Below are 144,179 nucleotides of genomic sequence, written 5' to 3' on the forward strand. Positions count from 1 at the left end.
ACACACAGAGATGTCACAGTACAGGGATAATTCACACAGTGATGTCACAGTACAGGGATAATACACACAGTGATGTCACAGTACAGGGATAATGCACACAGTGATATCCCAGTACATGGATGGATAATACACACAGTGATGTCAAAGTACAGGGATAATGCACACAGTGATGTCAAAGTACAGAGATAATAAACACAGTGATGTCACAGCACAGGGATAATACACACAGTGATGTCTCAGTACAGAGATAGTACACAGTGATGTCACAGTACAGAGATAATAAACACAGTGATGTCACAGTACAGGGATAATACACAGTGATGTCACAGTATAGGGATAATACACACAGTGATGTCACAGTACAGGGATTATACACACAGTGATGTCACACTACAGGGATAATACACACAGTGATGTCACACTACAGGGAAAATGCACACTGTGATGTCACAGTACAGGGATAATACACACAGTGATGTCACAGTACAGGGATAATACACACAGTGATGTCACAGTACAGGGACAATGCACACTGTGATGTCACAGTACAGGGATAATACACACAGTGATGTCACAGTACAGGGATAATACACACAGTCATGTCACAGTAAAGGGACAATACACACAGTGATGTCACAGTAAAGGGATAATACACACAGTGATGTCACAGTACAGGGATAATGCACACAGTGATGTCACAGTACAGGGATGAATAATTCACACAGCGATGTCACAGTACAGGGATAATGCGCACAGTGATGTCAAAGTACAGAGATAATAAACACAGTAATGTCACAGTACAGAGATAATACTTACAGTGATGTCACAGTACAGGGATAATACACAGTGATGTCTCAGTACAGGGATAATACACACAGTGATGTCACAGGACAGAGATAATACACAGTGGTGTCACAGTAAAGGGATAATACACACAGTGATGTCACAGTACAGGGATAATACACACAGTGATGTCACAGTATAGGGATAATGCACACAGTGATCTCACAGTACAGAAATAATACACACAGTGATGTCACAGTACAGGTATAATACACAGTGATGTCACAATAAAGGAATATACACACAGTGATGTCACAGTACAGGGATAATACACTCAGTGGTGTCACAGTACAGGGATATTGCACACAGTGATGTCACAGTACAGGGATGGATAATACACACAATGATGTCACAGTACAGGGATAATACACACAGTGATGTCACAGTGCAGGGATAATGCACACAGTAATGTCACAGTACAGGGATAATAAACACAGTGATGTCACAGTACAGGGATAAAACACAGTGATGTCACAGTACAGGGATAATACACACAGTGATGTCACAGTACAGAGATAATACACAGTGATGTCACAGTACAGGGTTAATACACAAAGTGATGTCACAGTACAGGGATAATACACACAGTGATGTCACAGTACAGGGATAACACACACACAGATGTCACAGTACAGGGATAATGCACACAGTGATGTCACAGTACAGGGATAATACACACAATGATGTCACAGTACAGGAAAAATACCCACAGTGATGTCACAGTACAGGGATAATACATACAGTGATGTCACAGTACAGGGATAATGCACACAGTGATGTAACAGAACAAGGATGGATAATACACACAGTGATGCCACAGTACAAGGATAATGCACACAGTGATGTTAAAGTACACAGATAATAAACACAGTGATGTCACAGTACAGGGATAATACACAAAGTGATGTCACAGTACAGGGATAATAAACACAGTGATGTCACAGTACAGGGAAAATGCACACTGTGATGTCACAGTACAGGGATAATACACACAGTGATGTCACAGTACAGGGATAATACACACAGTGATGTCACAGTACAATGACAATGCACACATTGATGTCACAGTACAGGGATAATACACACAGTCATGTCACAGTAAAGGGACAATACACACAGTGATGTCACAGTAAAGGGATAATACACACAGTGATGTCACAGTACAGAGATAATACACACAGTGATGTCACAGTACAGGGATAATGCACAGAGTGATGTCACAGTACAGGGATGAATAATTCACACAGCGATGTCACAGTACAGGGATAATGCGCACAGTGATGTCAAAGTACAGAGATAATAAACACAGTCATGTCACAGTACAGGGATAATACTTACAGTGATGTCACAGTACAGGGATAATACACAAAGTGATGTCACAGTACAGGGATAATACACACAGTGATATCACAGTACACGGATAATAAACACAGTGATGTCACCTTACAGGGATAAAACACACAGTGATGTCACAGTACAGTGAAAATGAACACAGTGAGGTCACAGTACAGGGATAATACACACAGTGATGTCACAGTACAGGGATAATACACACAGTGATGTCACAGCACAGGGATAATGCACACAGTGATGTTATAGTACAGGGATAATACACACAGAGATGTCACAGTACAGGGATAATACACACAGTGATGTCACAGTAAAGGGATAATACACACAGTGATGTCACAGTACAGGGATATTACACACAGTGATGTCACAGTACAGGAATAATGCACACAATGATGTCACAGTACAGGGATGAATAATTCACACAGTGATGTCACAGTACAGGGATAATGCGCACAGTGATGTCAAAGTACAGAGATAATAAACACAGTGATGTCACAGTACAGGGATAATACACACAGTGATGTCTCAGTACAGGGATAATACACACAGTGATGTCACAGCACAGAGATAATACACAGTGGTGTCACAGTACAGGGATAATACACGCAGTGATGTCACAGTACAGGGATAATGCACACAGAGAAGTCACAGTACAGGGATAATACAAACAGTGATGTCACAGTTCAGGGATAATGCACACAGTGATGTCACAGTTCAGAGATAATAAACACAGTGATGTCACAGTACAGGGATAATACATAGTGATGTCACAGTACAGGGATAATACACACAGTGGTGTCACAGTACAGGGATATTGCACACAGTGATGTCACAGTACAGGGATGGATAATACACACAATGATGTCACAGTACAGGGATAATACACACAGTGATATCACAGTACAGGGATAATACATACAGTGATGTCACATTACAGAGATAATACACATTGATGTCACAGTACAGGTATAATGCACAAAGTGATGTCTCAGTACAGGGATAATACACACAGTGATGTCACAGTACAGGGAAAATGCACACTGTGATGTCACAGTACAGGGATAATACACACAGTGATGTCACAGTACAGAGATAATACATACACAATGATGTCACAGTACAGCAATAATACACACAGTGATGTCACAGTACAGGGATAATGCACACAGTGATGTCACGGTACAGGGATAATACACACAGTGATGTCACAGTACAGGAATAATACACACAGTGATGTCACAGTACAGGGATAATACACACAGTGATGTCACAGTACAGGGATAATGAACACAGTGATATCACATAACAAGGATGGATAATACACACAGTGATGCCACAGTACAGGGATAATGCACACAGTGATGTCAAAGTACAGAGATAATAAACACAGTGATGCCACAGTACAGGGATAATACACACAGTGATGTCACAGTACAGGGATAATACACACAGTGATGTCACAGTACAGGGATTATACACAGAGTGATGTCACAGTACAGGGATAATACAAACTGTGATGTCACAGTACAGGGATAATAAACACAGTGATGTCACACTACAGGGAAAATGCACACAGTGAGGTCACAGTACACGGATAATACACACAGTGATGTCACAGTACAGGGATAATACACACAGTGATGTCACAGTACAGGGATAATGCACACAGTGATGTCACAGTACAGGGATAATACACACAGTGATGTCACAGTACAGGAATAATACACACAGTGATGTCACAGTACAGGGATAATACATACAGTGATGTCACAGTACAGGGATAATGCACACAGTGATGTCACAGAACAAGGATGCATAATACACACAGTTATGCCACAGTACAGGGATAATGCACACAGTGATGTCAAAGTACAGAGATAATAAACACAGTGATGTCACAGTACAGGGATAATACACAAAGTGATGTCACAGTACAGGGATAATACACACAGTGATGTCACAGTACAGGGATTATTCACAGAGTGATGTCACAGTACAGGGATAATACAAACAGTGATGTCACAGTACACGGAAAATACACAAAGTGATGTCACACTACAGGGATAAAACACACAGTGATGAAACAGTACAGGGAAAATGCACACAGTGAGTTCACAGTACAGGGATAATACACACAGTGATGTCACAGTACAGGGATAATACACACAGTGATGTCACAGTACAGGGATAATGCACACAGTGATGTTATAGTACAGGGATAATACACACAGAGATGTCACAGTACACGGATAATACACACAGTGATGTCACAGTAAAGAGATAATACACACAGTGATGTCACAGTACAGGGATATTACACACAGTGATGTCACAGTACAGGAATAATGCACACAGTGATGTCAGAGTACAGCGATGAATAATACACACAGTGATGTCACAGTTCAGGGATAATGCACACAGTGATGTCAAGGTACAGAGATTATAAACACAGTGATGTCACAGTACAGCGATAATACACAAAGTGATGTCACAGTACAGGGATAATGCACAGTGATGTCACAGTACAGGGATAATACACACAGTGATGTCACAGTACAGAGATAATACACAGTGATGTCACAGTACAGGGATAATACACACAGTGATGTCACAGTACAGAGATAATACACACAGTGATGTCACAGTACAGGAATAATACACACAGTGATGTCACAGTACAGGGATACTGAACACAGTGATGTCACAGTACAGGGATAATACACACAGTGATGTCACAGTACAGGGATAATACACACAGTGATGTCACACTACGGGGATAATACACACAGTGATGTCACAGCACATGGAAAATGCACACTGTGATGTCACAGTACAGGGATAATACACACAGTGATGTCACAGTACAGGGATAATACACACAGTGATGTCACAGTACAGAGATAATACACACAGTGATGTCACAGTACAGGGATAATGCACACAGTGATGTCACAGTACAGGGATGAATAATTCACACAGTGATGTCACAGTACAGGGATAATGCGCACAGTGATGTCAAAGTACAGAGATAATAAACACAGTGATGTCACAGTACAGGGATAATACACACAGTGATGTCACAGTACAGGGATAATACACACAGTGATGTCACAGTACAGGGATAATGCACACAGTGATGTCACAGTACAGAGATAATACACACAGTGATGTCACAGTACAGGAATAATACACACAGTGATGTCACAGTACAGGGATAATACATACAGTGATGTCACAGTACAGGGATAATGCACACAGTGATGTCACAGAACAAGGATGCATAATACACACAGTGATGCCACAGTACAGGGATAATGCACACAGTGATGTCAAAGTACAGAGATAATAAACACAGTGATGTCACAGTACAGGGATAATACACAAAGTGATGTCACAGTACAGGGATAATACACACAGTGATGTCACAGTACAGGGATTATACACAGAGTGATGTCACAGTACAGGGATAATACAAACAGTGATGTCACAGTACATGGATAATACACAAAGTGATGTCACTCTACAGGGATAAAACACACAGTGATGAAACAGTACAGGGAAAATGCACACAGTGAGTTCACAGTACAGGGATAATACACACAGTGATGTCACAGTACAGGGATAATACACACAGTGATGTCACAGTACAGGGATAATGCACACAGTGATGTTATAGTACAGGGATAATACACACAGAGATGTCACAGTACAGGGATATTACACACAGTGATGTCACAGTACAGGAATAATGCACACAGTGATGTCAGAGTACAGCGATGAATAATACACACAGTGATGTCACAGTTCAGGGATAATGCGCACAGTGATGTCAAGGTACAGAGATTATAAACACAGTGATGTCACAGTACAGCGATAATACACACAGTGATGTCACAGTACAGGGATAATGCACAGTGATGTCACAGTACAGGGATAATACACACAGTGATGTCACAGTACAGAGATAATACACAGTGATGTCACAGTACAGGGATAATACACACAGTGATGTCACAGTACAGAGATAATACACACAGTGATGTCACAGTACAGGAATAATACACACAGTGATGTCACAGTACAGGGATACTGCACACAGTGATGTCACAGTACAGGGATAATACACACAGTGATGTCACAGTACAGGGATAATACACACAGTGATGTCACACTACGGGGATAATACACACAGTGATGTCACAGCACATGGAAAATGCACACTGTGATGTCACAGTGCAGGGATAATACACACAGTGATGTCACAGTACAGAGATGATACACACAGTGATGTCACAGTACAGGGATAATGCACACAGTGATGTCACAGTACAGGGATAATGCGCACAGTGATGTCACAGTACAGGGATAATGCCCACAGTGATGCCAAAGTACAGAGATAATAAACACAGTGATGTCACAGTACAGGGATAATACACACAGTGATGTCACAGTACAGGGATAATACACACAGTGATGTCACAGTACAGTGATAATGCACACAGTGATGTCACAGTACAGAGATAATACACACAGTGATGTCACAAAACAGGAATAATACACACAGTGATGTCACAGTACAGGGATAATACATACAGTGATGTCACAGTACAGGGATAATGCACACAGTGATGTCACAGAACAAGGATGCATAATACACACAGTGATGCCACAGTACAGGGATAATGCACACAGTGATGTCAAAGTACAGAGATAATAAACACAGTGATGTCACAGTACAGGGATAATACACAAAGTGATGTCACAGTACAGGGATAATACACACAGTGATGTCACAGTACAGGGATTATACACAGAGTGATGTCACAGTACAGGGATAATACAAACAGTGATGTCACAGTACATGGATAATACACAAAGTGATGTCACACTACAGGGATAAAACACACAGTGATGAAACAGTACAGGGAAAATGCACACAGTGAGTTCACAGTACAGGGATAATACACACAGTGATGTCACAGTACAGGGATAATACACACAGTGATGTCACAGTACAGGGATAATGCACGCAGTGATGTTATAGTACAGGGATAATACACACAGAGATGTCACAGTACAGGGATAATACACACAGTGATGTCACAGTAAAGAGGTAATACACACAGTGATGTCACAGTACAGGGATATTACACACAGTGATGTCACAGTACAGGAATAATGCACACAGTGATGTCAGAGTACAGCGATGAATAATACACACAGTGATGTCACAGTTCAGGGATAATGCGCACAGTGATGTCAAGGTACAGAGATTATAAACACAGTGATGTCACAGTACAGCGATAATACACACAGTGATGTCACAGTACAGGGATAATGCACAGTGATGTCACAGTACAGGGATAATACACACAGTGATGTCACAGTACAGAGATAATACACAGTGATGTCACAGTACAGGGATAATACACACAGTGATGTCACAGTACAGAGATAATACACACAGTGATGTCACAGTACAGGAATAATACACACAGTGATGTCACAGTACAGGGATACTGCACACAGTGATGTCACAGTACAGGGATAATACACACAGTGATGTCACAGTACAGGGATAATACACAGTGATGTCACACTACGGGGATAATACACACAGTGATGTCACAGCACATGGAAAATGCACACTGTGATGTCACAGTACAGGGATAATACACACAGTGATGTCACAGTACAGGGATAATACACACAGTGATGTCACAGTACAGAGATAATACACACAGTGATGTCACAGTACAGGGATAATGCACACAGTGATGTCACAGTACAGGGATGAATAATTCACACAGTGATGTCACAGTACAGGGATAATGCGCACAGTGATGTCAAAGTACAGAGATAATAAACACAGTGATGTCACAGTAAAGGGATAATACACACAGTGATTTCACAGTACAGGGATAATACACAGTGATGTCTCAGTACAGGGATAATACACACAGTGATGTCACAGCACAGAGATAATACACAGTGGTGTCACAGTACAGGGATAGTACACGCAGTGATGTCACTGTACAGGGATAATGCACACAGTGAAGTCACAGTACAGCGACAATACACACAGTGATGTCACAGTACAGGGATAATGCACACAGTGATGTCACAGTACAGAGATAATAAGCACAGTGATGTCACAGTACAGTGATAATACACAGTGATGTCACAGTACAGGGATAATACACACAGTGGTGTCACAGTACAGGGATATTGCACACAGTGATGTCACAGTACAGGGATGGATAATGCACACAATCATGTCACAGTACACGGATAATACACACAGTGATGTCACAGTACAGGGATAATACACACAGTGATGTCACAGTACAGGGAAAATGCACACTGTGATATCACAGTACAGGGATAATACACACAGTGATGTCACAGTACAGGGATAATACACACAGTGATGTCACATTACAGAGATAATACACATTGATGTCACAGTACAGGGATAATGCACAAAGTGATGTCACAGTACAGGGATATTACACACAGTGATGTCACAGTGCATGAACAATGCACACAGTGATGTCACAGTACAGGGATGAATAATACACACAGTGATGTCACAGTTCAGGGATAGTGCATACAGTGATGTCAAAGTACAGAGATAATAAACACAGTGATGTCACAGTACAGCGATAATACACACAGTGATGTCACAGTACAGGGATAATGCACAGTGATGTCACAGTGCAGGGATAATACACACAGTGATGTCACAGTACAGAGATAATACACAGTGATGTCACAGTACAGGGATAATACACACAGTGATGTCACAGTACAGAGATAATACACACAGTGATGTCACAGTACAGGAATAATAAACACAGTGATGTCACAGTACAGGGATAATGCACACAGTGATGTCACAGTACAGGGATAATATACACAGTGATGTCACAGTACAGGGATAATACACAGTGATGTCACAGTACAGGAATAATTCACACAGTGATGTCACAGTACAGGGATAATACACACAGTGATGTCACAGGACAGGGATAATGCACACAGTGTTATCACAGTTCAGGGATGGATAATACACACAGTGATGTTAAAGTACAGGGATAATGCACACAGTGATGTCAAAGTACAGAGATCATAAACACAGTGATGTCACAGCAAAGGGATAATATACACAGTGATGTCACCGTACCGAGATAGTACACAGTGATGTCATAGTACAGGGATAATACAGACAGTGATGTCACAGTACAGGGAAAATGTCACAGTACAGGGAAAATGAACACAGTGATGTCACAGTACAGGGATAATAAACACAGTGATGTCACAGTACAGGGATAATGCACACAGTGATGTCACAATACAGAGATAATATACACAGTGATGTCACAGTACAGGGATAGTACACACAGTGATGTCACAGTACACGGATAATACACACACTGATGTCACAGTACAGGGATAATACACACAGTGATGTCACAGTAGAGGGATAATACACACACTGATGTCACAGTACAAGGATAATACACACAGTGATGTCACAGTACAGAGATAATACACAAAGTGATGTCACAGTACAGGGATAATACACGCAGTGATGTCACAGTGCAGGGATAATGCACACAGTGAAGTCACAGTACAGGGATAATACACACAGTGATGTCACAGTACAGGGATAATGCACACAGTGATGTCACAGTACAGAGATAATAAACACAGTGATGTCACAGTACAGGGATAATACACAGTGATGTCACAGTACAGGGATAATACACTGTGATGTCACAGTACAGGGATAATGCACAAAGTGATGTCACAGTACAGAGATAATACACACTGTGATGTCACAGTACAGGGATAATACACACAGTGATGTCACAGTACAGGGATAATACACACAGTGATGTCACAGTACAGGGAAAATGCACACTGTGATATCACAGTACAGGGATAATACACACAGTGATGTCACAGTACAGGGATAATACACACAGTGATGTCACATTACAGAGATAATACACATTGATTTCACAGTACAGGGATAATGCACAAAGTGATGTCACAGTACAGGGATAATACACACAGTGATGTCACAGTACAGAGATAATACACACAGTGATGTCACAGTACAGGGATAATACACACAGTGATGTCACAGTAAAGGGATAATGCACACAGTGATGTCACGGTACAGGGATAATACACACAGTGATGTCACAGTACAGGAATAATACACACAGTGAAGTCACAGTACAGGAATAATACACACAGTGATGTCACAGTACAGGGATAATGGACACAGTGATGTCACAGAACAAGGATGGATAATACACACAGTGATGCCACAGTACAGGGATAATGCAAACCGTCTTGGCACAGTACAGGGATTATACACAGAGTGATGTCACAGTACAGGGATAATACAAACAGTGATGTCACAGTACAGGGATAATACACACAGTGATTTCACACTACAGGGATAATACACACAGTGATGTCACACTACAGGGAAAATGCACACAGTGAGTTCACAGTACAGGGATAATACACACAGTGATGTCACAGTACAGGGATAATACACAGAGTGATGTCACAGTACAGGGATAATGCACACAGTGATGTTATAGTACAGGGATAATACACACAGAGATGTCACTGTACAGGGATAATACACACAGTGATGTCACAGTACAGGGATATTACACACAGTGATGTCACAGTACAGGGATAATGCACACAGTGATGTCACAGTACAGGGATAATACACACAATGATGTCACAGTACAGGAAAAATACCCACAGTGATGTCACAGTACAGGGATAATACATACAGTGATGTCACAGTACAGGGATAATGCACACAGTGATGTCACAGAACAAGGATGGATAATACACACAGTGATGCCACAGTACAAGGATAATGCACACAGTGATGTTAAAGTACACAGATAATAAACACAGTGATGTCACAGTACAGGGATAATACACAAAGTGATGTCACAGTACAGGGATAATAAACACAGTGATGTCACAGTACAGGGAAAATGCACACTGTGATGTCACAGTACAGGGATAATACACACAGTGATGTCACAGTACAGGGATAATACACACAGTGATGTCACAGTACAGGGACAATGCACACATTGATGTCACAGTACAGGGATAATACACACAGTCATGTCACAGTAAAGGGACAATACACACAGTGATGTCACAGTAAAGGGATAATACACACAGTGATGTCACAGTACAGAGATAATACACACAGTGATGTCACAGTACAGGGATAATGCACAGAGTGATGTCACAGTACAGGGATGAATAATTCACACAGCGATGTCACAGTACAGGGATAATGCGCACAGTGATGTCAAAGTACAGAGATAATAAACACAGTCATGTCACAGTACAGGGATAATACTTACAGTGATGTCACAGTACAGGGATAATACACAAAGTGATGTCACAGTACAGGGATAATACACACAGTGATATCACAGTACAGGGATTATACACAGAGTGATGTCACAGTACAGGGATAATACAAACAGTGATGTCACAGTACACGGATAATAAACACAGTGATGTCACCTTACAGGGATAAAACACACAGTGATGTCACAGTACAGTGAAAATGAACACAGTGATGTCACAGTACAGGGATAATACACACAGTGATGTCACAGCACAGGGATAATGCACACAGTGATGTTATAGTACAGGGATAATACACACAGAGATGTCACAGTACAGGGATAATACACACAGTGATGTCACAGTAAAGGGATAATACACACAGTGATGTCACAGTACAGGGATATTACACACAGTGATGTCACAGTACAGGAATAATGCACACAATGATGTCACAGTACAGGGATGAATAATTCACACAGTGATGTCACAGTACAGGGATAATGCGCACAGTGATGTCAAAGTACAGAGATAATAAACACAGTGATGTCACAGTACAGGGATAATGCACACAGTGATGTCTCAGTACAGGGATAATACACACAGTGATGTCACAGCACAGAGATAATACACAGTGGTGTCACAGTACAGGGATAATACACGCAGTGATGTCACAGTACAGGGATAATGCACACAGTGATGTCACAGTTCAGGGATAATAAACACAGTGATGTCACAGTACAGGGATAATACATAGTGATGTCACAGTACAGGGATAATACACACAGTGGTGTCACAGTACAGGGATATTGCACACAGTGATGTCACAGTACAGGGATGGATAATACACACAATGATGTCACAGTACAGGGATAATACACACAGTGATGTCACAGTACAGGGATAATACATACAGTGATGTCACATTACAGAGATAATACACATTGATGTCACAGTACAGGTATAATGCACAAAGTGATGTCTCAGTACAGGGATAATACACACAGTGATGTCACAGTACAGGGAAAATGCACACTGTGATGTCACAGTACAGGGATAATACACACAGTGATGTCACAGTACAGAGATAATACATACACAATGATGTCACAGTACAGCAATAATACACACAGTGATGTCACAGTACAGGGATAATGCACACAGTGATGTCACGGTACAGGGATAATACACACAGTGATGTCACAGTACAGGAATAATACACACAGTGATGTCACAGTACAGGGATAATACACACAGTGATGTCACAGTACAGGGATAATGGACACAGTGATGTCACATAACAAGGTTGGATAATACACACAGTGATGCCACAGTACAGGGATAATGCACACAGTGATGTCAAAGTACAGAGATAATAAACACAGTGATGCCACAGTACAGGGATAATACACACAGTGATGTCACAGTACAGGGATAATACACACAGTGATGTCACAGTACAGGGATTATACACAGAGTGATGTCACAGTACAGGGATAATACAAACAGTGATGTCACAGTACAGGGATAATAAACACAGTGATGTCACACTACAGGGAAAATGCACACAGTGAGGTCACAGTACAGGGATAATACACACAGTGATGTCACAGTACAGGGATAATACACACAGTGATGTCACAGTACAGGGATAATGCACACAGTGATGTCACAGTACAGGGATAATACACACAGTGATGTCACAGTACAGGAATAATACACACAGTGATGTCACAGTACAGGGATAATACATACAGTGATGTCACAGTACAGGGATAATGCACACAGTGATGTCACAGAACAAGGATGCATAATACACACAGTTATGCCACAGTACAGGGATAATGCACACAGGGATGTCAAAGTACAGAGATAATAAACACAGTGATGTCACAGTACAGGGATAATACACAAAGTGATGTCACAGTACAGGGATAATACACACAGTGATGTCACAGTACAGGGATTATTCACAGAGTGATGTCACAGTACAGGGATAATACAAACAGTGATGTCACAGTACACGGAAAATACACAAAGTGATGTCACACTACAGGGATAAAACACACAGTGATGAAACAGTACAGGGAAAATGCACACAGTGAGTTCACAGTACAGGGATAATACACACAGTGATATCACAGTACAGGGATAATACACACAGTGATGTCACAGTACAGGGATAATGCACACAGTGATGTTATAGTACAGGGATAATACACACAGAGATGTCACAGTACAGGGATAATACACACAGTGATGTCACAGTAAAGAGATAATACACACAGTGATGTCACAGTACAGGGATATTACACACAGTGATGTCACAGTACAGGAATAATGCACACAGTGATGTCAGAGTACAGCGATGAATAATACACACAGTGATGTCACAGTTCAGGGATAATGCACACAGTGATGTCAAGGTACAGAGATTATAAACACAGTGATGTCACAGTACAGCGATAATACACAAAGTGATGTCACAGTACAGGGATAATGCACAGTGATGTCACAGTACAGGGATAATACACACAGTGATGTCACAGTACAGAGATAATACACAGTGATGTCACAGTACAGGGATAATACACACAGTGATGTCACAGTACAGAGATAATACACACAGTGATGTCACAGTAAAGGAATAATACACACAGTGATGTCACAGTACAGGGATACTGAACACAGTGATGTCACAGTACAGGGATAATACACACAGTGATGTCACAGTACAGGGATAATACACACAGTGATGTCACACTACGGGGATAATACACACAGTGATGTCACAGCACATGGAAAATGCACACTGTGATGTCACAGTACAGGGATAATACACACAGTGATGTCACAGTACAGGGATAATACACACAGTGATGTCACAGTACACAGATAATACACACAGTGATGTCACAGTACAGGGATAATGCACACAGTGATGTCACAGTACAGGGATGAATAATTCACACAGTGATGTCACAGTACAGGGATAATGCGCACAGTGATGTCAAAGTACAGAGATAATAAACACAGTGATGTCACAGTACAGGGATAATACACACAGTGATGTCACAGTACAGGGATAATACACACAGTGATGTCACAGTACAGGGATAATGCACACAGTGATGTCACAGTACAGAGATAATACACACAGTGATGTCACAGTACAGGAATAATACACACAGTGATGTCACAGTACAGGGATAATACATACAGTGATGTCACAGTACAGGGATAATGCACACAGTGATGTCACAGAACAAGGATGCATAATACACACAGTGATGCCACAGTACAGGGATAATGCACACAGTGATGTCAAAGTACAGAGATAATAAACACAGTGATGTCACAGTACAGGGATAATACACAAAGTGATGTCACAGTACAGGGATAATACACACAGTGATGTCACAGTACAGGGATTATACACAGAGTGATGTCACAGTACAGGGATAATACAAACAGTGATGTCACAGTACATGGATAATACACAAAGTGATGTCACTCTACAGGGATAAAACACACAGTGATGAAACAGTACAGGGAAAATGCACACAGTGAGTTCACAGTACAGGGATAATACACACAGTGATGTCACAGTACAGGGATAATACACACAGTGATGTCACAGTACAGGGATAATGCACACAGTGATGTTATAGTACAGGGATAATACACACAGAGATGTCACAGTACAGGGATATTACACAAAGTGATGTCACAGTACAGGAATAATGCACACAGTGATGTCAGAGTACAGCGATGAATAATACACACAGTGATGTCACAGTTCAGGGATAATGCGCACAGTGATGTCAAGGTACAGAGATTATAAACACAGTGATGTCACAGTACAGCGATAATACACACAGTGATGTCACAGTACAGGGATAATGCACAGTGATGTCACAGTACAGGGATAATACACACAGTGATGTCACAGTACAGAGATAATACACAGTGATGTCACAGTACAGGGATAATACACACAGTGATGTCACAGTACAGAGATAATACACACAGTGATGTCACAGTACAGGAATAATACACACAGTGATGTCACAGTACAGGGATACTGCACACAGTGATGTCACAGTACAGGGATAATACACACAGTGATGTCACAGTACAGGGATAATACACACAGTGATGTCACACTACGGGGATAATACACACAGTGATGTCACAGCACATGGAAAATGCACACTGTGATGTCACAGTACAGGGATAATACACACAGTGATGTCACAGTACAGAGATGATACACACAGTGATGTCACAGTACAGGGATAATGCACACAGTGATGTCACAGTACAGGGATAATGCGCACAGTGATGTCACAGTACAGGGATAATGCGCACAGTGATGCCAAAGTACAGAGATAATAAACACAGTGATGTCACAGTACAGGGATAATACACACAGTGATGTCACAGTACAGGGATAATACACACAGTGATGTCACAGTACAGGGATAATGCACACAGTGATGTCACAGTACAGAGATAATACACACAGTGATGTCACAAAACAGGAATAATACACACAGTGATGTCACAGTACAGGGATAATACATACAGTGATGTCACAGTACAGGGATAATGCACACAGTGATGTCACAGAACAAGGATGCATAATACACACAGTGATGCCACAGTACAGGGATAATGCACACAGTGATGTCAAAGTACAGAGATAATAAACACAGTGATGTCACAGTACAGGGATAATACACAAAGTGATGTCACAGTACAGGGATAATACACACAGTGATGTCACAGTACAGGGATTATACACAGAGTGATGTCACAGTACAGGGATAATACAAACAGTGATGTCACAGTACATGGATAATACACAAAGTGATGTCACACTACAGGGATAAAACACACAGTGATGAAACAGTACAGGGAAAATGCACACAGTGAGTTCACAGTACAGGGATAATACACACAGTGATGTCACAGTACAGGGATAATACACACAGTGATGTCACAGTACAGGGATAATGCACACAGTGATGTTATAGTACAGGGATAATACACACAGAGATGTCACAGTACAGGGATAATACACACAGTGATGTCACAGTAAAGAGGTAATACACACAGTGATGTCACAGTACAGGGATATTACACACAGTGATGTCACAGTACAGGAATAATGCACACAGTGATGTCAGAGTACAGCGATGAATAATACACACAGTGATGTCACAGTTCAGGGATAATGCGCACAGTGATGTCAAGGTACAGAGATTATAAACACAGTGATGTCACAGTACAGCGATAATACACACAGTGATGTCACAGTACAGGGATAATGCACAGTGATGTCACAGTACAGGGATAATACACACAGTGATGTCACAGTACAGAGATAATACACAGTGATGTCACAGTACAGGGATAATACACACAGTGATGTCACAGTACAGAGATAATACACACAGTGATGTCACAGTACAGGAATAATACACACAGTGATGTCACAGTACAGGGATACTGCACACAGTGATGTCACAGTACAGGGATAATAAACACAGTGATGTCACAGTACAGGGATAATACACAGTGATGTCACACTACGGGGATAATACACACAGTGATGTCACAGCACATGGAAAATGCACACTGTGATGTCACAGTACAGGGATAATACACACAGTGATGTCACAGTACAGGGATAATACACACAGTGATGTCACAGTACAGAGATAATACACACAGTGATGTCACAGTACAGGGATAATGCACACAGTGATGTCACAGTACAGGGATGAATAATTCACACAGTGATGTCACAGTACAGGGATAATGCGCACAGTGATGTCAAAGTACAGAGATAATAAACACAGTGATGTCACAGTAAAGGGATAATACACACAGTGATTTCACAGTACAGGGATAATACACAGTGATGTCTCAGTACAGGGATAATACACACAGTGATGTCACAGCACAGAGATAATACACAGTGGTGTCACAGTACAGGGATAGTACACGCAGTGATGTCACTGTACAGGGATAATGCACACAGTGAAGTCACAGTACAGCGACAATACACACAGTGATGTCACAGTACAGGGATAATGCACACAGTGATGTCACAGTACAGAGATAATAAGCACAGTGATGTCACAGTACAGTGATAATACACAGTGATGTCACAGTACAGGGATAATACACACAGTGGTGTCACAGTACAGGGATATTGCACACAGTGATGTCACAGTACAGGGATGGATAATGCACACAATCATGTCACAGTACACGGATAATACACACAGTGATGTCACAGTACAGGGATAATACACACAGTGATGTCACAGTACAGGGAAAATGCACACTGTGATATCACAGTACAGGGATAATACACACAGTGATGTCACAGTACAGGGATAATACACACAGTGATGTCACATTACAGAGATAATACACATTGATGTCACAGTACAGGGATAATGCACAAAGTGATGTCACAGTACAGGGATATTACACACAGTGATGTCACAGTGCATGAACAATGCACACAGTGATGTCACAGTACAGGGATGAATAATACACACAGTGATGTCACAGTTCAGGGATAGTGCATACAGTGATGTCAAAGTACAGAGATAATAAACACAGTGATGTCACAGTACAGCGATAATACACACAGTGATGTCACAGTACAGGGATAATGCACAGTGATGTCACAGTGCAGGGATAATACACACAGTGATGTCACAGTACAGAGATAATACACAGTGATGTCACAGTACAGGGATAATACACACAGTGATGTCACAGTACAGAGATAATACACACAGTGATGTCACAGTACAGGAATAATAAACACAGTGATGTCACAGTACAGGGATAATGCACACAGTGATGTCACAGTACAGGGATAATATACACAGTGATGTCACAGTACAGGGATAATACACAGTGATGTCACAGTACAGGAATAATTCACACAGTGATGTCACAGTACAGGGATAATACACACAGTGATGTCACAGGACAGGGATAATGCACACAGTGTTATCACAGTTCAGGGATGGATAATACACACAGTGATGTTAAAGTACAGGGATAATGCACACAGTGATGTCAAAGTACAGAGATCATAAACACAGTGATGTCACAGCAAAGGGATAATATACACAGTGATGTCACAGTACAGGGATAATACACGCAGTGATGTCACAGTACAGGGATAATGCACACAGTGATGTCACAGTTCAGGGATAATAAACACAGTGATGTCACAGTACAGGGATAATACATAGTGATGTCACAGTACAGGGATAATAAACACAGTGGTGTCACAGTACAGGGATATTGCACACAGTGATGTCACAGTACAGGGATGGATAATACACACAATGATGTCACAGTACAGGGATAATACACACAGTGATGTCACAGTACAGGGATAATACATACAGTGATGTCACATTACAGAGATAATACACATTGATGTCACAGTACAGGTATAATGCACAAAGTGATGTCTCAGTACAGGGATAACACACACAGTGATGTCACAGTACAGGGAAAATGCACACTGTGATGTCACAGTACAGGGATAATACACACAGTGATGTCACAGTACAGAGATAATACATACACAATGATGTCACAGTACAGCAATAATACACACAGTGATGTCACAGTACAGGGATAATGCACACAGTGATGTCACGGTACAGGGATAATACACACAGTGATGTCACAGTACAGGAATAATACACACAGTGATGTCACAGTACAGGGATAATACACACAGTGATGTCACAGTACAGGGATAATGGACACAGTGATGTCACATAACAAGGTTGGATAATACACACAGTGATGCCACAGTACAGGGATAATGCACACAGTGATGTCAAAGTACAGAGATAATAAACACAGTGATGCCACAGTACAGGGATAATACACACAGTGATGTCACAGTACAGGGATAATACACACAGTGATGTCACAGTACAGGGATTATACACAGAGTGATGTCACAGTACAGGGATAATACAAACAGTGATGTCACAGTACAGGGATAATAAACACAGTGATGTCACACTACAGGGAAAATGCACACAGTGAGGTCACAGTACAGGGATAATACACACAGTGATGTCACAGTACAGGGATAATACACACAGTGATGTCACAGTACAGGGATAATGCACACAGTGATGTCACAGTACAGGGATAATACACACAGTGATGTCACAGTACAGGAATAATACACACAGTGATGTCACAGTACAGGGATAATACATACAGTGATGTCACAGTACAGGGATAATGCACACAGTGATGTCACAGAACAAGGATGCATAATACACACAGTTATGCCACAGTACAGGGATAATGCACACAGGGATGTCAAAGTACAGAGATAATAAACACAGTGATGTCACAGTACAGGGATAATACACAAAGTGATGTCACAGTACAGGGATAATACACACAGTGATGTCACAGTACAGGGATTATTCACAGAGTGATGTCACAGTACAGGGATAATACAAACAGTGATGTCACAGTACACGGAAAATACACAAAGTGATGTCACACTACAGGGATAAAACACACAGTGATGAAACAGTACAGGGAAAATGCACACAGTGAGTTCACAGTACAGGGATAATACACACAGTGATATCACAGTACAGGGATAATACACACAGTGATGTCACAGTACAGGGATAATGCACACAGTGATGTTATAGTACAGGGATAATACACACAGAGATGTCACAGTACAGGGATAATACACACAGTGATGTCACAGTAAAGAGATAATACACACAGTGATGTCACAGTACAGGGATATTACACACAGTGATGTCACAGTACAGGAATAATGCACACAGTGATGTCAGAGTACAGCGATGAATAATAGACACAGTGATGTCACAGTTCAGGGATAATGCACACAGTGATGTCAAGGTACAGAGATTATAAACACAGTGATGTCACAGTACAGCGATAATACACAAAGTGATGTCACAGTACAGGGATAATGCACAGTGATGTCACAGTACAGGGATAATACACACAGTGATGTCACAGTACAGAGATAATACACAGTGATGTCACAGTACAGGGATAATACACACAGTGATGTCACAGTACAGAGATAATACACACAGTGATGTCACAGTACAGGAATAATACACACAGTGATGTCACAGTACAGGGATACTGAACACAGTGATGTCACAGTACAGGGATAATACACACAGTGATGTCACAGTACAGGGATAATACACACAGTGATGTCACACTACGGGGATAATACACACAGTGATGTCACAGCACATGGAAAATGCACACTGTGATGTCACAGTACAGGGATAATACACACAGTGATGTCACAGTACAGGGATAATACACACAGTGATGTCACAGTACACAGATAATACACACAGTGATGTCACAGTACAGGGATAATGCACACAGTGATGTCACAGTACAGGGATGAATAATTCACACAGTGATGTCACAGTACAGGGATAATGCGCACAGTGATGTCAAAGTACAGAGATAATAAACACAGTGATGTCACAGTACAGGGATAATACACACAGTGATGTCACAGTACAGGGATAATACACACAGTGATGTCACAGTACAGGGATAATGCACACAGTGATGTCACAGTACAGAGATAATACACACAGTGATGTCACAGTACAGGAATAATACACACAGTGATGTCACAGTACAGGGATAATACATACAGTGATGTCACAGTACAGGGATAATGCACACAGTGATGTCACAGAACAAGGATGCATAATACACACAGTGATGCCACAGTACAGGGATAATGCACACAGTGATGTCAAAGTACAGAGATAATAAACACAGTGATGTCACAGTACAGGGATAATACACAAAGTGATGTCACAGTACAGGGATAATACACACAGTGATGTCACAGTACAGGGATTATACACAGAGTGATGTCACAGTACAGGGATAATACAAACAGTGATGTCACAGTACATGGATAATACACAAAGTGATGTCACTCTACAGGGATAAAACACACAGTGATGAAACAGTACAGGGAAAATGCACACAGTGAGTTCACAGTACAGGGATAATACACACAGTGATGTCACAGTACAGGGATAATACACACAGTGATGTCACAGTACAGGGATAATGCACACAGTGATGTTATAGTACAGGGATAATACACACAGAGATGTCACAGTACAGGGATATTACACAAAGTGATGTCACAGTACAGGAATAATGCACACAGTGATGTCAGAGTACAGCGATGAATAATACACACAGTGATGTCACAGTTCAGGGATAATGCGCACAGTGATGTCAAGGTACAGAGATTATAAACACAGTGATGTCACAGTACAGCGATAATACACACAGTGATGTCACAGTACAGGGATAATGCACAGTGATGTCACAGTACAGGGATAATACACACAGTGATGTCACAGTACAGAGATAATACACAGTGATGTCACAGTACAGGGATAATACACACAGTGATGTCACAGTACAGAGATAATACACACAGTGATGTCACAGTACAGGAATAATACACACAGTGATGTCACAGTACAGGGATACTGCACACAGTGATGTCACAGTACAGGGATAATACACACAGTGATGTCACAGTACAGGGATAATACACACAGTGATGTCACACTACGGGGATAATACACACAGTGATGTCACAGCACATGGAAAATGCACACTGTGATGTCACAGTACAGGGATAATACACACAGTGATGTCACAGTACAGAGATGATACACACAGTGATGTCACAGTACAGGGATAATGCACACAGTGATGTCACAGTACAGGGATAATGCGCACAGTGATGTCACAGTACAGGGATAATGCGCACAGTGATGCCAAAGTACAGAGATAATAAACACAGTGATGTCACAGTACAGGGATAATACACACAGTGATGTCACAGTACAGGGATAATACACACAGTGATGTCACAGTACAGGGATAATGCACACAGTGATGTCACAGTACAGAGATAATACACACAGTGATGTCACAAAACAGGAATAATACACACAGTGATGTCACAGTACAGGGATAATACATACAGTGATGTCACAGTACAGGGATAATGCACACAGTGATGTCACAGAACAAGGATGCATAATACACACAGTGATGCCACAGTACAGGGATAATGCACACAGTGATGTCAAAGTACAGAGATAATAAACACAGTGATGTCACAGTACAGGGATAATACACAAAGTGATGTCACAGTACAGGGATAATACACACAGTGATGTCACAGTACAGGGATTATACACAGAGTGATGTCACAGTACAGGGATAATACAAACAGTGATGTCACAGTACATGGATAATACACAAAGTGATGTCACACTACAGGGATAAAACACACAGTGATGAAACAGTACAGGGAAAATGCACACAGTGAGTTCACAGTACAGGGATAATACACACAGTGATGTCACAGTACAGGGATAATACACACAGTGATGTCACAGTACAGGGATAATGCACACAGTGATGTTATAGTACAGGGATAATACACACAGAGATGTCATAGTACAGGGATAATACACACAGTGATGTCACAGTAAAGAGGTAATACACACAGTGATGTCACAGTACAGGGATATTACACACAGTGATGTCACAGTACAGGAATAATGCACACAGTGATGTCAGAGTACAGCGATGAATAATACACACAGTGATGTCACAGTTCAGGGATAATGCGCACAGTGATGTCAAGGTACAGAGATTATAAACACAGTGATGTCACAGTACAGCGATAATACACACAGTGATGTCACAGTACAGGGATAATGCACAGTGATGTCACAGTACAGGGATAATACACACAGTGATGTCACAGTACAGAGATAATACACAGTGATGTCACAGTACAGGGATAATACACACAGTGATGTCACAGTACAGAGATAATACACACAGTGATGTCACAGTACAGGAATAATACACACAGTGATGTCACAGTACAGGGATACTGCACACAGTGATGTCACAGTACAGGGATAATACACACAGTGATGTCACAGTACAGGGATAATACACAGTGATGTCACACTACGGGGATAATACACACAGTGATGTCACAGCACATGGAAAATGCACACTGTGATGTCACAGTACAGGGATAATACACACAGTGATGTCACAGTACAGGGATAATACCCACAGTGATGTCACAGTACAGAGATAATACACACAGTGATGTCACAGTACAGGGATAATGCACACAGTGATGTCACAGTACAGGGATGAATAATTCACACAGTGATGTCACAGTAAAGGGATAATACACACAGTGATTTCACAGTACAGGGATAATACACAGTGATGTCTCAGTACAGGGATAATACACACAGTGATGTCACAGCACAGAGATAATACACAGTGGTGTCACAGTACAGGGATAGTACACGCAGTGATGTCACTGTACAGGGATAATGCACACAGTGAAGTCACAGTACAGCGACAATACACACAGTGATGTCACAGTACAGGGATAATGCATACAGTGATGTCACAGTACAGAGATAATAAGCACAGTGATGTCACAGTACAGTGATAATACACAGTGATGTCACAGTACAGGGATAATACACACAGTGGTGTCACAGTACAGGGATATTGCACACAGTGATGTCACAGTACAGGGATGGATAATGCACACAATCATGTCACAGTACACGGATAATACACACAGTGATGTCACAGTACAGGGATAATACACACAGTGATGTCACAGTACAGGGAAAATGCACACTGTGATATCACAGTACAGGGATAATACACACAGTGATGTCACAGTACAGGGATAATACACACAGTGATGTCACATTACAGAGATAATACACATTGATGTCACAGTACAGGGATAATGCACAAAGTGATGTCACAGTACAGGGATATTACACACAGTGATGTCACAGTGCATGAACAATGCACACAGTGATGTCACAGTACAGGGATGAATAATACACACAGTGATGTCACAGTTCAGGGATAGTGCATACAGTGATGTCAAAGTACAGAGATAATAAACACAGTGATGTCACAGTACAGCGATAATACACACAGTGATGTCACAGTACAGGGATAATGCACAGTGATGTCACAGTGCAGGGATAATACACACAGTGATGTCACAGTACAGAGATAATACACAGTGATGTCACAGTACAGGGATAATACACACAGTGATGTCACAGTACAGAGATAATACACACAGTGATGTCACAGTACAGGAATAATAAACACAGTGATGTCACAGTACAGGGATAATGCACACAGTGATGTCACAGTACAGGGATAATATACACAGTGATGTCACAGTACAGGGATAATACACAGTGATGTCACAGTACAGGAATAATTCACACAGTGATGTCACAGTACAGGGATAATACACACAGTGATGTCACAGGACAGGGATAATGCACACAGTGTTATCACAGTTCAGGGATGGATAATACACACAGTGATGTTAAAGTACAGGGATAATGCACACAGTGATGTCAAAGTACAGAGATCATAAACACAGTGATGTCACAGCAAAGGGATAATATACACAGTGATGTCACCGTACCGAGATAGTACACAGTGATGTCATAGTACAGGGATAATACAGACAGTGATGTCACAGTACAGGGAAAATGTCACAGTACAGGGAAAATGAACACAGTGATGTCACAGTACAGGGATAATAAACACAGTGATGTCACAGTACAGGGATAATGCACACAGTGATGTCACAATACAGAGATAATATACACAGTGATGTCACAGTACAGGGATAGTACACACAGTGATGTCACAGTACACGGATAATACACACACTGATGTCACAGTACAGGGATAATACACACAGTGATGTCACAGTAGAGGGATAATACACACACTGATGTCACAGTACAAGGATAATACACACAGTGATGTCACAGTACAGAGATAATACACAAAGTGATGTCACAGTACAGGGATAATACACGCAGTGATGTCACGGTGCAGGGATAATGCACACAGTGAAGTCACAGTACAGGGATAATACACACAGTGATGTCACAGTACAGGGATAATGCACACAGTGATGTCACAGTACAGAGATAATAAACACAGTGATGTCACAGTACAGGGATAATACACAGTGATGTCACAGTACAGGGATAATACACTGTGATGTCACAGTACAGGGATAATGCACAAAGTGATGTCACAGTACAGAGATAATACACACAGTGATGTCACAGTACAGGGATAATACACACAGTGATGTCACAGTACAGGGATAATACACACAGTGATGTCACAGTACAGGGAAAATGCACACTGTGATATCACAGTACAGGGATAATACACACAGTGATGTCACAGTACAGGGATAATACACACAGTGATGTCACATTACAGAGATAATACACATTGATGTCACAGTACAGGGATAGTGCACAAAGTGATGTCACAGTACAGGGATAATACACACAGTGATGTCACAGTACAGAGATAATACACACAGTGATGTCACAGTACAGGGATAATACACACAGTGATGTCACAGTAAAGGGATAATGCACACAGTGATGTCACGGTACAGGGATAATACACACAGTGATGTCACAGTACAGGAATAATACACACAGTGAAGTCACAGTACAGGAATAATACACACAGTGATGTCACAGTACAGGGATAATGGACACAGTGATGTCACAGAACAAGGATGGATAATACACACAGTGATGCCACAGTACAGGGATAATGCAAACCGTCTTGGCACAGTACAGGGATTATACACAGAGTGATGTCACAGTACAGGGATAATACAAACAGTGATGTCACAGTACAGGGATAATACACACAGTGATTTCACACTACAGGGATAATACACACAGTGATGTCACACTACAGGGAAAATGCACACAGTGAGTTCACAGTACAGGGATAATACACACAGTGATGTCACAGTACAGGGATAATACACAGAGTGATGTCACAGTACAGGGATAATGCACACAGTGATGTTATAGTACAGGGATAATACACACAGAGATGTCACTGTACAGGGATAATACACACAGTGATGTCACAGTACAGGGATATTACACACAGTGATGTCACAGTGCATGAACAATGCACACAGTGATGTCACAGTACAGGGATGAATAATACACACAGTGATGTCACAGTTCAGGGATAGTGCATACAGTGATGTCAAAGCACAGAGATAATAAACACAGTGATGTCACAGTACAGCGATAATACACACAGTGATGTCACAGTACAGGGATAATGCACAGTGATGTCACAGTGCAGGGATAATACACACAGTGATGTCACAGTACAGAGATAATACACAGTGATGTCACAGTACAGGGATAATACACACAGTGATGTCACAGTACAGAGATAATACACACAGTGATGTCACAGTACAGGAATAATAAACACAGTGATGTCACAGTACAGGGATAATGCACACAGTGATTTCACAGTACAGGGATAATATACACAGTGATGTCACAGTACAGGGATAATACACAGTGATGTCACAGTACAGGAATAATTCACACAGTGATGTCACAGTACAGGGATAATACACACAGTGATGTCACAGGACAGGGATAATGCACACAGTGTTATCACAGTTCAGGGATGGATAATACACACAGTGATGTTAAAGTACAGGGATAATGCACACAGTGATGTCAAAGTACAGAGATCATAAACACAGTGATGTCACAGCAAAGGGATAATATACACAGTGATGTCACCGTACCGAGATAGTACACAGTGATGTCATAGTACAGGGATAATACAGACAGTGATGTCACAGTACAGGGAAAATGTCACAGTACAGGGAAAATGAACACAGTGATGTCACAGTACAGGGATAATAAACACAGTGATGTCACAGTACAGGGATAATGCACACAGTGATGTCACAATACAGAGATAATATACACAGTGATGTCACAGTACAGGGATAGTACACACAGTGATGTCACAGTACACGGATAATACACACACTGATGTCACAGTACAGGGATAATACACACAGTGATGTCACTGTAGAGGGATAATACACACACTGATGTCACAGTACAAGGATAATACACACAGTGATGTCACAGTACAGAGATAATACACAAAGTGATGTCACAGTACAGGGATAATACACGCAGTGATGTCACAGTGCAGGGATAATGCACACAGTGAAGTCACAGTACAGGGATAATACACACAGTGATGTCACAGTACAGGGATAATGCACACAGTGATGTCACAGTACAGAGATAATAAACACAGTGATGTCACAGTACAGGGATAATACACAGTGATGTCACAGTACAGGGATAATACACAGTGATGTCACAGTACAGGGATAATGCACAAAGTGATGTCACAGTACAGAGATAATACACAGTGATGTCACAGTACAGGGATAATACACACAGTGATGTCACAGTACAGGGATAATACACACAGTGATGTCACAGTACAGGGATAATGCACACAGTGATGTCACGGTACAGGGATAATACACACAGTGATGTCACAGTACAGGAATAATACACACAGTGAAGTCACAGTACAGGAATAATACACACAGTGATGTCACAGTACAGGGATAATGGACACAGTGATGTCACAGAACAAGGATGGATAATACACACAGTGATGCCACAGTACAGGGATAATGCAAACCGTCTTGGCACAGTACAGGGATTATACACAGAGTGATGTCACAGTTAGTGTTGAGCCAACCCCGTAGTGTTCGAGTTCGGTTCGGTTCGTCGAACACCCGTGTGTTCGCCGAACAGTTCGTCGAACTGTTCGTCGAACACCTTCGAACACCGTTAAAACCAATGGCAGGCAAACAAAAACACATAGAAACACATAGAAAACACCTTCAAAGGTGTCCAAAAGCTGACAAACTGCTCAGAAGACACAACTAACACATGGAAAAGTGACAAGTACATATAGTCATGCGAAAAGAAAAGAGGTGGAGGAGTAAAAGGAGGGGGAGACACAGATATAGGCATGTCATGCCCTTCTAAAATCCAAAAAGTGAGAAGCCGAGACGGCCAGTCCGCTCCTGTCCGTGCCACCTCCGTGTCGCCGGGTTTGTGCCAGAGCCGCGGTGAACCCTGACGGCCAGCCCCCCTCTCCCAATACTGGTGCCTGTCCGCTGGTGGGTCGAGAGAGCCCCCCTGTGGTGGAGGCAGCTCTAAGCTTTTTAATTTAAATTGTCCCTCTAATTTGAATGAATACACTTTAAATCCATTTACAAGGATCTATTGGAGGGCAAGTCTCATGCCAGCAGCCGCGTAATTCCAGCTCCAGTAACGTCCACTAAAGCTGCTGCAGTTAAAAAGCTTTTATAAGGATCGAGCTCGGCTGTCCACCGCAAGGCATCCTAGTGCCAGTCCCAGCCCCTATGCCTTGGGGTGCCTCCTGATGCTCTTCACTAAGTATCCCGTGGTCCCGAAGCATTTCCTTTGAAAAAATTAAGTGTCCAAACTACAGGTGGTGTAGCTTGCTTAACAGCCGGGATAATCCGCTGACTAGCAGACACTGCTACTAGGCACAAAGTATTTCCTGGGCTAGATGCAGTTAAAAATTTGTAAGTAGATACTCTCGTTGGATGCTGAGAAAGCATTCCATAGAGTCTCCTGGCACGTCATATATGATTCTCTTAAAAAGCTTGGGGTAGGGGTCTAGGGGACCCTTTTATAGCCAAAATCACGGCCCTGTATCACAATACGTCACCTAGGCTGAAGATAAATGGAACTGTAGCACCGAGGGCTCGGTTGCTACAGACGTATTGCACCTCACCCAGAGGTGTGATATCTCACTCTCAGATAAGGATGGAGTGTGGATCAGGACCCGACACCTGCATGCATTACACCACATTGCCGTGGGGCAGGGCGACCAATATGCCCCTGAGATGGGCACGACAGTCCCTGTCCCTGGCTGGAGTGGGGGGAGGGAACACTGAGGAAGGGGAACCCTGCAGTGCAGGAGCAGGGAGGAAGCAGTTCCTGGGTGCATTGAGAAGGGAGTATAAAAGGTGGGCACCATCTTAGTTCAGTGCAGAGAAGTCTGAGCAGAAGTGGCAGGGAGCAGGGGCTCTGCATGAGCTCTGCTCCGGAGGCGGGCCTAGTAACAGAGGCCCAGGCCTGCAAGAGGGAGAAGGAAGGAAGAGGAGCGGAGAAGGCTCCAGGAACGAGGAATGAAGGGATCCCAGGGGTGCGGACGGGCGAGTCGCCACCGCACGCCCGAATCCACCTGCGTGGAGGGGTCAGGCCAAAGGGGGAGACCGGTCCCCGAACTAGTGGAGGCAGGAAACGACCCTCAGCTAGAAACCGGAGGCTCTGATATTTTATGTGGCGCAGCCCCTTGCTCCACCCGCTAGGAAGGCACCACATAGGGTCAGGGAAACTGGCGCCAAGTTTACCAAGAGGAGGCCCGAGGCAGCCGGACAGAAGTGTTGGTAAGAAAGGCCAGACAAAGGACACACAAAGGGGGTCCTGTGAAGCGCTCCAAAGTTATCTGGGAGTTGTCTGAGCCCCACACCTGGTGAGCACAGTACGACGTGGGCAGCCGTTACCTGCAGACGTGGTCTGGATAATAAGAACTGTGAGTAAAGGCCCTGAACTGCATCACTGACTCCGTGTCGTTACTGCTGCTGCCCTGCACCATCACCCCCATCCTCCGCATACACTGCCCTGAGGCTATACTCCTCCCGTGGGGAGTTATGCTACGCTCTGCTGCACCCACAACACCAGCCTTAGCGGTCTGCCCTGTAGCGGCGGTTCACTCTGACCGCAATCCACGGGTGGCGTAGTCGGACATTTAAACATCAAAACCACATAAATAGTTCCGCCACTGGTTTGACCGCCCTGAGCCACGGAACCGGATCGCCGCCACGAAGACTACAACCACCAGCATCCACCAAAAAGGGTCCGGCTCCGGGTGTCCCAAGGCCCAGGGGGCGCGTCAGAACATTTTCATCACCTTTCACAATCACCAATGGGACAAGGCAGTGATGTCCTCTGTCCCCTCTCTTATACATCCTAGTGACGGAGCACCTGCTCTCATCAATTCGCCATAACCCCAATATTAGGTGGATTGAGGTGGGAGGCACCGAGTACAAGTGCTCTCTATTTGCTGATGATGTCCTAGTATATATCACTCAATCACATATATCCATCCCTGCTGTTATGGCTGAAATAGATCACTTTGTTACATGGTAAAATTTTAAAATCAATGCAGCGAAGTCTGAGGCCCTCGATGTCTCCCTCCCTAAATCCATATAGGATTCCATCCAGTCCAACTTTCCCTTTGCCTGGCCCTCACAGGGTATCAAATACTTAGGAATTCCTATTCATAGAGACCTCTCCCATCTATGTTATCTTAATTTTGGGCCCTTTATTGAACAATTCCATACAGACCACGGTTGGCAAGTTAGAACTGTAAGATTCACTACGTGAACCACTGGTGTTTTGTGGAAAAGCACATGTACACCGCGTTCCAAATTATTATGCAAAAAGTGTTTAGGAGTGATAAGGGAAGAATTTGTTTGTTTGTCAGTTAAACTCATTGATGGTGATGTGTGTCAGGGCTCTTTATATCACTGTAAGCAATTGCAGACACCTGTGCTAATTAGTTTGGCAGGTGTGTCCAATGAAAGGCAAGACTACTTAAGAAGGCTCTCTCACATTATTAAGCAGCCTACATTTTCTGCCAAAATGGGAAAGAAAAAGGATGTGTCGGCTGCTGAGAAGCAACAAATTGTGGAGTGTTTAGGTCAAGGCATGACTACAATCAACATTGTGCGATGATCAGGATGAAGTGTCTTGGCAATCAAGAAGTATGTAGCTGATTCACAGTACACACGTGTGCGTGCTGATAAGGGCAAATTGAGGACTCTTTCCTACAGGCAATTACGTCAGGTTGAAAGAGCAGCGGCAAAAAAGCCTTGTCATAGCAGCAGACAAGTTTTTGAAGCTGCTTGTGCCTCCAACGTCCCCCGAACGACAAGATGCAGGGTCCTTCAGAGGTTTGCAGCTGTGCATACGCCATCCTGTCGACCTCCTCTATCCACTTCACACAAGCAGAAACGGCTCCAGTGGGCCAAACATTACATGAAGACTGATTTCAAAACTGTTTTGTTCACGGATGAGTGCCGTGCAGCGCTCGATGGTCCAGATGGATGGAGTGGAGGATGGCTGGTTGATGGACACCCCACGCAAACACGGCTACAGCGCCAACAAGGAGGAGGTGGAGTAATGTTTTGGGCTGGAATCATGGGGAGAGAGATTGTCGGCCCCTTTAGGATCCCTGAAGGCGCTAAAGATGAACTCCATAATGTATGTGGATTTTCTCAAACAGCACTTCCTGCCATGGTTCAAGAAGAAGAACCGTGTATTTCACAGCAAGATCATTTTTCTGCATGATAATGCACCATCTCATGCTGCACATAAAACATCTGCATCTCTGGCTGATATGGGCATAAAAGGGGACAAACTTATGGTGTGACCCCCATGCTCCCCTGACCTCTACCCCATTCAGAACCTTTGGAGCATCATTAAAAGGAGTGTCTATGATGGCGGGAGGCAGTTCACATCTAAGCAACAGCTCTGGGAGGGTATTCTGTCCTCATGCAAAACAATTGAAGCAGAAACCATCCAAAACCTGACAAATTCAATGGACGAGAGAGTTCAGAAGCTCCTTTCGAACAAGGGGTCCTATGTGAAAATGTAACATCACCTAGAATAAAGTTTTGAGTTGAAAACTGTTTGATTTCAGTTTCTAACAACCTGCTAATGCTTATAATTTCAAAAATGACCATTTTTTTGGTCTTTATTAAAATGAAAAGGTTGATCGAAAAGTTTGGGGGATCTAAGAGTGTGGCAACCCAGTAGTCATGATTACTTCGAATTCTGACAATATGAGGGTCATGCTGCAGGTAGTGCAGCAAGAAGGCACTTATGTGTCTTGCGCATCTCGGAGCCCCAAAATTATTTTCCGGGCTAGATGCAGCTAAAAATTATTTTTAATTTTAAATCTGGTGGAGCTTATTATAGATGGCCTAATAGGATCAGTGCTGCACACTGCTACAAAGCCCAAATTATTTTCCAGTCAAGATACAGATAAACATGATTAGTAATTTGAAAGCTTAAAACGGTTGGTAGGGTGATTTTAAACAATCATCAAGCTTTTACTCTCCCCAGGATGACACAGGGGTAGAAAAGTCGTTTCGGATCCATGATTTGTTCATCTTTATGAACGTGAGTCTGTCTACATTATCAGTGGAGAGCCGCGTGCGCTTATCTGTCAGCACACCACCAGCAGCGCTGAACACACGTTCAAACAGAACGCTGGCTGCGGGGCATGACAAGATCTCCAAGGCGTAAGTGGCTAGCTCCGGCCATTTATCCAGATTGGAAGCCCAAAAAGAGCAAGGGTCCAGTGACACAGTCGTGGCTTCAATGTTTACTTGGAGATACTCCTGTACCATCGTCTCTAGGCGTTGACTATGTGTCAGACTTCTTGTCTCCTGTGGCCTTGCAAAGGATGGGCTAAAAAAGTGGTGAAATGATTCCGCAAAATTGATGTTACCACCAGATACTGTGGTTCTGTTACGGTTTGAGTGCTGAACACTTGACGGTCCCACGGTTGGCAAGTTGGAACTGTGAGATTCACTACGTGCACCACTGGTATTTTGTGGAAAAGCACATGTAAGATTCTGCAACAGTCTCTGCTGATACTCCTGCATGCGTGCATCCCTTTCTATGGCAGGAATAATTTCTGCAAATTTACTTTTGTACCGGGGATCTAACAGTGTGGCAACCCAGTAGTCAGGATTATTTCTAATTCTCACAATTCGAGGGTCATGTTGCAGGTAGTGCAGCAAGAAGGCACTCATGTGTGTTGCGCATCCAGGAGCACCAAGTCCCTGTTGTGTTGGTGGCGAGGTAACAATCATGCTTCCTTCCTCTGTCCTCTCCCCCCAACCTCGCACAACAGAAATGTGATCAAGGTCTCCCTCATCTGATGAGTCTTCCATCAGTTCGTCCTCCACTTCTTCCTGGGCTCCTGCACCTTCCTCACTAGTTTGGCTGCTACCATGCGCCCTGGTAAAACCATCTCCCCCACCCTCACATGCCTGCCGCCTTGGTGCTGCCGACCGTCTGGACCTTGCAGATGTTAGCCCTTCCGCATACAACTCCTCCTCCTCTACTTCCTCCACCTCCTCTTGTGCCACCACCTGACTCCGAATTCTGTTTAACATGTGCTCCAGCATGTAAATCACCGGAATAGTCATGCTGATAATGGCATCGTCAGCACTAAACATCTTCGTCGCCATTTCAAAACTGTGCAGAAGGGTGCATAGGTCCCTGATCTGAGACCACTCCTCCAGCGTGATTTGCCCCACCTCTGAATCTCGTTGGCCCAGGCTATACGTCAGAACGTATTGCACCAGGGCTTGTCGGTGCTGCCACAGTCGCTGCAACATGTGCAGAGTTGAATTCCACCGGGTAGGCACATCGCATTTTAGCCGGTGAAGTGGCAGGCCCAACGACTTCTGTAGAGATGTAAGTCGCTGAGCTGCGGGATGCGAACGGCGGAAGTGAGCACACAGCGACCGTGCCCTCTGCAGAAGGCCATCTAGTCTGGGATAGTGGGCTAAAAATTGCTGGACAACCAGGTTCAACACGTGAGCCATACAAGGCACGTGTGTGACATTGCCCCGGCGAAGGGCCGCACCCAGGTTTGCAGCATTGTCGCACACGGCCTTCCCTGGTTTCAGGTCCAGTGGAGACAACCATTCATGAAATTGGTTCTCCAGAGCTGACCACAACTCCTCAGCTGTGTGACTCACATTTCCCAGACATTTCAATGTAAAAACCGCCTGATGACGTTGAGCCCTACTGCCAGCATAGTAAGGAGGTGTGCAGGATCCCTTCTGCGCAGTTAGAAAGCTTGTGGCATGACCAGACAGGCTTTGGGTGCAGGTGGAAGACCGAGAGGAGGTTGAGGAGGCAGAAGCAGTGGAGGAACTTTGACATAAAGAGGATTGACGCACAACTCGTGGGGACGGCAAGACTTGGACAGCAGCCCCTTGTCCTGCTGTCACCATAGTTACCCAGTGCCCAGTCAGCGACATGTAACGCCCCTGTCCATGCCTACTCGTCCAAGTGTCTGTGGTGAAATGCACCCTGTCACACACAGAGTTTATCAAAGAAGCGGTGATGTTGTGTGCGACATGCTGGTGGAGCGCAGGCACACCTTTCTTTGAGAAGTAGTGCCGACTGGGCATCTGGTACTGGGGCACTGCGACGGACATAAGGTCTCGAAAATCCTCTGTGTCCACCAGGCGGAAAGGCAGCATTTCTGTAGCCAAGAGCTTGCAGATGGTGAAATTCAACCTCTTAGCTTTCTCATGGCTAGGAGGAAATGGTCTTTTACTTGTCCACATCTGAGGGACCGAGGGCTGGCTATTGTGCTTAGACGGGGTTGATAAGGGTGTCCCCGGCAAACTGCCGGTCTGTGAGGAAGATGCAGGCGGACATATTAGGTTGCCTTGATCCAAAGGTGGTGCTATCGATGTCGGACAGCGCTCAACACCAGCTGGTGTTACCACCTCCAAAGAAAATGATGACCTGCCAATCACGCTGGCTGTTGCAGGTAAAGAGGTGGCAGGTCTGCGCCCCAAAACAGGTGTGACTGCTGTCCCCCCAGTCACAGAGGATGAAGAGGCCGCGGATGCACAAGATATGGCAGACGGTGATTGGCCCGGCCGGCTAGGCCGCATTGTAGCACACTGAGCTTCCCACTGCAACTTATGCTTCATGTCCATGTGCCGGTTCATGCATGAAGTACTCAAACTATGTATTTTTTGGCCTCTACTTAGCTTTTGCTGACAAATGTTACAGATAACACGAGTTGGGTCATCTTTATTGATCTGAAAAAATGCCCAGGCTATGCAAGGCTTAGCACCCATGCGACCTGAAGAGCCACCACGACTTGTGGTGAGAGGCAGAGTTGTGTTTGAGGATGCAGTTGTTGACGTGCTTCCAGTACTACGTCTCTGTCCAGGAAGGCGCAACCTGACCTCGTCGTCACTAGCATCTTCCTCCACCTCCTCTGCTGACCTCATCTCTTGGCTGACTGTGGGTTGACAGTAAGTGGGATCTCCGACCTCATCATCATCACCCTGTGCGTTATCACACCCGTCGTCCTCAGAGCCAACCTGTTCCTGCCCTGACAAAAAACTAAAGTTGTCGCTCCAATCAGGTATTTGAGTCTTATCATCGTCTTCCTCATTGTCTCCACCAACAGGAGTTACAGTTTGGGAATGAGGGTCTACATTATGGTCAGAACCTTCTGCGTCTGGTCCTGGATCCGACTCATAAAGATTCTGGGCATCAGTGCAGATCATTTCCTCGTCTGGATTCACAGAAGCGCTGGAGTCGACCTCTGATTCCCAGGCTATAGTATGAGTAAACAGCTCTGCAGACTCAACCATCTGTTCTACCTCATACTCAGACGGGCAGCTGGAGATTTGGGAGCTGTGAGGAAGCAAGTGCGATTTGGGTGACACCTTTGAGGACTGGAGTATTTGTGATGTTGAAGTTGATGTGGAGGAGAGCCCACTTAAAGGAGCACTTGATATCCGTTGAAGCACCTGCTGTTTTTGTGCCTCATCTGGAATTTGTAGCGATTGGCGTGGCCGTAAGAAAGGGATCTTATCACATTGTCCGCTAAAAGAAGTAGACATTTTAGTTTGGCTGGAAGATGGTCTTTCTTCTGCACCTACCCCACGGACACAACCTTTTTTCCCCTTCCCAACACGCCTATTCCCCTTTCCACCAGCAGCAGGCCTTTTTCCACTCATTTTGGTGGTTAACTAATTCACAACTCTGGAGTTGTTTGCACAAAAAAACAATGGATGGTAACCGAGCAGAGCTGAGTGGCCAAACTGTGGTATTAGGCCAAAACTATTGGCTGGGCTAGATGCAGAAAAAAGTTATTTTTAATTTGCAACCTGATGGAGGTCAGTATAGATGGACTAATAGACCAAGTCCCACACACAGCTAGAAGCCCAAATATTTTTTCAGAGCTAGATGCAGAAAAAAATTATTTTTAATTTGCAACCTGATGGAGCTCAGTATAGATGGACTAATAGACCAAGTCCCACACGCTGCTAGAAGCCCAAATATTTTTTCAGAGATAAATGAAGAAAAAAATTATTTTTAATTTGCAACCTGATGGAGGTCAGTATAGATGGACTAATAGACCAAGTCCCACACACTGCTAGAAGCCCAAATATTTTTTCAGAGCTAGATGCAGAAAAAAATTATTTTTAATTTGCAACCTGATGGAGCTCAGTATAGATGGACTAATAGACCAAGTCCCACACACTGCTAGAAGCCCAAATATTTTTTCAGAGCCAGATGCAGAAAAAAATTATTTTTAATTTGCAACCTGATGGAGGTCAGTATAGATGGACTAATAGACCAAGTCCCACACACTGCTAGAAGCCCAAATATTTTTTCAGAGCTAGATGCAGAAAAAAATTATATTCAGTTTGCAACCTGATGGAGGTCAGTATAGATGGACTAATAGACCAAGTCCCACACACCGCTAGAAGCCCAAATATTTTTTCAGAGCTAGATGCAGAAAAAAATTATATTCAGTTTGCAACCTGATGGAGGTCAGTATAGATGGACTAATAGAATGATGCTATGCCCAAAAGATTTTACTTCACTAGGTGCAGTAAAAAAATTGGTATTCTATACACAGGTGGTATATCTTGCAACACAGATAGGCTACTCCACTGACTAACACACTCTGCAATAGGCCAAAAAGGATTAGCTTTGCTAGATTCAGCCAAATGCTGTGAAAAAAACTTGCACAGCACTGGCACAGACCTGCCTGGCAAAAACTGATAGGAACTGATGTAACCTAGTCCTGAAAAGGACTCCAATTACAATTAGTCTTTACTCCCACAATCTATCTATTTAAGAGCACAGACCTGCCTGATAAAAGTCGTAGGAAATGCTGTAACCTAGTCCTTAAAAGGACTGCAATCACAACTATTCCCTACTCCCAAGCTATCTGTATATTTGTGCGAAAATTGGCTTGAAATTAACAAGGTATAGCGCACACAGCAACAGCGGTGCCGTCTAACACGCAGCTGCAGCAGTGAGAAAATGGTGGCGACGGGGAAAATGGCTTGGTCTTATAGGGCAAGGACATGTGACATACACTGCCAATCACACATGCCCTTGCTTGTGTGAAAAAAAGCACTTCGCTCCGTGTGTGCGCTGCTGATAGGCTGACAGATTGCACCTCCCCACTGCAAATGCGGGAAAGAGAAAAAAAAATGGAGATCTTCATTGTTCCTGCAGAGATCCATCCCCTGCCCCTCCCCCCACCCCGCTGTACACTCAAACTGCGTATTAACATTAATTTTCATCATTACTGAGAAAAAATCCAGTTATGATTTTGGTGCACGAACAGTTATCGAACATAACCTCGAACAGCCGAATTTTTCTCAAATTGTTCGTGTTCGCCGACCGGCTCGAACACCGCCCAAAACAGCTCGAATTTGAGATTGGCGAACAGTTCGAGTAGAACAACGCTCATCTCTAGTGTCACAGTACAGGGATAATACACACAGTGATGTCACAGTACAGGGAAAATGTACACAGTGATGTCACAGTAAAGAGATAATGCAGACAGTGATGTTACAGTACAGGGATAATAAACACCGTAATGTCACAGTACAGGGATAATGCACACAGTGATGTCACAGTACAGAGATAATACACACAGTGATGTCACAGTACAGGGATAATACACACAGTGATGTCTCAGTACAGGGATAATACACACACTGATGTAACAGTACAAGGATAATACACACAGTGATGTCATAGTACAGAGATAATACACACACTGATATCACAGTACAGGGATAATACAAGCAGTGATGTCACAGTACAGGGATAATGCACATTGTGAAGTCACAGAACAGGGATAATACACACAATTATGTCACAGTACAGGGATAATGCACACAGTGATGTCACAGTACAGAGATAATAAACACAGTGATGTCACAGTACAGGGATAATACACAGTGATGTCACAGTACAGGGATAATACACATTGTTGTCACAGTAGAGGGATAATACACACAGTGAAGTCACAGTATAGGGATAATACACAGAGTGATGTCACAGTACCGGTATAATTCACACAGTGATGTCACAGTACAGGGATAATACACACAGTGATGTCACGCTACAGGGATAATACACACAGTGATGTCACAGTACAGGGAAAATGCACACTGTGATGTCACAGTACAGGGATAATACACACAGTGATATCACAGTACAGGAATAATGCACACAGTGATGTCACAGTACAGGGATAATACACACAGTGATGTAACAGTACAGTAATAATACAGACAGTGATGTCACAGTAAAGGGATAATACACACAGTGATGTCACAGCACAAGGATAATACACACAGTGATGTCACAGTACAGGGATAATACACACAGTGATGTCACAGTACAGTGATAATACACACAGTGATGTCACAGTAAAGGGATAATACACACAGTGATGTCACAGTACAGGGATAATACACACAGTGAAGTCTCTATACAGGGATAAAGCACACAGTGATGTCACAGTACAGGGATGAATAATACACACAGTGATGTCCCAGAACAGGGATAATGCGCACAGTGATGTCAAAGTACAGAGATAATAAACACAGTGATGTCACAGTGCAGGAATAATACACACAGTGATGTCACAGTACAAGGATAATACACAGTCATGTCACAGTACAGGGATAATACACACAGTGATGTCACAGTACAGAGAAAATACACACATTGATGTCACATTACAGAAATAATGCACACAGTGATGTCACAGTACAGGGATGATACACACAGTGATGTCACAGTACAGGGATAATACACAGTCATGTCACAGTACAGGGATAATACACACAGTGATGTCACAGTACAGAGATAATACACACATTGATGTCACAGTACAGAGATAATGCACACAGTGATGTCAAAGTACAGGGATAATACACACAGTGATGTCACAGTACAGGGATGATACACACAGTGATGTCACAGTACAGGGATAATGCACACAGTGATGTCACAGTACAGGGAAGATACACACAGTGACATCACAGTACAGGGATAATACACAGTGATGTCACAGTACAGGAATAATACACACAGTGATGTCACAGTACAGGGATAATACACACAGTGATGTCACAGTACAGGGAAAATGCACACAGTGATGTCACAGTACAGGGATGGATAATACACACAGTGATGTCACAGTACAGGGATAATGCACACAGTGATGTCAAAGTACAGAGATAATAAACACAGTGTAGTCACAGTACAGGAATAATACACACAGGGATGTCACAGTACAGGGATCACACACAGTGATGTCACAGTACAGGGATAATACACACAGTGATGTCACAGTACAGGGATAATGCACACAGTGATGTCACAGTACAGGGATAATGCACACAGTATTGTCACAGTACAGGAATAATAAACAAAGTGATGTCACAGAACAGGGATAATGCTCACAGTGATGTCACAGTACAGGGATAATACACCCAATGATGTCACAGTACAGGGATAATACACACATTGATGTCACAGTACAAGGATAATACACACAGTGATGTCACAGTACAGAGATAATACACAAAGTGATGTCACAGTACAGGGATAATACACGCAGTCATGTCACAGTACAGGGATAATGCACACAGCGATGTCACAGTATAGGGATAATACACACAGTAATGTCACAGTACAGGGATAATGCACACAGTTATGTCACATTACAGAGAAAATAAACACAGTGATGTCAAAGTACAGGGATAATGCACAGTGATGTCACAGTACAGGCATAATACACAGTGTAGTCACAGTACAGGGATAATACACACAGTGATGTCACAGTACAGGGATAAAACACAGAGTGATGTCAAAGTGCAGGGATAATACACACAGTGATGTCACAGTGCAGGGATAATACACACAGTGATATCACATTGCAGGGATAATACACACAGTGATGTCACAGTACAGGGAAAATGCACACAGTGATGTCACAGTACAGGGATAATACACACAGTGATGTCACAGTACAGGGATAATGCACACAAGTGATGTCACAGTATAGGGATGAATAATAGACACAGTGATGTCACAGTTCAGGGATAATGCGTACATTGATGTCAAAGTACAGAGATAATAAACACAGTGATGTCACAGTACAGGGATAATGCACACAGTGATGTCACAGTTCAGGGATAATGCACAGTGATGTCACAGTACAGGGATAATACACACAGTGATGTCACAGTACAGAGATAATACACAGTGATGTCACAGTAGAGGGATAATACACACAGTGATGTCACAGTAGAGGGATAATACACACAGTGATGTCACAGTACAGGGATAATACACACAGTGATGTCACAGTACAGAGATAATACACACAGTGATGTCACACTACAGGAATAATACACACAGTGATGTCACAGTACAGGGATAATGCACACAGTGATGTCACAGTACAGGGATAATACACAGTGATGTCACAATACAGGGATAAAACACAGTGATGTCACAGTACAGGAATAATTCACACAGTGATGTCACAGTACAGGGATAATACACACAGTGATGTCACAGTACAGGGATAATGCACACAGTGATATCACAGTACAGGGATGGATAATACACACAGTGATGTCATAGTACAGGGATAATGCACACAGTGATGTCAAAGTACAGAGATAATAAACACAGCGATGTCACAGTACAGGGATAATACACACAGTGATGTCACAGTACAGGGATAGTACACAGTGATGTCACAGTACAGGGATAATACACACAGTGATGTATCAGTACAGGGAAAATGCACACAGTGATGTCACAGTAAAGGGATAATGCACACAGTCATGTCACAGTACAGGGATAATGCACACAGTGATGTCACAGTACAGAGATAATACACACAGTGATGTCACAGTACAGGGATAATACACACAGTGATGTCTAAGTACAGGGATAATACACACACTGATGTAACAGTACAAGGATAATACACACAGTGATGTCACAGTACAGAGATAATACACACAGTGATGTCACAGTACAGGGATAATACAAGCAGTGATGTCACAGTACAGGGATAATGCACACAATGAAGTCACAGAACAGGGATAATACACACAATGATGTCACAGTACAGGAATAATGCACACAGTGATGTCACAGTACAGAGATAATAAACACAGTGATGTCACAGTACAGGGATAATACACAGTGATGTCACAGTACAGGGATAATACACAGTGTTGTCACAGTAGAGGGATAATACACACAGTGAAGTCACAGTACAGGGGTAATACACAGAGTGATGTCAGAGTACCGGGATAATTCACACAGTGATGTCACAGTACAGGGATAATACACACAGTGATGTCACAGTACAGGGAAAATGCACACTGTGATGTCACAGTACAGGGATAATACACACAGTGATATCACAGTACAGGAATAATGCACACAGTGATGTCACAGTACAGGGATAATACACACAGTGATGTAACAGTACAGTAATAATAAAGACAGTGATGTCACAGTAAAGGGATAATACACACAGTGATGTCACAGTACAGGGATAATACACACAGTGATGTCACAGTACAGGGATAATACACAGTGATGTCTCAATACAGGGATAATACACACAGTGATGTCACAGTACAGAGATAATACACACAGAGATGTCAAAGTACAGGGATAATACACACAGTGATGTCACAGTACAGGGATAATGCTCACAGTGATTTCACAGTACAGGAATAATACACACAGTGATATCACAGTACAGGTATAATACACAGTGATGTCACAGTACAGGAATAAAACACACAGTTATGGCTCAGTACAGGGAAAATACACACAGTGAGGTCACAGTACAGGGATATTGCACACAGTGATGTCACAGTACAGGGATGGATAATACACACAATGATGTCACAGTACAGGGATAATGCACACAGTGATGTCACAGTACAGAGATAATACACACAGTGATATCACAGTACAGTTATAATACACACAGTGATGTCACAGTACAGGGATAATACACACACTGGTGTCACAGTATAAGGATAATACACACAGTGATGTCACAGAACAGAGATAATACACACAGTGATGTCACAGTACAGGGATAATACACGTAGTGATGCCACAGTACAGGAATAAATGCAAACAGTGATGTCACAGTACAGGGATAATACACACAGTCATGTCACAGTACAGGGATAATGCACACAGTGATGTCACAGTACAGAGATAATAATCACATTGATGACACATTACAGGGATACTACACACAGTGATGTCACAGTACAGGGATAATACACATAGTGATGTCACAGTACAGGGATAATGCACACAGTGATGTCACAGTACAGGGATAATACACACAGTGATGTCACACTACAGGGATAATACACACAGTGATGTCACAGTACAGTGAAAATGCACACAGTGATGTCACAGTACAGGGATAATACACAGTGATATCACAGTACAGGGATAATACACACAGTGATGTCACAGTACTTGGATAGTGCACACAGTGATGTCACAGTACAGAGATAATGCACACAGTGATGTCACAGTACAGGGATAATAAACACAGTGATGTCACAGTACAGGGATAATGCACACAGTGATGTCACAGTACAGAGATAATACTCAGAGTGATTTCACAGTACAGGGATAATACACACAGTGATGTCACAGTACAGACATAATACACACAGTGATGTCACAGTACAGGGATAATACACACAGTGATGTCACAGTACTGGGATAATGCACACAGTGATGTCACAGTACAGGGATAATACACACAGTGATGTCACAGTACAGGAATACTACACACAGTGATGGCACATTACAGGGATAATACACACAGTGATGTCACATTACAGGGATAATGCACACAGTGATAATACAGTACAGGGATGGATAATACACACAGTGATGTCACAGTACAGGGATAATGCACACAGTGATGTCACAGTTCAGGAATAATACACAATGAGGTCACAGTACAGTGATAATAAACATAGTGATGTCACAGTGCTAGGATAATGCACACAGTGATGTCACAGTACAGAGATAATGCACACAGTGATGCCACTGTACAGAGATAATAAACACAGTGATGTCAAAGTACAGAGATAATAAACACAGTGATGTCACAGTACAGGGATAATACACACAGTGATGTCACAGTTCAGGAATAATACACAATGAGGTCACAGTACAGTGATAATAAACATAGTGATGTCACAGTGCTGGGATAATGCACACAGTGATGTCACAGTACAGAGATAATAAACACAGTGATGTCAGAGTACAGGGATAATGCACACAGTGATGTCACAGTACAGAGTTAATACACAGAGGGATGTCACAGTACAGGGATAATGCACACAGTGATTTCACAGTACAGGGATAATGCACACAGTGATGTCAAAGTACAGGGATGAATAATACACACAGTGATGTCACAGTACAGAGATAATAAACAGAGTGATGTCACAGTACAGGGATAGCACACACAGTGATGTCACAGTGCAGGGATAATACACAGTGATGTCACAGTACTGGGATAATACACACAGTGATATCACAGTACAGAGATAATACACAGTGATGCACAGTTCAGGGATAATACACAAAGTGATGTCACAGTACAGGGATAAAACACACAGTGATGTCACAGTACAGAGATAATACACACAGTGATGTCACAGTACAGGGATAATACACACAGTGATGTCACAGTACAGGGATAATGCACACAGTGATGTCACAGTACAGGGATAATACACACAGTGATGTCACAGTACCGGAATAATATACTCAGTGATGTCACAGTACAGGGATAATGCACACAGTGATGTCACAGTATAGGGATAATGCACACAGTGATGTCACAATACAGGGATAAAACACAGTGATGTCACAGTACAGGAATAATTCACACAGTGATGTCACAGTACAGGGATAATACACACAGTGATGTCACAGTACAGGGATAATGCACACAGTGATATCACAGTACAGGGATGGAAAATACACACAGTGATGTCATAGTACAGGGATAATGCACACAGTGATGTCAAAGTACAGAGATAATAAACACAGCAATGTCACAGTACAGGGATAATACACACAGTGATGTCACAGTACAGGGATAGTACACAGTGATGTCACAGTACAGGGATAATACACACAGTGATATCACAGTACAGGGAAAATGCACACAGTGATGTCACAGTAAATGGATAATGCACACGGTGATGTCACAGTACAGGGATAATAAACACAGTAATGTCACAGTACAGGGATAATGCACACAGTGATGTCACAGTACAGAGATAATACACACAGTGATGTCACAGTACAGGGATAATACACACAGTGATGTCTCAGTACAGGGATAATACACACTGATGTAACAGTACAAGGATAATACACACAGTAATGTCACAGTACAGAGATAATACACACAGTGATGTCACAGTACAGGGATAATACAAGCAATGATGTCACAGTACAGGGATAATGCACACAGTGAAGTCACAGAACAGGGATAATACACACAATGATGTCACAGTACAGGGATAATGCACACAGTGATGTCACAGTACAGAGATAATAAACACAGTGATGTCACAGTACAGGGATAATACACAGTGATGTCACAGTACAGGGATAATACACAGTGTTGTCACAGTAGAGGGATAATACACACAGTGAAGTCACAGTACAGGGATAATACACAGAGTGATGTCACAGTACCGGGATAATTCACACAGTGATGTCACAGTACAGGGATAATACACACAGTGATGTCACGCTACAGGGATAATACACACAGTGATGTCACAGTACAGGGAAAATGCAAACTGTGATGTCACAGTACAGGGATAATACACACAGTGATATCACAGTACAGGAATAATGCACACAGTGATGTCACAGTACAGGGATAATACACACAGTGATGTAACAGTACAGTAATAATACAGACAGTGATGTCACAGTAAAGGGATAATACACACAGTGATGTCATAGTACAGGGATAGTACACAGTGGTGTCACAGTACAGGGATAATACACACAGTGATGTCACAGTACAGGGAAAATGCACACAGTGATGTCACAGTAAAGGGATAATGCAGACAGTGATGTCACAGTACAGGGATAATAAACACAGTAATGTCACAGTACAGGGATAATGCACACAGTGATGTCACAGTACAGAGATAATACACACAGTGATGTCACAGTACAGGGCTAATACACACAGTGATGTCTCAGTACAGGGATAATACACAGACTGATGTAACAGTACAAGGATAATACACACAGTGATGTCATAGTACAGAGATAATACACACAGTGATATCACAGTACAGGGATAATACAAGCAGTGATGTCACAGTACAGGGATAATGCACATAGTGAAGTCACAGAACAGGGATAATACACACAATTATGTCACAGTACAGGGATAATGCACACAGTGATGTCACAGTACAGAGATAATAAACACAGTGATGTCACAGTACAGGGATAATACACAGTGATGTCACAGTACAGGGATAATACACAGTGTTGTCACAGTAGAGGGATAATTCACACAGTGATGTCACAGTACAGGGATAATACACACAGTGATGTCACGCTACAGGGATAATACACACAGTGATGTCACAGCACAGGAAAAATGCACACTGTTATGTCACAGTACAGGGATAATACACACAGTGATATCACAGTACAGGAATAATGCACACAGTGATGTCACAGTACAGGGATAATACACACAGTGATGTAACAGTACAGTAATAATACATACAGTGATGTCACAGTAAAGGGATAATACACACAGTGATGTCACAGCACAAGGATAATACACACAGTGATGTCACAGTACAGGGATAATACACACAGTGATGTCACAGTACAGTGATAATACACACAGTGATGTCACAGTAAAGGGATAATACACACAGTGATGTCACAGTACAGGGATAATACACACAGTGAAGTCTCTATACAGGGATAAAGCACACAGTGATGTCACAGTACAGGGATGAATAATACACACAGTGATGTCCCATAACAGGGATAATGCCCACAGTGATGTCAAAGTACAGAGATAATAAACACAGTGATGTCACAGTGCAGGGATAATACACACAGTGATGTCACAGTACAAGGATAACACACAGTCATGTCACAGTACAGGGATAATACACACAGTGATGTCACAGTACAGAGATAATACACACATTGATGTCACATTACAGAGATAATGCACACAGTGATGTCAAAGTACAGGGATAATACACACAGTGATGTCACAGTACAGGGATAATACACAGTCATGTCACAGTACAGGGATAATACACACAGTGATGTCACAGTACAGAGATAATACACACATTGATGTCACAGTACAGAGATAATGCACACAGTGATGTCAAAGTACAGGGATAATACACACAGTGATGTCACAGTACAGGGATGATACACACAGTGATGTCACAGTACAGAGATAATGCACACAGTGATGTCACAGTACAGGGATGATACACACAGTGATGTCACAGTACAGGGATAATACACAGTGATGTCACAGTACAGGGATAATGCACACAGTGATGTCACAGTATAGGGATAATACACACAGTAATGTCACAGTACAGGGATAATGCACACAGTTATGTCACATTACAGAGAAAATAAACACAGTGATGTCACAGTACAGGGATAATGCACAGTGATGTCACAGTACAGGCATAATACACAGTGTAGTCACAGTACAGGGATAATACACACAGTGATGTCACAGTACAGGGATAATACACAGAGTGATGTCACAGTACAGGGATAATACACACAGTGATGTCACAGTGCAGGGATAATACACACAGTGATATCACACTGCAGAGATAATACACACAGTGATGTCACAGTATAGGGAAAATGCACACAGTGATGTCACAGTACAGGGATAATACACACAGTGATGTCACAGTACAGGGATAATGCACACAGTGATGTCACAGTATAGGGATGAATAATAGACACAGTTCAGGGATAATGCGTACATTGATGTCAAAGTACAGAGATAATAAACACAGTGATGTCACAGTACAGGGATAATACACACAGTGATGTCACAGTACAAGGATAATTCACAGTGATGTCACAGTACAGGGATAATGCACACAGTGATGTCACAGTACAGAGATAATACACAGTGATGTCACAGTACAGGGATAATGCACACAGTGATGTCACAGTACAGGGATAATACACACAGTGATGTCACAGTACAGAGATAATACACACAGTGATGTCACAGTACAGGAATAATACACACGGTGATGTCACAGTACAGGGATATTGCACACAGTGATGTCACAGTACAGGGATAATACACACAGTGATGTCACAATACAGGGATAAAACACAGAGATGTCACAGTACAGGAATAATTCACACAGTGATGTCACAGTACAGGGATAATACACACAGTGATGTCAAAGTACAGGGATAATGCACACAGTGATATCACAGTACAGGGATGGACAATACACACAGTGATGTCATAGTACAGGGATAATGCACACAGTGATGTCAAAGTACAGAGATAATAATCACAGTGATGTCACAGTACAGGGATAATACACACAGTGATGTCACAGTACAGGGATAGTACACAGTGGTGTCACAGTACAGGGATAATACACACAGTGATGTCACAGTACAGGGAAAATGCACACAGTGATGTCACAGTAAAGGGATAATGCAGACAGTGATGTCACAGTACAGGGATAATAAACACAGTAATGTCACAGTACAGGGATAATGCACACAGTGATGTCACAGTACAGAGATAATACACACAGTGATGTCACAGTTCAGGGCTAATACACACAGTGGTGTCTCAGTACAGGGATAATACACACACTGATGTAACAGTACAAGGATAATACACACAGTGATGTCATAGTACAGAGATAATACACACAGTGATATCACAGTACAGGGATAATACAAGCAGTGATGTCACAGTACAGGGATAATGCACATAGTGAAGTCACAGAACAGGGATAATACACACAATTATGTCACAGTACAGGGATAATGCACACAGTGATGTCACAGTACAGAGATAATAAACACAGTGATGTCACAGTACAGGGATAATACACAGTGATGTCACAGTACAGGGATAATACACAGTGTTGTCACAGTAGAGGGATAATTCACACAGCGATGTCACAGTACAGGGATAATACACACAGTGATGTCACGCTACAGGGATAATACACACAGTGATGTCACAGTACAGGGAAAATGCACACTGTTATCTCACAGTACAGGGATAATACACACAGTGATATCACAGTACAGGAATAATGCACACAGTGATGTCACAGTACAGGGATAATACACACAGTGATGTAACAGTACAGTAATAATACAGACAGTGATGTCACAGTAAAGGGATAATACACACAGTGATGTCACAGCACAAGGATAATACACACAGTGATGTCACAGTACAGGGATAATACACACAGTGATGTCACAGTACAGTGATAATACACACAGTGATGTTACAGTAAAGGGATAATACACACAGTGATGTCACAGTACAGGGATAATACACACAGTGAAGTCTCTATACAGGGATAAAGCACACAGTGATGTCACAGTACAGGGATGAATAATACACACAGTGATGTCCCATAACAGGGATAATGCCCACAGTGATGTCAAAGTACAGAGATAATAAACACAGTGATGTCACAGTGCAGGGATAATACACACAGTGATGTCACAGTACAAGGATAATACACAGTCATGTCACAGTACAGGGATAATACACACAGTGATGTCACAGTACAGAGATAATACACACATTGATGTCACATTACAGAGATAATGCACACAGTGATGTCACAGTGCAGGGATAATACACACAGTGATGTCACAGTACAAGGATAACACACAGTCATGTCACAGTACAGGGATAATACACACAGTGATGTCACAGTACAGAGATAATACGCACATTGATGTCACATTACAGAGATAATGCACACAGTGATGTCAAAGTACAGGGATGATACACACAGTGATGTCACAGTACAGGGATAATACACAGTCATGTCACAGTACAGGGATAATACACACAGTGATGTCACAGTACAGAGATAATACACACATTGATGTCACAGTACAGAGATAATGCACACAGTGATGTCAAAGTACAGGGATAATACACACAGTGATGTCACAGTACAGGGATGATACACACAGTGATGTCACAGTACAGAGATAATGCACACAGTGATGTCACAGTACAGAGATGATACACACAGTGATGTCACAGTACAGGGATAATACACAGTGATGTCACAGTACAGGGATAATGCACACAGTGATGTCACAGTATAGGGATAATACACACAGTAATGTCACAGTACAGGGATAATGCACACAGTTATGTCACATTACAGAGAAAATAAACACAGTGATGTCACAGTACAGGGATAATGCACAGTGATGTCACAGTACAGGCATAATACACAGTGTAGTCACAGTACAGGGATAATACACACAGTGATGTCACAGTACAGGGATAATACACAGAGTGATGTCACAGTACAGGGATAATACACACAGTGATGTCACAGTGCAGGGATAATACACACAGTGATATCACACTGCAGGGATAATACACACAGTGATGTCACAGTATAGGGAAAATGCACACAGTGATGTCACAGTACAGGGATAATACACACAGTGATGTCACAGTACAGGGATAATGCACACAGTGATGTCACAGTGTAGGGATGAATAATAGACACAGTTCAGGGATAATGCGTACATTGATGTCAAAGTACAGAGATAATAAACACAGTGATGTCACAGTACAGGGATAATACACACAGTGATGTCACAGTACAAGGATAATTCACAGTGATGTCACAGTACAGGGATAATGCACACAGTGATGTCACAGTACAGAGATAATACACAGTGATGTCACAGTACAGGGATAATACACACAGTGATGTCACAGTACAGGGATAATACACACAGTGATGTCACAGTACAGAGATAATACACACAGTGATGTCACAGTACAGGAATAATACACACGGTGATGTCACAGTACAGGGATATTGCACACAGTGATGTCACAGTACAGGGATAATACACACAGTGATGTCACAATACAGGGATAAAACACAGAGATGTCACAGTACAGGAATAATTCACACAGTGATGTCACAGTACAGGGATAATACACACAGTGATGTCAAAGTACAGGGATAATGCACACAGTGATATCACAGTACAGGGATGGACAATACACACAGTGATGTCATAGTACAGGGATAATAATCACAGTGATGTCACAGTACAGGGATAATACACACAGTGATGTCACAGTACAGGGATAGTACACAGTGGTGTCACAGTACAGGGATAATACACACAGTGATGTCACAGTACAGGGAAAATGCACACAGTGATGTCACAGTGAAGGGATAATGCAGACAGTGATGTCACAGTACAGGGATAATAAACACAGTAATGTCACAGTACAGGGATAATGCACACAGTGATGTCACAGTACAGAGATAATACACACAGTGATGTCACAGTTCAGGGCTAATACACACAGTGATGTCTCAGTACAGGGATAATACACACACTGATGTAACAGTACAAGGATAATACACACAGTGATGTCATAGTACAGAGATAATACACACAGTGATATCACAGTACAGGGATAATACAAGCAGTGATGTCACAGTACAGGGATAATGCACATAGTGAAGTCACAGAACAGGGATAATACACACAATTATGTCACAGTACAGGGATAATGCACACAGTGATGTCACAGTACAGAGATAATAAACACAGTGATGTCACAGTACAGGGATAATACACAGTGATGTCACAGTACAGGGATAATACACAGTGTTGTCACAGTAGAGGGATAATTCACACAGTGATGTCACAGTACAGGGATAATACACACAGTGATGTCACGCTACAGGGATAATACACACAGTGATGTCACAGTACAGGGAAAATGCACACTGTTATCTCACAGTACAGGGATAATACACACAGTGATATCACAGTACAGGAATAATGCACACAGTGATGTCACAGTACAGGGATAATACACACAGTGATGTCACAGTACAGTAATAATACAGACAGTGATGTCACAGTAAAGGGATAATACACACAGTGATGTCACAGCACAAGGATAATACACACAGTGATGTCACAGTACAGGGATAATACACACAGTGATGTCACAGTACAGTGATAATACACACAGTGATGTTACCATAAAGGGATAATACACACAGTGATGTCACAGTACAGGGATAATACACACAGTGAAGTCTCTATACAGGGATAAAGCACACAGTGATGTCACAGTACAGGGATGAATAATACACACAGTGATGTCCCATAACAGGGATAATGCCCACAGTGATGTCAAAGTACAGAGATAATAAACACAGTGATGTCACAGTGCAGGGATAATACACACAGTGATGTCACAGTACAAGGATAATACACAGTCATGTCACAGTACAGGGATAATACACACAGTGATGTCACAGTACAGAGATAATACACACATTGATGTCACATTACAGAGATAATGCACACAGTGATGTCAAAGTACAGGGATGATACACACAGTGATGTCACAGTACAGGGATAATACACAGTCATGTCACAGTACAGGGATAATACACACAGTGATGTCACAGTACAGAGATAATACACACATTGATGTCACAGTACAGAGATAATGCACACAGTGATGTCAAAGTACAGGGATAATACACACAGTGATGTCACAGTACAGGGATGATACACACAGTGATGTCACAGTACAGAGAAAATGCACACAGTGATGTCACAGTACAGGGATGATACACACAGTGATGTCACAGTACAGGGATAATACACAGTGATGTCACAGTACAGGAATAATACACACAGTGATGTCACAGTACAGGGATAATACACACAGTGATGTCACAGTACAGGGATAATGCACACAGTGATGTCACAGTACAGGGATGGATAATACACACAGTGATGTCACAGTACAGGGGTAATGCACACAGTGATGTCAAAGTACAGAGATAATAAACACAGTGTAGTCACAGTACAGGAATAATACACACAGGGATGTCACAGTACAGGGATCACACACAGTGATGTCACAGTGCAGGGAAAATGCACACAGTGATGTCACAGTGAAGGGATAATGCAGACAGTGATGTCACAGTACAGGGATAATAAACACAGTAATGTCACAGTACAGGGATAATGCACACAGTGATGTCACAGTACAGAGATAATACACACAGTGATGTCACAGTTCAGGGCTAATACACACAGTGATGTCTCAGTACAGGGATAATACACACACTGATGTAACAGTACAAGGATAATACACACAGTGATGTCATAGTACAGAGATAATACACACAGTGATATCACAGTACAGGGATAATACAAGCAGTGATGTCACAGTACAGGGATAATGCACATAGTGAAGTCACAGAACAGGGATAATACACACAATTATGTCACAGTACAGGGATAATGCACACAGTGATGTCACAGTACAGAGATAATAAACACAGTGATGTCACAGTACAGGGATAATACACAGTGATGTCACAGTACAGGGATAATACACAGTGTTGTCACAGTAGAGGGATAATTCACACAGTGATGTCACAGTACAGGGATAATACACACAGTGATGTCACGCTACAGGGATAATACACACAGTGATGTCACAGTACAGGGAAAATGCACACTGTTATCTCACAGTACAGGGATAATACACACAGTGATATCACAGTACAGGAATAATGCACACAGTGATGTCACAGTACAGGGATAATACACACAGTGATGTCACAGTACAGTAATAATACAGACAGTGATGTCACAGTAAAGGGATAATACACACAGTGATGTCACAGTACAGTGATAATACACACAGTGATGTTACCGTAAAGGGATAATACACACAGTGATGTCACAGTACAGGGATAATACACACAGTGAAGTCTCTATACAGGGATAAAGCACACAGTGATGTCACAGTACAGGGATGAATAATACACACAGTGATGTCCCATAACAGGGATAATGCCCACAGTGATGTCAAAGTACAGAGATAATAAACACAGTGATGTCACAGTGCAGGGATAATACACACAGTGATGTCACAGTACAAGGATAATACACAGTCATGTCACAGTACAGGGATAATACACACAGTGATGTCACAGTACAGAGATAATACACACATTGATGTCACATTACAGAGATAATGCACACAGTGATGTCAAAGTACAGGGATGATACACACAGTGATGTCACAGTACAGGGATAATACACAGTCATGTCACAGTACAGGGATAATACACACAGTGATGTCACAGTACAGAGATAATACACACATTGATGTCACAGTACAGAGATAATGCACACAGTGATGTCAAAGTACAGGGATAATACACACAGTGATGTCACAGTACAGGGATGATACACACAGTGATGTCACAGTACAGAGATAATGCACACAGTGATGTCACAGTACAGGGATGATACACACAGTGATGTCACAGTACAGGGATAATACACAGTGATGTCACAGTACAGGAATAATACACACAGTGATGTCACAGTACAGGGATAATACACACAGTGATGTCACAGTACAGGGATAATGCACACAGTGATGTCACAGTACAGGGATGGATAATACACACAGTGATGTCACAGTACAGGGATAATGCACACAGTGATGTCAAAGTACAGAGATAATAAACACAGTGTAGTCACAGTACAGGAATAATACACACAGGGATGTCACAGTACAGGGATCACACACAGTGATGTCACAGTGCAGGGATAATACACACAGTGATGTCACAGTACAGGGATAATGCACACAGTGATGTCACAGTACAGGGATAATGCACACAGTATTGTCACAGTACAGGAATAATAAACAAAGTGATGTCACAGAACAGGGATAATGCTCACAGTGATGTCACAGTACAGGGATAATACACACAATGATGTCACAGTACAGGGATAATACACACACTGATGTCACAGTACAAGGATAATACACACAGTGATGTCACAGTACAGAGATAATACACACAGTGATGTCACAGTACAGGGATAATACACGCAGTCATGTCACAGTACAGGGATAATGCACACAGCGATGTCACAGTATGGGGATAATACACACAGTAATGTCACAGTACAGGGATAATGCACACAGTTATGTCACATTACAGAGAAAATAAACACAGTGATGTCACAGTACAGGGATAATGCACAGTGATGTCACAGTACAGGCATAATACACAGTGTAGTCACAGTACAGGGATAATACACACAGTGATGTCACAGTACAGGGATAATACACAGAGTGATGTCACAGTGCAGGGATAATACACACAGTGATGTCACAGTGCAGGGATAATACACACAGTGATATCACACTGCAGGGATAATACACACAGTGATGTCACAGTATAGGGAAAATGCACACAGTGATGTCACAGTACAGGGATAATACACACAGTGATGTCACAGTACAGGGATAATGCACACAGTGATGTCACAGTATAGGGATGAATAATAGACACAGTTCAGGGATAATGCGTACATTGATGTCAAAGTACAGAGATAATAAACACAGTGATGTCACAGTACAGGGATAATACACACAGTGATGTCACAGTACAGGGATAATTCACAGTGATGTCACAGTACAGGGATAATGCACACAGTGATGTCACAGTACAGAGATAATACACAGTGATGTCACAGTAAAGGGATAATACACACAGTGATGTCACAGTACAGGGATAATACACACAGTGATGTCACAGTACAGAGATAATACACACAGTGATGTCACAGTACAGGAATAATACACACAGTGATGTCACAGTACAGGTATAATGCACACAGTGATGTCACAGTACAGGGATAATACACACATTGATGTCACAATACAGGGATAAAACACAGAGATGTCACAGTACAGGAATAATTCACACAGTGATGTCACAGTACAGGGATGGACAATACACACAGTGATGTCAAAGTACAGGGATAATGCACACAGTGATATCACAGTACAGGGATGGACAATACACACAGTGATGTCATAGTACAGGGATAATGCACAAAGTGATGTCAAAGTACAGAGATAATAATCACAGTGATGTCACAGTACAGGGATAATACACACAGTGATGTCACAGTACAGGGATAGTACACAGTGGTGTCACAGTACAGGGATAATACACACAGTGATGTCACAGTACAGGGATAATGCACACAGTGATGTCACAGTACAGATATAATACACACAGTGATGTCACAGTACAGGGATAATACACACAGTGATGTCTCAGTACAGGGATAATACACACACTGATGTAACAGTACAAGGATAATACACACAGTGATGTCATAGTACAGAGATTATACACAGAGTGATATCACAGTACAGTTATAATACAAGCAGTGATGTCACAGTACAGGGATAATGCACATAGTGAAGTCACAGAACAGGGATAATACACACAATTATGTCACAGTACAGGGATAATGCACACAGTGATGTCACAGTACAGAGATAATAAACACAGTGATGTCACAGTACAGGGATAATACACAGTGATGTCACAGTACAGGGATAATACACAGTGTTGTCACAGTAGAGGGATAATTCACACAGTGATGTCACAGTACAGGGATAATACACACAGTGATGTCCCGCTACAGGGATAATACACACAGTGATGTCACAGTACAGGGAAAATGCACACTGTGATGTCACAGTACAGGGATAATACACACAGTGATATCACAGTACAGGAATAATGCACACAGTGATGTCACAGTACAGGGATAATACACACAGTGATGTAACAGTACAGTAATAATACAGACAGTAATGTCACAGTAAAGGGATAATACACACAGTGATGTCACAGCACAAGGATAATACACACAGTGATGTCACAGTACAGGGATAATACACACAGTGATGTCACAGTAAAGGGATAATACACACAGTGATGTCACAGTACAGGGATAATACACACAGTGAAGTCTCTATACAGGGATAAAGCACACAGTGATGTCACAGTACAGGGATGAATAATACACACAGTGATGTCCCAGAACAGGGATAATGCCCACAGTGATGTCAAAGTACTGAGATAATAAACACAGTGATGTCACAGTGCAGGGATAATACACACAGTGATGTCACAGTACAAGGATAATACACAGTCATGTCACAGTACAGGGATAATACACACAGTGATGTCACAGTACAGAGATAATACACACATTGATGTCACATTACAGAGATAATGCACACAGTGATGTCACAGTACAGGGATGATACACACAGTGATGTCACAGTACAGGGATAATGCACAGTCATGTCACAGTACAGGGATAATACACACAGTGATGTCACAGTACAGAGATAATACACACATTGATGTCACAGTACAGAGGTAATGCACACAGTGATGTCAAAGTACAGGGATAATACACACAGTGATGTCACAGTACAGGGATGATACACACAGTGATGTCACAGTACAGGGATAATGCACACAGTGATGTCACAGTACAGGGATGATACACACAGTGATGTCACAGTACAGGGATAATACACAGTGATGTCACAGTACAGGAATAATACACACAGTGATGTCACAGTACAGGGATAATACACACAGTGATGTCAAAGTACAGGGATAACGCACACAGTGATGTCACAGTACAGGGAAGGATAATACACACAGTGATGTCACAGTACAGGGATAATGCACACAGTGATGTCAAAGTACAGAGATAATAAACACAGTGTAGTCACAGTACAGGAATAATACACACAGGGATGTCACAGTACAGGGATCACACACAGTGATATCACAGTACAGGGATAATACACACAGTGATGTCACAGTACAGGGATAATGCACACAGTGATGTCACAGTACAGGGATAATACACACAGTATTGTCACAGTACAGGAATAATAAACAAAGTGATGTCACAGAACAGGGATAATGCTCACAGTGATGTCACAGTACAGGGATAATACACACAATGATGTCACAGTACAGGGATAATACACACACTGATGTCACAGTACAAGGATAATACACACAGTGATGTCACAGTACAGAGATAATACACACAGTGATGTCACAGTACAGGGATAATACACGCAGTGATGTCACAGTACAGGGATAATGCACACAGCGATGTCACAGTATGGGGATAATACACACAGTAATGTCACAGTACAGGGATAATGCACACAGTTATGTCACATTACAGAGAAAATAAACACAGTGATGTCACAGTACAGGGATAATGCACAGTGATGTCACAGTACAGGCATAATACACAGTGTAGTCACAGTACAGGGATAATACACACAGTGATGTCACAGTACAGGGATAATACACAGAGTGATGTCACAGTGCAGGGATAATACACACAGTGATGTCACAGAGCAGGGATAATACACACAGTGATATCACACTGCAGGGATAATACACACAGTGATGTCACAGTACAGGGAAAATGCACACAGTGATGTCACAGTACAAGGATAATACACACAGTGATGTCACAGTACAGGGATAATGCACACAAGTGATGTCACAGTATAGGGATGAATAATAGACACAGTGATGTCACAGTTCAGGGATAATGAGTACATTGATGTCAAAGTACAGAGATAATAAACACAGTGATGTCACAGTGCATTGATAATACACACAGTGATGTCACAGTACAGGGATAATGCACAGTGATGTCACAGAACAGGGATAATACACACAGTGATGTCACAGTACAGAGATAATACACAGTGATGTCACAGTACAGGGATAATACACACAGTGATGTCACAGTACAGGGATAATACACACAGTGATGTCACAGTACAGAGATAATACACACAGTGATGTCACAGTACAGGAATAATACACACAGTGATGTCACAGTACAGGGATAATGCACACAGTTATGTCACAGTACAGGGAAAATACTCACAGTGATGTCACAGTACAGGGATAATGCACACAGTGATATCACAGTACAGGGATGGATAATACACACAGTGATGTCATAGTACAGGGATAATGCACACAGTGATGTCAAAATACAGAGATAATAAACACAGCGATGTCACAGTACAGGGATAATACACACAGTGATGTCACAGTACAGGGATAGTACACAGTGATGTCACAGTACAGGGATAATACACACAGTGATGTCACAGTACAGGGAAAATACACACAGTGATGTCACAGTAAAGGGATAATGCACACAGTGATGTCACAGTACAGTGATAATAAACACAGTCATGTCACAGTACAGGGATAATGCACACAGTGATGTCACAGTACAGAGATAATACACACAGTGATGTCACAGTACAGGGATAATAAATACAGTGATGTCTCAGTACAGGGATAATACACACACTGATGTAACAGTACAAGGATAACACACACAGTGATGTCACAGTACAGAGATAATACACACAGTGATGTCACAGTACAGGGATAATACAATCAGTAATGTCACAGTACAGGGATAATGCACACAGTGAAGTCACAGAACAGGGATAATACACACAATGATGTCACAGTACAGGGATAATGCACACAGTGATGTCACAGTAAAGAGATAATAAACACAGTGATGTCACAGTACAGGGATAATACACAGTGATGTCACAGTACAGGGATAATTCACAGTGTTGTCACAGTACAGGGATAATACACAGAGTGATGTCACAGTACCGGGATAATTCACACAGTGATGTCACAGTACAGGGATAATACACACAGTGATGTCACACTACAGGGATAATACACACAGTGATGTCACAGTACAGGGAAAATGCACACTGTGATGTCACAGTACAGGGATAATACACACAGTGATATCACAGTACAGGAATAATGCACACAGTGATGTCACAGTACAGGGATAATACACACAGTGATGTAACAGTACAGTAATAATACAGACAGTGATGTCACAGTAAAGGGATAATACACACAGTGATGTCACAGTACAGGGATAATACACACAGTGATGTCACAGTACAGGGATAATGCGCACAGTGATGTCAAAGTACAGAGATAATAAACACAGTGATGTCACAGTATAGGGATAATACAAACAGTGATGTCACAGTACAGGGATAATACACAGTGATGTCTCAATACAGGGATAATACACACAGTGATGTCACAGTACAGAGATAATACACACAGAGATGTCAAAGTACAGGGTTAATACACACAGTGATGTCACAGTACAGGGATAATACACAGTGATATCAGAGTACAGGGATAATACACAGTGATGTCACAGTACAGGAATAAAACACACAGTTATGGCTCACTACAGGGAAAATACACACAGTGAGGTCACAGTACAGGGATATTGCACACAGTGATGTCACAGTACAGGGATGGATAATACACACAATGATGTCACAGTACAGGGATAATGCACACAGTGATGTCACAGTACACAGATAATACACACAGTGATATCACAGTACAATTATAATACACACAGTGATGTCAAAGTACAGGGATAATACACACACTGGTGTCACAGAACAGAGATAATACACACAGTGATGTCACAGAACAGAGATAATACACACAGTGATGTCACAGTACAGGGATAATACACAGTGATATCACAGTACAGGGATAATACACACAGTGATGTCACAGTACTTGGATAATGCACACAGTGATGTCACAGTACAGAGATAATGCACACAGTGATGTCACAGTACAGGGATAATACACACAGTGATGTCACAGTACATACATAATACACACAGTGATGTCACAGTACAGGGATAATACACACAGTGATGTCACAGTACAGGGATAATGCACACAGTGATGTCACAGTACAGAGATAATACTCAGAGTGATGTCACAGTACAGGGATAATACACACAGTGATGTCACAGTACAGACATAATACAAACAGTGATGTCACAGTACAGGAATAATACACACAGTGATGGCACATTACAGGGATAATACACACAGTGATGTCACATTACAAGGATAATGCACACAGTGATAATACAGTACAGGGATGGATAATACACACAGTGATGTCACAGTACAGGGATAATGCACAGAGTGATGTCAAAGTACAGAGATAATAAACACAGTGATGTCACAGTACAGGGATAATACAAACAGTGATATCACAGTTCAGGAATAATACACAGTGAGGTCACAGTACAGTGATAATACACATAGTGATGTCACAGTGCTGAGATAATGCACACAGTGATGTCACAGTACAGAGATAATGCACACAGTGATGTCACTGTACAGAGATAATAAACACAGTGATGTCAGAGTACAGGGATAATGCACACAGTGATGTCACAGTACAGAGATAATACACAGAGGGATGTCACAGTACAGGATAATGCACACAGTGATTTCACAGTACAGGGATAATGCACACAGTGATGTCACAGTACAGTGATGAATAATACACACAGTGATGTCACAGTACAGGGATAATGCGCACAGTGATGTCAAAGTACAGAGATAATAAACAGAGTGATGTCACAGTACAGGGATAACACACACAGTGATGTCACACTGCAGAGATAATACACAGTGATGTCACAGTACAGGGATAATACACAAAGTGATGTCACTGTACAGGGATAATACACACAGTGATGTCACAGTACAGAGATAATACACACAGTGATGTCTCAGTACAGGGATAATACACACAGTGATGTCACTGTACAGGGATAATGCACACAGTGATGTCACAGTACAGGGATAATACACACAGTGATGTCACAGTACAGGGATAATGCACACATTGTTGTCACAGTATAGGGATAATGCACACAGTGATGTCAAAGCACAGAGATAATAAACACAGTGATGTCACAGGGCAGGAATAATACACAGTGATGTCACAGTACAGGGATAATACACCCAGTGATGTCACAGTACTGGGATAATGCACACAGTGATGTCACAGTACATAGATGGATAATACACACAGTGATGTCACAGTGCAGGGATATTGGGCAGAGTGATGTCACAGGACAGGGATAATGCACACAATGATGTCACAGTACAGGGATGAATAATACACACAGAAATGTCAAAGTACAGAGATAATAAACACAGTGTTGTCACAGTACAGGGATATTACAAACAGTGATGTCACAGTACAGGGATAATACACAGTGATGTCACAGTACAGGGATAATTCACACAGTGATGTCACAGTGCAGAGATAATAACCACAGTAATGTCACACTACAGGGATAATACACACAGTGATGTCACAGTACATGGAAAATGCACAAAGTGATGTCACAGTACAGGGATAATACACACAGTGATGTCACAGTACAGGGATAATACACACAGTGATGTCACAGTACAGTGATAATACACACAGTGATGTCACAGTAAAGGGATAATACACACAGTGATGTCACAGTACAGGGATAATACACACAGTGAAGTCACTAAACAGGGATAAAGCACACAGTGATGTCACAGTACAGGGATGAATAAAACACACAGTGATGTCACAGTGCAGGGATAATACACAGTCATGTCACAGTACAGGGATAATACACACAGTCATGTCACAGTACAGAGATAATACACATTGATGTCAAAGTACAGGGATAATACACACAGTGATGTCACAGTACAGGGATGATACACACAGTGATGTCACAGTACAGGGATAATGCGCACAGTGATGTCACAGTACAGGGATGATACACACAGTGATGTCACAGTACAGGGATAATACACACATTGATGTCAAAGTACAGGAATAATACACACAGTGATGTCACAGTACGGGGATAATACACATAGTGATGTCACAGTACAGGGATAATGCACACAGAGATGTCACAGTACAGGGATGGATAATGCACACAGTGATGTCACAGTACAGGGATAATGCACACAGTGATGTCAAAGTACAGAGATAATAAACACAGTGAAGTCACAGTAAAGGAATAATACACACAGTGATGTCACAGTACAGGGATAATGCACACAGTGATGTCACAGTACAGGGATAATACACACAGTGATGTCACAGTACAGGGATAATGCACATAGTGATGTCGCAGTACAGGGTTAATACCCACAGTGATGTCACAGTACAGAGATAATACACACAGTGATGTCACAGTACAGGGATAATACACAAAGTGATGTCACAGTACAGGGATAATACACACAGTGATGTCACAGTACAGAGATAATACACACAGTGATGTCACAGTACAGGGATAATACACACAGTGATGTCACAGTACAGGGATAATGCACACAGTGATGTCACAGTACAGGGATAATACACACAGTGATGTCACAGTACAGGAATAATATACACAGTGATGTCACAGTACAGGGATAATGCACACATTGATGTCACAGTATAGGGATAATGCACACAGTGATGTCAAAGCACAGAGATAATAAACACAGTGATGTCACAGGGCAGGAATAATACACAGTGATGTCACAGTACAGGGATAATACACCCAGTGATGTCACAGTACTGGGATAATGCACACAGTGATGTCACAGTACAGAGATAATGCACACAGTGATGTCACAGTACAGGGATAATAAACACAGTGATGTCACAGTACAGGGATAATGCACACATTGATGTCACAGTACAGAGATAATACACAGAGTGATGTCACAGTACAGGGATAGTACACACAGTGATGTCACAGTACAGGGATAATGCACACAGTGATGTCACAGTACATAGATGGATAATACACACAGTGATGTCACAGTGCAGGGATATTGGGCAGAGTGATGTCACAGGACAGGGATAATGCACACAATGATGTCACAGTACAGGGATGAATAATACACACAGTAATGTCAAAGTACAGAGATAATAAACACAGTGTTGTCACAGTACAGGGATATTACAAACAGTGATGTCACAGTACAGGGATAATACACAGTGATGTCACAGTACAGGGATAATACACACAGTGATGTCACAGTGCAGAGATAATAACCACAGTGATGTCACACTACAATGATAATGCACACAGTGATGCGACAGTACAGGGAAAATGCACACAGTGATGTCAGAGTACAGGGATAATACACACAGTGATGTCACAGTACAGGGATAATACACACAGTTATGTCTCAGTACAGTGATAATACAAACAGTGATGTCACAGTAAAGGGATAATACACACAGTGATGTCACAGTACAGGGATAATACACACAGTGAAGTCACTATACAGGGATAAAGCACACAGTGATGTCACAGTACAGGGATGAATAAAACACACAGTGATGTCACAGTACAGGGATAATACACAGTCATGTCACAGTACAGGGATAATACACACAGTGATGTCACAGTACAGAGATAATACACATTGATGTCAAAGTACAGGGATAATACACAAAGTGATGTCACAGTACAGGGATGATACACACAGTGATGTCACAGTACAGGGATAATGCGCACAGTGATGTCACAGTACAGGGATGATACACACAGTGATGTCACAGTACAGGGATAATACACACATTGATGTCAAAGTACAGGAAAAATACACACAGTGATGTCACAGTACAGGGATAATACACACAGTGATGTCACAGTACAGGGATAATGCACACAGAGATGTCACAGTACAGGGATGGATAATGCACACAGTGATATCACAGTACAGGGATAATGCACACAGTGATGTCAAAGTACAGAGATAATAAACACACTGAAGTCACAGTACAGGAATAATACACACAGTGATGTCACAGTACAGGGATAATGCACATAGTGATGTCGCAGTACAGGGTTAATACCCACAGTGATGTCACAGTACAGAGATAATACACACAGTGATGTCACAGTACAGGGATAATACACAAAGTGATGTCACAGTACAGGGATAATACACACAGTGATGTCACAGTACAGAGATAATACACACAGTGATGTCACAGTACAGGGATAATACACACAGTGATGTCACAGTACAGGGATAATGCACACAGTGATGTCACAGTACAGGGATAATACACACAGTGATGTCACAGTACAGGAATAATATACACAGTGATGTCACAGTACAGGGATAATGCACACATTGATGTCACAGTATAGGGATAATGCACACAGTGATGTCACAGTACAGGGATAATACACACAATGATATCACAGTACAGGGATAATACACACACTGATGTCATAGTACAAGGATAATACACACAGTGATGTCACAGTACAGAGATAATACACACAGTGATCTCACAGTACAGGGATAATACACGCAGTGATGTCACAGTACAGGGATAATGCACACAGTGATGTCACAGTATAGGGATAATGCACACAGTAATGTCACAGTACAGGTATAATGCACACAGTTATGTCACATTACAGAGAAAATAAACACAGTGATGTCAGAGTACAGGGATAATGCACACATTGTTGTCACAGTATAGGGATAATGCACACAGTGATGTCAAAGCACAGAGATAATAAACACAGTGATGTCACAGGGCAGGAATAATACACAGTGATGTCACAGTACAGGGATAATACACCCAGTGATGTCACAGTACTGGGATAATGCACACAGTGATGTCACAGTACAGAGATAATGCACACAGTGATGTCACAATACAGGGATAATAAACACAGTGATGTCACAGTACAGGGATAATGCACACATTGATGTCACAGTACAGAGATAATACACAGAGTGATGTCACAGTACAGGGATAGTACACACAGTGATGTCACAGTACAGGGATAATGCACACAGTGATGTCACAGTACATAGATGGATAATACACACAGTGATGTCACAGTGCAGGGATATTGGGCAGAGTGATGTCACAGGACAGGGATAATGCACACAATGATGTCACAGTACAGGGATGAATAATACACACAGAAATGTCAAAGTACAGAGATAATAAACACAGTGTTGTCACAGTACAGGGATATTACAAACAGTGATGTCACAGTACAGGGATAATACACAGTGATGTCACAGTACAGGGATAATACACACAGTGATGTCACAGTGCAGAGATAATAACCACAGTGATGTCACACTACAGAGATAATACACACAGTGATGTCACAGTACAGGGAAAATGCACACAGTGATGTCACAGTACAGGGATAATACACACAGTGATGTCACAGTACAGGGAAATACACACAGTGATGTCACAGTACAGTGATAATACACACAGTGATGTCACAGTAAAGGGATAATACACACAGTGATGTCACAGTACAGGGATAATACACACAGTGAAGTCACTATACAGGGATAAAGCACACAGTGAAGTCACAGTACAGGGATGAATAAAACACACAGTGATGTCACAGTACAGGGATAATACACAGTCATGTCACAGTACAGGGATAATACACACAGTCATGTCACAGTACAGAGATAATACACATTGATGTCAAAGTACAGGGATAGTACACACAGTGATGTCACAGTACAGGGATGATACACACAGTGATGTCACAGTACAGGGATAATTCGCACAGTGATGTCACAGTACAGGGATGATGCACACAGTGATGTCACAGTACAGGGATAATACACACATTGATGTCAAAGTACAGGAATAATACACACAGTGATGTCACAGTACAGGGATAATACACACAGTGATGTCACAGTACAGGGATAATGCACACAGAGATGTCACAGTACAGGGATGGATAATGCACACAGTGATGTCACAGTACAGGGATAATGCACACAGTGATGTGAAAGTACAGAAATAATAAACACAGTGAAGTCACAGTACAGGAATAATACACACAGTCATGTCACAGTACAGGGATAATGCACACAGTGATGTCACAGTACAGGGATAATACACACAGTGATGTCACAGTACAGGGATAATGCACATAGTGATGTCGCAGTACAGGGTTAATACCCACAGTGATGTCACAGTACAGAGATAATACACACAGTGATGTCACAGTACAGGGATAATACACAAAGTGATGTCACAGTACAGGGATAATACACACAGTGATGTCACAGTACAGAGATAATACACACAGTGATGTCACAGTACAGGGATAATACACACAGTGATGTCACAGTACAGGGATAATGCACACAGTGATGTCACAGTACAGGGATAATACACACAGTGATGTCACAGTACAGGAATAATATACACAGTGATGTCACAGTACAGGGATAATGCAAACATTGATGTCACAGTATAGGGATAATGCACACAGTGATGTCAAAGCACAGAGATAATAAACACAGTGATGTCACAGGGCAGGAATAATACACCCAGTGATGTCACAGTACTGGGATAGTGCACACAGTGATGTCACAGTACAGAGATAATGCACACAGTGATGTCACAGTACAGGGATAATAAACACAGTGATGTCACAGAACAGGGATAATGCACACATTGATGTCACAGTACAGAGATAATACACAGAGTGATGTCACAGTACAGGGATAGTACACACAGTGATGTCACAGTACAGGGATAATGCACACAGTGATGTCACAGTACATAGATGGATAATACACACAGTGATGTCACAGTGCAGGGATATTGGGCAGAGTGATGTCACAGGACAGGGATAATGCACACAATGATGTCAAAGTACAGGGATGAATAATACACACAGTAATGTCAAAGTACAGAGATAATAAACACAGTGTTGTCACAGTACAAGGATATTACAAACAGTGATGTCACAGTACAGGGATAATACACACAGTGATGTCACAGTGCAGAGATAATAACCACAGTGATGTCACACTACAGGGATAATACACACAGTGATGTCACAGTACAGGGAAAATGCACACAGTGATGTCACAGTACAGGGAAAATGCACACAGTGATGTCACAGTACAGGGATAATACACACAGTGATGTCACAGTACAGGGATAATACACACAGTGATGTCTCAGTACAGTGATAATACACACAGTGATGTCACAGTAAAGGGATAATACACACAGTGATGTCACTTTACAGGGATAATACACACAGTGAAGTCACTATACAGGGATAAAGCACACAGTGATGTCACAGTACAGGGATGAATAAAACACACAGTGATGTCACAGTACAGGGATAATACACAGTCATGTCACAGTACAGGGATAATACACACAGTGATGTCACAGTACAGAGATAATACACATTGATGTCAAAGTACAGGGATAATACACACAGTGATGTCACAGTACAGGGATGATACACACAGTGATGTCACAGTACAGAGATAATGCGCACAGTGATGTCACAGTACAGGGATGATACACACAGTGATGTCACAGTACAGGGATAATACACACATTGATGTCAAAGTACAGGAATAATACACACAGTGATGTCACAGTACAGGGATAATACACACAGTGATGTCACAGTACAAGGATAATGCACACAGAGATGTCACAGTACAGGGATGGATAATGCACACAGTGATGTCACAGTACAGGGATAATGCACACAGTGATGTCAAAGTACAGAGATAATAAACACAGTGAAGTCACAGTACAGGAATAATGCACACAGTGATGTCACAGTACAGGGATAATGCACACAGTGATGTCACAGTACAGGGATAATACACACAGTGATGTCACAGTATAGGGATAATGCACATAGTGATGTCGCAGTACAGGGATAATGCACACAGTATTGTCACAGTACAGGAATAAAAAAATGCAAAGTGATGTCACAGAACAGGGATAATGCACACAGTGATGTCACAGTACAGAGATAATACACACAGTGATGTCACAGTACAGGGATAATACACACAATGATATCACAGTACAGGGATAATACACACACTGATGTCACAGTACAAGGATAATACACACAGTGATGTCACAGTACAGAGATAATACACACAGTGATGTCACAATACAGGGATAATACACGCAGTGATGTCACAGTACAGTGATAATGCACACAGTGATGTCACAGTATAGGGATAATGCACACAGTAATGTCACAGTACAGGTATAATGCACACAGTTATGTCACATTACAGAGAAAATAAACACAGTGATGTCACAGTACAGGGATAATGCAGAGGGATGTTACAGTACAGGCATAATACACAGTGTAGTCACAGTACAGGAATAATACACACAGTGATGTCACAGTACAGGGATAATACACAGAGTGATGTCACAGTACAGGGATAATACACACAGTGATGTCACAGTACAAGGATAATACACACAGTGATATCACACTGCAGGGATAATACACACAGTGATGTCACAGAACAGGGAAAATGCTCACAGTGATGTCACAGTACAGGGATAATACACAGAGTGATGTCACAGTACAGGGATAATGCACACAGTGATGTCAAAGTACAGAGATAATACACACAGTGATGTCACAGTACAGGAATAATACACACAGTGATGTCACAGTACAGGGATAATGCACACAGTGATGTCACAGTACAGGGATAATACACACAGTGATGTCACAATACAGGGATAATACACACAGTGCTGTCACAGTACAGGGAAAATGCACACAGTGATGTCACAGTACAGGCATAATACACACAGTGATGTCACAGTACAGGGATAATACACACAGTGATGTCACAGTACAGTGATAATACACACATTGATGTCACAGTAAAGGGATAATACACACAGTGATGTCACAGTACAAGGATAATACACACAGTGAAGTCACTATACAGGGATAAAGCACACAGTGATGTCACAGTACAGGGATGAATAAAACACACAGTGATGTCCCAGAACAGGGATAATGCGCACAGTGATGTCAAAGTACAGAGATATTATACACAGTGATGTCACAGTACAGGGATAATGCGCACAGTGATGTCACAGTACAGGGATAATACACAGTCATGTCACAGTACAGGGATAATACACACAGTGATGTCACAGTACAGAGATAATACACAGTAATGTCAAAGTACAGGGATAATACACACAGTGATGTCACAGTACAGGTATGATACACACAGTGATGTCACAGTACAGGGATAATGCACACAGTGATGTCACAGTACAGGGATGATACACACAGTGATGTCACAGTACAGGGATAATACACAGTGATGTCACAGTACAGGAATAATACACACAGTGATGTCACAGTACAGGGATAATACACACAGTGATGTCACAGTACAGGGATAATGCACACAGTGATGTCACAGTACAGGGATGGATAATGCACACAGTGATGTCACAGTACAGGGATAATGCAAACAGTGATGTCAAAGTACAGAGATAATAAACACAGTGAAGTCACAGTACAGGAATAATACACACAGTGTTGTCACAGTACAGGGATCACACACAGTGATGTCACAGTACAGGGATAATACACACAGTGATGTCACAGTACAGGGATAATGCACACAGTGATGTCACAGTACAGAGATAATGCACACAGTATTGTCACAGTACAGGAATAAAAAAAAACAAAGTGATGTCACAGAACAGGGATAATGCACACAGTGATGTCACAGTGCAGACATAATAAACACAGTGATGTCACAGTACAGGGATAATACACACAATGATATCACAGTACAGGGATAATACACACAATGATGTCACAGTACAAGGATAATACACACAGTGATGTCACAGTACAGAGATAATACACACAGTGATGTCACAGTACAGGGATAATACACGCAGTGATGTCACAGTACAGGGATAATGCACACAGTGATGTCACAGTATAGGGATAATGCACACAGTAATGTCACAGTACAGGGATAATGCACACAGTTATGTCACATTACAGAGAAAATAAACACAGTGATGTCTCAGTACAGGGATAATGCACAGAGATGTTACAGTACAGGCATAATACACAGTGTAGTCACAGTACAGGGATAATACACACAGTGATGTCACAGTACAGGGATAATACACAGAGTGATGTCACAGTACAGGGATAATACACACAGTGATGTCACAGTACAGGGATAATACACACAGTGATATCACACTGCAGGGATAATACACACAGTGATGTCACAGTACAGGAATAATACACACAGTGATGTCACAGTACAGGGATAATGCACACAGTGATGTCACAGTACAGGGATAATACACACAGTGATGTCACAATACAGGGATAATACACACAGTGCTGTCACAGTACAGGGAAAATGCACACAGTGATGTCACAGTACAGGGATAATACACACAGTGATGTCACAGTACAGGGATAGTACACACAGTGATGTCACAGTACAGTGATAATACACACAGTGATGTCACAGTAAAGGGATAATACACACAGTGATGTCACAGTACAGGGATAATACACACAGTGAAGTCACTATACAGGGATAAAGCACACAGTGATGTCACAGTACAGGGATGAATAAAACACACAGTGATGTCCCAGAACAGTGATAATGCGCACAGTGATGTCAAAGTACAGAGATATTAAACACAGTGATGTCACAGTACAGGGATAATGCGCACAGTGATGTCACAGTACAGAGATAATACACAGTGATGTCAAAGTACAGGGATAATACACACAGTGATGTCACAGTACAGGTATGATACACACAGTGATGTCACAGTATAGGGATAATGCACACAGTAATGTCACAGTACAGGGATAATGCACACAGTTATGTCACATTACAGAGAAAATAAACACAGTGATGTCTCAGTACAGGGATAATGCACAGAGATGTTACAGTACAGGCATAATACACAGTGTAGTCACAGTACAGGGATAATACACACAGTGATGTCACAGTACAGGGATAATACACAGAGTGATGTCACAGTACAGGGATAATACACACAGTGATGTCACAGTACAGGGATAATACACACAGTGATATCACACTGCAGGGATAATACACACAGTGATGTCACAGAAGAGGGAAAATGCACACAGTGATGTCACAGTACAGGGATAATACACACAGTGATGTCACAGTACAGGGATAATGCTCACAGTGATGTCACAGTACAGGGATAATACACACAGTGATGTCACAATACAGGGATAAAACACAGCGATGTCACAGTACAGGAATAATTCACACAGTGATGTCCCAGTACAGGGATAATACACACAGTGATGTCACAGTACAGGGTAAGGCACACAGTGATATCACAGTACAGGGATGGATAATACACACAGTGATGTCATAGTACAGGGATAATGCACACAGTGATGTCAAAGTACAGAGATAATAAACACAGTGAAGTCACAGTACAGGGATATTACACACAGTGATGTCACAGTACAGGGATAGTACACAGTGATGTCACAGTACAGGGATAGTACACACAGTGATGTCACACTACAGGGAAAATGCACACAGTGATGTCACACTAAAGGGATAATGCACACAGTGATGTCACAGTACAGGGATAATAAACACAGTACTGTCAAAGTACAGGGATAATGCACACAGTGAGATCACAGTACAGAGATAATACACACAGTGATGTCACAGTACAGGGATAATACACACAGTGATGTCACAGTACAGGGATAATACACAAACTGATGTAACAGTACAAGGATAATACACACAGTGATGTCACAGTACAGAGATAATACACACAGTGATGTCACAGTACAGAGATAATACAAGCAGTGATGTCACAGTACAGGGATAATTCACACAGTGAAGTCACAGAACAGGGATAATACACACAATGATGTCACAGTACAGGGATAATGCACACAGTGATGTCACAGTACAGAGATAATAAACACAGTGATGTCACAGTACAGGGATAATACACAGTGATGTCACAGTACAGGGATAATACACAGTGATGTCACAGTACAGGGATAATACACACAGTGAAGTCACAGTACAGGGATAATACACAGAGTGATGTCACAGTACCGGGATAATTCACACAGTGATGTCACCCTACAGGGATAATACACACAGTGATGTCACACTACAGGGATAATACACACAGTGATGTCACAGTACAGGGATAATACACACAGTGATGTCACACTACAGGGATAATACACACAGTGATGTCACAGTACAGGGAAAATGCACACTGTGATGTCACAGTACAGGGATAATACACACAGTGATATCACAGTTCAGGAATAATGCACAAAGTGATGTCACAGTACAGGGATAATACACACAGTGATGTCACAGTACAGTAATAATACAGACAGTGATGTCACAGTAAAGGGATAATACACACAGTGATGTCACAGTACAGGGATATTGCACACAGTGATGTCACAGTACAGGGATGGATAATACACACAATGATGTCACAGTTCAGGGATAATGCACACAGCGATGTCACAGAACAGAGATAATACACACAGTGATGTCACAGTACAGGGAAAATGCACACTGTGATGTCACAGTAAAGGGATAATACACACACTGATGTCACAGTACAGAGATAATACACACAGTGATATCACAGTACAGGGATAATACACACAGTGATGTCACAGTACAGGGATAATACACACACTGATGTCACAGTACAAGGATAATACACACAGCGATGTCACAGGACAGAGATAATACACACAGTGATGTCACAGCACAGGGATAATACACTTATTGATGCCACAGTACAGGGATAAATGCACACAGTGATGTCACAGTACAGGGATAATACACACAGTGATGTCACAGTACAGGGTTAATGCACACAGTGATGTCACAGTACAGAGATAAAAATCACATTGATGTCACATTACATGGATACTACACACAGTGATGTCACTTTACAGGGATAACACATATAGTGATGTCACAGTACAGGGATAATACACACAGTGATGTCACAGTACAGGCATAATACACACAGTGATGTCACACTACAGGGATAATACAAACAGTAATGTCACAGTACAGGGAAAATGCACACAGTGATGTCACAGTACAGGGATAATACACACAGTGATGTCACAGTACAGGGATAATGCACACAGTGATGTCACAGTACAGGTATAATGCACACAGTGATGTCACAATACAGGGATAATACACACAGTGATGTCACAGTACAGGGATAATACACACAGTGATGTCACAGTAAAGTGATAATACACACAGTGATGTCACAGTACAGGGATAATGCACACAGTGAAGTCACAGTACAGGGATAAATAATACACACAGTGATTTCCCAGTAAAGGGATAATGCGCACAGTGATGTCAAAGTACAGAGATAACAAACACAGTGATGTCACAGTATAGGGATAATACACACCGTGATGTCACAGTACAGAGATAATACACTTTGATGTCACAGTACTGGGATAATACACACAGTGTTGTCACAGTGCAGGTATAATACACACAGTGATGTCACAGTACAGAGATAATACACACAGTGATGTCACAGTACAGGGATAATACACACAGTGATGTCACTGTACAGGGATAATGCACACAGTGATGTCACAATACAGGGATAATACAGACAGTGATGTCACAGTACAGGGATAATACACAGTGATGTCACAGTACAGGAATAATACACAAAGTGAAGTCACAGTACAGGGATAATACACACAGTGAAGTCACAGTACAGGGATAATACACAGTGATGTCACAGTACAGGGATAATACACACAGTGTTGTCACAGTACAGGGATAATGCACACAGTAATGTCACAGTACAGGGATAATAAACACAGTGATGTCACAGTACAGGGATAATGCACACAGTAATGTCACAGTACAGGGATAATAAACACAGTGATGTCACAGTACAGGGATAATGCACACAGTGATGTCACAGTGCAGAGATAATACACACAGTGATGTCACAGTACAGGAATAATACAAACAATGGTATCACAGTACAGGGATAATACAAACAATGATGTCACAGTACAAAGATAATACACACAGTGATATCACTGTACAGAGATAATACACAGTGATGACACAGTACAGGGATAATACACGCAGTGATATCACAGTACAGGGATAATGCACACAGTGATGTCACAGTACAGGGATAATACACACAGTGATGTCACAGTACAGGGATAATACACACAGTGATGTCACAGTACAGGGATATTGCACACAGTGATGTCACAGTACAGAGATATTAAACACAGTGATGTCACAGTACAGGGATAATGCACAGTGATGTCACAGTACGTGGATAATACACAGTGATGTCACAGTACAGGGATAATGCGCAGAGTGATGTCAAAATACAGGGATAGTACACAGAGTGATGTCACAGTACAGGGATAATACACACAGTGATGTCACAGTACAGAGATAATACACACAGTGATGTCACAGTACAGGGATAATACACACAGTGTTGTCACAATACAGGGATAATGCACACAGTGATGTCACAGTACAGAGATAATACACACAGTGATGTCACAGGGCAGGGGTAATGCGCACAGTGATGTCACAGTACAGGTATAATGCACACAGTGATGTCACAGTACAGCGATAATAAACACAGTGATGTCACAGTACAGGGATACTGCACACAGTGTTGTCACAATACAGAGATATACACACAGTGATGTCACAGTACAGGGATAATACACACAGTGATTTCACATTTCAGGGATAATGCACACAGTGATGTCACAGTACAGGGATAATACACACAGTGATGTCACAGTACAGAGATAATACGCACAGTGATATCACAGTACAGGGATAATACACACAGTGATGTCAGAGGACAGAGATAATACAAACAGTAATATCAGAGTAAAGAGATAATACACACAGTGATATCACAGTACAGGAATAATACAAACAGTGATGTCACAATAAAGGGATAATACACACAGTGATATCACAGTACAAGGATAATAAACACAGGGTGATGTCACAGTACAAAGATAGTACACACAGTGATGTCACAGTATAGGGATAATACACAGTGATGTCACAGAACAGGGATAATGGATAGTGATGTCACACTACAGAGATAATATACACAGTGATGTCCCAGTACAGAGATAATACACACAGTGATGTTACAGTCCAGGTATAATGCACACAGTGATGTCACAGAACAGGAATAATGTATAGTGATGTAACAGTACAGGGATAATATATACAGTGATGTCACAGTAGAGATAATACACACAGTGATGTCACAGTACAGGGATAATACACACAGTGATGCCACAGTACAGGGATAATGTATAGTGATGTCACACTACAGAGATAATATACACAGTGATGTCACATTACTGGGATAATACACACAGTGATGTCACAATACAGGGATAATGTATCGTGATTTCACACTACAAAGATAATATACACAGTGATGTCACAGTATAGGGATAATACACACAGTGATGTCACAGTTCAGGGATAACGTATAGTAATGTCACACTACAGAAATAATACACACAGTGATGTCGCAGTACAGAGATAATACAAACAGTGATGTTACAGTACAGGGATAATACACACAGTGATGTCACAGTACAGGGATAAGGCACACAGTGATGTCATAGAACAGAAATAATGTATAATGGTGTCACAGTACAGAGATAATATACACAGTGACGTCACAGTACAGAGATAATACACACTGTGATGTCACAGCACAGGGACAATTCACACAGTGATGTCACAGTACAGGGATAATGTATAGTAATGTCACACTACACAGTGTTGTCATAGTATAGGAATAATACACACAGTGATGTCACAGTTCAGATATAATACAAACAGTGATGTCACAGTACAGAGATAATACACACAGTGATGTCACAGTGCCGTGATAATGCACACAGTGATATCACAGTATAGAGATAATACACACAGTGATGTCACAGTACAGGGATAATGCACAGTGATGTCACAGTACAGGGATAATACACACAACGATGTCACAGTACAGGGATAGTACACACAGTGGTGTCACGGAATAGGGATATTGTATACAGTAATGTCACAGTACAGGGATAATACACACAGTGATGTCACAGTATAGGGATAATACACAAAGTGATGTCACAGTACAGGGATAATACACACAGTGATGTCACAGTAAAGAGATAATACACACAGAGATGTCACAGTACAGGGATAATGCACACAGTGATGTTGCATTACAGAGATAATACACACAGTGTTTTCACAGTACAATGATAATACAAACAGTGATGTCACAGTACTGGGATAATACACACAGTGATGTAAGAGTACAGGTAAAATACACACAGTGATGTCACAGTACAGAGATAATACACACAGTGATGTCACAATAAAGGGATAACACACACAGTGATGTCACGGCACAGTGATAATACAAACAGTGATGTCACGGTACAGGGATAATACACACAGTGATGTCACAGTACAGGGATAATACACACATTGATGTCACAGTACAGGGATAATACACACAGGCTGATGTCACAGAACAGGGATAATACACACAGTGATCTCACAGTACAGGGATAATACACAGTGATGTCACAGAACAGGGATAATGTCTAGTGATGTCACACTTCAGAGATAATATACACGGTGATGTCACAGTACAGAGATAATACACACAGTGATGTCACAGTAAAGTGTTAATACACACAGTTATGTCACAGTACAGGGATAATACACACAGTGATGTCACAGCACAGAGATAATGCACACAGTGATGTCACAGTAAATAGATAATACACAGAGTGATGTCACAGTACAGGGATAATACACAGTGATGTCACAGGACAGGGATAATACACATTGATGTCACAGTACAGGGATAATACACACAGTGATGTCACAGCACAGAGATAATACACACAGTGATGTCACAGTACAGGGATAATAAACACAGTGATGTCACAGTACAGGGATAATACACACAGTGATGTCACAGTACAGGGATAATATACACAGGGATGTCACAGTACAGGGATAATACACACAGTGATGTCAGAATACAGAGATAATACACACAGTGATGTCACAGTACAGGGATAATACACACAGTGATGACACATTACAGAGATAATACACACAGTAATGTCAAAGTACAGGGATAATACACACAGTGATGTCACAGTACAGGGATAATACACACAGTGATGTCACAGTACAGAGATATTACACACAGTGATGTCACAGTACAGAGATAATACACACAGTGATGTCACAGTAAAGGGATAATAAATAGTGATATCACAGTACAGGGAAAATACAAAAAGTGATGTCACAGTACAGGGATAGAACACACAGTGATGTCAAAGAACAGGGATAATACACACAGTGATGTCACAGTACAGGGATAATACACAGTGATGTCACAGAACAGGCATAATGTATAGTGATGTCACACTACAGAGATAATATACACAGTGATGTCACAGAGCAGAGATAATACACACAGTGATGTCACAGTACAATGATAATACACACAGTGGTGTCACAATACAAGGATAAAACACAGAGTGATGTCACAGAAGAGGGATAATACACACAGTGATGTCACAGTACAGGGATAATAAACACAGTGATGTCACAGTACAGGGATAATACACACAGTGATGTCACAGTACAGGGATAATATACACAGGGATGTCACAGTACAGGGATAATACACACAGTGATGTCAGAATACAGAGATAATACACACAGTGATGTCACAGTACAGGGATAATACACACAGTGATGACACATTACAGAGATAATACACACAGTAATGTCAAAGTACAGGGATAATACACACAGTGATGTCACAGTACAGGGATAATACACACAGTGATGTCACAGTACAGAGATATTACACACAGTGATGTCACAGTACAGAGATAATACACACAGTGATGTCACAGTAAAGGGATAATAAATAGTGATATCACAGTACAGGGAAAATACAAAAAGTGATGTCACAGTACAGGGATAGAACACACAGTGATGTCAAAGAACAGGGATAATACACACAGTGATGTCACAGTACAGGGATAATACACAGTGATGTCACAGAACAGGCATAATGTATAGTGATGTCACACTACAGAGATAATATACACAGTGATGTCACAGAGCAGAGATAATACACACAGTGATGTCACAGTACAATGATAATACACACAGTGGTGTCACAGTACAAGGATAAAACACAGAGTGATGTCACAGAAGAGGGATAATACACACAGTGATGTCACAGTACAGAGATAATACACACAGATTGATGTCATAGTACAGGGATAATACACACAGTGATGTCACAGTACAGGGATAATACACACAGTGATGTCACAGTACAGGGATAATACACACAGTGATATCACAGAACAGGGATAATGTATAGTGATGTCACACTACAGAGATAATATACACAGTGTTTTCACAGTACAGAGATAATACACACAGTGATGTCACAGTACAGAGATAATACACATTGATGTCACAGTCCAGGGATAATGCACACAGTGATGTCACAGATCCGGAATAATGTATAGTGATGTCACAGTACAGGGATAATATACCCAGTGACGTCACAGTACAGGGATAACAAAAACAGTGATGTCACAGTACAGGGATAATACACACAGTGAGGTCACAGTACAGGGATAATACACACAATGATGTCACAGTACAGAGATAGTACACACAGTGATGTCACAGTACAGGGATAATACACACAATGAGGTCACAGTACAGGGATAATAAACACAGTGATGACACAGTACAGGGATAATACACACAGTGATGTCACAGTACAGGGATAATACACACAGTGATGTGACAGTACAGAGATAATACACACAGTGATGTCACAGCACAGGGATAATACACAGTGATGTCACAGAACAGGGATAACGTCTAGTGATGTCACACTTCAGAGATAATATACACAGTGATGTCACAGTACAAAGATAAAACACACAGTCATGTCACAGTACAGGGACAATACACACAGTGATGTCACAGTACACGAATAATACACACAGTGATGTCACAGTACAGAGATAATACACACAGTGATGTCACAGTAAAGGGATAATACACAGAGTGATGTCACAGAATAGGGATAATACACAGTGATGTCACAGTACAGGGATAATACACACAGTGATGTTACAGTGCATTGATAATACACACAGTGATGTCACAGTACAGATATAATACACACAGTGACATCACTGTACATGGATAATAAACACAGTGATGTCACAGTACAGGGATAATACACAGTGATGTCACAGAACAGGGATAATACACATTGATGTCACAGTACAGGGATTATATACAAAGTGATGTCACAGTACAGGGATAATACACACAGTGATGTCACAGTACAGAGATAATAAACACAGTGATGACACAGTACAGGGATAATAAACACAGTGATGTCACAGTACAGGGATAATACACAGTGATGTCACAGTACAGGGATAATACACACAGTGATGTCACTGTACTGGGATAATATACACAGTCCTATTACAGTTTAGGGATAATACACACAGTGATGTCACAGTACAGAGATAATATACACAGTGATGTCACAGTGCAGGGATAATACACACAGTGATGACACATTACAGAGATAATACACACAGTGATGTCAAAGTACAGGGATAGAACACACAGTGATGTCACAGTACAGGAATAATGTATAGTGATGTCACAGTACAGGGATAATATACCCAGTGACGTCACAGTACAGGGATAATAAAAACAATGATGTCACAGTACAGGGATAATACACACAGTGAGGTCACAGTACAGGGATAATACACACAATGATGTCACAGTACAAAGATAATTCTCACAGTGATGTCACAGAACAGGGATAATACACACAATGAGGTCACAGTACAGGGATAATAAACACAGTGATGACACAGTACAGTGATAATACACACAGTGATATCACAGTAAAGGGATAATACACACAGTGATGGGACAGTACAGAGATAATACACACAGTGATGTCACAGTACAGAGATAATACACACAGTGATGTGACAGTACAGAGATAATACACACAGTGATGTCACAGTACAGGGATAATACACACAGTGATGTCACAGTACAGGGATAATACACACAGTGATGTCACAGTACAGAGATAATACACACAGTGATGTCACAGTACAGAGATAATACACACAGTGATGTCACAGTAAAAGGATAATACACACAGTGATGTCACAGTACAGGGATAATACACACAGTGATGTCAAAGTAAATGTATAATGCACACGATGATATCACAGTACAGGCATAATATACAAAGTGATGACACAGTACAGAGATAATACACACAGTGATGTCACAGTACAGAGATAATACACACAGTGATGTCACAGTAAAGGGATAATACACACAGTGATGTCACAGTACAGGGATAATACACACAGTGTTGTCAAAGTAAAGGTATAATGCACACGATGATATCACAGTACAGGCATAATATACAAAGTGATGTCACAGTACAGGGATAATACACACAGTGATGTCACAGTACAGGGATAATGACCACGATGATATCACAGTACAGGCACAATATACAAAGTGATGTCACAGTACAGGGATAATACACACAGTGATATCACAGTACAGAGATAATGCACAGTCATGACACAGTACAGGGATAATACACACAGTGATGTCATAGTACAGAGATAGTACACACAGTGTTGCTACAGTACAGGGATAATGAACAGAGTGATGTCACAGTACAGGGATAATACACACAGTGATGTCACGGTACAGACATAATACACAGTGATGTCACAGTACAGGGATAATACAAACAGTGTTGCTATTGTGCAGGGATAATGAACAGAGTGATGTCACAGTATAGGGATAATACACACAGTGATGTCACATTACAGGCGTAATACACCCAGTGATGTCACAGTACAGGGATTATACACACAGTGATGTCACAGTAAAGGGATAATGCACACAGTGATGTCACAGTACAGAGATAATACACACAGTGATGTCACAGAAAAGGGATAATGCACACAGTGATGTCACAGGACAGAGATAATACACACTGCGATGTCACAGTAAAGGCATAACACACACAGTGATGTCACAGCACAGGGATAATACAAAGAGTGATGTCACAGTACAGGGATAATACACACAGTGATGTCACAGTACAGGGATAATACACACAGGGTGATGTTACAGAACAGAGATAATACACACAATGTCTAGTGATGTCACACTTCAGAGATAATATACACAGTGATGTCACCGTACAGAGATAATACACACAGTGATGTCACAGTAAAGGGATAATACACAGAGTGATGTCACAGTACAGGGATAATACACAGTGATGTCACAGAACATGGATAATACACAGTGATGTCACAGTACAGTGATAATACACACAGTGATGTCACAGTACAGAGATAATACACACAGTGATGTCACAGTACATGGATAATAAACACAGTGATGTCACAGTACAGGGATAATACACAGTGATGTCACAGATCAGGGATAATACACAGTGATGTCACAGTACAGGGATTATACACAAAGTGTTGTCACAATACAGGGATAATACACACAGTGATGTCACAGTACAGAGATAATACACACAGTGATGTCACAGTACAAGGATAATAAACACAGTGATGTCACAGTACAGGGATAATATACAGTGATGTCACAGTACAGGGATAATACTAAAATACACACAGTGATGTCACAGTACAGGGATAATATACACAGTGATGTCACAGTATAGGGATAATACACACAGTGATGTCAGAGTACAGAGATAATACACACAGTGATGTCACAGTACAGGGATAATACACACAGTGATGACACATTACAGAGATAATACACACAGTGATGTCAAACTACAGGGATAATACACACAGTGATGTCACAGTACAGGGATAATAAATAGTGACATCACAGTACAGGGAAAATACAAAAAGTGATGTCACAGTACAGGGATAGAACACACAGTGATGTCAAAGAACAGGGATAATACACACAGTGATGTCACAGTACAGGGATAATACACAGTGATGTCACAGAACAGGCATAATGTATAGTGATGTCACACTACAGAGATAATATACACAGTGATGTCACAGAGCAGAGATAATACACACAGTGATGTCACAGTACAATGATAATACACACAGTGGTGTCACAGTACAAGTATAAAACACAGAGTGATGTCACAGAAGAGGGATAATACACACAGTGATGTCACAGTACAGAGATAATACACACAGATTGATGTCATAGTACAGGGATAATACACACAGTGATGTCACAGTACAGGGATAATACACACAGTGATGTCACAGTACAGGGATAATACACACAGTGATATCACAGAACAGGGATAATGTATAGTGATGTCACACTACAGAGATAATATACACAGTGTTTTCACAGTACAGAGATAATACACACAGTGATGTCACAGTACAGAGATAATACACAGTGATGTCACAGTCCAGGGATAATGCACACAGTGATGTCACATATCCGGAATAATGTATAGTGATGTCACAGTACAGGGATAATATACCCAGTGACGTCACAGTACAGGGATAACAAAAACAGTGATGTCACAGTACAGGGATAATACACACAGTGAGGTCACAGTACAGGGATAATACACACAATGATGTCACAGTACAGAGATAGTACACACAGTGATGTCACAGTACAGGGATAATACACACAATGAGGTCACAGTACAGGGATAATAAACACAGTGATGACACAGTACAGGGATAATACACACAGTGATGTCACAGTACAGGGATAATACACACAGTGATGTGACAGTACAGAGATAATACACACAGTGATGTCACAGCACAGGGATAATACACAGTGATGTCACAGAACAGGGATAACGTCTAGTGATGTCACACTTCAGAGATAATATACACAGTGATGTCACAGTACAAAGATAAAACACACAGTCATGTCACAGTACAGGGACAATACACACAGTGATGTCACAGTACACGAATAATACACACAGTGATGTCACAGTACAGAGATAATACACACAGTGATGTCACAGTAAAGGGATAATACACAGAGTGATGTCACAGAATAGGGATAATACACAGTGATGTCACAGTACAGGGATAATACACACAGTGATGTTACAGTGCATTGATAATACACACAGTGATGTCACAGTACAGATATAATACACACAGTGACATCACTGTACATGGATAATAAACACAGTGATGTCACAGTACAGGGATAATACACAGTGATGTCACAGAACAGGGATAATACACATTGATGTCACAGTACAGGGATTATATACAAAGTGATGTCACAGTACAGGGATAATACACACAGTGATGTCACAGTACAGAGATAATAAACACAGTGATGACACAGTACAGGGATAATAAACACAGTGATGTCACAGTACAGGGATAATACACAGTGATGTCACAGTACAGGGATAATACACACAGTGATGTCACTGTACTGGGATAATATACACAGTCCTATTACAGTTTAGGGATAATACACACAGTGATGTCACAGTACAGAGATAATATACACAGTGATGTCACAGTGCAGGGATAATACACACAGTGATGACACATTACAGAGATAATACACACAGTGATGTCAAAGTACAGGGATAGAACACACAGTGATGTCACAGTACAGGAATAATGTATAGTGATGTCACAGTACAGGGATAATATACCCAGTGACGTCACAGTACAGGGATAATAAAAAAAAATGATGTCACAGTACAGGGATAATACACACAGTGAGGTCACAGTACAGGGATAATACACACAATGATGTCACAGTACAAAGATAATTCTCACAGTGATGTCACAGAACAGGGATAATACACACAATGAGGTCACAGTACAGGGATAATAAACACAGTGATGACACAGTACAGTGATAATACACACAGTGATATCACAGTAAAGGGATAATACACACAGTGATGTGACAGTACAGAGATAATACACACAGTGATGTCACAGTACAGAGATAATACACACAGTGATGTGACAGTACAGAGATAATACACACAGTGATGTCACAGTACAGGGATAATACACACAGTGATGTGACAGTACAGAGATAATACACAAAGTGATGTCACAGTACAGAGATAATACACACAGTGATGTCACAGTAAAAGGATAATACACACAGTGATGTCACAGTACAGGGATAATACACACAGTGATGTCAAAGTAAATGTATAATGCACACGATGATATCACAGTACAGGCATAATACACAAAGTGATGACACAGTACAGAGATAATACACACAGTGATGTCACAGTACAGAGATAATACACACAGTGATGTCACAGTAAAGGGATAATACACACAGTGATGTCACAGTACAGGGATAATACACACAGTGTTGTCAAAGTAAAGGTATAATGCACACGATGATATCACAGTACAGGCATAATATACAAAGTGATGTCACAGTACAGGGATAATGCACACAGTGATGTCACAGTACAGGGATAATGACCACGATGATATCACAGTACAGGCACAATATACAAAGTGATGTCACAGTACAGGGATAATACACACAGTGATATCACAGTACAGAGATAATGCACAGTGATGACACAGTACAGGGATAATACACACAGTGATGTCATAGTACAGAGATAGTACACACAGTGTTGCTACAGTACAGGGATAATGAACAGAGTGATGTCACAGTACAGGGATAATACACACAGTGATGTCACGGTACAGACATAATACACAGTGATGTCACAGTACAGGGATAATACAAACAGTGTTGCTATTGTGCAGGGATAATGAACAGAGTGATGTCACAGTATAGGGATAATACACACAGTGATGTCACATTACAGGCGTAATACACCCAGTGATGTCACAGTACAGGGATTATACACACAGTGATGTCACAGTAAAGGGATAATGCACACAGTGATGTCACAGTACAGAGATAATACACACAGTGATGTCACAGAAAAGGGATAATGCACACAGTGATGTCACAGGACAGAGATAATACACACTGCGATGTCACAGTAAAGGCATAACACACACAGTGATGTCACAGCACAGGGATAATACAAAGAGTGATGTCACAGTACAGGGATAATACACACAGTGATGTCACAGTACAGGGATAATACACACAGGGTGATGTCACAGAACAGAGATAATACACACAATGTCTAGTGATGTCACACTTCAGAGATAATATACACAGTGATGTCACCGTACAGAGATAATACACACAGTGATGTCACAGTAAAGGGATAATACACAGAGTGATGTCACAGTACAGGGATAATACACAGTGATGTCACAGAACATGGATAATACACAGTGATGTCACAGTACAGTGATAATACACACAGTGATGTCACAGTACAGAGATAATACACACAGTGATGTCACAGTACATGGATAATAAACACAGTGATGTCACAGTACAGGGATAATACACAGTGATGTCACAGATCAGGGATAATACACAGTGATGTCACAGTACAGGGATTATACACAAAGTGTTGTCACAATACAGGGATAATACACACAGTGATGTCACAGTACAGAGATAATACACACAGTGATGTCACAGTACAAGGATAATAAACACAGTGATGTCACAGTACAGGGATAATATACAGTGATGTCACAGTACAGGGATAATACTAAAATACACACAGTGATGTCACAGTACAGGGATAATATACACAGTGATGTCACAGTATAGGGATAATACACACAGTGATGTCAGAGTACAGAGATAATACACACAGTGATGTCACAGTACAGGGATAATACACACAGTGATGACACATTACAGAGATAATACACACAGTGATGTCAAACTACAGGGATAATACACACAGTGATGTCACAGTACAGGGATAATACACACAGTGATGTCACAGTAAAGAGATAATACACACAGTGATGTCACAGTACAGGGATTATACAAACAGTGATGTCACAGTACAGGGATAATACACACAGTGATATCACAGAGCAGGGATAATACTCACAGGGTAATGTCACAGTGCAGGGATAATGCACACAGTAATGTCACAGTGCAGGGATAATACAAACAGTGATGTCACAGTACAGGGAAAATGCACAGTGATGTCACAGAACAGAGATAATGTATAGTGATGTCACACTACAGAGATAATATACACAGTGATGACACAGTACAGAGATAATACACACAGTGATGTCACAGTACAGGGATAATACACACAGTGATGTCACAGTAGAGGGATAATACACACAGTGATGTCACAGTACAGAGATAATGCACACAGTGATGTCACAGTACAGGGATAATACAAACAGTCATGTCACAGTAAAGGTATAATACAAACAGTGATGTCATAGTACAGGGATAATACACACAGATTGATGTCACAGTACAGGGATATTACACACAGTGATGTCACAGTACAGGGATGATATACACAGTGATGTCACAGTACAGGGATATTACACACAGTGATGTCACAGAACAGGGATAATACACATTGATGTCACAGTACAGGGATTATATACAAAGTGATGTCACAGTACAGGGATAATACACACAGTGATGTCACAGTACAGAGATAATAAACACAGTGATGACACAGTACAGGGATAATAAACACAGTGATGTCACAGTACAGGGATAATACACAGTGATGTCACAGTACAGGGATAATACACACAGTGATGTCACTGTACTGGGATAATATACACAGTCCTATTACAGTTTAGGGATAATACACACAGTGATGTCACAGTACAGAGATAATATACACAGTGATGTCACAGTGCAGGGATAATACACACAGTGATGACACATTACAGAGATAATACACACAGTGATGTCAAAGTACAGGGATAGAACACACAGTGATGTCACAGTACAGGAATAATGTATAGTGATGTCACAGTACAGGGATAATATACCCAGTGACGTCACAGTACAGGGATAATAAAAACAATGATGTCACAGTACAGGGATAATACACACAGTGAGGTCACAGTACAGGGATAATACACACAATGATGTCACAGTACAAAGATAATTCTCACAGTGATGTCACAGAACAGGGATAATACACACAATGAGGTCACAGTACAGGGATAATAAACACAGTGATGACACAGTACAGTGATAATACACACAGTGATATCACAGTAAAGGGATAATACACACAGTGATGTGACAGTACAGAGATAATACACACAGTGATGTCACAGTACAGAGATAATACACACAGTGATGTGACAGTACAGAGATAATACACACAGTGATGTCACAGTACAGGGATAATACACACAGTGATGTGACAGTACAGAGATAATACACACAGTGATGTCACAGTACAGAGATAATACACACAGTGATGTCACAGTAAAAGGATAATACACACAGTGATGTCACAGTACAGGGATAATACACACAGTGATGTCAAAGTAAATGTATAATGCACACGATGATATCACAGTACAGGCATAATACACAAAGTGATGACACAGTACAGAGATAATACACACAGTGATGTCACAGTACAGAGATAATACACACAGTGATGTCACAGTAAAGGGATAATACACACAGTGATGTCACAGTACAGGGATAATACACACAGTGTTGTCAAAGTAAAGGTATAATGCACACGATGATATCACAGTACAGGCATAATATACAAAGTGATGTCACAGTACAGGGATAATACACACAGTGATGTCACAGTACAGGGATAATGACCACGATGATATCACAGTACAGGCACAATATACAAAGTGATGTCACAGTACAGGGATAATACACACAGTGATGTCATAGTACAGAGATAGTACACACAGTGTTGCTACAGTACAGGGATAATGAACAGAGTGATGTCACAGTACAGGGATAATACACACAGTGATGTCACGGTACAGACATAATACACAGTGATGTCACAGTACAGGGATAATACAAACAGTGTTGCTATTGTGCAGGGATAATGAACAGAGTGATGTCACAGTATAGGGATAATACACACAGTGATGTCACATTACAGGCGTAATACACCCAGTGATGTCACAGTACAGGGATTATACACACAGTGATGTCACAGTAAAGGGATAATGCACACAGTGATGTCACAGTACAGAGATAATACACACAGTGATGTCACAGAAAAGGGATAATGCACACAGTGATGTCACAGGACAGAGATAATACACACTGCGATGTCACAGTAAAGGCATAACACACACAGTGATGTCACAGCACAGGGATAATACAAAGAGTGATGTCACAGTACAGGGATAATACACACAGTGATGTCACAGTACAGGGATAATACACACAGGGTGATGTCACAGAACAGAGATAATACACACAATGTCTAGTGATGTCACACTTCAGAGATAATATACACAGTGATGTCACCGTACAGAGATAATACACACAGTGATGTCACAGTAAAGGGATAATACACAGAGTGATGTCACAGTACAGGGATAATACACAGTGATGTCACAGAACATGGATAATACACAGTGATGTCACAGTACAGTGATAATACACACAGTGATGTCACAGTACAGAGATAATACACACAGTGATGTCACAGTACATGGATAATAAACACAGTGATGTCACAGTACAGGGATAATACACAGTGATGTCACAGATCAGGGATAATACACAGTGATGTCACAGTACAGGGATTATACACAAAGTGTTGTCACAATACAGGGATAATACACACAGTGATGTCACAGTACAGAGATAATACACACAGTGATGTCACAGTACAAGGATAATAAACACAGTGATGTCACAGTACAGGGATAATATACAGTGATGTCACAGTACAGGGATAATACTAAAATACACACAGTGATGTCACAGTACAGGGATAATATACACAGTGATGTCACAGTATAGGGATAATACACACAGTGATGTCAGAGTACAGAGATAATACACACAGTGATGTCACAGTACAGGGATAATACACACAGTGATGACACATTACAGAGATAATACACACAGTGATGTCAAACTACAGGGATAATACACACAGTGATGTCACAGTACAGGGATAATACACACAGTGATGTCACAGTAAAGAGATAATACACACAGTGATGTCACAGTACAGGGATTATACAAACAGTGATGTCACAGTACAGGGATAATACACACAGTGATATCACAGAGCAGGGATAATACTCACAGGGTAATGTCACAGTGCAGGGATAATGCACACAGTAATGTCACAGTGCAGGGATAATACAAACAGTGATGTCACAGTACAGGGAAAATGCACAGTGATGTCACAGAACAGAGATAATGTATAGTGATGTCACACTACAGAGATAATATACACAGTGATGTCACAGTACAGAGATAATACACACAGTGATGTCACAGTACAGGGATAATACACACAGTGATGTCACAGTAGAGGGATAATACACACAGTGATGTCACAGTACAGAGATAATGCACACAGTGATGTCACAGTACAGAGATAATACAAACAGTCATGTCACAGTAAAGGTATAATACAAACAGTGATGTCATAGTACAGGGATAATACACACAGATTGATGTCACAGTACAGGGATATTACACACAGTGATGTCACAGTACAGGGATGATATACACAGTGATGTCACAGTACAGGGATATTACACACAGTGATGTCACAGAACAGGGATAATGTATAGTGATGTCACACTACAGAGATAATATACACAGTGCTGTCACAGTACAGAGATAATACACACAGTGATGTCACAGTACAGGGATTATACACACAGTTATGTCACAGTACAGGGATAATACACACCATGATGTCACAATACAGAGATAATACACACAATGATGTCACAGTACAGGGATAATACACATAATCAGGTCACAGTACAGGGATAATAAACACAGTGATGACACAGTACAGGGATAATACACAGAGTGATGTCACAGTACAGGGATAATACACACAGTGATGTCACAGTAAAGGGATAATACACACAGTGATGTCACTGTACGGGGATAATACACACAGTGATGTCACAGTAAAGGGATAATGCACATGATGATATCACAGTACAGGCATAATATACACAGTGATGTCACAGTACAGGGATATTACACACAGTGATGTCACAGTACAGAGATAATACACAGTGATGTCACAGTCCAGGGATAATGCACACAGTGATGTCACAGATCCGGAATAATGTATAGTGATGTCACAGTACAGGGATAATATACCCAGTGACGTCACAGTACAGGGATAACAAAAACAGTGATGTCACAGTACAGGGATAATACACACAGTGAGGTCACAGTACAGGGATAATACACACAATGATGTCACAGTACAGAGATAGTACACACAGTGATGTCACAGTACAGGGATAATACACACAATGAGGTCACAGTACAGGGATAATAAACACAGTGATGACACAGTACAGAGATAATACACACAGTGATGTCACAGCACAGGGATAATACACAGTGATGTCACAGAACAGGGATAACGTCTAGTGATGTCACACTTCAGAGATAATATACACAGTGATGTCACAGTACAAAGATAAAACACACAGTCATGTCACAGTACAGGGACAATACACACAGTGATGTCACAGTACACGAATAATACACACAGTGATGTCACAGTACAGAGATAATACACACAGTGATGTCACAGTAAAGGGATAATACACAGAGTGATGTCACAGAATAGGGATAATACACAGTGATGTCACAGTACAGGGATAATACACACAGTGATGTTACAGTGCATTGATAATACACACAGTGATGTCACAGTACAGATATAATACACACAGTGACATCACTGTACATGGATAATAAACACAGTGATGTCACAGTACAGGGATAATACACAGTGATGTCACATAACAGGGATAATACACATTGATGTCACAGTACAGGGATTATATACAAAGTGATGTCACAGTACAGGGATAATACACACAGTGATGTCACAGTACAGAGATAATACACACAGTGATGACACAGTACAGGGATAATAAACACAGTGATGTCACAGTACAGGGATAATACACAGTGATGTCACAGTACAGGGATAATACACACAGTGATGTCACTGTACTGGGATAATATACACAGTCCTATTACAGTTTAGGGATAATACACACAGTGATGTCACAGTACAGAGATAATATACACAGTGATGTCACAGTGCAGGGATAATACACACAGTGATGACACATTACAGAGATAATACACACAGTGATGTCAAAGTACAGGGATAGAACACACAGTGATGTCACAGTACAGGAATAATGTATAGTGATGTCACAGTACAGGGATAATATACCCAGTGACGTCACAGTACAGGGATAATAAAAACAATGATGTCACAGTACAGGGATAATACACACAGTGAGGTCACAGTACAGGGATAATACACACAATGATGTCACAGTACAGAGATAATTCTCACAGTGATGTCACAGAACAGGGATAATACACACAATGAGGTCACAGTACAGGTATAATAAACACAGTGATGACACAGTACAGTGATAATACACACAGTGATATCACAGTAAAAGGATAATACACACAGTGATGTGACAGTACAGAGATAATACACACAGTGATGTCACAGTACAGAGATAATACACACAGTGATGTGACAGTACAGAGATAATACACACAGTGATGTCACAGTACAGGGATAATACACACAGTGATGTGACAGTACAGAGATAATACACACAGTGATGTCACAGTACAGAGATAATACACACAGTGATGTCACAGTAAAAGGATAATACACACAGTGATGTCACAGTACAGGGATAATACACACAGTGATGTCACAGTAAAAGGATAATACACACAGTGATGTCACAGTACAGGGATAATACACACAGTGATGTCAAAGTAAATGTATAATGAACACGATGATATCACAGTACAGGCATAATATACAAAGTGATGACACAGTACAGAGATAATACACACAGTGATGTCACAGTACAGAGATAATACACACAGTGATGTCACAGTAAAGGGATAATACACACAGTGATGTCACAGTACAGGGATAATACACACAGTGTTGTCAAAGTAAAGGTTTAATGCACACGATGATATCACAGTACAGGCATAATATACAAAGTGATGTCACAGTACAGGGATAATACACACAGTGATGTCACAGTACAGGGATAATGACCACGATGATATCACAGTACAGGCACAATATACAAAGTGATGTCACAGTACAGGGATAATACACACAGTGATATCACAGTACAGAGATAATGCACAGTGATGACACAGTACAGGGATAATACACACAGTGATGTCATAGTACAGAGATAGTACACACAGTGTTGCTACAGTACAGGGATAATGAACAGAGTGATGTCACAGTACAGGGATAATACACACAGTGATGTCACGGTACAGACATAATACACAGTGATGTCACAGTACAGGGATAATACAAACAGTGTTGCTATTGTGCAGGGATAATGAACAGAGTGATGTCATAGTATAGGGATAATACACACAGTGATGTCACATTACAGGTGTAATACACCCAGTGATGTCACAGTACAGGGATTATACACACAGTGATGTCACAGTAAAGGGATAATGCACACAGTGATGTCACAGTACAGAGATAATACACACAGTGATGTCACAGAAAAGGGATAATGCACACAGTGATGTCACAGGACAGAGATAATACACACAGCGATGTCACAGTAAAGGCATAACACACACAGTGATGTCACAGCACAGGGATAATACAAAGAGTGATGTCACAGTACAGGGATAATACACACAGTGATGTCACAGTACAGGGATAATACACACAGGGTGATGTCACAGAACAGAGATAATACACACAATGTCTAGTGATGTCACACTTCAGAGATAATATACACAGTGATGTCACCGTACAGAGATAATACACACAGTGATGTCACAGTAAAGGGATAATACACAGAGTGATGTCACAGTACAGGGATAATACACAGTGATGTCACAGAACATGGATAATACACAGTGATGTCACAGTACAGTGATAATACACACAGTGATGTCACAGTACAGAGATAATACACACAGTGATGTCACAGTAAAGGGATAATACACACAGTGATGTCACAGTACAGAGATAATACACACAGTGATTTCACAGTAAAGGGATAATACACACAGTGATGTCACAGTACATGGATAATAAACACAGTGATGTCACAGTACAGGGATAATACACAGTGATGTCACAGATCAGGGATAATACACAGTGATGTCACAGTACAGGGATTATACACAAAGTGTTGTCACAATACAGGGATAATACACACAGTGATGTCACAGTACAGAGATAATACACACAGTGATGTCACAGTACAAGGATAATAAACACAGTGATGTCACAGTACAGGGATAATATACAGTGATGTCACAGTACAGGGATAATACTAAAATACACACAGTGATGTCACAGTACAGGGATAATATACACAGTGATGTCACAGTATAGGGATAATACACACAGTGATGTCAGAGTACAGAGATAATACACACAGTGATGTCACAGTACAGGGATAATACACACAGTGATGACACATTACAGAGATAATACACACAGTGATGTCAAACTACAGGGATAATACACACAGTGATGTCACAGTACAGGGATAATACACACAGTGATGTCACAGTAAAGAGATAATACACACAGTGATGTCACAGCAAGGGGATAATGCACAGTGATGTCACAGTACAGGGATTATACAAACAGTGATGTCACAGTACAGGGATAATACACACAGTGATATCACAGAGCAGGGATAATACTCACAGGGTAATGTCACAGTGCAGGGATAATACACACAGTAATGTCACAGTGCAGGGATAATACAAACAGTGATGTCACAGTACAGGGAAAATGCACAGTGATGTCACAGAACAGGGATAATGTATAGTGATGTCACACTACAGAGATAATATACACAGTGATGTCACAGTACAGAGATAATACACACAGTGATGTCACAGTACAGGGATAATACACACAGTGATGTCACAGTAGAGGGATAATACACACAGTGATGTCACAGTACAGAGATAATGCACACAGTGATGTCACAGTACAGGGATAATACAAACAGTCATGTCACAGTACAGGTATAATACAAACAGTGATGTCATAGTACAGGGATAATACACACAGATTGATGTCACAGTACAGGGATATTACACACAGTGATGTCACAGTACAGGGATGATATACACAGTGATGTCACAGTACAGGGATATTACACACAGTGATGTCACAGAACAGGGATAATGTATAGTGATGTCACACTACAGAGATAATATACACAGTGCTGTCACAGTACAGAGATAATACACACAGTGATGTCACAGTACAGGGATTATACACACAGTTATGTCACAGTACAGGGATAATACACACCATGATGTCACAATACAGAGATAATACACACAATGATGTCACAGTACAGGGATAATACACATAATCAGGTCACAGTACAGGGATAATAAACACAGTGATGACACAGTACAGGGATAATACACAGAGTGATGTCACAGTACAGGGATAATACACACAGTGATGTCACAGTAAAGGGCTAATACACACAGTGATGTCACTGTACGGGGATAATACACACAGTGATGTCACAGTAAAGGGATAATGCACATGATGATATCACAGTACAGGCATAATATACACAGTGATGTCACAGTACAGGGATATTACACACAGTGATGTCACAGTACAGGGATAATCAACACGATGATATCACAGTAAACGCAAAAGATACACAGAGATGTCACCGTACAGGGATAACATACACAGTGCTGTCACAGTACACGGATAATGAACATGATGATACAGTTATATGAAAAAGTTTGCGCACCCCTATTAATCTTAAGCTTAATGTTTTCTAAAAATTGGTGTTTTTGCAACAGCTATTTCAGTTTGATATATGTAATAACTGTTAGATACAGTAATGTTTCTGCCTTGAAATGAGGTTTATTGTACTAACAGAAAATGTGCAATCTGCATTCAAACAAAATTTTACAGGTGCATAATTATGGGCACCCTTATCATTTTCTTGTTTTAAATACTCCTACCTACATTTTACTGACTTACTAAAGCACTTTTTTTGGTTTTGTAACCTCATTGAGCTTTGAACTTCATAGCCAGGTGTATGCAATCATGAGAAAAGCTACTTAAAGTGGCCACTTGCAAGTTGTTCTCCTGTTTGAATCTCCTCTGAAGAGTGGCATCATGGGCTCCTCAAAACAACTGTCAAATGATCTGAAAACAAAGATTATTCAACATAGTTGTTCAGGGGAAGGATACAAAAAGCTGTCTCAGAGATTTAACCTGTCAGTTTCCACTGTGAGGAACATAGTAAGGAAATGGAATAACACAGGGACAGTTCTTATTAAGGCCAGAAGTGGCAGGCCAAGAAAAACATCAGAAAGGCAGAGAAGAAGAATGGTGAGATCAGTCAAGGACAATCCTTAGACCACCTCCAGAGAGCTGCAGCATCAACTTGCTGCAGATGGTGTCACTGTGCATCGGTCAACTATACAACACACTTTGCACAAGGAGAAGCGGTATGGGAGAGTGATGCGAAAGAAGCCGTTTCTGCAAGCACGCCACAAACAGAGTCGGCTGAGGTATGCAAAAGCACATTTGGAGAAGCCAATTTCTTTTTGGAAGAAGTTCCTGTGGACTGATGAAACCAAGATTGAGTTGTTTGGTCATACAAAAAGGTGTTATGCATGGTGGCAAAAAAACACAGCATTCCAAGAAAAACACTTGCTACCCACAGTAAAATTTGGTGGAGGTTCCATCATGCTTTGGGGCTGTGTGGCCAATGACGGCACCGGGAATCTTGTTAAAGTTGAGGGACGCATGGATTCTACTCAGTATCAGCAGATTCTTGACAATAATGTTCAAGAATCAGTGACAAAGTTGAAGTTAGGCAGGGGATGGATCTTTCAGCAAGACAATGATCCAAAACGCCGCTCCAAATCTACTCAGGCATTCATGCAGAGGAACAATTACAATGTTCAGGAATGGCCATCCCAGTCACCAGACCTGAATATCATTGAACATCTGTGGGATCATTTGAAGTGGGCTGTCTATGCTCGGCGACCATCAAACTTAACTGAACTGGAATTGTTTTGTAAAGAGGAATTTTCAAAAATACCTTCATCCAGGATCCAGGAACTCATTAAAAGCTACAGGAAGCGACTAGAGGCTGTTATTTTTGCAAAAGGAGGATCTTCTAAATATTAATGTCACTTTTCTGGTGAGGTGCCCATACTTATGCACCTGTCAAATTTTCTTTGAATGCAGATTGCACATTTTCTGTTAGTACAATAAACCTCATTTCAAGGTAGAAACATTACTGTGTCCAACAGTTATTACATATATCAAACTGAAATAGATGTTGCAAAAACACCAATTTTAAGAAAACAGTAAGCTTAAGATTAATAGGGGTGCCCAAACTTTTTCAAATAACTGTATCACAGTACAGGGATTATGCACACAGTGATGTCACAGTACAGGGATAATATACACAGTGCTGTCACAGTACAGGGATAATGCACACACTGATGTCACATTACAGGGATAATGCACACAGTGATGTCACAGTACAGAGATAATGCACAGTGATATCACAGTACAGAGATAATGCACAGTGATGACACAGTACAGGGATAATAAACACAGTGATGTCACAGTACAGGGATAATACATACAGTGATGTCACAGTACAGAGATACTACTCACAGTGATGTCACAGTACAAGGAAAATGAACAGAGTGATATCACAGTATAGGGATAATAAACACAGTGATGTCACAGTACAGGGATAATGCACACAGTGATGTCACAGTACTGGGAAAATACACAGTGATGTCACAGTAAAGGGATAATGCACACAGTGATGTCACAGTACAGTGATAATGAACACGGTGATGTCACAGTACAGGCATAATATACACAGTGATGTCACAGTACAGGGATAATGCACACAGTGATGTCACAGTACAGGGATAATATACATAGTGATTTCACAGTACAGGGATAATGCACACATTGATTTCACAGTACAGGGATAATGCACACAGTGACGTCAAGGTACAGAGATAATACACACAGTGATGTCACAGTACAGAGATAATGCACTTTGATGTCACAGTAAAGGAATAATACACACAGTGATGTCACAGTACAGGGATAATACACACAGTGATGTCACAGTAAAGGGATAATGCACACGATGATATCACAGTACTGTCATAATATACACAGTGATGTCACAGTAAAGGGATAATACACACAGTGATGTCACAGTACTCGGATAATGAACGCGATGATATCACAGTACAGGCATAATATACACAGTGATGTCACAGTTCAGGGATAATAAACACAGTGATGTCACAGTAAAGGGATAATACACACAGTGATGTCACAGTACAGGGATAATGAACACGATGATATCACAGTACAGGGATAATGCCCACAGTGATGTCACAGTACAGGAATAATATACACAGTGCTGTCACAGTACAGGGATAATGCACACACTGATGTCACAGTACAGGAATAATGCACACAGTGATGTCAAACTACAGAGATAATATACACAGTGATGTCACAGTACATAGATAATACACAGAGTGATGTCACAGTACTGGGAAAATACACACAGTGATGTCACAGTACAGGGATAATACACAGTGATGACACAGTACAGGGATAATACACACAGTGATATCACAGTACAGGGATAATAAACACACTGAGGTCACAGTACAGAGATAATATACACAATGATGTCACAGTACAGGGATAATGCTCACAATGATGTCACAGTACAGAGCTAATGCACACAGTGATGTCAAAGTACAGGGATAAAATACACAGTGATGTCACAGTACAGGGATAATACACACAGTGATGTCACAGTACAGGGATAATACACACAGTGATGTCACAGTACAGGGATAATAAACACAGTGATATCACTGTACAGGGATAATGCACACAGTGATGTCACACTACAGAGATAATACACACAGTGATGTCACAGTACAGGGATAATACACACAGTGATGTCACAGTACAGGGATAATGCACAAAGTGATGTCACAGTACAGCGATAATTCACACAGTGATGTCTCAGTACAGGGATAATGCACACAGTGATGTCACAGTACAGGGATAATGCACACAGTGATTTCACAGTACAGAGATAATACTCACAGTGATGTCACAGCACAGAGATAATACACACAGTGATGTCACAGTGCAAGGATAATACACACAGTGATGTTACAGTACAAGGAAAATGCACACAGCGATGTCACAGTACAGGGATAATACACACAGTGATGTCACAGGACAGGGATAATGCAAAGTGTTGTCACAGTACAGGGATAATACACACAGTGATGTCACAGTAAAAGAAGAATACACACAGTGATGTCACAGTACAGAGATAATGTATAGTGATGTCATAGTACAGAGATAATACACACAGTGATGTCACAGTAAAGAGATAATACACACAGTGATGTCACAGTACAGGGATAATAAACACAGCGATGTCACAGTACAGGGAAAATACACACAGTGTTGTCACAGTAAAGGAAGAATACACACAGTGATGTCACAGTACAGAGATAATGTGTAGTGATGTCATACTACAGAGATAATACACCTAGTGAGGTCACAGTACAGAGATAATACACACAGTGATTTCTCAGTACAGGGATAATACACACAGTGATGTCACAGTACAGGCATAATGCACACAGTGATATCAAACTACAGAGATAATATACACAGTGATGTCACAGTACAGAGATAATACACAGAGTGATGTCACAGTACTGGGATAATACACACAGTGATGTCACAGTACAGGGATAATACACAGTGATGTCACAGTACAGGGATTATACATACAGTGATGTCACAGTACAGAGATAATGCCCACAGTGATGTCACAGTACAGAAATAATACACACAGTGATTTCTCAGTACAGGGATAATACACACAGTGATGACACAGTACAGGCATAATGCACACAGTGATATCAAACTACAGAGATAATATACACAGTGATGTCACAGTACAGAGATAATACACAGAGTGATGTCACAGTACTGGGATAATACACACAGTGATGTCACAGTACAGGGATAATACACAGTGATGTCACAGTACAGGGATAATACACACAGTGATATCACAGTACATTAAAAATGAACACACTGAGCTCACTGTACAGAGATAATATACACAATGATGTCACACTGCAGAGATAATGCACACAGTGATGTCACAGTACAGGGATAATTAACACGGTGATGTCACAGTACAGGCAAAATACACACATTGATGTCACAGTACAGGGATAATTCACACATTGATGTCACAGTACAGGGATAATATACACAGTGATATCACAGAACAAGGATAATGCACACAGTGATGTCACAGTACAGGGATAATAAACACCGTGATGTCACAGCACAGGGATAATACACACAGTGATGTGACAATACAGTGATAATAATCACAGTGATGTCACAGTACAGGGATAATACACAGTGATGTCATAGTTCAGGGATAATGTATAGTGATGTCACACTACAGAGATAATATACACAGTTATGTCATAGTACAAAGATAATACACACAGTGATGTCGCAGTACAGGGATAATACACAGCGATGTCACAGTACAGGGATAATGCACACAGTGATGTCACAGTACAGAGATAATACACAGTGATGTCACAGTACAGGGATAATACACACAGTGATGTCACAGTACAGGGTAATACACACAATGGTGTCACAGTACAGGGATAATACACACAGTGATATCACAGTACAGGGATAATACACACAGTGATGTCACAGTACAGGGATAATACAAATAGTGATGTCACAGTACAGGGATAATGTATAGTGATGTCACACTACAGAGATAATATACAAAGTGATGTCACAGTACAGAGATAATACACACAGTGATGTCACATTACAGAGATAATACACACAGTGATGTCACTGTACAGGGATTATACACACAGTGATGTCACAGTACAGAGATAATGCCCACAGTGATGTCACAGTACAGAGATAATACACACAATGATTTCTCAGTACAGGGATAATACACACAGTGATGTCACAGTACAGGCATAATGCACACAGTGATGTCAAACTACAGAGATAATACACACAGTGATGTAACAGTACAGAGATAATGCACAGAATGATGTCACAGTACTGGGATAATACACACAGTGATGTCAAAGTACAGGGATAATACACAGTGATGTCACAGTACAGGGATAATACACACAGTGATATCACAGTACAGGGATAATGAACACATTGAGGTCACAGTACAGAGATAATATACACAATGATGTCACAGTACAGGGATAATGCACACAGTGATGTCACAGTACAGAGCTAATGCACACAGTGATGTCAAAGTACAGGGATAAAATACACAGTGATGTCACAGTACAGGGATAATACACACAGTGATGTCACAGTACAGGGATAATACACACAGTGATGTCATAGTACAGGAATAATAAACACAGTGATTTCACTGTACAAGGATAATGTACACAGTGATGTCACACTACAGAGATAATACACACAGTGATGTCACAGTACAGGGATAATACACACAGTGATGTCACAGTACAGGGATAATGCACACAGTGATGTCACAGTACAGCGATAATTCACACAGTGATGTCTCAGTACAGGGATAATGCGCACAGTGATGTCACAGTACAGGAATAATGCACACAGTGATGTCACAGTACAGAGATAATACACACAGTGATGTCACAGCACAGAGATAATACACACAGTGATGTCACAGTGCAAGGATAATACACACAGTGATGTTACAGTACAAGGAAAATGCACACAGTGATGTCACAGTACAGGGATAATACACACAGTGATGTCACAGGACAGGGATAATGCAAAGTGTTGTCACAGTACAGGGATAATACACACAGTGATGTCACAGTAAAAGAAGAATACACACAGTTATGTCACAGTACAGAGATAATGTATAGTGATGTCATAGTACAGAGATAATACACACAGTGATGTCACAGTAAAGAGATAATACACAAAGTGATGTCACAGTACAGGGATAATAAACACAGCGATGTCACAGTACAGGGAAAATACAAACAGTGTTGTCACAGTAAAGGAAGAATACACACAGTGAAGTCACAGTACAGTGATAATAAACACAGTGATGTCACCGTACAGAGATAATAAACACAGTGATGTCACAGTACAGGGATAATAAACACAGCGATGTCACAGTACTGGGAAAATACAAACAGTGTTGTCACAGTAAAGGAAGAATACACACAGTGAAGTCACAGTACAGTGATAATAAACACAGTGATGTCACCGTACAGAGATAATAAACACAGTGATGTCACAGTACAGGGATAATGCACACAGTGATGTCAAACTACCGAGATAATATATACAGTGATGTCACAGTACAGAGAAAATACACAGAGTGATGTCACAGTACTGGGATAATACACACAGTGATGTCACGGTACATGGATAATACACAGTGATGTCACAGTACAGGGATAATACACACAGTGATATCACAGTACAGGGATAATGAACACACTGAGGTCACAGTACAGAGATAATATACACAATGATGTCACAGAACAGGGATAATGCACACAATGATGTCACAGTACAGAGCTAATGCACACAGTGATGTCAAGGTACAGGAATAAAATACACAGTGATGTCACAGTACAGGGATAATACACACAGTGATGTCACAGTACAGGGATAATACACACAGTGATGTCACAGTACAGGGATAATAAACACAGTGATGTCACAGTACAGGTATAATGCACACAGTGATGTCACACTACAGAGATAATATACACAGTGATGTCATAGTACAGAGATAATACACACAGTGATGTCACAGTACAGGGATAATACACACAGTGATGTCACAGTACAGAGATAATACACACAGTGATGTCACATTACAGGGATAAAAGACACAGTGATGTCACAGTATAGAAGTAATATACACAGTCATGTCACAGTACAGGGATAATACACACAATGATGTCACAGTACAGAGATAATGCACACAGTGATGTCACAGTACAGGGATAATTAACACGGTGATGTCACAGTACAGGCAAAATACACACATTGATGTCACAGTACAGGGATAATGCACACATTGATGTCACAGTACAGGGATAATATACACAGTGACATCACAGTACAAGGATAATGCACACAGTGATGTCACAGTACAGGGATAATATACACCGTGATGTCACAGCACAGGGATAATACACACAGTGATGTCACAATACAGTGATAATAAACACAGTGATGTCACAGTACAGGGATAATACACATAGTGATGTCATAGTACAGGGATAATATATAGTGATGTCACACTACAGAGATAATATACACAGTTATGTCAAAGTGCAAAGATAATACACACAGTGATGTCGCAGTACAGGAATATTACACAGTGATGTCACAGTACAGGGATAATGCACACAGTGATGTCACAGTACAGAGATAATACACAGTGATGTCACTGTACAGGGATAATACACACAGTGATGTCACAGTAAAGGGTAATACACACAGTGGTGTCACAGTACAGGGATAATACACACAGTGATGTCACAGTACAGGGATAATACACACAGTGATGTCACAGTACAGGGATAATACACATAGTGATGTCACAGTACAGGGATAATGTATAGTGATGTCACACTACAGAGATAATATACACAGTGATGTCACAGTACAGAGATAATACACACAGTGATGTCACTGTACAGGGATAATACACACAGTGATGTCACAGTACAGAGATAATACACACAGTGATGTCACAGTACAGATATAATACACACAGTGATGTCACAGTACAGGGATTATACACACAGTGATGTCACAGTACAGAGATAATGCCCACAGTGATGTCACAGTACAGAGATAATACACACAGTGATGTCACAGTACAGGCATAATGCACACAGTGATGTCAAACTAGAGAGATAATATACACAGTGATGTCACAGTACAGAGATAATACACAGAGTGATGTCACAGTACAGGGATAATACACACAGTGATGTCACAGTACAGGGATAATACACAGTGATGTCACAGTACAGGGATAATACACACAGTGATATCACAGTACAGGGATAATGAACACACTGTGGTCACAATACAGAGATAATATACAGAACGATGTCACAGTGCAGAGATAATGCACACAGTGATGTCACAGCACAGGGATAATTAACACGGTGATGTCAAAGTACAGGCAAAATACACACATTAATGTCACAGTACACAGATATTGCACACATTGATGTCACAGTACAGGGATAATATACACAGTGATATCACAGTACAAGGATAATGCACACAGTGATGTCACAGTACAGGGATAATAAACACCGTGATGTCACAGCACAGGGATAATACACACAGTGATGTCACAGTACAGTGAAAATAATCAAAGTGATGTCACAGTACAGGTATAATAAACATAGTGATGTCATAGTACAGGGATAATGTATAGTGATGTAACACTACAGAGATAATATACACAGTTATGTCATAGTACAAAGATAATACACACAGTGATGTCGCAGTACAGGGATAATACACAGTGATGTCACAGTACCGGGATAATGCACACAGTGATGTCACAGTACAGAGATAATACACAGTGATGTCACTGTACAGGGATAATGCACACAGTGGTGTCACAGTACAGGGATAATACACACAGTGATGTCACAGTACAGGGATAATACACATAGTGATGTCACAGTACAGGGACAATGTATAGTGATGTCACACTACAGAGATAATACACACAGTGATGTCACTGTACAGGGATAATACACACAGTAATGTCACAGTACAGAGATAATACACACAGTGATGTCACAGTACAGAGATAATACACACAGTGATGTCACAGTACAGGGATTATACACACAGTCATGTCACAGTACAGAGATAATGCCCACAGTGATGTCACAGTGCAGAGATAATACACACAGTGATTTCTCAGTACAGGGATAATACAAACAGTGATGTCACAGTACAGGCATAATGCACACAGTGATGTCAAACTACAATGATAATATACACAGTGATGTCACAGTACAGAGATAATGCACAGAGTGATGTCACAGTACTGGGATAATACACACAGTGATGTCACAATACAGGGATAATACACATTGATGTCACAGTACAGGGATAATACACACAGTGATGTCACAGTACAGGGATAATACACACAGTGATATCACACTACAGAGATAATACACACAGTGATGTCACTGTTCAGGGATAATACACACAGTGATGTCACAGTACAGAGATAATACACACAGTGATGTCACAGTACAGAGATAATACACACAGTGATGTCACAGTGCAGGGATTATACACACAGTGATGTCACAGTGCAGAGATAATACACACAGTGATTTCTCAGTACAGGGATAATACACACAGTGATGTCACAGTACAGGCATAATGCACACAGTGATGTCAAACTACAATGATAATATACACAGTGATGTCACAGTACAGAGATAATACACAGAGTGATGTCACAATACAGGGATAATACACACAGTGATGTCACAGTACAGAGATAATATACACAATGATGTCACAGTACAGGGATAATGCATACAATGACGTCACAGTACAGGGATAATGCATACAATGATGTCACAGTACAGAGCTAATGCACACAGTGATGTCAAAGTACAGGGATAATACACACAGTGATGTCACAGTACAGGGATAATAAACACAGTGATTTCACAGTACAGGGATAATGCACACTGTGATGTCACACTACAGAGATAATATACACAGTGATGTCACAGTACAGAGATAATACTCACAGTGATGTCACAGTACAAGGATAATACACAGAGTGATGTCAAAGTACAGAGATAATACACACAGTGATGTCACATTACAGCGATAAAAGACACAGTGATGTCACAGTACAGAGATAATGCACACAGTGATGTCACAGTACAGGGATAATTAACACGTTGATGTCACAGTACAGGCAAAATACACACATTAATGTCACAGTACAGAGATAATGCACACATTGAAGTCACAGTACAGGGACAATATACAAAGTGATATCACAGTAGAAGGATAATGCACACAGTGATGTCACAGTACAGGGATAATACACACCGTGATGTCACAGCACAGGGATAATACACACAGTGATGTCACAGTACAGTGATAATACACACAGTGATGTCAAAGTACAGGGATAATAGTCATAGTGATGTCATAGTACAGGGATAATGTATGGTGATGTCACACTACAGAGGTAATATACACAGTTATGTCATAGTACAAAGATAATACATACAGTGATGTCACTGTACAGGGATAATACACAGTGATGTCACAGTACAGGGATAATGCGCACAGTGATGTCACAGTACAAAGATAATGCACAGTGATGTCACAGTACAGGGATAATACACACAGTGATGTCACAGTACAGGGTAATACACACAGTGGTGTCACAGTACAGGGATAATACACACAGTGATGTCACAGTCTAGGGATAATACACACAGTGATGTCACCATAAAGGGATAATACACTTACTGATGTCTCAGTACATGGATAATGTATAGTGATGTCACTCTACAGAGATAATATACACAGTGATGTCACAGTACAGAGATAATACACACAGTGATGTCACTGTACAGGGATAATACACACAGTCATGTCACAGTACAGAGATAATACACACAGTGATGTCACAGTACAGGAATAATAAACACAGTGATTTCACTGTACAGGGATAATGCACACAGTGATGTCACACTACAGAGATAATACACACAGTGATGTCACAGTACAGGGATAATACACACAGTGATGTCACAGTACAGGGATAATGCACACAGTGATGTCACAGTACAGCGATAATTCACACAGTGATGTCTCAGTACAGGGATAATGCCCACAGTGATGTCACAGTACAGGGATAATGCACACAGTGATGTCACAGTACAGAGATAATACACACAGTGATGTCACAGCACAGAGATAATACACACAGTGATGTCACAGTGCAAGGATAATACACACAGTGATGTTACAGTACAAGGAAAATGCACACAGTGATGTCACAGTACAGGGATAATACACACAGTGATGTCACAGGACAGGGATAATGCAAAGTGTTGTCACAGTACAGGGATAATACACACAGTGATGTCACAGTAAAAGAAGAATACACACAGTTATGTCACAGTACAGAGATAATGTATAGTGATGTCATAGTACAGAGATAATACACTCAGTGATGTCACAGTAAAGAGATAATACACAAAGTGATGTCACAGTACAGGGATAATAAACACAGCGATGTCACAGTACAGGGAAAATGCAAACAGTGTTGTCACAGTAAAGGAAGAATACACACAGTGAAGTCACAGTACAGTGATAATAAACACAGTGATGTCACCGTACAGAGATAATAAACACAGTGATGTCACAGTACAGGGATAATGCACACAGTGATGTCAAACTACCGAGATAATATATACAGTGATGTCACAGTACAGAGAAAATACACAGAGTGATGTCACAGTACTGGGATAATACACACAGTGATGTCACGGTACATGGATAATACACAGTGATGTCACAGTACAGGGATAATACACACAGTGATATCACAGTACAGGGATAATGAACACACTGAGGTCACAGTGCAGAGATAATATACACAATGATGTCACAGAACAGGGATAATGCACACAATGATGTCACAGTACAGAGCTAATGCACACAGTGATGTCAAGGTACAAGAATAAAATACACAGTGATGTCACAGTACAGGGATAATACACACAGTGATGTCACAGTACAGGGATAATACACACAGTGATGTCACAGTACAGGGATAATAAACACAGTGATGTCACAGTACAGGGATAATGCACACAGTGATGTCACACTACAGAGATAATATACACAGTGATGTCATAGTACAGAGATAATACACACAGTGATGTCACAGTACAGGGATAATACACACAGTGATGTCACAGTACGGAGATAATACACACAGTGATGTCACATTACAGGGATAAAAGACACAGTGATGTCACAGTACAGAAGTAATATACACAGTCATGTCACAGTACAGGGATAATACACACAATGATGTCACAGTACAGAGATAATGCACACAGTGATGTCACAGTACAGGGATAATTAACACGGTGATGTCACAGTACAGGCAAAATACACACATTGATGTCACAGTACAGGGATAATGCACACATTGATGTCGCAGTACAGGGATAATATACACAGTGATATCACAGTACAAGGATAATGCACACAGTGATGTCACAGTACAGGGATAATAAACACCGTGATGTCACAGCACAGGGATAATACACACAGTGATGTCACAGTACAGTGATAATAAACACAGTGATGTCACAGTACAGGGATAATACACATAGTGATGTCATAGTACAGGGATAATATATAGTGATGTCACACTACAGAGATAATATACACACTTATGTCAAAGTACAAAGATAATACACACAGTGATGTCGCAGTACAGGGATACTACACAGTGATGTCACAGTACAGGGATAATGCACACAGTGATGTCACAGTACAGAGATAATACACAGTGATGTCACTGTACAGGGATAATACACACAGTGATGTCACAGTAAAGGGTAATACACACAGTGGTGTCACAGTACAGGGATAATACACACAGTGATGTCACAGTACAGGGATAATACACACAGTGATGTCACAGTACAGGGATAATACACATAGTGATGTCACAGTACAGGGATAATGTATAGTGATGTCACACTACAGAGATAATATACACAGTGATGTCACAGTACAGAGATAATACACACAGTGATGTCACTGTACAGGGATAATACACACAGTGATGTCACAGTACAGAGATAATACACACAGTGATGTCACAGTACAGATATAATACACACAGTGATGTCACAGTACAGGGATTATACACACAGTGATGTCACAGTACAGAGATAATGCCCACAGTGATGTCACAGTACAGAGATAATAAACACTGTGATTTCTCAGTACAGGGATAATACACACAGTGATGTCACAGTACAGGCATAATGCACACAGTGATGTCAAACTACAGAGATAATATACACAGTGATGTCACAGTACAGAGATAATACACAGAGTGATGTCACAGTACTGGGATAATACACACAGTGATGTCACAGTACAGGAATAACACACAGTGATGTCACAGTACAGGGATAATACACACAGTGATATCACAGTACAGGGATAATGAACACACTGAGGTCACAGTACAGAGATAATATACAGAACGATGTCACAGTGCAGATATAATGCACACAGTGATGTCACAGTACAGGGATAATTAACACGGTGATGTCAAAGTACCGGCAAAATACACACATTAATGTCACAGTACACAGATATTGCACACATTGATGTCACAGTACAGGGATAATATACACAGTGATATCACAGTACAAGGATAATGCACACAGTGATGTCACAGTACAGGGATAATAAACACCGTGATGTCACAGCACAGGGATAATACACACAGTGATGTCACAGTACAGTGAAAATAAACAAAGTGATGTCACAGTACAGGTATAATAAACATAGTGATGTCATAGTACAGGGATAATGTATAGTGATGTAACACTACAGAGATAATATACACAGTTATGTCATAGTCCAAAGATAATACACACAGTGATGTCGCAGTACAGGGATAATACACAGTGATGTCACAGTACAGGGATAATGCACACAGTGATGTCACAGTACAGAGATAATACACAGTGATGTCACTGTACAGGGATAATGCACACAGTGGTGTCACAGTACAGGGATAATACACACAGTGATGTCACAGTACAGGGATAATACACATAGTGATGTCACAGTACAGGGACAATGTATTGTGATGTCACACTACAGAGATAATACACACAGTGATGTCACTGTACAGGGATAATACACACAGTGATGTCACAGTACAGAGATAATACACACAGTGATGTCACAGTACAGAGATAATACACACAGTGATGTCACAGTACAGAGATTATACACACAGTGATGTCACAGTACAGAGATAATGCCCACAGTGATGTCACAGTGCAGAGATAATACACACAGTGATTTCTCAGTACAGGGATAATACAAACAGTGATGTCACAGTACAGGCATAATGCACACAGTGATGTCAAACTACAATGATAATATACACAGTGATGTCACAGTACAGAGATAATACACAGTGATGTCACAGTACTGGGATAATACACACAGTGATGTCACAATACAGGGATAATACACATTGATGTCACAGTACAGGGATAATACACACAGTGATGTCACAGTACAGGGATAGTACACACAGTGATATCACACTACAGAGATAATACACACAGTGATGTCACTGTACAGGGATAATACACACAGTGATGTCACAGTACAGAGATAATACACACAGTGATGTCACAGTACAGAGATAATACACACAGTGATGTCACAGTACAGGGATTATACACACAGTGATGTCACAGTGCAGAGATAATACACACAGTGATTTCTCAGTACAGGAATAATACACACAGTGATGTCACAGTACAGGCATAATGCACACAGTGATGTCAAACTACAATGATAATATACACAGTGATGTCACAGTACAGGGATAATACACACAGTGATGTCACAGTACAGAGATAATACACAAAGTGATGTCACAGTACTGGGATAATACACACAGTGATGTCACAGTACAGGGATAATAAACACAGTGATTTCACAGTACAGGGATAATGCACACTGTGATGTCACACTACAGAGATAATATACACAATGATGTCACAGTACAGGGATAATGCATACAATGACGTCACAGTACAGGGATAATGCATACAATGATGTCACAGTACAGAGCTAATGCACACAGTCATGTCAAAGTACAGGGATAATACACACAGTGATGTCACAGTACAGGGATAATAAACACAGTGATTTCACAGTACAGGGATAATGCACACTGTGATGTCACACTACAGAGATAATATACACAGTGATGTCACAGTACAGAGGTAATACTCACAGTGATGTCACAGTACAAAGATAATACACACAGTGATGTCAAAGTACAGAGATAATACACACAGTGATGTCACATTACAGCGATAAAAGACACAGTGATGTCACAGTACAGAGATAATGCACACAGTGATGTCACAGTACAGGGATAATTAACACGTTGATGTCACAGTACAGGCAAAATACACACATTGATGTCACAGTACAGAGATATTGCACACATTGAAGTCACAGTACAGGGACAATATACAAAGTGATATCGCAGTAGAAGGATAATGCACACAGTGATGTCACAGTACAGGGATAATACACACCGTGATGTCACAACACAGGGATAATACACACAGTGATGTCACAGTACAGTGATAATACACACAGTGATGTCAAAGTACAGGGATAATAGACATAGTGATGTCATAGTACAGGAATAATGTATGGTGATGTCACACTACAGAGGTAATATACACAGTTATGTCATAGTACAAAGATAATACATACAGTGATGTCACAGTACAGGGATAATACACAGTGATGTCACAGTACAGGGATAATGCGCACAGTGATGTCACAGTACAAAGATAATACACAGTGATGTCACAGTACAGGGATAATACACACAGTGATGTCACAGTACAGGGTAATACACACAGTGGTGTCACAGTACAGGGATAATACACACAGTGATGTCACAGTCTAGGGATAATACACACAGTGATGTCACAGTACAGGGATAATACACTTACTGATGTCTCAGTACATGGATAATGTATAGTGATGTCACACTACAGAGATAATATACACAGTGATGTCACAGTACAGAGATAATACACACAGTGATGTCACTGTACAGGGATAATACACACAGTCATGTCACAGTACAGAGATAATACACACAGTGATGTCACAGTACAGAGATAATACACACAGTGATGTCACAGTACAGGGATTATACACACAGTGATGTCACAGTTCAGAGATAATGCCCACAGTAATGTCACAGTACAGAGATAATACACACAGTGATTTCTCAGTACAGGGATAATACACACAGTGATGTCACAGTACAGTCATAATGCACACAGTGATGTCAAACTACAGAGATTATATACATAGTCATGTCACAGTACAGAGATAATACACAAAGTGATGTCACAGTACTGGGATTATACACACAGTGATGTCACAGTACAGGGATAATACACACAGTGATATCACAGTACAGGGATAATACACACAGTGATATCACAGTACAGGGATAATGAACACACTGAGGTCTCAGTACAGATATAATATACACAATGATGTCACAGTACAGGGATAATGCACACAATGATGTCACAGTACAGTGCTAATGCACACAGTGATGTCAAAGTATAGTGATAAAATACACAGTGATGTCACAGTACAGGGATAATACACACAGTGATGTCACAGTACAGGGATAATACACACAGTGTTTTCACAGTACAGGGATAATACACACAGTGATGTCACAGTACAGGGATAATGCACACAGTGATGTCACACTACAGAGATAATATACACAGTGATGTCACAGTACAGAGATGATAACCACAGTGATGTCACAGTACAAGGATAATACACACAGCGATGTCACAGTACAGAGATAATACACACAGTGATGTCACATTACAGGGATAAAAGACACAGTGATGTCAGAGTACAGAGATAATATACACAGTGATGTCACAGTATAGGGATAATACACACATTGATGTCACATTACAGGGGTAATGCACACATTGATGTCACAGTACAGGGATAATATACACAGTGATATCACAGTACAAGGATAATGCACACAGTGATGTCACAGTACAGGAATATTACACACCGTGATGTCTCAGCACAGGGATAATACACACAGTGATGTCACAGTACAGTGATAATACACACAGTGATGTCACAGTACAGGGATAATACAGATATTGATGTCATAGTACAGGGATAATGTATAGTGATGTCACACTACAGAGATATTATACACAGTTATGGCATAGTACAAAGATAATACACACAGTGATGTCACATTACAGTGATAATACAAAGTGATGTCACAGTACATGGATAATGCACACAGTGATGTCACAGTACAGAGATAATACACAGTGATGTCACAGTACAGGGATAATACACACAGTGATGTCACAGTACAAGGTAATACACACAGTGGTGTCACACTACAGAGATAATATACACAGTCATGTCACAGTACAGAGATAATACACACAGTGATGTCACAGTACAGGGATAATACACACAGTGATGTCACAGTTCAGAGATAATACACACAATGATGTCACAGTACAGAAATTATACACACAGTGATGTCACAGTACAGAGATAATGCACACAGTGATGTCACAGTACAGAGATAATACACACAGTGATTTCTCAGTACAGGGATAATACACACAGTGATGTCACATTACAGTCATAATGCACACAGTAATGTCACAGTACAGAGATAATACACACAGTAATGTCACAGTACAGGGATAATACACACATTGATGTCACAGTACAGAGATAATGCACACAGTGATGTCACAGTACAGAGATACACCGACTGCAGAATTATTAGGCAAATGAGTATTTTGATCACATGATACTTTATATACATGTTGTCCTACTCCAAGCTGCATAGGCTTGAGAGCCAACTACCAATTAAGTAAATCTGGTGATGTGCATCTCTGTAATGAGGAGGGGTGTTGACTAATGACATCAACACCCTATATAAGGTGTGCTTAATTATTAGGCAACTTCCTTTCCTTTGGCAAAATGGGTCAGAAGAGAGATTTGACGGGCTCTGAAATGTCCAAAATTGCGAGATGTCTTGCAGAGGGATGCAGCAGTCTTGAAATTTCCAAATTTTTGAAGCGTGATCACCGAAGAATCAAGCATTTCATGACAAATAGCCAACAGGGTCGCAAGAAGCGTGCTGGCCAAAAAAGGCGCAAGATAACTGCCCATGAATTGAGGAAAATCAAGCGTGAAGCTGCCAAGATGCCATTCGCCACCAGTTTTGCCATATTTCAGAGCTGCAACGTTACTGGAGTATCAAAAAGCACAAGGTGTGCGATACTCAGGGACATGGCCAAGGTAAGGAAGGCTGAAAAACGACCACCTTTGAACAAGAAGCATAAGATAAAATGTCAAGAATGGGTCAAAAAATATCTTAAGACTGATTTTTCAAAGGTTTTATGGACTGATGAAATGAGAGTGACTCTTGACAGGCCAGATGGATGGGCCACAGGCTGGATCAATAAAGGGCAGAGAGCTCCACTCCGACTCAGACGCCAGCAAGGTGGAGGTGGGGTACTGGTATGGGCTGTTATCATCAAAGATGAACTTGTGGGACCTTTTCGGGTTGAGGATGGAGTGAAGCTCAACTCCCAGACCTACTGACAGTTTCTGGAAGACAACTTCTTCAAGCAGTGGTACAGGAAGAAGTCAGTATAGTTCAAGAAAAACATGATTTTCATGCAGGACAATGCTCCATCACATGCATCCAACTACTCCACAGCGTGGCTGGCCAGTAAAGGTCTAAAAGAAGAAAAAATAATGACATGGCCCCCTTGTTCACCTGATCTGAACCCCATAGAAAACCTGTGGTCCATCATAAAATGTGAGATCTATAGGGAGGAAATACAGTACACCTCTCGGAACAGTGTCTGGGAGGCTGTGGTGGCTGCTGCACGCAATGTTGATCGAAAACAGATCAAGCAACTGACAGAATCTATGGATGGAAGGCTGCTGAGTGTCATCATAAGGAAAGGTGGCTATATTCATCACTAATTTTTTGATTTTTGTTTTTGCACGTCAGAAACTAAATTTTGTGCACTGATATTGGTTTACCTGATGAAAATAAACAAGTGTATGTGCTCATTGCAGAGTTGTTTGTGTGCTGTACATAATATGGATGATGCATTCTGTGTATGTATACTGCACATGCTGCACAGTACAGGGATAATGCACACAGTGATGTCACCGTACAGAGATAATACACACAGTGATGTCACAGTAAAGGGATAATACACACAGTGATAACACAGTACAGGGATAATACACATAGTGGTGTCACAGTACAGGGATAATATACACAGTTAAGTCACAGTACAGGGATAATGTATAGTGATGTCACATTACAGAGATAATATACACAGTGATGCCACAGTACAGAGATAATACACACAGTGATGTCACAGTGCAGGGATAATAAACACAGTGATGTCACAGTGCAGGGATAATACACACAGTGATGTCACATTACAGGGATAATGCACGCAATGATGTCACAGTACAGGGCTAATGCACACAGTGATGTCACAGTACAGGGATAAAACACACAGTGATGTCACAGAACAGGGATAATACACGCAGTGATGTCACAGTACAGGGATAATGCACACAGTGATGTCACATTACAGAGATAATACACACAGTGATATCACAGTACAGGGATAATACACACAGTGACCTGACAGTACAGGGATAATACACACAGTGATGTCACAGCACAGGGATAATACACACAGTGATGTCACAGTAAAGGAAGGATACACACAGTGATGTCACAGTACAGAGATAATGTATAGTGGTGTCATAATACAGAGACAATACACACAGTGATGTCATAGTAAAGAGATAATACACATAGTGATGTCATATTAAAGGGATAAAAGCCAATTGATGTCACAGTACAGAGATAATATACACAGTGATGTCACAGTACAGAAATAATACACACAATGATGTCACAGTACAAAGCTAATGCACACAGTGATGTCACAGTACAGGGATAATGTACACGGTGATGTCACAGTACAGGCATAATATACACAGTGATGTCACAGTACAGGGATAATGCACACAGTGATGTCACAGTACAGGGATAATATAAACAGTGATATCACAGTACCGGGATAATGCATACACTGATTTCATAGTACAGGGATAATGCACACAGTGATGTCACAGGACAGAGATAATACACACAGTGATGTCACAGTACAGAGATAATACACAGTGATGTCACAGTACAGATATAATGCATAGTGATGTCACAGTACAGGGATAATACACACAGTGATGTCACAGTAAAAAGATAATACACACAGTGATGTCACAGTACAGGGATAATGCACACAGTGATGTCAGAGTACAGGGATAATAAACACAGTGATGTCACAGTACAGGGACAATGCACACAGTGATGTCACAGTACAGGAATAATACACAAAGTGATGTCACAGCCCAGGGATAATGCACACAGTGATGTCACAGTACAGGGATAATACACACAGTGATGTCACAGTACAGGGATAATACACATAGTGATGTCATAGTACAGGGATAATGTATAGTGATGTCACACTACAGAGATAATATACACAGTGATGTCACAGTGCAAAGATAATACACACAGTGATGTCACAGTACAGGGATAATACACACAGTGGTGTTACAGTACAGGGATAATACACACAGTGATGTCACAGTACAGGGATAATACACACAGTGATGTCACAGTACAGGGATAATACACATAGTGATGTTACAGTACAGGGATAATGTATAGTGATGTCACACTACAGAGACAATATACACAGTGATGTCACAGTACAGAGATAATAAACACAGTGATGTCACACTACAGGGATAATACACACAGTGATGTCACAGTACAGAGATAATACACACAGTGATGTCACAGTACAGATATAATGCATAGTGATGTCACAGTACAGGGATAATACACACAGTGATGTCACAGTAAAGAGATAATACATACAGTGATGTCACGATACAGGGATAATACACACAGTGATGTCACAGTACAGGGATAATAAACACAGTGATGTAAAAGTACAGGGATAATGCACATAGTGATGTCATAGTACAGGTATAATGTATAGTGATGTCACACTACAGAGATAATAAACACAGTTATGTCATAGTACAAAGATAGTACACACCGTGATGTCACAGTACAGGGATAATACACAGTGATGTAACAGTACAGGGATAATGCACACAGTGATGTCACAGTACAGAGATAATACACAGTGATGTAACAGTACAGGGATAATGCACACAGTGATGTCACAGTACAGGGATAATACACACAGTGATGTCACAGTACAGGGTAATACACACAGTGGTGTCACAGTACAGGGATAATACACACAGTGATGTCACAGTAAAGGGATAATACAGACAATGATATCACAGTACATGGATAATACACACAGTGATGTCACAGTACAGAGATAATACACACAGTGATATCACAGTACAGGGATGATACACACAGTGATGTCACAGTACAGAGATAATGCCCACAGTGATGTCACAGTACAGAGATAATACACGCAGTGATTTCTCAGTACAGGGATAATACACACAGTGATATCACAGCACAGTTATAATGCACACAGTAATGTTACAGTACAGAGATAATACACACTGTGATGTCACAGTACAGGGATAATACACACATAGATGTCACATAACAGGGATAATGCACACAGTGATGTCACAGTACAGGGATAATACACACAGTGATGTCACAGCACAGTTATAATGCACACAGTAATGTCACATTACAGAGATAATACACCCTGTGATGTCACAGTACAGGGATAATACACACATTGATGTCACATTACAGGGATAATGCACACAGTGATGTCACAGTACAGAGATAACAAACACAGTGATGTCACAGTATAATGATAATACACACAGTGATGTCACAGTACAGGGATAATGCACACAGTGATGTCACAGTACAGAGATAATACACACAGTGATGTCACAGTACAGTGATAATACACACAGGGATGTCACAGTACAGGGATAATACACATAGTGCTGTCAAAGTAAATGGATAATACACACAGTTAAGTCACAGTACTAGGAAAATACACACAGTGATGTCACAGTACAGGGATAATACACAAACTGATGTCACAGTACAGGGATCATGTATAGTGATGTCACACTACAGAGATAATATTCAAAGTGAAGCCACAGTACAGAGATAAAACAAACAGTGATGTCACAGTACAGGGATAATACACACAGTGATGTCACAGTACAGGGATAATACACACAGTGATTTCACATTACAGGGATAATGCACACAATGATGTCACAGAACAGGGATAATACACACAGTGATGTCACTGTACAGGCATAAAACACACAGTGGTGTCACAGTACAGGGATAATACACACATTGATGTCACAGTACAGGTATAATGTACACAGCGATGTCACATTACAGAGATAATACACACAGTGATGTCACTGTACAGGGATAATACACACAGTGACCTCACAGTACAGGGATAATGCACACAGTGATGTCACAGTACAGGGATAATACACATCGTGATGTCACAGTAAAGGGATAATGCACACAGTGATGTCACAGTACAGAGATAATACACACAGTGATGTCACAGCACAGGGATAATACACAAAGTGATGTCACAGTACAGGGATAATGTATAGTGATGTCATAATACAGAGATAATACACATAGTGATGTCAAAGTACTGAGATAATACACATAGTGATGTCATATTAAAGGGATAAAAGCCAATTGATGTCACAGTACAGAGATAATATACACAGTGATGTCACAGTACAGAAATAATGCACACAATGATGTCACAGTACAGGGATAATGTACACGGTGATGTCACAGTACAGGCATAATATATACAGTGATGTCACAGTATAGGGAAAATGCACACAGTGATGTCACAGTACAGGGATAATATACACAGTGATATCACGGAACAGGGATAATGCACACACTGATTTCACAGTACAGGGATAATGCACACAGTGATGTCACAGTACAGGGATAATACACACAGTGATGTCACATTACAGGGATAATGCACAAAATGATGTCACAGAACAGGGATAATACACTCAGTGATGTCACTGTACAGGAATAAAACACACAGTGGTGTCACAGTACAGGGATAATACACACCGTGATGTCACAGTGCAGGGATAATACACACAGTGGTGATACAGTACAGGGATAATACACACAGTGATTTGACGGGCTCTGAAATGTCCAAAATTGCGAGATGTCTTGCAGAGGGATGCAGCAGTCTTGAAATTTCCAAACTTTTGAAGCGTGATCATTGAACAATCAAGCATTTCATGGCAAATAGCCAACAGGGTCGCAAGAAGCGTGCTGGCCAAAAAAGGCGCAAGATAACTGCCCATGAATTGAGGAAAATCAAGCGTGAAGCTGCCAAGTTGCCATTCGCCACCAGTTTTGCCATATTTCAGAGCTGCAACGTTACTGGAGTATCAAAAAGCACAAGGTGTGCGATACTCAGGGACATGGCCAAGGTAAGGAATGCTGAAAAACGACCACCTTTGAACAAGAAGCATAAGATAAAATGTCAAGAATTGGTCAAAAAATATCTTAAGACTGATTTTTCAAAGGTTTTATGGACTGATGAAATGAGAGTGACTCTTGACGGGCCAGATGGATGGGCCAGAGGCTGGATCAATAAAGGGCAGAGAGCTCCACTCCGACTCAGACGCCAGCAAGGTGGAGGTGGGGTACTGGTATGGGCTGTTATCATCAAAGATGAACTTGTGGGACCTTTTCGGGTTGAGGATGGAGTGAAGCTCAACTCCCAGACCTACTGACAGTTTCTGGAAGACAACTTCTTCAAGCAGTGGTACAGGAAGAAGTCGGTATAGTTCAAGAAAAACATGATTTTCATGCAGGACAATGCTCCATCACATGCATCCAACTACTCCACAGCGTGGCTGGCCAGTAAAGGTCTAAAAGAAGAAAAAATAATGACATGGCCCCCTTGTTCACCTGATCTGAACCCCATAGAGAACCTGTGGTCCATCATAAAATGTGAGATCTACAGGGAGGGAAAACAGTACACCTCTCGGAACAGTGTCTGGGAGGCTGTGGTGGCCTCCTTGCGACTCCTCCTCAGAAAAACCGTCCAAAAATCCTGAATAGGTACAGTTAATTCCCCTCTCTCCACAGCAGCAATGCGACCGTTACAACATTTATCATAACACTTAGGACTCCAAGACTTAATTTCATTGGTAGACCCGTCCAGTACAGGATTATGCAATTTTAACCAAGGTAACCCCAAAACCACTGGAGCAGGCAAATTACTTAAGTAAGTTTGTAGGTCCGTTTAAGGTGCTTCAGGTAGTTAAACAATCTGCTGTTAGGTTGGAGGTTCCTACCTCCTGGAAGATTAATCCGGTGTTTCATGTTTCCTTATTGAAAAAAGCTGATGTTTCTGATAGGGACGCTACTGTCTCTGTTCCTCCAGTGGAGGAAGACGGTGAATATGAAATTTCTCGCAATCTTAATTCTAGATGGCATAGAGGGAGATTGCAGTATCTCGTCGCTTGGAAAGGTTTCGGTCCCGAGGATAACTCCTGGGTAAGGGTGGATGATGTCTCTGCTCCTAGACTTGTCGGAGCGTTTCACTGGAGGTTTCCTGATAGACCTGGGCCTGGAGGATCCGAAGGATCCTCATAGAAGAGGGGGTACTGTTAGAACCCTCCTGTTAGTTTTTTCTATTTTGCTGGTCACATGACTTTTTGCCTATATAATCCAGCTCCGCCCTTCTGGCCTTGCTGCACTTCAGTGTTACTTTTACTCTTAAGCTAGCCAGGTGCTTTGTACCTTACTCTTCAGTTTGCTTGGTCTTTGACCACTTGTACTTTTGTTTGTTTGTTTGTCTTTGCTCTGCCACAATTTCTGCTAGGAGGTGTCCATCTATATGCCAGTCCTTAGTTCTTGTAGGGACCCCTCCCTTATATCTATAGGTCTGCGTTCAGCCTAGCCGAGGACTTAGGCGGGTCTGTTCACAAGGAACAGGTCCCCCGCTGCATCGTAGGGAATCAGCTTAGTCCTATTGTAGGGACAGTTTTCCTATCTTTTCCTTAGTGTTAGTAGCAGTTCATAACAGATGTCACAGTACAGGGATAATACACACAGAGATGTCACAGTACAGGGATAATAAACACAGTGATGTCACAGTACAGGGATAATGCACACAGTGATGTCACAGTACAGGGATAATACACACAGTGATGGCACACTACAGAGATAATATACATAGTGATGTCACAGTACAAAGATAATACACACAGTGATGTCACAGTACAGGGTTAATACACACAGTGATGTTACAGTACATGGATAGTGCACACAGTGATGTCACAGTACAGAGAAAATGCACACAGTGATTTCACAGTACAGGGTTAATACACACAGTGATATCACAGTACAGGGATAATACACACAGTGGTGTCACAGTACAGGGATAATACACACAGTGATGTCACAGTACAGGAATAATACACACAGTGATGTCACAGTACAGGGATAATACACACAGTGATGTCACAGTACAGAGATAATGTATAGTGATGTCACACTACAGAGATAATATACACAGTGATGTCACAGTAGAGGGACAATACACACAGAGATGTCACAGTTCAGGGATAATACAATGTGATGTCACAGTACAGGGATAATGCACACAGTGATGTCACAGTACAGAGATAATACACACAGTGATGTCACAGTACAGAGATAATAAACACAGTGATGTCACAGTACAGGGATAATGCACACAGTGGTGTCACAGTACAGGGATATTACACATAGTGATGTCACAGTACAGGGATAATGCACACAATGATGTCACAGTACAGAGATAATACACACAGTTATGTCACAGTACAGGGATAATACACAAAGTGATGTCACAGTACAGGGATAATATACACAGTGGTGTCACAGTACTGAGATAATACACACAGTGATGACAGTACAGGGATAATTCACACAGTTATGTCACAGTACAGGGATAATACACACAGTGATGTCACAGTACAGGGAAAATGCAGACAGTGATGTCACAGTAAAGGAATAATACACACAGTGATGTCACAGTACATACATAATGTATAGTGATGTCATAGTACAGAGATAATACAAACAGTGATGACACAGTCAAGGGATAATACACACAGTGATGTTACAGTACAGGGATAATGCACACAGTGATATCACAGTACAGAGATAATACACACAGTGATGTCACAGTACAGGGATAATATACACAGTGATGTCACTATACAGGTATAATACACACAGTGGTGTCACAGTACTAGGATAATACACACAGTGATGTCACAGTACAGGCATAATACACACAGTGATGTCACAGTACATGGATAATACACATATTGATGTCACAGTCCAGGGATAATGTATAGTGATGTCACACTACAGAGATAATATCCAAAGTGATGTCACAGTACAGAGATAATATACACAGTGATGTCACAGTACAGGGATAATACACACAGTGATGTCACAGTACAGAGATAATACACACAGTGATGTAACAGTACAGGGATAATACACACAGTGATGTCACAGTACAGAGATAATGCCCACAGTGATGCCACAGTAAAGAGATAATACACACAGTGATGTCACAGTACAGGGATAATACACACAGTGATTTCACAGTACAGGGATAATAAAAACAGTGATGTCACAGTACAGGGATAATGCACACAGTGATGTCACAGTACAGGGATAATACACACAGTGATGCCACACTACAGAGATAATATACACAGTGATGTCACAGTACAAAGATAATACACACAGTGATGTCACAATACAGGGTTAATACACACAGTGATGTCACAGTACAGGGATAATGCACACAGTGATGTCACAGTACATAGAAAATACACACACTGATTTCACAGTACAGGGATAATACACACAGTGATGTCACAGTACAGGGATTATACACACAGTGGTGTCACAGTACAGGGATAATACACACAGTGATGTCACAGTACAGGAATAATACACACAGTGATGTCACAGTACAGGGATAATACACACAGTGGTGTCACAGTACAGGGATAATGTATAGTGATGTCACACTACAGAGATAATATACACAGTGATGTCACAGTACAGAGATAATACACACAGTGATGTCACAGCACAGGGATAATACTCACAGTGATGTCACAGTACAGGGATAATACACACAGTGATGTCACAGTACAGGGATAATAGACACAGTGATGTCAAAGTACAGGGATAATGCACACAGTCATGTCACAGTACAGAGATAATACACACAGTAATGTCACAGTACAGGGATAATACACACAGTGATGTCACAGTACATGGATAATACACAGTGATGTCACAGTACAGGGATAATGCACACAGTGATGTCACAGTACAGAGATAATACACACAGTGATATAACAGTACAGGGATAATACACACAGTGATGTCACAGTGCAGAGATAATGCCCACAGTGATGTCACAGTACAGAGATAATACACACAGTGATGTCACAGTACAGGAATAATACACACAGTGATGTAAGAGTACAGGCATAATGCGCACAGTGATGTCACAGTAGAGAGATAATTCACACAGTGATGTCACAGTACAGGGATAATACACACATTGATGTCACAGTACAGGGATAATGCACACAGTGTTGTCACAGTACATAGAAAATACACACACTGATTTCACAGTACAGGGATTATACACACAGTGATGTCACAGCACAGGGATAATACACACAGTGGTGTCACAGTACAGCGATAATACACACAGTGATGTCACAGTACAGGAATAATACACACAGTGATGTCACAGTACAGGGATAATACACACAGTGATGTCACAGTACAGGGATAATGCATAGTGATATCACACTACAGAGATAATATACACAGTAATGTCACAGTACAGAGATAATACACACAGTGATGTCACAGTACAGGTATAATACACACAGTGATGTCACAGTACAGAGATAATACACACAGTGATGTCACAGCACAGGGATAATACACACAGTGATGTCACAGTACAGGGATAATGTATAATGATGTCACACTACAGAGATAATATACACAGTGATGTCACAGTAGAGGGACAATACACACAGAGATGTCACAGTTCAGGGATATTACACAGTGATGTCACAGTACAGGGATAATGCACACAGTGATGTCACAGTACAGAGATAATACACACAGTGATGTCACAGTACAGAGATAATAAACACAGTGATGTCACAGTACAGGGATAATGCACACAGTGGTGTCACATTACAGGGATATTACACATAGTGATGTCACAGTACAGGGATAATGCACACAGTGATGTCACAGTACAGAGATAATACACACAGTGATGTCACAGTACAGGGATAATACACAAAGTGATGTCACAGTACAGGGATAATATACACAGTAGTGTCACAGTACAGAGATAATACACACAGTGATGACAGTACAGGGATAATTCACACCGTTATGTCACAGTACAGGGATAATACACACAGTGATGTCACAGTACAGGGAAAATGCAGACAGTGATGTCACAGTAAAGGAAGAATACACACAGTGATGTCACAGTACATAGATAATGTATAGTGATGTCATAGTACAGAGATAATACAAACAGTGATGACACAGTCAATGGATAATACACACAGTGATGTCACAGTACAGGGATAATGCACACAGTGATATCACAGTACAGAGATAATACACACAGTGATGTCACAGTACAGGGATAATATACACAGTGATGACACTATACAGGTATAATACACACAGTGGTGTCACAGTACTAGGATAATACACACAGTGATGTCACAGTACAGGGATAATACACACAGTGATGTCACAGTACATGGATAATACACATATTGATGTCACAGTTCAGTGATAATGTATAGTGATGTCACACTACAGAGATAATATCCACAGTGATGTCACAGTACAGAGATAATATACACAGTGATGTCACAGTACAGGGATAATACACACAGTGATGTCACAGTACAGAGATAATACACACAGTGATGTAACAGTACAGGGATAATACACACAGTGATGTCACAGTACAGAGATAATGCCCACAGAGATGCCACAGTACAGAGATAATACACACAGTGATGTCACAGCACAAGGATAATACACAAAGTGATGTCACAGTACCGGCATAATGTGCACAGTGATGTCACAGTACAGAGATAATACACACAGTGATGTCACACTACAGGGATAATACACACATCGATGTCACAGTACAGGGATAATGCACACAGTGTTGTCACAGTACAGAGATAATACACACAGTGATGTTACAGTACAGGGATAATACACACAGTGATGTCACAGTACAGGGATAATACACAGTGATGTCACAGCACAGGGATAATGCACAAAGTGATGTCACAGTACAGGGATATCAAACACAGTGATGCCACAGTACAGAGATAATAAACACAGTGATGTCACAGTACAGGGATAATACACGCAGTGATGTCACAGTAAAGGAAGAATACACAGAGTGATGTCACAGTACAGGGATAATGCATAGTGATGTCATAGTATAGAGATAATGCACACAGTGATGTCATAGTACAGAGATAATACAGTGATGTTACATTACAGGGATAAAAGACAATTAATGTCACAGTACAGAGATAATACACACAGTGATGTCACAGTACAGGGATAATACACACAATGATGTCACAGTGCAGAGATAATGCACACAGTGATGTCACAGTACAGAGCTAATGCACACAGTGATGTCACAGTACAGGGATAATGAACTCGGTGATGTCACAGTACAGGCATAATATACACAGTGATGTCACAGTACAGGGATAATGCACACAGTGATGTCACAGTACAGGGATAATATACACAGTGATATCACAGTACAGGGAATATGCACACACTGATTTCACAGTACAGGGATAATGCACACAGTGATGTCACAGGACAGAGATAATACACACAGTGATGTCACAGTACAGAGATAATACACAGTGATGTCACAGTAGAGATATAATGCATAGTGATGTCACAGTACAGGGATAATACACACAGTGATGTCACAGTAAAGAGATAATACACACAGTGATGTCACAGTACAAAGATAATACACACAGTGATGTCACAATACAGGGTTAATACACACAGTGATGTCACAGTACAGGGATAATGCACGCAGTGATGTCAAAGTACATAGAAAATACACACACTGATTTCACAGTACAGGGATAATACACACAGTGATGTCACAGTACAGGGATTATACACACAGTGGTGTCACAGTACAGGGATAATACACACAGTGATGTCACAGTACAGGAATAATACACACAGTGATGTCACAGTACAGGGATAATACACACATGGGTGTCACAGTACAGGGATAATGTATAGTGATGTCACACTACAGAGATAATATACACAGTGATGTCACAGTACAGAGATAATACACTCAGTGATGTCACAGCACAGGGATAATACTCACAGTGATGTCACAGTACAGGGATAATGCATACAGTGATGTCACAGCACAGAGATAATACACACAGTGATGTCACAGTACAGGGATAATACACACAGTGATGTCACAGCACAGAGATAATACACACAGTGATGTCACAGTACAGAGATAATACACACAGTGATGTCACAGTGCAGGAATAATACACACAGTGATGTCACAGTACAGGGATAATACACAGTGATGTCACAGTACAGGGAAAATGCACACAGTGATGTCACAGTGCAGAGATAATACGCACAGTGATATAACAGTACAGGGATAATACACACAGTGATGTCACAGTACAGAGATAATACACACAGTGATGTCACAGTACAGGGATAATACACACAGTGATGTATCAGTACAGGCATAATGCGCACAGTGATGTCACAGTACAGAGATAATACACACAGTGATGTCACAGTACAGTGATAATACACACAGTGATGTAACAGTACAGGCATAATGCGCACAATGATGTCACAGTACAGAGATAATACACACAGTGATGTCACAGTACAGGGATAATGCACACAGTGTTGTCACAGTACATAGAAAATACACACACTGATTTCACAGTACAGGGATTATACACACAGTGATATCACAGTACAGGGATAATACACACAGTGGTGTCAGAGTACAGCGATAATACACACAGTGATGTCACAGTACAGGAATAATGCACACAGTGATGTCACAGTACAGAGATAATACACACAGTGATGTCACAGTACAGGGATAATGCATAGTGATGTCACACTACAGAGATAATATACACAGTGATGTCACAGTACAGAGATAATACACACAGTGCTGTCACAGTACAGGTATAATACACACAGTGATGTAACAGTACAGAGATAATACACACAGTGATGTCACAGCACAGGGATAATACACACAGTGATGTCACAGTACAGGGATAATGCATACAGTGATGTCATAGTACAGAGATAAAACACACAGTGATGTCACAGTACAGGGATAATAGACACAGTGATGTCAAAGTACAGTGATAATGCACACAGTGATGTCACAGTACAGGGATAATACACACATTGATGTCACAGTACAGAGATGATGCCCACAGTGATGCCACAGTACAAAGATAATACACACAGTGATGTCACAGCACAGGGATAATACACACAGTGATGTCACATTACCGGCATAATGCGCACAGTGATGTCACAGTACAGAGATAACACACACAGTGATGTCACAGTACAGGGATAATACACACATTGAAGTCACAGTACAGGGATAATGCACACAGTGTTGTCACAGTACAGAGATAATACACACAGTGATGTCACAGTACTAGGATAATACACACAGTGATGTTACAGTACAGGGATAATACACACAGTGATGTCACAGTACATGGATAATACACATAGTGATGTCACAGTCCAGGGATAATGTATAGTGATGTCACACTACAGAGATAATATCCACAGTGATGTCACAGTACAGAGATAATACACACAGTGATGTCACAGTACAGGGATAATACACACAGTGATGTCACAGTACAGGGATAATACACACAGTGATGTCACAGTACAGGGATAATGTATAGTGATGTCACACTACAGAGATAATATACACAGTGATGTCACAGTACAGAGATAATACACACAGTGATGTCACAGTACAGGTAAAATACATACAGTGATGTCACAGTACAGAGATAATACTCACAGTGATGTCACAGTACAGGGATAACAGACACAGTGATGTCAAAGTACAAAGATAATGCACGCAGTGATGTCACAGTACAGAGATAATACACACAGTGATGTCAGAGTACAGGGATAATACACACAGTGATGTCACAGTACAGGGATAATACACAGAGTGATGTCACAGTACTGGGATAATGCACACAGTGATGTCACAGTGCAGAGATAATACACACAGTGATATAACAGTACAGGGATAATACACACAGTGATGTCACAGTACAGAGATAATACACACAGTGATGTCACAGTACAGAGATAATACACACAGTGATGTCACAGTACAGGGATAATACACACAGTGATGTAACAGTACAGGCATAATGCGCACAGTGATGTCACAGTACAGAGATAATACACACAGTGATGTCACAGTACAGGGATAATACACATAGTGATGTAACAGTACAGGCATAATGCGCACAGTGATGTCACAGTACAGAGATAATACACACAGTGATGTCACAGTACAGTGATAATACACACATTGATGTCACAGTACAGTGATAATGCACACAGTGTTGTCACAGTGCATAGAAAATACACACACTGATTTCACATTACAGGGAATATACACACAGTGATATCACAGTACAGGGATAATACACACAGTGGTGTCTGCAGCGTCGGCGTCCCTGACCTCTGCTAGGCAGGGACGCTGTTCCCCTCACCTCTCTGCTCAGAGCCCGGCGTCCTCCTCCCGCTCTGCTGGCAGCGCGCGCTCCTTCCCGGCTACTGTGCTTAGGGCGCGCGCGCGCGCTTCCTCCCTCTTAAAGGGGCCGCGCGCGCCGTCCTAAGGAGTCCCCGGCCAATGGCCGGAGGACTTCACCATATATAAGGCACCTCCTCCAAAATGGAGGTGCCCGAGCAATGTTGTAGCACAGTTCATCACTCTGCTTCAGCCCTCAGGTCCGTTTCCAGTTACCTGCCTGATTCCTGCCAGAGTCCTGCCAGTTTGCTGTCTGTTTCCTGCCTGATACTCCTGCTACCAGCTTGCTAGCCTGAGGTCCGACGGTCTGCCTTCCTACTCCTGTCAGTCTGTCTATGGACCAGCTTGGCCGCTCACCTGGGAGTGCACATCTGCTACCTGCCTGCTAGCCCTCCTGGAGGCTCCGCCGTCACATGCTGTGACCACCTGCTATTCCAGAGACTCCTGCCCGCTCACCTGGGAGCGCTCCTCCGCTACCTGCCTGCTTGCCTACCTGGAGGCTCCGCCGTCACGTGCTGTGACCACCTGCTATTCCAGAGACTCATGCCCGCTCACCTGGGAGCGCTCCTCCGCTACCTGCCTGCTTGCCTACCTGGAGGCTCCGCCGTCACGTGCTGTGACCACCTGCTATTCCAGAGACTCTTGCCCGCTCACCTGGGAGCGCTCATCTGCCTGTCTGTTGGTCTTCCTGGAGGCTCCGCCGTCACATGCTGTGACCACCCGATTATCCAGAGGCTCTCGCCTGCTCACCTGGGAGCTCACGTCTATCATCTGCCGCCACAGGTCGTACCAATCCTTTACCAAGAGACTGCCCCGGTCACTTGCCGTGACCTCCTGCCCATTCATCCAGAGACTGCCCCGGTCACTTGCCGTGACCTCCTGCTCGTTCATCCAGAGACTGCCCCGGTCACTTGCCGTAACCTCCTGCCCGTTCATCCAGAGACTGCCCCGGTCACTTGCCGTGACCTCCTGCCCGTTCATCCAGAGACTGCCCCGGTCACTTGCCGTGACCTCCTGTCCGTTCATTCAGAGACTGTCCCAGTCACCTGCTGTGACTGCCTGCCCGTCTACCCTGGTCGCCACCCGCTCCCTTAAAAGGACCGCCCCCTTGTTAGTAGCTCAGAGGTTCCGCCTCCCAGACGCGTTACAGTGTCACAGTACAGCGATAATACACACAGTGATGTCACAGTGCAGGAATAATGCACACAGTGCTGTTACAGTACAGAGATAATGCACACAGTGATGTCACAGTACAGGGATAATGCATAGTGATGTCACACTACAGAGATAATATACACAGTGATGTCACAGTACAGAGATAATACACACAGTGATGTCACAGTACAGGTATAATACACACAGTGATGTCACAGTACGGAGATAATACACACAGTGATGTCACAGCACAGGGATAATACACACAGTGATGTCACAGTACAGGGATAATAGACACAGTGATGTCAAAGTACAGTGATAATGCACACAGTGATGTCACAGTACAGGGATAATACACACATTGATGTCACAGTACAGAGATGATGCCAACAGTGATACCACAGTACAAAGATAATACACACAGTGATGTCACAGCACAAGGATAATACACACAGTGATGTCACATTACGGGCATAATGCGCACAGTGATGTCACAGTACAGAGATAATACACACAGTGATGTCACAGTACAGGGATAACACACACATTGATGTCACAGTACAGGGATAATGTACACAGTGTTGTCACAGTACAGAGATAATACACACAGTGATGTCACAGTACTAGGATAATACACACAGTGATGTCACAGTACAGGGATAATACATGCAGTGATGTCACAGTAAAGGAGGAATACACACAGTGATGTCACAGTACAGAGATAATGCATATTGATGTCATAGTACAAAGATAATACACACAGTGATGTCATACTACAGAGATAATACACACAGTGATGGTACATTACAGGTATAAAAGCCAATTAATGTCACAGTACAGAGATAATATACACAGTGATGTCACAGTACAGGGATAATACACACAATGATCTCACAGTTCAGAGATAATGCACACAGTGATGTCACAGTACAGAGCTAATGCACACAGTGATGTCACAGTGCAGGGATAATGAACATGGTGATGTTACAGTACAGGCATAATATACACAGTGATGTCACAGTACAAGGATAATGCACACAGTGATGTCACAGTACAGGGATAATATACACAGTGATATCACAGTACAGGGATAATGCACAGTGATGTCACAGTACAGGGATAATGCACAGTGATGTCACAGTACAGGGATAATACACACAGTGATGTCACAGTAAAGAGATAATACACACAGTGATGTCACAGTGCAGGGATAATGCACACAGTGATGTCACAGTACAGGGATAATACACACAGTGATGCCACACTACAGAGATAATATACACAGTGATGTCACAGTACAAAGATAATACACACAGTGATGTCACAATACAGGGTTAATACACACAGTGATGTCACAGTACAGGGATAATACACACAGTGATGTCACAGTACATAGAAAATACACACACTGATTTCACAGTACAGGGATAATACACACAGTGATGTCACAGTACAGGGATAATACACACAGTGGTGTCACAGTACAGTGATAATACACACAGTGATGTCACAGTACAGGAATAATACACACAGTGATGTCACAGTACAGGGATAATGTATAGTGATGTCACACTACAGAGATAATATACACAGTGATGTCACAGTACAGAGATAATACACACAGTGATGTCAGAGTACAGGTAAAATACATACAGTGATGTCACAGTACAGAGATAATACACACAGTGATGTCACAGTACAGGGATAGCAGACACAGTGATGTCACAGTACAGGGATAATGCACACAGTGATGTCACAGTACAGAGATAATACACACAGTGATGTCACAGTGCAGGGATAATACACACAGTGATGTCACAGTACAGGGATAATACACAGTGATGTCACAGTACAGGGATAATGCACACGGTGATGTCACAGTGCAGAGATAATACACACAGTGATATCACAGTACAGGGATAATACACACAGTGATGTCACAGTACAGAGATAATACACACAGTGATGTCACAGTACAGAGATAATACACACAGTGATGTCACAGTACAGGGATAATACACACAGTGATGTATCAGTACAGGCATAATGCGCACAGTGATGTCACAGTACAGAGATAATACACACAGTGATGTCACAGTACAGGGATAATACACACAGTGATGTCACAGTACAGGGATAATGCACACAGTGTTGTCACAGTACATAGAAAATACACACACTGATTTCACAGTACAGGGATTATACACACAGTGATATCACAGTACAGGGATAATACACACAGTGGTGTCACAGTACAGCGATAATACACACAGTGATGTCACAGTACAGGAATAATGCACACAGTGATGTCACAGTACAGAGATAATACACACAGTGATGTCACAGTACAGGGATAGCAGACACAGTGATGTCACATTACAGAGATAATGCACACAGTGATGTCACAGTACAGGGATAATACAGACAGTGATGTCACAGTACAGGGATAATGCACACAGTGATGTCACATTACAGACCTAATACACACAGTAATGTCACAGTACAGAGATAATACACACAGTGATGTCACAGTACAGGGATAATGCATACAGTGATGTCATAGTACAGAGATAAAACACACAGTGATGTCACAGTACAGGGATAATAGACACAGTGATGTCAAAGTACAGTGATAATGCACACAGTGATGTCACAGTACAGGGATAATACACACATTGATGCCACAGTACAAAGATAATACACACAGTGATGTCACAGCACAAGGATAATACACACAGTGATGTCACATTACCGGCATAATGCGCACAGTGATGTCACAGTACAGAGATAACACACACAGTGATGTCACAGTACAGGGATAATACACACATTGATGTCACAATACAGGGATAATGCACACAGTGTTGTCACAGTACAGAGATAATACACACAGTGATGTCACAGTACTAGGATAATACACACAGTGATGTTACAGTACAGGGATAATACACACAGTGATGTCACAGTACATGGATAATACACATAGTGATGTCACAGTCCAGGGATAATGTATAGTGATGTCACACTACAGAGATAATATCCACAGTGATGTCACAGTACAGAGATAATACACACAGTGATGTCACAGTACAGGGATAATACACACAGTGATGTCACAGTACAGGGATAATACACACAGTGATGTCACAGTACAGGGATAATGTATAGTGATGTCACACTACAGAGATAATATACACAGTGATGTCACAGTACAGAGATAATACACACAGTGATGTCACAGTACAGGTAAAATACATACAGTGATGTCACAGTACAGAGATAATACTCACAGTGATGTCACAGTACAGGGATAACAGACACAGTGATGTCAAAGTACAAAGATAATGCACGCAGTGATGTCACAGTACAGAGATAATACACACAGTGATGTCAGAGTACAGGGATAATACACACAGTGATGTCACAGTACAGGGATAATACACAGAGTGATGTCACAGTACAGGGATAATGCACACAGTGATGTCACAGTGCAGAGATAATACACACAGTGATATAACAGTACAGGGATAATACACACAGTGATGTCACAGTACAGAGATAATACACACAGTGATGTCACAGTACAGAGATAATACACACAGTGATGTCACAGTACAGGGATAATACACACAGTGATGTAACAGTACAGGCATAATGCGCACAGTGATGTCACAGTACAGAGATAATACACACAGTGATGTCACAGTACAGGGATAATACACACAGTGATGTAACAGTACAGGCATAATGCGCACAGTGATGTCACAGTACAGAGATAATACACACAGTGATGTCACAGTACAGTGATAATACACACATTGATGTCACAGTACAGTGATAATGCACACAGTGTTGTCACAGTACATAGAAAATACACACACTGATTTCACATTACAGGGAATATACACACAGTGATATCACAGTACAGGGATAATACACACAGTGGTGTCTGCAGCGTCGGCGTCCCTGCCCTCTGCTAGGCAGGGACGCTGTTCCCCTCACCTCTCTGCTCAGAGCCCGGCGTCCTCCTCCCGCTCTGCTGGCAGCGCGCGCTCCTTCCCGGCTACTGTGCTTAGGGCGCGCGCGCTTCCTCCCTCTTAAAGGGGCCGCGCGCGCCGTCCTAAGGAGTCCCCGGCCAATGGCCGGAGGACTTCACCATATATAAGGCACCTCCTCCAAAATGGAGGTGCCCGAGCAATGTTGTAGCACAGTTCATCACTCTGCTTCAGCCCTCAGGTCCGTTTCCAGTTACCTGCCTGATTCCTGCCAGAGTCCTGCCAGTTTGCTGTCTGTTTCCTGCCTGATACTCCTGCTACCAGCTTGCTAGCCTGAGGTCCGACGGTCTGCCTTCCTACTCCTGTCAGTCTGTCTATGGACCAGCTTGGCCGCTCACCTGGGAGCGCACATCTGCTACCTGCCTGCTAGCCCTCCTGGAGGCTCCGCCGTCACATGCTGTGACCACCTGCTATTCCAGAGACTCCTGCCCGCTCACCTGGGAGCGCTCCTCCGCTACCTGCCTGCTTGCCTACCTGGAGGCTCCGCCGTCACGTGCTGTGACCACCTGCTATTCCAGAGACTCCTGCCCGCTCACCTGGGAGCGCTCCTCCGCTACCTGCCTGCTTGCCTACCTGGAGGCTCCGCCGTCACGTGCTGTGACCACCTGCTATTCCAGAGACTCTTGCCCGCTCACCTGGGAGCGCTCATCTGCCTGTCTGTTGGTCTTCCTGGAGGCTCCGCCGTCACATGCTGTGACCACCCGATTATCCAGAGGCTCTCGCCTGCTCACCTGGGAGCTCACGTCTATCATCTGCCGCCACAGGTCGTACCAATCCTTTACCAAGAGACTGCCCCGGTCACTTGCCGTGACCTCCTGCCCATTCATCCAGAGACTGCCCCGGTCACTTGCCGTGACCTCCTGCTCGTTCATCCAGAGACTGCCCCGGTCACTTGCCGTAACCTCCTGCCCGTTCATCCAGAGACTGCCCCGGTCACTTGCCGTGACCTCCTGCCCGTTCATCCAGAGACTGCCCCGGTCACTTGCCGTGACCTCCTGCCCGTTCATCCAGAGACTGCCCCGGTCACTTGCCGTGACCTCCTGTCCGTTCATTCAGAGACTGTCCCAGTCACCTGCTGTGACTGCCTGCCCGTCTACCCTGGTCGCCACCCGCTCCCTTAAAAGGACCGCCCCCTTGTTAGTAGCTCAGAGGTTCCGCCTCCCAGACGCGTTACAGTGTCACAGTACAGCGATAATACACACAGTGATGTCACAGTGCAGGAATAATGCACACAGTGCTGTTACAGTACAGAGATAATGCACACAGTGATGTCACAGTACAGGGATAATGCATAGTGATGTCACACTACAGAGATAATATACACAGTGATGTCACAGTACAGAGATAATACACACAGTGATGTCACAGTACAGGTATAATACACACAGTGATGTCACAGTACGGAGATAATACACACAGTGATGTCACAGCACAGGGATAATACACACAGTGATGTCACAGTACAGGGATAATAGACACAGTGATGTCAAAGTACAGTGATAATGCACACAGTGATGTCACAGTACAGGGATAATACACACATTGATGTCACAGTACAGAGATGATGCCAACAGTGATACCACAGTACAAAGATAATACACACAGTGATGTCACAGCACAAGGATAATACACACAGTGATGTCACATTACGGGCATAATGCGCACAGTGATGTCACAGTACAGAGATAATACACACAGTGATGTCACAGTACAGGGATAATACACACATTGATGTCACAGTACAGGGATAATGTACACAGTGTTGTCACAGTACAGAGATAATACACACAGTGATGTCACAGTACTAGGATAATACACACAGTGATGTCACAGTACAGGGATAATACATGCAGTGATGTCACAGTAAAGGAGGAATACACACAGTGATGTCACAGTACAGAGATAATGCATATTGATGTCATAGTACAAAGATAATACACACAGTGATGTCATACTACAGAGATAATACACACAGTGATGGTACATTACAGGTATAAAAGCCAATTAATGTCACAGTACAGAGATAATATACACAGTGATGTCACAGTACAGGGATAATACACACAATGATCTCACAGTACAGAGATAATGCACACAGTGATGTCACAGTACAGAGCTAATGCACACAGTGATGTCACAGTGCAGGGATAATGAACATGGTGATGTTACAGTACAGGCATAATATACACAGTGATGTCACAGTACAAGGATAATGCACACAGTGATGTCACAGTACAGGGATAATATACACAGTGATATCACAGTACAGGGATAATGCACACACTGATTTCACAGTACAGGGATAATGCACAGTGATGTCACAGTACAGGGATAATACACACAGTGATGTCACAGTAAAGAGATAATACACACAGTGATGTCACAGTGCAGGGATAATGCACACAGTGATGTCACAGTACAGGGATAATACACACAGTGATGCCACACTACAGAGATAATATACACAGTGATGTCACAGTACAAAGATAATACACACAGTGATGTCACAATACAGGGTTAATACACACAGTGATGTCACAGTACAGGGATAATACACACAGTGATGTCACAGTACATAGAAAATACACACACTGATTTCACAGTACAGGGATAATACACACAGTGATGTCACAGTACAGGGATAATACACACGGTGGTGTCACAGTACAGTGATAATACACACAGTGATGTCACAGTACAGGAATAATACACACAGTGATGTCACAGTACAGGGATAATGTATAGTGATGTCACACTACAGAGATAATATACACAGTGATGTCACAGTACAGAGATAATACACACAGTGATGTCAGAGTACAGGTAAAATACATACAGTGATGTCACAGTACAGAGATAATACACACAGTGATGTCACAGTACAGGGATAGCAGACACAGTGATGTCACAGTACAGGGATAATGCACACAGTGATGTCACAGTACAGAGATAATACACACAGTGATGTCACAGTGCAGGGATAATACACACAGTGATGTCACAGTACAGGGATAATACACAGTGATGTCACAGTACAGGGATAATGCACACAGTGATGTCACAGTGCAGAGATAATACACACAGTGATATCACAGTACAGGGATAATACACACAGTGATGTCACAGTACAGAGATAATACACACAGTGATGTCACAGTACAGAGATAATACACACAGTGATGTCACAGTACAGGGATAATACACACAGTGATGTATCAGTACAGGCATAATGCGCACAGTGATGTCACAGTACAGAGATAATACACACAGTGATGTCACAGTACAGGGATAATACACACAGTGATGTCACAGTACAGGGATAATGCACACAGTGTTGTCACAGTACATAGAAAATACACACACTGATTTCACAGTACAGGGATTATACACACAGTGATATCACAGTACAGGGATAATACACACAGTGGTGTCACAGTACAGCGATAATACACACAGTGATGTCACAGTACAGGAATAATGCACACAGTGATGTCACAGTACAGAGATAATACACACAGTGATGTCACAGTACAGGGATAGCAGACACAGTGATGTCACATTACAGAGATAATGCACACAGTGATGTCACAGTACAGGGATAATACAGACAGTGATGTCACAGTACAGGGATAATGCACACAGTGATGTCACATTACAGACCTAATACACACAGTAATGTCACAGTACAGAGATAATACACACAGTAATGTCACAGTTCAGGGATAATACACGCAGGGATGTCAGAGTACAGGGATAATATACACAGTGATGTCACAGTAAAGGGATAATGCACACGGTGATGTCACAGTACAGGCATAATATACACAGTGATGTCACAGTACAGGAATACTGCACACAGTGATGTCACAGTACAGGGATAATATACACAGTGATGTCACAGTACAGGGATAATGCACACACTGATATCACAGTACAAGGGTAATGAGCACAGTGATGTCACAGTACAGGGATAATACACACAGTGATGTCACAGTACAGAGATAGTTATTTCTGTACTGTGACCTCACTATGTGTATCACACAGTGATGTCACAGTACAGAGATAATACACACAGTGATGTCACAGTACAGGAATAATACACACAGTGATGTCACAGTACAGGGATAATACACACAGTGATGTCACAGTACAGGCATAATACACACAGTGATGTCACAGTACAGGGATAATGCACACAGTGATGTCACAGTACAGGATTAATACACACAGTGATGTCACAGCACAGGGATAATACACACAGTGATGTTACAGTACAGTGATAATACACACAGTGATGTCACGGTACAAGGATAATGCACACAGTGATGTCATATTACAGAGATGATACACACAGTGATGTCACAATACAGCGATAATACACACAGTGATGTCACAGTACAGGGATAAAACACATAGCAATGTCACAGTACAGGGATAATACACACAGTGATGTCACAGTACAGGGATAATGCACACACTGATATCACAGTACAAGGGTAATGAACACAGTGATGTCACAGTACAGGGATAATACACACAGTGATGTCACAGTACAGAGATAATTATTCCTGTACTATGACCTCACTATGTGTATCACACAGTGATGTCACAGTACAGGTATAATACACACAGTGATGTCACAGTACAGGGATAATACACACAGTGATGTCACAGTACAGGCTTAATACACACAGTGATGTCACAGTACAGGGATAATGCACACAGTGATGTCACAGTACAGAATTAATACACACAGTGATGTCACAGTACAGGGATAATACACACAGTGATGTCACAGTACAGTGATAATACACACAGTGATGTCACGGTACAGGGATAATGCACACAGTGATGTCATATTACAGAGATGATACACACAGTGATGTCACAATACAGCGATAATACACACAGTGATGTCACAGTACAGGGATAAAACACACAGTGATGTCACAGTACAGAGATAATGGATAGTGTTGTCATAGTACTGAGATAATACACACAGTGAGGTGACAGTACAGAGATAATACACACAGTGATGTCACAGTACAGAGATAATACGCACAGTGATGTCACAGTACAAGGATAATACACCAAATGATGTCACAGTACAGAGATAATGAACACAGTGATGTCACAGTACAGAGCTAATGCACACAGTGATGTCACAGTACAGGGATAAAATACACAGTGATGTCACAGTACAGTGATAATACACACAGTGATGTCACAGTACAGGGAAAACACACATATTGATGTCATAGTACAGGGATAATGTATAGTGATGTCACACTACAGAGAAATTATACACAGTTATGGCATAGTACAAAGATAATACACACAGTGATGTCACATTACAGTGATAATACAAAGTGATGTCACAGTACATGGATAATGCACACAGTGATGTCACATTACAGTGATAATACACAGTGATGTCACAGTACAGGGATAATACACACAGTGATGTCACAGTACAAGGTAATACACACAGTGGTGTCACACTACAGAGATAATATACACAGTGATGTCACAGTACAGAGATAATGCACACAGTGATGTCACAGTACAGGGATAATACACACAGTGATGTCACAGTTCAGAGATAATACACACAATGATGTCACAGTACAGAAATTATACACACAGTGATGTCACAGTACAGAGATAATGCACTCAGTGATGTCACAGTACAGAGATAATACACACAGTGATTTCTCAGTACAGGGATAATACACACAGTGATGTCACAGTACAGTCATAATGCACACAGTAATGTCACAGTACAGAGATAATACACACAGTAATGTCACAGTACAGGTATAATACACACATTGATGTCACAGTACAGAGATAATGCACACAGTGATGTCACAGTACAGGGATAATACACACATTGATGTCACAATACAGAGATAATACACACAGTGATGTCACAGTACAGGGATAATGCACACAGTGATGTCACAGTACAGAGCTAATGCACACAGTGATGTCACAGTACAGGGATAAAATACACAGTGATGTCACAGTACAGTGATAATACACACAGTGATGTCACAGTACAGGGATAACACACATATTGATGTCATAGTACAGGGATAATGTATAGTGATGTCACACTACAGAGATATTATACACAGTTATGGCATAGTACAAAGATAATACACACAGTGATGTCACATTACAGTGATAATACAAAGTGATGTCACAGTACATGGATAATGCACACAGTGATGTCACAGTACAGAGATAATACACAGTGATGTCACAGTACAGGGATAATACACACAGTGATGTCACAGTACAAGGTAATACACACAGTGGTGTCACACTACAGAGATAATATACACAGTGATGTCACAGTACAGAGATAATGCACACAGTGATGTCACAGTACAGGGATAATACACACAGTGATGTCACAGTTCAGAGATAATACACACAATGATGTCACAGTACAGAAATTATACACACAGTGATGTCACAGTACAGAGATAATGCACACAGTGATGTCACAGTACAGAGATAATACACACAGTGATTTCTCAGTACAGGGATAATACACACAGTGATGTCACATTACAGTCATAATGCACACAGTAATGTCACAGTACAGAGATAATACACACAGTAATGTCACAGTACAGGGATAATACACACATTGATGTCACAGTACAGAGATAATGCACACAGTGATGTCACAGTACAGAGATACACCGACTGCAGAATTATTAGGCAAATGAGTATTTTGATCACATGATACTTTATATACATGTTGTCCTACTCCAAGCTGCATAGGCTTGAGAGCCAACTACCAATTAAGTAAATCTGGTGATGTGCATCTCTGTAATGAGGATGGGTGTTGACTAATGACATCAACACCCTATATAAGGTGTGCTTAATTATTAGGCAACTTCCTTTCCTTTGGCAAAATGGGTCAGAAGAGAGATTTGACGGGCTCTGAATTGTCCAAAATTGTGAGATGTCTTGCAGAGGGATGCAGCAGTCTTGAAATTTCCAAACTTTTGAAGCGTGATCATTGGACAATCAAGCATTTCATGGCAAATAGCCAACAGGGTCGCAAGAAGCGTGCTGGCCAAAAAAGGCGCAAGATAACTGCCCATGAATTGAGGAAAATCAAGCGTGAAGCTGCCAAGTTGCCATTCGCCACCAGTTTTGCCATATTTCAGAGCTGCAACGTTACTGGAGTATCAAAAAGCACAAGGTGTGCGATACTCAGGGACATGGCCAAGGTAAGGAAGGCTGAAAAACGACCACCTTTGAACAAGAAGCATAAGATAAAATGTCAAGAATGGGTCAAAAAATATCTTAAGACTGATTTTTCAAAGGTTTTATGGACTGATGAAATGAGAGTGACTCTTGATGGGCCAGATGGATGGGCCAGAGGCTGGATCAGTAAAGGGCAGAGAGCTCCACTCCGACTCAGACGCCAGCAAGGTGGAGGTGGGGTACTGGTATGGGCTGTTATCATCAAAGATGAACTTGTGGGACCTTTTCGGGTTGAGGATGGAGTGAAGCTCAACTCCCAGACCTACTGCCAGTTTCTGGAAGACAACTTCTTCAAGCAGTGGTACAGGAAGAAGTCGGTATAGTTCAAGAAAAACATGATTTTCATGCAGGACAATGCTCCATCACATGAATCCAACTACTCCACAGCGTGGCTGGCCAGTAAAGGTCTAAAAGAAGAAAAAATAATGACATGGCCCCCTTGTTCACCTGATCTGAACCCCATAGAAAACCTGTGGTCCATCATAAAATGTGAGATCTATAGGGAGGAAATACAGTACACCTCTCGGAACAGTGTCTGGGAGGCTGTGGTGGCTGCTGCACGCAATGTTGATCGAAAACAGATCAAGCAACTGACAGAATCTATGGATGGAAGGCTGCTGAGTGTCATCATAAGGAAAGGTGGCTATATTCATCACTAATTTTTTGATTTTTGTTTTTGCACGTCAGAAACTAAATTTTGTGCACTGATATTGGTTTACCTGATGAAAATAAACAAGTGTATGTGCTCATTGCAGAGTTGTTTGTGTGCTGTACATAATATGGATGATGCAGGCTGTGTATGTATACTGCACATGCTGCACAGTACAGGGATAATGCACACAGTGATGTCACAGTACAGGGATAATACACACAGTGATGTCACAGTACAATGATAATACACACAGTGATGTCACAGTACATGGAAAATACACAGTGATGTCACAGTACAGGGATAATGCACACAGTGATGTCACCGTACAGAGATAATACACACAGTGATGTCACAGTAAAGGGATAATACACACAGTGATATCACAGTACAGGGATAATACACATAGTGGTGTCACAGTACAGGGATAATATACACAGTTAAGTCACAGTACAGGGATAATGTATAGTGATGTCACATTACAGAGATAATATACACAGTGATGCCACAGTACAGAGATAATACACACAGTGATGTCACAGTGCAGGGATAATAAACACAGTGATGTCACAGTGCAGGGATAATACACACAGTGATGTCAAATTACAGGGATAATGCACACAATGATGTCACAGTACAGGGATAATGCACACAGTGATGTCACAGTACAGGGATAAAACACACAGTGATGTCACAGTACAGGGATAATACACGCAGTGATGTCACAGTACAGGGATAATGTACACAGTGATGTCACATTACAGAGATAATACACACAGTGATATCACAGTACAGGGATAATACACACAGTGACCTGACAGTACAGGGATAATACACACAGTGATGTCACAGCACAGGGATAATACACACAGTGATGTCACAGTAAAGGAAGGATACACACAGTGATGTCACAGTACAGAGATAATGTATAGTGGTGTCATAATACAGAGACAATACACACAGTGATGTCATAGTAAAGAGATAATACACATAGTGATGTCATATTAAAGGGATAAAAGCCAATTGATGTCACAGTACAGAGATAATATACACAGTGATGTCACAGTACAGAAATAATACACACAATGATGTCACAGTACACAGCTAATGCACACAGTGATGTCACAGTACAGGGATAATGTACACGGTGATGTCACAGTACAGGCATAATATACACAGTGATGTCACAGTACAGGGATAATACACACAGTGATGTCACAGTACAGGGATAATATAAACAGTGATATCACAGTACCGGGATAATGCATACACTGATTTCATAGTACAGGGATAATGCACACAGTGATGTCACAGGACAGAGATAATACACACAGTGATGTCACAGTACAGAGATAATACACAGTGATGTCACAGTACAGATATAATGCATAGTGATGTCACAGTACAGGGATAATACACATAGTGATGTCACAGTAAAAAGATAATACACACAGTGATGTCACAGTACAGGGATAATGCACACAGTGATGTCAGAGTACAGGGATAATAAACACAGTGATGTCACAGTACAGGGACA

This window comes from Phyllobates terribilis, unplaced genomic scaffold, assembly GCF_046119375.1.
Source record: "Phyllobates terribilis strain yellow unplaced genomic scaffold, ASM4611937v1 Scaffold_12__6_contigs__length_324123572, whole genome shotgun sequence".
Taxonomy (NCBI): Eukaryota; Metazoa; Chordata; class Amphibia; order Anura; family Dendrobatidae; genus Phyllobates; species Phyllobates terribilis.